Source organism: Schistocerca piceifrons, chromosome 2, assembly GCF_021461385.2.
Source record: "Schistocerca piceifrons isolate TAMUIC-IGC-003096 chromosome 2, iqSchPice1.1, whole genome shotgun sequence".
NCBI classification, from domain to species: domain Eukaryota; kingdom Metazoa; phylum Arthropoda; class Insecta; order Orthoptera; family Acrididae; genus Schistocerca; species Schistocerca piceifrons.
In genome coordinates this window covers 939,859,871-940,004,049 of record NC_060139.1, presented here as the reverse complement: position 1 = coordinate 940,004,049, position 144,179 = coordinate 939,859,871, and the positions used below count along the sequence as shown (strand labels likewise).

General features: G+C 39.0%; 1 protein-coding gene across 1 annotated transcript; it reads right to left on the bottom strand.

The window, feature by feature from the left end:
* Nucleotides 1-72,827: 72,827 nt before the first annotated feature.
* On the bottom strand, nt 72,828-136,270 carry LOC124774922 (zinc finger protein 2). Its single transcript, XM_047249598.1, has 4 exons — nt 135,989-136,270; nt 135,060-135,218; nt 98,356-98,684; nt 72,828-75,060 (listed from the first exon to the last, which is right to left on the bottom strand). Exons 1-4 carry the CDS (start codon nt 136,121-136,123, stop codon nt 74,043-74,045), a joined length of 1,641 nt encoding a protein of 546 aa, XP_047105554.1. The 5' UTR covers nt 136,124-136,270; the 3' UTR covers nt 72,828-74,042.
* Between the last annotated feature and the right edge of the window lie 7,909 nt (nt 136,271-144,179).

Below are 144,179 nucleotides of genomic sequence, written 5' to 3'. Positions count from 1 at the left end.
TCAAAGCAAGAGGATGTGTTATTGGGTATTAGAGGTACCGTTGTGCACAGCAATTTGGACCACCACCTCTGAAGGTCTCGCTGTATGGTGGTACAACATGCAATGTGTGGTTTCCATGAGCAATAAAATGGGCGGAAATGATGTTTATGTTGATCTCTATTCCAATTTTCTGTACAGGTTCCGGAACTCACGGAACCGAGGTGATGCAAAACTATTTTTAAGTGTGTTTATTATTCTGTATAGCGATTCATTTCATGTGGCTGGTCGAGAAACAAAATAGGTGACATTACAATTGTCTCGAAATAAAATCTTGACGAATATTATTTATTACATTATTTTGTTTAGTAATTTAAAGAGCCCCACACACGAGCGACGGATCGCACACTGCAACCGGTCGCTCGCGTCAGGTTAGCGCGAACGCCATCCCGACTTCCAAAAATTAAGCGCTTTTTGTGATTTATTTATTTACTTATTATCATTACATCGTTACAATATAACATCTTTACAACAATACATGAATAAATGGTTCAAATGGCTCTGAGCACTATGGGACTTAACTTCTAAGGTCATCAGTCCCATAGAACTTAGAACTACTTAAACCTAACTAACCTAAGGACATCACACACATCCATGCCCGAGGCAGGATTCGAACCTGCGACCGTAGCGGTCGCGCGGTTCCAGACTGTAGCGCCTAGAACCGCTCGGCCACCTAGGCCGGCAGAAGGGGTACAGCATCCATTTATTGCCACCACGGAATTGGCACCTGTGAGTATATTCCTGACTACATAGATAAATTGTAATCCAAATCCCATTCTTTCCATGACACGAAACAGGTATTCGTGACTAATGCGGTCAAAGGCACCAGCGAAGTCAACCGAGAGTATTCCAATCCGAAGTCTGTTCACTGCCGCGTATCTAACGACGTCTCTGTACGCCGATGCTGCGTTGAAGATGGTTCTTCGAGCAACTCCGCACGACTGGTATGAGCTGATCACTTTGTTCATGATTGCTCTTAGTTTGAAAGCCACACACTTCGCCACGACCTTGTAGTCGGCGTTTAACAATGTTATTGGTCGCAAGTCTTGTGCTCGACATTTACCTTGCACCTTGGGAATTAGAACTATTCGACCTTTTAAAAATGTACTGGGTACATCACGTCCACTGAGTATTTCATTAACTATTTTAGTAAACTGTCCACGAAAAATGTCCCAAAACTCCATATAAAATTCAACTGGAACTCCGTCGGGTAAAAAAAAAAAAAAAAAAAAAAAAAAAAAAAAATATGAATTGGCTCTGAGCACTATGGGACTTAACATCTGTGGTCATCAGTCCCATAGAACTTAGAACTACTTAAACCTAACCAACCTAAGGACATCACACACATCCATGCCCGAGGCAGGATTCGAACCTGCGACTGTAGCGGTCGCGCGGTTCCAGACTGTAGCGCCTAGAACCGCTCGGCCACTGCGGCCGGCCAGTATAATGGGAATCACCCCTCTGCCATAGGGGCACACTCATCTGCCCTGCAAATGTGACTGCAGTGTCCATGGTATAGGTTGCATCAAGTGGGCAATAATGCCATGAGGTCGTTAGGGACAACACTGCTCAATTTGAGTGTGGGAATCAAACATTTTTGGGAGAAAGTAAAAATGTTGCCCTGTGTTAGGGAAGGGTACTGTGCAATCCTGGGACTCTACTTTCTTGTTAAACATCAGGAAAAAATTGACCTCTCACAGCATACAATTGAACTTGAAGGGATATTGTTTCCCCTTTGGCAACAGCTGCAAGTGTTATGATGTCACAAAATTCTGATTTGATTTGATTTTTTATTGGTCCAGTTTTATCATGTAGCACAAATTGTGCAATTGATATTGGACAGGTCAAAGATAAGTTACAATAGTACATAGTATCATCATAATAGTAGGCAAATTAAAATTAGGTATCTATTACAATTAACTTTGTTAATTATTCAGAAATTCTCTGACAGAATAGAAACAGTGCCTTATTAGAAATGCCTTTAGTTTAGCTTTAAATATTGGATGAGTAGTATTTTTTATTTCCTCTGGTATCTTATTGTGTAGTATTACACCAATGTTAATTATGGTCCTGTGACAGGTCGTTGTTCTGTGATATTTTGGATGTATATTTGAGTCCCTTCTGGTTCTGTAGCAATTTGCCTGTTTTCAGGAGGTAGTCCCTAGTGAACAAGATAGTTTCATAAATGAATGAACTTGGAACATTTAGAACACCAAGCTCAGTAAAATGGGATTCACAGGACTCCATCTTTTTAAGGCCACAAATTATTCTTAAAGCTCTTTTTTGTATTCTAAAAACGTTCACACTGTGACTTGTGCACTACTCTGGCAATTCTGAGAACATTGCAAGAGAAGTTTTACACATCTGTTATGCTGCTTATGTATTTGTGCACAGGCGCTGGAGGTCATGATGGTCAAATGATTAGCATTCAAGCTTTACAAGATGAATAAGTGTGAGGCAATGGTTCAAATCCCTCTCAAACCTAATTATTAATCTATTTCTTTCATCACTAGTCTGTTATTTCATTTATATGACATTTTAGAGATAATGTGATTCAAAAAACCCATGTGTATTCGCATGACGTTTATGTGCATTTCGTGTTATTTGACTACTTACTATTTTTAATTAAATTCCAATGTACATAACCAACTGCCAGCACATATATTTGCCAAAATATTGTGTTATGCATGGTTTGCATCCAAAATATTGGAAGAAAGAGAAATTTTTCAAAATGTCAGTGATGGGTGTTTTTCCTTAGAAACTCTGAACATTCCCTGTAAATGAGCGAAATCTGAACTCACTCAATGTAGTAGATACTGTTTCAGTTTTCCATGCGTGTATGACAAATACGAGCCGGCCGAAGTGGCCGTGCGGTTAAAGGCGCTGCAGTCTGGAACCGCAAGACCGCTACAGTCGCAGGTTCGAATCCTGCCTCGGGCATGGATGTTTGTGCTGTCCTTAGGTTAGTTAGGTTTAACTAGTTCTAAGTTCTAGGGGACTAATGACCTCAGCAGTTGAGTCCCATAGTGCTCAGAGCCATTTGAACCATTTTTTTGACAAATACGATCCTGCAATGTGTGATGTTGAGAGCACAGCTGATGAGTAATTGTACATCACTCTTGTCATCTGGCACACTGTGACTTACTACATTACCGATTGTGAATAATATTATTCCCATCATTATTTATCAAAGTTTGTCTAGGGCTATCCAAGACTGTCCATCATTCTCAAAAATTTAATTAAAAATAGTAAATAGTCAAATAACAAGTGGCTTTCACTAAAACTTCATGAAAATACACATGGGATTTTCTTTTTCGTTATATTACCTCTCAGATGTCATACAAATTAAATAATGTGACCAGTGATGGGAAAAATATAGATTAAAAGTAAGTATTAGCTGAATTCAAACCGTCACCTCGTCCACGATCTTCGTACTAAGCACGAACGGTAATCACTTGACCACAACTAGTTCACGTGGTCAGCATTTTTTCTCAGATGCATCAGTTAGATAACAGACATGTAAAACTTATCTTCTGATTTTCTCAGAATTGCCAGAGTACTGCACCTTACTACTTGCACATGTGTTGTTTTAATGTCCTAATAAAAGTGTAAAAAGTTTGAAGTAAATCTGTGATACAATCTTCATGGTCTCCACTTGTGAGTGTTGACAAATGCCCTTTTCTAATGAATCCTGTTTTATACTCCACTGGACCAAAAGTAAATACCCTGCTACAATCATCAGAACTGTTCAGGCTGGAGGAGGGGTGTTATGTTGTGGGGCATTCCCTATATGATCTCATCATTTTGGAAGGTACAATGGGTCAACACAAATATGCATCTATCATTGAGGATCATGTTCACCCCTACATGCAGTTTGTTTTTCCTTGGAACGATGGCATCTACCAGTAGGACAGTGCAACAATACCCACAACATGCACTGTATGTGCATGGTTAGAGGAGCACTAGGATGAATTTACCACACTTGTGGGGTCACCAAACTCCCTGGATTTAAATCCAATTGAGAATCCGTGAGACTTCCTTGATCAGGATGTTCACACCATGAATCCTCAACCAAGAAATCAAGCACACCTGGCCACAGCACTGGAGTTGGCATGGCTCCACATCCCTGTCTGCACCTTCCATAACTTCACTGAATATCTTCCTGCACATATCACAGATGTCCATGCCAAATATGGTTATTGAGGCTTCTGTGAGGTGACCAAATTAATGTGACTGGGCTGTGTTATTACCTCACATAGCAAACAGCCAGTGGTTGCTTATATTTTAGAATTGTATATAGTGGTCACATAATTTAAGCATACATAGCTCAATGCTTTGAGATCATGTGATGAACTCACTCTGTTCTCCCCTTGGCTTGAAGGTGAAAGGGGCTTGTCCGCAGGTTGGTGAATGTGGAACAGTCAACACAATTACTTCATCAGTTCTGAGATAAAATTAGTACTATGATACGTGATTAGAGTATCAAGAACACAAAATGTCAGCAACCAGTTGTTCACCATTGCTTGGGCAACTGTACTTGCCTGTCAATCTGTGACTGCAATCATCACAATTCATCATGAGTCATGAGAAATGGACTCGTATGGTCAGTATGTAGCTATTTCCTGCTAGTGTCGTTTTAAATCGGCCTAAAATACACATTTGTATTATTTGAAGTAGTAGAGATGTTTCTGGTAGTCTTTGTGATGGAATCAGTCAGTAAATAAGATCAGCCCTTTGTGCACACAGTACACAGCTCTTAACATATTGTTGGCCATGTAATTTTATGGTCCTTGATCAAAATTTCCTAGCAACAATCGATACGTTTCATTTCCATCCACCATGGTCTGCCAACAGATGGTCATGTGCCTGTCTTAAAATTTCCCTCTGAAACACTGTGAGCACTATCACACATAGTCCTTACTTTATCGTTCTACTCAGCAAGCTGTGTCAAACATGACAAACTGTGATTGCGACTTGATCACATAATAGTCAGCATAGTATGCCTGGGTCTTCTGCCATTCAAGATGTTCCTGCCCAGTTCTTGTACAACTACAGTTTTCCTACTCAAACACTCTGCATTGGTATGCCTCTTCTCTGGCTTGTGCACTTCTTTGCAAGAAAATTTGCTCAATCATATGACCAACTTGTCACTCTACAGTCCTTGCAACCATTTTATCGTGGCACAATCCATAATTTCTTTACACTTCTTTCCATTTAAATAACAGCAGAAGTAAGAAATACCACAGATAACAGCCAACATTTAATTCTCAATCGTGCAATAACGTTGCTCTGTTTTGTTGAGCTGTTAGGAAGCATATGCTACAGGATGTTCTTTACTATCTATATTCTGACTAAGGACACAAAAAACCACTCTGTTGCTTGCATCATGAGACAGAATAAATTCTTTTTCAAAATTTGGAAATATCAAAACTGGACTTGATGTCAAAGCTTGTTTCAAAGTACCAAACGCTGTTTGACATTCAGCAGACCATTTAAATTTTTCTCCTTTGTGTAATAAATGGTTTAAAGGTTTGGCGGTTTTAAAGAAGTTCTTAAGATCTATGATGATAATTTCAGAGACCAGAAAGATATTGCAACTGTTTAGCTGTCTGTATTAATGAGGAGTTCTGAACTGCTGAAGTTCAGAGTGGATCTGTTCTCACACCTTTATAACTATTCACATGTATAAGATAATTTAGTTATGTTGCTGCAAAATAACATTTATCAATGCTTCGAATTAGTCATGTTGTTCTTGATCTTTTGAACACTTCCTCCAACTTTGTACACATTCTTCAATGTCCACTATGATGTCATCGAGATAAACCATATACTGTCTCGGCTTCAGTCCTCTAAGTGTCCCATTCAATAGTCTTTCAAAAGTGGCAGGTACATTCTTGAGGCCGAATGGCTTTCAATGGTACTGAAAATGGCCCCAGGAGATGGAAAAACCTGTCTTCAGCCAATCCTCCAGTGCTATCTCCAATTGAAGATACCCACTGTATCAGCCCATGGTGGAGAAGTATTTATACTGACCCTAGTTCTCCAAAGTCTCTGTTACATTAGGTGTGGTGTATGCACAGTGATGGTTTGTACATTAAGGTATCAGTAATTATAGCAAAATCTGTATTTTCTAGCGCAATTTGGTGACTTATTTGGAACAGAAACGACAGGTGCTGCTTACAGGCTAACAGTCTGCTCAATGATACCATGTACTTGTTGTTGACTGATAAATTCTTCCATTAACAGTTACATACTTTACAATAGCGCTGCATGACTGGCATTGTGGTAAAGGACCACTCAGATTAACTAAATTTGTGAACAGCAGTAACAAAGTTCCCACTGCATTCCTATCATTTCCTTATAAATGTTTTACTTTTTCTTATAACATAAGTGCGTTGACAGTTTGCTAGGTCTTCACTTGACCTATCCACGCCTTCTTCCTCTAAAATATCCAAATTAATAATCAAAAAACCCTTTAGCAGGCTTACTTTGTCCATGCCAAGATTATCAAGACACACAGGAACCATAAAATCTTTTTCAAGATCCCTGATGCATGATATACTTCTGCATATGGAACCATGTGACTTACCCAATTCTTCATTAGTTTCCACTGGCCTTACAACACATAATAAACCCTTGAGTTAAGTCTGTACCTGTAATAACCTGTATCAACTTCCCTGCACTGTGTTGTATTCTATCATGCAAACTAGTCTTTAGAGTCTGTGTTGCAGTTTATTTGGTATCACCTTCTTCAAAATGGAGTCCAAGTTGAAAGTGTACAATGTGCCTCCACGAAAAAACGTAAATTTCGGCAGTAAAAGGAAAACGTGTGCAAGTTGTAAGAATGAAATACAGAAGCTGAACGAACGGATATCCAGTCTACAGTTTACAACCGACGCTCAAAAGGTGGAAATAAGTAAAGTACAATCCGAAAAACGTGAGACGCTAATGAAGAAAGAAGATTCGGTCTCGGGAAAATGGAAGAGAATGACTGAAGGAAGTTGTACTCAGAAGGTAAAAGATGTGAAAGACAGTGAAAATTTAGTGCAAAAAAACTCTTTTGAAGTGCTTTGTGCCGTGGATTCAGTGAACACGTCGGAAAGAGTTGAAAAGTTGGAAAACAAAGTAGGCAAACCGTTGCTCGTTGTAAGGTCAAACAGTGAAAATACTGCGTCAGGAGATATTCTAAAAACTCCGAAAATAAGTGCGCACATCTACACTACCACAGACTTCAATGCAACAAAGGAAACTACGTTAAAAAACGTATCTCAGGCGAAACTGCAAACTGAAGAACATTTACGTGCGGCAAAAAAACAACACTAATCAGGTGAGAAGAAGAACCTGAAATCCTCCGGTTACAAAAAGTGTGAAACACAAAACAATCTGTGTGTTAGGTGATAGTCAGGGCCGTGAAATTTCTGCAGTGTTGATGAGAACATGTAGTTTCAAGGCATCTGGTTTCATAAAGCCAGGGGCTCCATTGAGTGAAATAACGGACCTAACAACATCAACTGACGTACCGTAGCTAGTTTGAATAAAGACGATTTCGCCGTGTTAATAGGAGGATCAAACGATGTCTATAGAAACGAGACATACAAGGTGGTTACAGAAATGAGGAAATGTTTAAATAATTTAACCCACACAAATGTACTCATTGTGAACATCCCGAATCGTCATGATTTACCAACCTGGTCGTGTGTGAACCGCGAAATTAATGTTGCAAACGAGTGCATCACTGAAATATGCACTAACTTTAAGAATGTCGATATTGTAGATATAAACAGATTGGAGCGAAGGTTCCATACAGTCCATGGACTTCATTTAAATATGCCAGGAAATAAATTACTAGCCGAAAAAATATGTACTCGCATTTCGAAGAAGAGTGAAGAAAAAAGTATAAGTGACAAACAAACGGGGATTAAGAAGTGCTTTAGACGAGTTACAAGCTGTGCCATCGGCCAAACGCAAATTACCAAGTGGTTTAAACCGATTATGCAAGAAACAATCCATCAAGTCGCCAGCCAAACGAAAATTACGAAATGATTTAAACCGAAGAGGACAGATGTGGATGAAGCAAAACTTATACAAGCTCCAGAAGTTAACTCACCTGCTGATTGCCACCAGCGAACAGAAGCCACAAACAGGAAAGATACAGAAAATTTTTTAGGGTAAGTGCTGTATTAGAAATGCCATTAGATAAAGAATCAGAAACCGTTTCAACTAAAGTTACTAAATACCCAGATTTTGCTATACTACATCATAACGTTAAGTCACTCACAAATAAAATTTCCATGTTGGAAGCACTACTCCAGTATGCACTAAACTTAAACATAATTTGCATTACTGAACATTGGCTACAAAATGTCGAAGTAAAATTAACCTCAATCTCAGGATATAGATTAGCAAGTCATTTTGGCCGAGAGTTTTCCAAACATGGTGGCTCTGCTATCTTTGTTAAAGAACAAATAAAGTTCTGTGATGTCAGTAAAAGTTACATTGACTCAATTGAAAATAATTATTAACATATATAGGGCACCAAGTGGAAATCCGTCACTCTTCATGAATAAACTAGAGGTTCTGCTGAACAGGATCAGTACACTAAATATGAAGATAGTGCTTTGTAGAGATTTCAATATTGATTTTTCAAAAGACAGCAGCACCAGAGATGCTTTGATAAATATGACCAACACATTCAATATGATCCCCAAAATACACTGTCCAACAAGATTAACAGAATGCACAAATTCCATTATTGACCAAATATTCATCTCAGAAACAAGTTACAGATTCACAAGCAGAGTACTGAGCGTGGGTTATAGTGATCATGAGGCAAAGCTGCTGTGTATACAAATGCCAACAAGTAGTAGCAGTTCTAGAAAAGTAGTTGAAAAAGGAACTCTTTCTGAAGATAACATTAGAATTTTTAATCTCTTACTGGCGAAGGAAAACTAGGAAAGCATCGCCACTCAGAACAATGTTGATAGCATGTACATGAGTTTTCAGAGCATCTTTCTTCACTATTTTAATGTAGCATTTCCAAAAGTAGTAAAAACAGTAAAACCTAACAATAATAAGCAATGGGTAACTAAAGGCATAAAAATTTCCAGTGAGAGAAACTGATTTCTGCAGTACTCTTGTAAGAAATATAGAGTAACCCAAGAATTCACAGGTTATTCAAAAGCCTACAAAAGAATCTATGGTAGAGTAGTCAAAGAGCCAAAAATTATGTGGAATGACAATTTGATAAGAAACTCATCTAACAAAATGAGCTCCATGTGGAGAGTTATAAAGAAAGAAACTTGTAGTTCAGTGCCAAAGAAAAAGAATGTATCAGTAACACTAAAAGGCTCAAAATTCAATGAACACTTCACTTCACTAGCTGAAGACCTCATTCAAGTACACTGTCAAGGACTTAGTTGAATATATGAGACCCACATAAACTATCTTGTTTGCCAATGACACCAGCATATTGCTCACTGGATCCAGTGCAGAAACTTTGCTGTCCACAGCAGAAAGTTCTATGAAAAGATTTTCTGAGTGGTTCACAAAAAACAAACTCATTATAAATACTGAAAAAACTGTGTGTGTCGATTTTCATTTGATTCCTCCAACTAATAAAATGTCTATTCAAGCCCAATCAAAAAATGATTCCCTAGAAAATGTAAGTGTCACAAAATTCTTGGGTCTTTGGGTTGAGCAAGACTTAGAGTGGGACACACATATTAATAACTTGTGTAGAAAACTATCATCTGTGTGCTATGGCCTAAGAATTTTAAAGGCTACAACAAGAAAAACAACAGTTCTGCAGGCATACTATGCACAGCTCCACTCACTAATCCTATATGGGATCATTTTCTGGGGATACTCAACTCACAGTGTGAACGTTTTTAGAATACAAAAAAGAGCTTTAAGAATAATTTGTGGCCTTAAAAAGATGGAGTCCTGTGAATCCCATTTTACTGAGCTTGGTGTTCTAAATGTTCCAAGTTCATTCATTTATGAAACTATCTTGTTCACTTGGGACTACCTCCTGAAAACAGGCAAATTGCTACAAAACCAGAAGGGACTCAAATATACATCCAAAATATCACAGAACAACCACCTATCACGGGACCATAATTAACATTGGTGTAATACTACACAATAAGATACCAGAGGAAATAAAAAATACTACTCATCCAATATTTAAAGCTAAACTAAAGGCATTTCTAATAAGGCACTGTTTCTATTCTGTCAGAGAATTTCTGAATAATTAACAAAGTTAATTGTAATAGATACCTAATTTTAATTTGCCTACTATTATGATGATACTATGTACTATTGTAACTTATCTTTGACCTGTCCAATATCAATTGCACAATTTGTGCTACATGATAAAACTGGACCAATAAAAAATCAAATCAAATCAGAATTTTGTGACATCATAACACTTGCAGCTGTTGCCAAAGGGGAAACAATATCCCTTCAAGTTCAATTGTATGCTGTGAGAGGTCAATTTTTTCCTGATGTTTAACAAGAAAGTAGAGTCCCAGGATTGCACAGTACCCTTCCCTAACACAGGGCAACATTTTTACTTTCTCCCAAAAATGTTTGATTCCCACACTCAAATTGAGCAGTGTTGTCCCTAACTACCTCATGGCATTATTGCCCACTTGATGCAACCTATACCATGGACACTGCAGTCTCTTTCTGCTCTAGTGGTACAGACTGATAACTGACATGAACCACCACATCCTCTGGGAATTTATATTCCTTACCATCCACTTTGTCTGACAAACAGCATTCCATCTCTTTATCTGTTTTTGAATTCTCATGTTCTACTGGGAATGCCATCTGACCATTGAGACAGCCCCATTCCTGTTTAACAGCCAGTTATTCAGATTATGCTTCTGGCAATCACATCTTAAGGCCCACCTCCCCATATTCATAACATTCTAGCTGACAACATAGCTTCCTGATGTCGTCCATAAGCCCACATCTATAACACTTCACCTCAGAGGATAAAACACCATGGTCACTCTGCCTCCATATAGCAATGTTGGTTTCCTCCATTTGTGTGGTGGTCCTAATGGCAGGAAATAAATCATTTGGAGTCTATATTTTGATTCTCCTTGGTGTATCAGCAGAAATACCTCTTACAAAAACATCCAGAGCCCTTTTCTCTGCCTCACAAAGAACAACTGATGGCCTCCACATTGTGCATTAGCTCATTCATTTGCACATTCAATTTCCTATTTTTGTCAAGAGATAAATGCTACTGATCACTCTGTTTCTATGACGGTCTGCTTAATATTTATCTCTGAAAAGTCTAGCACTGTTCTGCTTATTATAACGCTGTATGAAGTCATTATCCAGCTAATCAAACGTCTAGTGGTAAGTAACATACTTTTTTGCATCACCTACTAATGACAATTTAGCCATATTCAAGACTGTTTCCTCCAACCATCATTGCAATTCAGTATCAAACTTTCATCAGCATTAAAATCAGATACATCATCAGTTGATTTTTCTGAAATTAGCCCCATAAGTTTAACTGCTGTGGGATCGATGGAAAAGGCTGGTACACTCAACAGTATTTTAGTCTCTCCTAAAACAGAATGAAAAACCAACAGCAGCTTCCCATTCCCATATCCCACTATGCAATGTCTTGTTGTCCTGCTTACATTCATCAAAATCTACATGGCCACACTGCAAACAACATTTAAGTGCCTGGCAGAGGGTTCATCGAACTACCTCCAGAATAATTCTATGTGCCCTCGATCTCGAGCGGCGTGTGGGAAAAACGAACACCTATATTGTATTGTATTGGATTGTATTGTATATTTATTGGTCCTGTGAATCCTATTTGGCAAGGATCCCACACCATGCAGCAGTACTCCAAAAGAGGACAGACAAGAGTAATGTAGCCAATTTCTTTAGTAGATCTGTTGCATCTTCTACGTGTTCTGCCAATAAAACATAGTCTTTGGTGCACCTTACCCGCATCATTTTCAATATGTTCTTTGCCATTTAAGTTGTTCATAATTGTAATTCCCAGGTATTTAGTTGAATTTACAGCCTTTGGATTTGACTGATTTATCAGGTAACCAAAGTTTAACGGATTCCTTTTAGCACTCATGATGATGCCCTCACACTTTTCATTATTTGGGGTCAATTAGCAATTATCACACCACACAGATATCTTTTTCAAATCATTTTGCAATTTGTTTCAACCTTCTAATGACTTTATTAAATGATAAATGACAACGTCATCTCAAACAGCCTAAGACAGATACTCAGATTGTCTCCTAAATCGTTTACATAGATAAGGGACAGCAGGGGGCATATAAACTATCCTGGCGAACACCATAAATCAATTTTGTTTTGCTCAATGACTTTTGATCAGTTACTACGAACTGTCACATCTGGACAACATTCCATAAGCACGCAATTTGACTACAAGCCGTTTGTGAGGTACAGTGTCAAAAGCCTTCTGAAAAATCTAGAAATATGGAACCAGTTCAAAATCCCTTATCAATAACACTCAAAATTTCATGTGAGTAAAGAGCTTGTTATGTTTAGCACTAATGATGTTTTCTAAATCAGTGTTGACTGTTCAAACATCTTTTGATGTAATTCATAATTTCTGAACACTATATATGTTCCAAACCCTGTTGCGTATCGATGTTAATGATATGGGCCTGTAATTTAATGGATTTCTGCTTCTTCCTTTCTTGAATATTGGTGTGACCGGTGCGACTTTCCAGTCTTTGGGTATAGATCTTTTGTCGAGTGAGTGGTTGCATATGATTGTTAAGTATGGAGCTATTTCATCAGGATACTCTGAAAGGAACCTAACTGGTATAAAGTCTGGATCAGAAGACTAGTGTTTATTGAGTGTTTTAAGTTGCTTCACTACTCAGAGGATATCTACTTCTAAGCTACTCATGTTGGCAACTATTCTTGATTTGAATTCTGGAATATTTCTTCATCTTCTTTGGTGAAGGAATTTTGGAAGACTGTATTTAGTAACTCTGCTTTAACAGCACTGACATCAACGGTATTTCCATTGCAATGATTGTTTCATGCCGATAGCATACTTTACATATGACCAGAATTTCTTTGGATTTTCTGCCAGGTCTCAAGACAAAGTTTCGTTGTGGAAACTATTAAAGCATCTCACATTGAAGTCTGAGCTAAATCTTGCACTTCTGTACAACATTGCCAATGTTTGAGATTTTGCATTTGTTTAAATGTGGTACCCTGTTTTCATTGTTTCTACAACAGTGTTCTGACTCATGTTGTGTACCAAGGGGGATCAGCTACATCGTTTGTTAATCTACTTGGTACAAATCTCTCAACTGTTGTCGGTACTATTTCTTTGAACTCAAGCCACATCTGGTCTACACTTACTGGTATATTGTTAATTTGGAAGGAGTGGAGATTGTCTCTCATGACAGCATCAAGCGAATTTTTATTTGCTTTTTTGAATAGGTATATTTTTAATTGGAACTGAACGTTGATAATGCAGCCATTTGCTCTTTCAGGGCTTCCACCATTCATTCGAAGTCACTGCCCATGTGTCTGGTATTTTTGTAGCCTTCATCTGCAATTAAAAAAAGAAATCTAAGGAAACAATACACCCAATACACAAATAAGTACAAAATTGCACTTAACCTTTACACCATATCATGGTGCAATGGGGCTCTGTGCACTGCTGTGCCTTAAGACCAAACCCTCTACACATGCTTCATGTAGCTAACTCAGCCTAAACAAATGGCATGGCATGTCTGGACAAATTACAGTACAAACATCTCTAGGCTGCAAGTACACCTTCCTAGCATTTCCAAAGAACAAAGACAAATCTCCACAGATTTGTCTTGTAGCCTAACAAACAATGCTTTTAACATAATGTGGAGGTCCCTACTGCTCAACGTGGCCACTATAAACAACACAGGAAGAAGGCCAATGAATATCATACTCTCATCATGCCATATCATGGCAGTCTGCAATCCATAGCCATTGAGCTTACAGCAGAGGCGCACATATGATGTCGGCATCTGCTGCTGCAGATGTGTGGGTGTGGCACCAGGCATAGGCGTCAACCACTGGTAACCACTTGCTGACGCCAGATATAAGGATCCAGTCCAAGACCCCTACAGCCATCAGGACTGTGTCACACAGGGTGCAGTGATGATGACCTGTTTATGCTTGAGAGTGCCAAGGAAACATTATTCACAGTGACATATACAAATACAGGACTGTTGTCCCAGGGTGCAGGCAGCTCAGTCAGGCCAGTCATGTGCGGATCCCATCAGCAGTAGCAGATGCATCTGCCTGGCAGTACTGTTGTGCAGTGAATGACTTGTGTAACAGCGATTACATCACTGCCAGCCTGTGCCCACTGGTGTCATAGCTGACACACCCCTTGCTGGACAATTATCGACGGCATCTCTGCAAGCTGATCACCAAAGCACTCTCATTGACATCAAAGACATGTGTCCAGCCTGCCATGTAGAGTTCAACCTGAGGCCTCCAGTTAGGAGACAGAGCCTGGCAGCGTCAGTGTAACCTGCAGCAACAGTGGCTGCCTCTGTTAATGGTAGATGGTGAACTGCTTCTTGTCCCTGGTGGTCAGGCCTCCAGTACGCCAGCAGGTTGATGGCATAGCTGCACAGAGGGTCACCTCACATAGTCTCCCCCTCCAGAGGACAGGTGCAAGAAATGTGTAGTATATATGCTGGCACTTCTCACATACTCTGCTGCGTTGGAGCTAGCAATGACAATGTGTGTACTAGTTTTCCCATTTGGTAAGCTCTCCTGGTGATTTCAGACTTCCATATCTTCACCTTTCAGATGCTCTTTTCTGCTGCAACAGTGGCTGAATAGTTACTATTGCATTGTACTTGGGTGTTCTTGTGACACTTTGCTCCATCATCAGTATGACACCATCTTTCTGTTACCATAATGTCACTAAGCTTTGTTTGTGAACTTCGATGCTCAGCTGGTCTCAGGAGTTGCAATTGCTTCAACATTCACCTTGACCTGCTCAGTTTTTCACCACAGCTGGCAGTCACAGACTGGATTGGCTTCTGGCGTCAACAGTGAAGAACGTTAACGAATACTTGTCATATTTTTTATATATTTTTATTGGTTTAACATGCTTTGCCACCAGGGACTAGAACTTCAGTAAGATTCTGTTATTTTGTTTTGAATATAAGCAGGTAGTTCAGTTTCCTTATCTGTAAGTAATTTTAAGTGTAGTTATCTTACTTCTCATAAATGTAATTCTTAATATTTTCTGTCTCTTGTACTGGATTGTCATTTAACACTGAGATCCATTTTGTTAGTGTGATTTCCAAGATCCAATCTGTGTGCCCTTTCAGTTTGGTTTCTATCACTAGATGGCACGGTCTTCAGCCTATGATAGGGTAGCATGTACTTGGCTTCACAGAATTCAGTGTGTGGCTAGAACTGTAATGTGCAGTTCTATTTGATGCTTGCCAATATATTTTAGTGTGCTGACAACTCCCAAGGATTGTGTGTCTTAATTCTTTGTTTCCCCCGTTGATTTTGATGATGGTGGGTTTCTCCTCTTTTATACCCTACCGACACTGCGAGCTGTGTTTTAATTTACATTATACTCATTCTGCAATGTTTTGTGCTAATAGGTTTCACCCTGTCATACATGACTCACCTTTGGACAATGTTTTGAGACGTATTACCACTCATTGCAATCTTAGCCCCCCCCCCCCACACACACATCATTTGTTTATAGTCATTCATTTCATAAATTTCTTCTAATAAGCTACAAGACGAGTAAGCTTTCCAAATAACTTTTTTCTTATCTTCTTTTCTCGTAGTTGGCTCCAGTTCATCATGTCTAGGGGTTGATTCTTGAGACTAAAATTTTTGACATTGTAGTCCACCCTAAGGTGGGTCTTTCCGCTCCTGGGATTGGAGTGGCTCCTTGCCCTCTCCCTTGGAACCCGGATCCTTTCGTCTTTCCCTCTCCTTCCCTCTTTCCTGATGGGGCGGCCGTTGGTTGCGAGGGCTAGAATTTTGCGTGTATGTTTGTGTGTCTATCAACGTGTCAGCACTTTCATTTGGTAAGTCACATCATCTTTGTTTTTGTATATATATATCTTTCCTGAAGAGGCAACAATTTGTTGCGAAAGCTTGAATTTTGTGTGTATGTTTGTGTGTCTATCGACGTGCCAGCACTTTCGTTTGGTAAGTCATATCATCTTTGTTTTTAGATATATTTTTCCCACGTGGAATGTTTCCCTCTCTATATATATATAAATATGTCTGCTTGTGTCTGTATGTGTGGATGGATATGTGTGTGTGTGCGCGCGAGTGTATACCTATCCTTTTTTCCCCCTAAGGTAAGTCTTTCCGCTCCCGGGATTGGAATGACTCCTTACCCTCTCCCTTAAAACCCACATCCTTTCATCTTTCCCTCTCCTTCCCTCTATCCTGATGAGGCAACCGTTGGTTGCGAAAGCTAGAATTTTGTATGTATGTTTGTGTTTGTTTGTGTGTCTATCGACCTGCGAGCACTTCCGTTCGGTACGTCACCTCATCTTTATATATATATATATGTGTCTGCTTGTGTCTGTATATGCGTGGATGGATACGTGTGTGTGTGCGCGCGAGTGTATACCCGTCCTTTTTTCCCCCTAAGGTAAGTCTTTCCGCTCCCGGGATTGGAATGACTCCTTACCCTCTCCCTTAAAACCCACATCCTTTCGTCTTTCCCTCTCCTTCCCTCTTTCCTGATGAGGCAACAGTTTGATGCGAAAGCTTGAATTTTGTGTGTATGTTTGTGTGTGTGTCTGTCGACCTGCCAACACTTTCATTTGGTAAGTCACATCATCTTTGTTTTTAGATATATTTTTCCTACGTGGAATGTTTCCCTATATATATATATAAACTGTACATACAGAGCTAGTACATACTGATTGTAACAACAAAAAATAAATTAATTTCTTTTTATAGATTTTAGCCTAAAATATAATACATTGTATAGAAAATCATATGAAATTCTGTTAGTTAAACAGCTGAGATAATATTAACTTGTTTAAAACGTAGAAAGTATTTTTGGTGTCGATAACTTCTGTTGAATAAATATAATGTTATAATGTTAGATGGATGGATGGATGGATGGATGGATATGGTGTTATGGGCGCTCAACAGTGTAGTCTTTAACGCCCGGATAATGTTAGAGGAGGGTGTCCCTTTACATCATAGATGGTTGAGATTAGATGTTCATCTGTTGTTTCATGCAGGGTTTTACTGAGGAGTGACATGTTTTTATGTGCACTTGTACCTTGGAAGTCATGTCACATGATGTACTTGTTTTGTGAGTACATTGCTTTATTGTCTACTTTGTTTGGTAGATTATGTTGCCTATTAGCACTTTTAGTTATGTAGTTTCATGCTATATGCAGATATGGCCTGAATATTTACCTCCAGGGATGAAATCTGTCATCATATAGTGAAAAGACAATAAACAGCTATTGAGGATTTGGACTTTCACTCAGTTTAATGTAGACTATTTTACCATTTCCAATTTTAAATTGTTTGATTGTCCTTACGTAAAAATTATTGGTATTCACCTATGATACTATTCTGGGGTACAACAAATGACATTGTTAGCCACCTGAAATGGAAGACATGATTTGATGTGCTCCATGATTTTTGCTGTTGCGAGTGGGATACAGTGACACAACTCTGGCATATTGTTAAGAAGATGTCACTAAATCAGCTTAGTACAAAATCCATGCATTTCACACATTTATTTACACATGTGAACCAACTTCTTGCCTGTCCCTTCTGTGCAAGGACTTGAGTGTCAGTTAAAGTCTTGATTCTAATATTTTACATAAAAACATGCTCTTAGTCTTGTTTCCTCATAATCTTTCAGTGATTGTATCAAAAGTTGTGGAGAGGGGTAGAGGGGGGGGGGGGGGTCTTGGTAAATTGTGTAGTTTCAAATGTTTATGAGTGGTGGCATCCAAAATCAACACTGTATCATCAGTTGCAAATTATATTTGTACTTTCTACAAATTGCAGCAGTAGTACGAGGGTTGTACCAAAAGTAAGGTTCCCATGTTTTTGCAAATAGAAAACGTTTTTATTGTTATTAATTTATACCTTGTTGAAAAGCTTACACTTTTGTCTATTTTTCAACATACTCTCCATTTTTTTGACACACTTTTGAAGATGGTGCTCCAGCTTTTGTATTCCTACGTCGAAGAAGTGTCCTGCCAATACATTGAGGAGGCATGTGACCTCTGCTCGGACTTCATCCTCACTCTTGAAGTGTTTGCCATCTAAGTGTTCCTTTAGCTTAGGGAAGATGTGATAATCGCTGGGGGCTAAGTCCGGGCTGTATGTGAGATGGGGCATAACAGTCCACCCAAATTTCTTCAAAAGCTCCTGTGCTTGATGATGCATTTGAATTCCTTTGGTGGTGGTGCACGAGAGTGATGCCACTGATGAGATTGTTGTTTTGTTTGGGGGTGCAATGAAACACCCATGTTTCATCTTCGATGATGATAAGAGTCCAACAGCATCTCCTTGTTGCCTCCCCAATCACATTGTTGAAGAAACTTGCAAGCATAGTCAAGGCATTGTTCCTTGTGTCTGTTGGTCAGCATCTGGGGGACCCAGAGAGCACACACCTTGCGATAACCCAATGTTTCCGTTCAAGTTCTTTCAATTGTGCCATGGGAAGCATCAGGAATGTGTTCCACAAGTTCACGGACAGTGACCCTCTGATCTTTGAGAAGCTCACTGTTGATCTTCTGGACAATTGCATCTGAAATCGGCAGTCTTCCACTCTGTTCTTTATCGTGGACTTCCGTGCGACCCTCAGCAAAAGCCCAGCACCATTTGCAGTCGTGCTGAATGGACATGCACTTTTCACCATAAACCTAAGTCAGTTGCCGATGAATCTCCATCGGCGGTAACTTCCTTGTGTGGACAAACCAGATTACTGCTCGAAAATTGCACTTGGTGGGAGTGGCGATCAATGCTTCCATCTCTGATGACTGCCAGGCGAACACTGAGCGATGCAGTGAATCACAGATGTGCAGGCTTCAGACTGGGGGAACCATTGTGCATGGCACTGTTGTCAGATTTAGCATAGCACCTTCCCTCGAAGCTGTAGCTCATTTGGGAACCTTACTTTTGGTACAGCCCTCATATCCTTTTTTGGAGTATCATTCCACCTATTTTTCAGGAATATCTATGTGATTAGAGGTATATTTTGGGAATTTTCAAAAGCTTACAGTTATATTTCATAGTAAATCAACACTACTGAATTACAGTTGTGGCAATAACCACAGTCCAGACTTCACAACCCACTGAGGCACATGCAGGCAGGCTGCCTATGAAGTCCTACTGCTTGCATAGCACCCTGCAATAAGCACCCCTACCATGTCAGCAAACTGGACTTCCACATGCAGTGGCTCCATGCTATGCTTTCATAGTCACTTACATCAACGGAGGTAGGCTAGAAATACTTGCTGCTTAGCCCTTAGCAGGACTTGTATTCATACTGCAACTGATTCCTGGGCTTCTGACTACAGCCAATACCATAACAGTCTCCATCACAGGTGCAGACCAATGTGGGGCCAAGCAGCCCTAATTTCATCTAGTAGTGTCATCAGCTAGCCATTGGTCTACAAGCCAGCAGATCTAATGTTTCAGGGTCTAGAGGTGGAGACATCTAGAGAGGATCTACTCTACAGTGTTTTTGTCCAGTACTCCAAGTGACTCAAAGAGTACTGGGTTCAGCGCATGGCATCACTAAGCATGGCTGGCATGCTGTTCATGGCAACTGCAGTGTAATCCTGCTGGCTGCCAGAGCCATGGCCTTCTGCTGAGACAGCACTACTGTATTGCATGTGATGGCTGCTAAAAAGGGAACTTCAGTTAACAGCAATGTTAGACAACAGAATGTCAGACAACACACATGCGCAGTGTAAACTCACAAAAATGTGTTTCTTGAGCTCTGTATGAGGTAAGAAAAATTGAAAGCCAGCCAAGAAAGCAGCTTTGTTGTAATTGCTGACAGGAAGTCAAATAACAATTCCAAGGGCCCGCTTACATGCAGCACTTGGTGACAGTAACCAGCAAAGAGAAATACGTTCATATTGGGTGGAATGATTCTGGAAAACTTTCAGTCCCTAAGAAAAACTTCAAAGGGTCAGGGGAAAGTGAGTCTATGGGAGGAACTTGTCCAAGAGCTTCTGAAAAAAAAAAAAAAAATCAGTATACAGGTGGCTAGGACATAGAGTAAGGAGTCAGCTGCTGCATTACCTATTAATCACTACAGTACCAGTCAGTCATCAAGTCTTCCAGAGAGCCTTACCACAGTCAAGCCTTAAAGTCAGCCATGGGAAGGCCCTGATAAGTCTATACACAATTGAGAATCACAATGAGTAGTAGGCTAGTTGATATTTTCTTTCTTTCATAATATAGGGAGAAACAAGTGCTGGCTTGCACTTGTCTCCAATTGTGGGTAAGGTAGTTGACTGTGTGTTGTCAGAAAGAGCAGACTGCTCATCTCTGAGAGCAAGATACAACACAGGAAGGGGAGTTACTTGAAAAACCTACAGTACAGACTGTTAGGAAGTACTCATTGATTCCCAAGGATATGCAACCACTGTAAGATACCTTTGCAAATAAGGTTAAACTACTGCAAAAATAAATTGTTTTTGAATCAAAACCTTGAGTGCAGCCCTATTCACTTCCTCTGAATCATGATCACTCCTCTCTGTTTTGGAATCACCTGTGCTAAGTGATGTAGGAGACTTTCCCCTTTCACCATGTTAAAGGTTACTTAGTAGACTTCACGTTACAATAAAAACAGTTGTCAATGCTCTGATTTCACTGTGAAAGCCACATCTTTACATAATCTGGTGACTAGACCTGATCCGGGATATGACAAAAAAATTTGGTGCCAGGTGTTTGGAGTGTTGTGTAGAGACATTCCAATGCAGGGAGTAAGGTGGTAGAATACCAGAGGAGAAGTAGGAAAGACTATTGGAGTCAGTCCCTTTAACTGTGTACAGAAAGGAGATTGATGTCTAGGCCAGTAGAACAGGTTAAAAGAAGCAGAAGCCACCCTAAGATACCAGCAAAAACTTGATGAATTTATCCAAGCCAGACAAGTTGCAAGACTGCAAGACACCCAATAAAAGAGGAAAAAATACTTACTGAAGGAACTACAAGGGAAACCAGCAGAATTACTGCATCACCAATACAAAGAACTCAGGTAGGCAACAACAGCAATAGTTTTAACACTCTATGTATAACATACTTTACTGGTGTAAGATGACTGGAGCCGGCAGTTCTGAAGTTAGCGGCACCAGTGCATCCTCTGCTGCTCCTGTATTAGTGAATAAGCCATTTACTGGGATTAAGTTTGAACTTGGGGAGTTACTGGAAAATGAATGCAGCATTTGAAGTAGTCTGAACAGATGATACATCATTCTTATCACATGCACCAAATCTAAAACTTGAGAATACGGTAGGAAAAATTAACTGGCCAGCATAGATATAATAATTGGGAACATGTAAAGGTAATCCTACAAGAAATTTATTCATATAAGTGCATCACTGATTCTTACCCTTGCCAGATGTTTCATGGCAGACAACACCCAGGGTAAGTAATTCTATAGTGGGGAGGTCAAATAGATGAATTATCAAAATCATTCAGAGAGGCAGTCACCAGACTGATGATCACAGCACAATTAAAAGGTGCATTAGAACTGGTACGCGAATTTAAAATAGGCTTGCTTCATACAAGGCCTAGCAAGCAATAGAATTCAGCCAAATGGGGGTTCACACCTCACTGAATCAGATGCCACAAACACAGTACCTATACAAGATGTTAATACCACTAGCCCAGTTTTTCCTTAAGCAAATAAAGCAGGGGAAGATCTGTTACCATTTATAGGCACCTATTTACATGCCCAAATCTGGTATTTTCATTGGAGGAGCAGTTGTCACATATGGGAAAGTAACATTTGGTTGGAGATTCCAAAATATACACTCCTGGAAATGGAAAAAAGAACACATTGACACCGGTGTGTCAGACCCACCATACTTGCTCCGGACACTGCGAGAGGGCTGTACAAGCAATTATCACACGCACGGCACAGCGGACACACCAGGAACCGCGGTGTTGGCCGTCGAATGGCGCTAGCTGCGCAGCATTTGTGCACCGCCGCCATCAGTGTCAGCCAGTTTGCCGTGGCATACGGAGCTCCATCGCAGTCTTTAACACTGGTAGCATGCCGCGACAGCGTGGACGTGAACCGTATGTGCAGTTGACGGACTTTGAGCGAGGGCGTATAGTGGGCATGCGGGAGGCCGGGTGGACGTACCGCCGAATTGCTCAACACGTGGGGCGTGAGGTCTCCACAGTACATCGATGTTGTCGCCAGTGGTCGGCGGAAGGTGCACGTGCCCGTCGACCTGGGACCGGACCGCAGCGACGCACGGATGCACGCCAAGACCGTAGGATCCTACGCAGTGCCGTAGGGGACCGCACCGCCACTTCCCAGCAAATTAGGGACACTGTTGCTCCTGGGGTATCGGCGAGGACCATTCGCAACCGTCTCCATGAAGCTGGACTACGGTCCCGCACACCGTTAGGCCGTCTTCCGCTCACGCCCCAACATCGTGCAGCCCGCCTCCAGTGGTGTCGCGACAGGCGTGAATGGAGGGACGAATGGAGACGTGTCGTCTTCAGCGATGAGAGTCGCTTCTGCCTTGGTGCCAATGATGGTCGTATGCGTGTTTGGCGCCGTGCAGGTGAGCGCCACAATCAGGACTGCATACGACCGAGGCACACAGGGCCAACACCCGGCATCATGGTGTGGGGAGCGATCTCCTACACTGGCCGTACACCACTGGTGATCGTCGAGGGGACACTGAATAGTGCACGGTACATCCAAACCGTCATCGAACCCATCGTTCTACCATTCCTAGACCGGCAAGGGAACTTGCTGTTCCAACAGGACAATGCACGTCCGCATGTATCCCGTGCCGCCCAACGTGCTCTAGAAGGTGTAAGTCAACTACCCTGGCCAGCAAGATCTCCGGATCTGTCCCCCATTGAGCATGTTTGGGACTGGATGAAGCGTCGTCTCACGCGGTCTGCACGTCCAGCACGAACGCTGGTCCAACTGAGGCACCAGGTGGAAATGGCATGGCAAGCCGTTCCACAGGACTACATCCAGCATCTCTACGATCGTCTCCATGGGAGAATAGCAGCCTGCATTGCTGCGAAAGGTGGATATACACTGTACTAGTGCCGACATTGTGCATGCTCTGTTGCCTGTGTCTATGTGCCTGTGGTTCTGTCAGTGTGATCATGTGATGTATCTGACCCCAGGAATGTGTCAATAAAGTTTCCCCTTCCTGGGACAATGAATTCACGGTGTTCTTATTTCAATTTCCAGGAGTGTACATATCATAAAAAGTTGAAGAATGCTCAGATATTCAAAATTCTGAAGACAGTATTGGTGTAGTGATGGGGGAGGTAGATTACTTTTAGACATTGAACAATGTGTCACAGAATCAGGGTGAGTCCTTTGAGAGTTTTGAACACAGGATTATATATGAGCTGACAGAAGGTGATGATGCTAACAGGGTCCTACTACATGAGGTAGAACAAAGAGCATTGGCTGTGTTTTTGCAGGGGTTGTCATCTGAAATCTCAAGAAAAGTATGGATGAAGTACTAAAGACTGAGGAGGCACCATAGCAATGGCAACAGCATTGGAAGAAATAGATGCAGTGACTCAAGACTGGTGTAGAAGGGGAATTTTTTTCTGGGGAAGTAAAGTGTTATCATTTGTAGGGGTCATGCTGTATATGCCTAGAGTGCTGTCAGCCACAGTTTAGGAAGTGTGGGTGAGTAGGACAATGGGAACACAATTGTAGACACAAGTCTAATAAGGGGCATAATAAACGAACATGGAACAGGAATCATAACCTACCATTAAACGGCAATGGGGGTCCAGGGCCACCAAATGGCACTCACAGCGAATTTCAGCACACCTAAAATGAGAGCAGAGGCAGAATTTTGATAAATTAGTTTGTAGGTGGAAGAGAACAGAAGTTTTTATTGAACACAAGACTCTTTGACAAGTTTGGACCTCAAGAGTAATTGGAGGTTGAGTCCATTGTGATGTAAGTTACGTGGAGTACATGGTAATGACACGCATTCACTAGGATTGATGATAATGGTTTGTCATGTGGGGTCAAAACATTTCTGGAGATGCAAAGAAGTTTTGCTTATTGTAGGTTATCATCACTGTGCAATGCACAGAAGTTTTGCTTATTGTAGGTTATAATCACTGTGCGATTTTAGATTTAGAGTTCTTACATGACCATCATGCTGAAAGTGACTTTGGGTAGTGTATAGTGGAATTCAATAGAACATTGTTTCATCTAGGGTAAACTGCTGTCAGGGTCTCACTCACACAAGTTTCTTCTCTCCAGAAAGAGGAACCAATGAGACTGCATGCAAGGTGACCAAGGATTAACCCATTAAGTACCAGTGTCCTATTTTGAGGACAGAGCACATATTTATTTATAAATGCACAATAAATTATTAATTTGCAACTATTACTGTTCTACATCATTTGTTGATGCTTTTTATAACAAATCTATGCTTACAGGAAATTAAAAGCAATAAATCCTACCATTAATTGATTACTGAATACTAAGGCACACTTTTCGTTATTACAGGTATTTACTTTATCAACAATTTAGTAATATATGAAATATGTGGCAAAGATATTTTTGTGATTATTTATAGTCAACAATGTGTCTTTTAAACTACTTGCATTGTTAGCTCAATTGGAGTTATATTCATTGTTTTCCATTGTTATAAAATTTGGTGTACTCGAAATAGGACACTGGGACTTGGTGTTATCATTTCAGTCATTTGTACTGCTGCACGTTCAAATATGAAACTCTGCTACTGCCGATGTATTTTCTTTTTAGAATGTGGTCATTTTTACCATTAGTAAATAATACAGTTCCAGATGGACAGAGGTATTTACACATTCCCTTTTCTGTAGTTTGTGCTAATGTATTATTCTTTCATTTCACTTTATTTTATTACATTTTATTTCATTTCATTTTATGTAGATTATAATGGCCTTCAGACGAGATAGATACCTCACTAACAAAGAAATAGAAGAAAGAATAAACAGTGACGCATTCTATAATGCGGTGTCAGATGATCAGGACCATACTGATATCACTGTATGTCCTCTTGAAGTAGACTGTATGACCGATGAAGAAGGTCCAGATGATGTTACTGGAACCGTGGAAGTCTCAGATGTGCCAGAGGCTATTGAATTATATTATGTTGCATCAGAGAATAACAAAGAAACTGTGTGTAATACTTCACTGCCAAGTACATCCTAAGTTTCCAGAAGTAAATCAAAGAAGAGACGTCTTACTGATGAGAAAAGCAATTGGAAAAAGACACCTCCAGTTTATACAAAGTTGTCTCAAACTAGTGATCATGACATCAGCACAAAGAGAGAGGAACTGAAGGAACAACTTTCTATCTTGACTCTGAAGGAGATGTTTGAAGAACTGATGAACGAAAACATATATGAGTTCATAGTGAAAGAAACTGTGAGATATGCAGTAAATATGAAGAATATGCAGGATTTTATCCTCACTGTTGAAGAAGTGAAGGTCTTTGTCGGATTTCTTCTTTTTGCTGGCTACCATAAGCTCCCTGCTGAGAAGCTATACTGGTCTCAAGATGAGGATGTTGGCATACCAATTATAAAGACAGCTATGTCAAGGAATAAATATCAGAAGTTGAAAACATGGCTTCATTTTCAAGATAATGACTTAGCCAATGAAAACAAACACAATCACGGATTCAAAATTAGACCTCTCTTGAAAATGATAAATGAATCTTTTCAAAAATTTGTAATATCTGAGGAAAATTTGTCAATTGACGAAATGATAGACAAATACTATGGACGAAGTGGGCTGAAACAGTTTATCCGAGGCAAGCCTATTAGATTTGGCTGTAAGTTGTGGTCTCTCTGTGGTGCAAGTGGCACTTTTTTAAATTTGATTTATACTGTGGAAAGGATCCAGAAGATACTGCAAGGAATGACCTACTATTGGGATCAAGAATAGTCCTAAACATGCTGGACTGCATTGAAAAACCCGAGAATCACTGTGTGTACTTTTACAATTTCTTCACTAGTAGAGATCTTCTGATTCATCTGAGAAATTTGGGTTTTTGAGCAACTGGGACTGTCAGAGATGATCAAGTTGGTGACTGTCCACTACTGAGCAGCAATGAACTGAAAAAGACAGTTCAAGGAAACTATGACTACCAGCTCTACAGGAATGGTGAAGTCTTATTTGTTCGATGGCATGACAACAGATGCGTCACAATTGGTACAAATTTTGACAAAGTTGAACCTTTGGGAGCAGCTAAGCGGTACAGTAGACAAGCAAGTAAGAAGACACAAGTGCAACAACCTGCCGTTTTGAAGTCGTACAACGTGTACATGGGAGGTGTTGACCACCGTGACTAGTTAGTTGGAAAATATGCGACAGTAATTAGAAGGACAAAAATGGTACTGGGTTGTATTTACACGTAAGCTGGAAATGGCCCTCGTAAATTCCTGGCTCTTCTACAGACAAGTACATGGGAAAAATAACTGGATTTACTGGATTTCAGACGTGCTGTTACAGTTACATACCTGAAACTGGACACTGGAAGACCGAATACTGGACGTCCAATGGAATACCCATCAAGTCAGTTGAGAGTGATACCAGACATCAGGTTTGATGGAATTGGTCATATGATTGACAAAAGAAGCACCCAAAGAAGATGTGTAAGAGCTAAATGCAACGGGAAACCAAAAACATATTGTGTTAAATGCTGTGCAACACTGTGTGAAATGTTTTGTACCATTTCACAAGAAATAAATAGTTAAGACTTGAATACAGTTTAGTATGTTATATGATACTGTTAGATCCCAGTGTCCTATTTTGAGGACGACCATTATATCAGCATGTATAAATATTCTTTGGCAATTTTTGTACTTATTGTGGTTCATACACCATGTACATTATAATTAAGGAATAAAAAAATTCAATTTTTTAAAAAATATTAATTTGGGACTTAATGGGTAAATTTGTATGATAAATTATTATAAAATACAGGAATATTCCTATGGATGAGTTTAGAAGCTGATTTAGCAGTGAACATACAATGTAGATTTAGCAGTAAACATACAATTTATGGTTGGTCCACTAAAAGAGAATGAGGAGCTGGTTAACATATAGTGTTTTGTATGCAGAACTGTGACACATGTGCAGTTATAGGATGGTGGGCAGATAGTGCTCGTCAAATTAGATAACTTTGGTACCATAGACATGTGTGGTATCGCTTATTGATACGACCCCACCAGCATCTTTAAACTGGCAATATAACAGTAGTTCCTGTCAGACGCCGCTGGTGGTCATGCAGGATTTGGTAGACTAAGTGGAGCACATCTGCTGAGCTACTCACCAGTGGCTCTGGGCTATGAGTGCCCTCTACCATCACAATATAGGTAGGCTGGTGGCAGCCACAAGGGCACTCACACTTGGAGCCACTTCGCTATATGGCATTACGCAGATGCCACCTAGTCATTGCTTTTGCTTAGTTCAGAAATCCTCTTCTTCCTTGTTAATATTAACAGCTGAACTTTATTTCTTCCCACATTCATTACAATGAGTCTTCATACGCTTGGAGATACAAGTTACATAATCTTCTGTTTACTGTATTAACTTGTTCGCTAATCAGTTCTGCTCCTGTACAGCTTTCCGACAACAACAGTTGCCACACCACTTTGAAGTCCACCCCTCTTAACCATTGTGTCCGAGGTCATACACAACAACATGGACTTGTCTGAAGGGCTGATGGTCACCAATTTGGAAATTTTAAAGGAAGATGATTTGGATAGAGAAAGTCTGGACCCTAAGCTTAGGCAGCCTGCCATTTTAACTGCATTACAGGGTAAGGTAAAACATTAGCAAGGAGTGGAAAAGTTAGCAAAGGAGAAGTTGTCAGTATAGTTTGAGCATCTGTATTATTCTCATGGGTCTTTACCAGTGATTCTGGTGACACAGCAGAGAATCTCAATTGGGAATGAACTGTCTATGTACTGTAAACAATACAGAACACCACATCATATGCAACCAGTTATGGAAGAGTTCATTAATCAACAATTATGGGATGGTATTATTGAGAAAAGTACCAGTCTTTTGGGACTAGTGGTGATCATTCCGAAATAAGAGTACAGGTGGCATAAAAGTGTATTGGTTTTGTTGTGGTTATACATATATCAAGAGGCATGCAATTACCAATGCTAATCCAATCCCAAATATAATGGTAGCTGTGGATAATCTGGGGACAGTGTGGGTATTTCTCTGCCGTGTATCTAAGAAGTGGCTATCATCAGTGAGAAGCAGCACTGTATGACAAGTCAAAAAGGGTATTTACAGTTCCTGTGGGATGGGATAATACCAATATTAGAATATGCCACTTGGATTAAGAGTGCACCAGCCACATTCAGCATTCATTAACTCTAGTTTTACAAGGGTTAAAGCCAAGTCAATGTACAATGTATTTGGATGACAACAGTCTTTGCGAGGGGTATGGAAGAACATGTTTATAACTGATGGAGGTGTTTAAGAGATTTTGCACAGTTCACCTAACACCTAATATAGAGAAGTGTAATTTTGGAGTACAGGAAGTATAATATTTACAACATGTAATTCCTCATGTGGAAATCTGGATGGGCACCTAGATTAGTAAAAGCCATACAGGATTTTCTAACAATTCTTATAAAGAAGGAGTAACAGGTTTTAGGGCCTAGCAAATTATTATAAGAAGTTTGCACCAAAATTTGCAGGGATGTGATGACCTCTCATTCACCTATTGACAAAAGGGCTTAAGTTTCATCGAAAGTCAGAGTGCAAAGTTGTGTTCAGTAAATTAAAGTATTCTTACCAACTAGTCAGGTGTTGATTCTACTTTTTTTGTATTTTTTTTAATTATGAGAAGGAATTCATACTGTCGTGTGATGCAATTACTCATGCACTTGGCTGTGCATTGATTCAAGAATTAGCTGAGGGGTGGATTTGATGACCTATGTCCCACAGCAGTTGAATAAAGCATAAAGAAATTTCCAGAATGAGATTTTCACTCTGCAGTGGAGTGTGCGCTGACATGAAACTTCCTGGAAGATTAAAACTGTGTGCCAGACCTAGATTCGAACTTGGGACCTTTGCCTTTCACAGACAAGTGCTTTACCATCTGAGCTACCCAAGCACAATTCACACCCCATCCTCACAGTCTTCATTCCATCAGTACCTCGTCTCCTACCTTCCAAACTTCACAGACACTCTCTTGCGAACGTTGCAGAACTAACACTCCTGGAAGAAAGGATATTGCAGAGACATGGCTTAGCCACAGCCTGGGGGATGTTTCCAGAATGAGATTTTCACTCTACAGTGGAGTCTGTGCCGATATGAAACTTCCTGGCAGATTAAAACTGTTTGCTAGATCAAGACTCGAACTCTGGATCTTTGCCTTTCACGGGCAAGTGCTCTACCATCTGAGCTACCCGAGCATGACTCATGCCCCATCCTCACAGCCTTACTTCTACCAGTACCTTCCCTCCTACCTCACAACACAGAAGGAAATGCTTAGCCTCATACATGGTGTAACAAACTTCCAATGTTATTCATATGGAAGAAAATTTAAAGTAATTACTGATCATACAGTATTACAATGGCTATTAGATTTGAAAAATTCATCAATCATGTTAATGTATTGGGCACTGAAATTCAGTGAGCCTGATTTTGAGATAATCCATCAATTAGGTAGAACACACAGGAATGCAGATGGCCTCAGTCAAAATGTAAGTATGTTATGAAGAATGGATCATACTGCTGCAAAGTGGAAGACAGTGCTAACAGCTGACACATACTGTAAGCTACATGTAATGTAGCCACAATTCATAATGAATGTAAGTAAACAAAACTCACACCTCATGTTGTGGTTCCAGCTGCACTGCAGGAGGAAGAATTGAGACAGGCACATGACCATGTGTTAGCAGATGGGCGTTGAAGAATCATGAAACCACATGTAGCTGAACAGTATTGGGGATGAATATGCAAGAAGGATGTAGAACAATACATGCAGAACTGTGTACCATGTGCATAACAGGCTGAACAGAGTCACCAGTGTATTCCAATTCAAAGATTACCAGAGGCTAGTGGCCATTTGAAATTATTGGTACAGACATCTTAAGCCCTTCTAGACAAACGCCAATGGGGGTCAATAACTGACAATACTAAATCCTTTTTTGTGATATGTGGGAATGGTGGCTATCAAAAATCAGCAAGAAGACATAGTGCCTTCTGCCATGGAGAATAATTGAGTGTTGACATTTTATGTTACAAAGATGTGATAACAGATCAAGGCATCAATTTCATGTTAGTTAAAGAAGCAACTTTGTCATTTGTTATTCATAACTTAAGGACATGCACATTACATTTGCAAGTAAATGAGAAAACACAGCACATTCATCAGACTATAGGGAAGACCTTAAGTTGTTATGTAAATAGTCATCATAATAACTGGGATATGATATCACCTTATATTGTTGCCATATATAATTCTAAGGTAGATGAAAGTATGGGCCCAGGAACATCAACATGGATGAGACAACTGAATTTTAAGTTTCTGAATATCCCTGCACGGTAGTGCAGTGAAGTCCTTATACCTCAAAGAGTAAGACAAAAAACTTCTGCACTTGTTATGAAAGTCTGCACCAAGTAACTAAGAAGACCTCACCAATGAACATGAATATGCAACTTTTGAATCAAACAACAGTTGTACATGTTGGGCATATTCAAGCCCATTTGGGGTGCTCTGAGCTCTTTGCTGTCACTGCCGTTATCAGTTCGAAAAAAGGGAAGGAGTTTGCGATGACAATGTAACTTAGTATGTTGAGCAGAGCCCTCATGTGCAATCTATGTGCACATTGCCTTACACATTAAGACTTAATAGTCGGGTTGTTATAAAGAGGACGGGATGGTGTATTAAAATTTTGGGGATTTATTAGATGCATTCTTTTACAAGAGGTTGCGTTTCATTAGCTGTTTGTTTCCTTCTATGTGTACTTTGTTTGAGGGTGTGATGTTGGCAGATGGTAAGTCACAGTGCTAATTTGGAGATTGTCATGTGAGTTAATTTCATTCTTGTGGTATGTTAAAAGTTAACTCGGGGGATGTAGTAGTAGTAGTAGTAGTTTTATTCATCTGTAGAACTCTTTGTACGAGGACATAGGACTTGTTAAAGCATTTACATGGTTAGACCAATGTAAAAGAAGCTAATTCGTATACACATACATTTACAGACTTCTAGTTAGAGACAATCATTAGGTTTACTCCTATATATACAATACTTTTTTTTACAAATAACTTATTAAATAATGTTCTCCATTGCTCACAGTGGTAAACACGATGTACAATGTCATTTAACATCTGACAAACATAAAAGGGTGCAAACTGCTGCAGATACTTCATCACACTCAACTTATTTCAGTCAGGAAAACTTCGCTGACTACAAAGAACTTGCAAGAGCAGAAGGTTTGTGGGCTTTCCACATGGTAAGTCACAATCAGACTTTTAGATCGATGGAATGCACTTCTAAAGTGATTTAAAAAGTGTTTCCAAAGAAGTTTCGTGGAAAACTAGGTGCGAAGCAATAATGAAGGATGTGACTGCACCTTTTTCTTTAGATAACCTACAGACATGTCCCATTTATCTGTCTCTGTACAGACTTTTCAAGTGAGAAAGACCTCAAAATACAGGGTGTTTATAAATGAATATTGGGGTTTTAATGCTTTATGATATTTATTACATTAAACTTAACAGTTATAAATGATATGTCAAATGAAAGAGCAACTCAAACAGTTGTGTTTGGCACCAGTGTGCATGCACAGCGTGCAATGTTTCCGCCGCAATCCGCTAGAACTTCACTGTACCCAAGCGCTCGATAGACCGCAAGGGGCCCAATGACAGGGCTTGCTTTGGATAGCCTCCACATTCACCTGACTTAACGCCATGCGATTTTTTCCTTTGGGCTTCAAGGATCGTGTGTATGTGCCTCTGCTACCAGCAGACCTCCCCGAATTAAGAAACCAGATTGAAGCAGCTGTTGCTACAATCATTGAAGACATGCTTATCAACATTTGGGAAGAGCTCTGCTACAGACTTGATGTGTGCCTTGTGACAAATGGTGCTCCAATGAACATTTATAAGGTTCTTGGTAAAACTGTTTGAGTTGCTCTTTCATTTGACATATCATTTATAACTGTAAGTTTAATATAATAAATATTATAAAGCGTTAAAACCTCAATATGCATTTATAAACACCCTGTATATCCAATACTGGTGCAGTACTTTCATCCAAAGACTGGAATTAATGTACGAGTACGCAGCCTGACCGAGAAGTGGCAGTTGTTGAAAAATATCTATGGATTACAAGGTATAAGATCTATGAAGCATATGTTTCGAGTTCCCCAACACCCAATGTGGCTTTCGACCTTCCTTCTCTGCTGATGACCAACTCCTCCGCCTGACTCATCTCCTCTCCCTCCAGCTTAACTCCCGTCGCTCCGCCATTTTTGTCTCCCTTGACCTCGAAAAGGCCTATGACCGTGTCTGGCATCCTGGTCTCCTGTTTAAACTCCAAACCTACGCCCTTCCTATCAACTACATCTGTCTGATGGCCTCCTTCCTCTCCCACCGCCCCTCCTATGTTACCATCCATAATGCCAATTCCCACACCTTCTACCCCTCTGCAGGTGTGCCCCAGGGCTCTGTCCTCTCCCCTCTCCTCTACCTCCTGTACACAGCAGATATGCCCCAACCCCCCCCCCCCCCCCTCCAGTGCACCTCTTGCAATATGCTGATGACACCGCATTCCTCGCCCTCGGTCCTACCCTCCAACAGTCCCAACGCCTTCTTCAGAATCACCTTGACCTTTTTGCTGCATGGTGTAACCAGTGGCTCCTGAAAATCAATCCTTCCAAGACCCAGGCAATCATCGTAGGTCGTACCACTCGCTCCTTCTGGCTCCTGGATTTCTCCCTTACTGTCTGCGCCCGTCCTGTCCGCCTCAACCCCAGCCTCACCTACCTTGGCCTCACCATTGACCGTCACCTCACCTGGATCCCTCATCTCTGCTCCATCCAATCCAAAGCCCACAACCGCCTCTGACTCCTCAAACTCCTCCCTGGCCAGACATGGGGGTTGCACCCCTCTACCATCCTCCACACCTACAAATCCTTAATCCGTCCCATCCTCTGTTATGCCAGTCCTGCCTGGATATCTGCCGCCCCCCCCCCCCCCCCAAATTCTATAAGTCCCTCCAGATCCTTAAGCGTCATGCACTCCGCCTCACCTTCCGTATACGCCTCCCGTCACCCACACAGATCCTCTATGATCTCATTCCTTTCCCCCATCTGCTCCTATTCCTCGAACATATCCGCATCCTCTACACCTCCCGCCGCCTTGAACCCCCTCACCCTCTGGTTTCTCCTCTCCTCTCCCATCCCCGCCCCCTGCCACGTCTTCACTGTTGTGTCCCCCCTACCCTCCATCTCTACACCTTACATCTCCTTTCCCAAGGTGGCTTCCATCAACTCCCCCTCCCGGATGATGCCTTCTCTCCCTCCATTTATCCCTCCTATCAACTCTGATCCTCACTCCCCCTCCTTTTCTCTGTCCTTTTCCCAGGCTCCCTCTCCCCTCCCCCCTTCCATCCTCTTTCTTCCCCACCTCCCCTCTATTTGCCCCCTTCTCTCCCCCGAGTCCTTTTACATTTCCCTCCTCTACCTCCTCCTCATTCCCTCTCGCGTCTGACCTTCTCCCCCTTTATTAGTCCTCTCCCTCCTTGGTTCCCCCCCTTTTTTATCGTTTTTTTCCTTCCTCCCTCCTTGTTCTTCCCCCTCCCCCATCTGCCTTTGGATCGGGAGTGTCATCTTTGTGTCGCCACTTTTGTGCAGTGTTCTACAGTGAGTGTTCTACAGTGCGTGTTTTACAGTGAGTGTTCCGTGTTGTGTTTTTTGGGAAGTGTTGCGAACGGCCATCATACTGTCGCTGGGTGTGCCTTTTATCTCTTGCGAACAGAAACCAGACTGTTGCCGTGTTTTTTAATTGCGTGTGTACTATGTTACTTGTCTGATTCCTGTGTCTTTTATTAATGTTGCCAACCCCTTTTGCTTTCTGTTTTAACTTTCCGCATTTTTCACTTGACGTCACCGTTTTATCGCCTGTTTTTCTTGTTTCTTTTCTTCTTCCGTTCTTTAAAATAAAAGTCTGTAGGCTGTAGAGCAGCGTACTAAGCTGCTGCCAGCCCGCCCCCCTTTGGGGGGAATTGAAAATCAATAAAGGAAAAGAAAAAGTTTCGAGTTTGAAGACGCCACATTGTTTAGTATTTGATTGGCAGCCATTAAAGTGAATGTTGTGAGTGAACTTGTGAAAATGGAGAAAAGTGGTCATCATTATGTGATAGAATTTTTTAAAGGCCTCAGTGCAACCAGTATTAAAGTTGAGCTAGTTCCTATTTTGGGAGAATCTGCTCCTTCGTTGACAACAGTAAAATGTTGGGTAGCCTAGTTTAAATGAGGCCATACAAGCTGCCAAGACTAGCATTGTAGTGGTCGACCAAATGAGGTGACGACTCCAGGAATGGTGAAGAAAATTCAAAAAGCGGTACTGGATGATCGTCGACTGAAAGTGCGCGAGCTAGCAGACACAGTAGGCATTTCAAAAAGTGCGGTACATCACATATCTGAAAATTTGTACATGAGAAAACTGTGTGCAGGTTTGTGCCGCATTTGTTCACACTCGAGCAAAAACAGTGTCGTGAAGGTATCTCAACTGAGTGTTTAGCGAAGTTTCACAGCAACAAAGCTGATTTTTTGCGTTGTTTCATAACCATGGACACAAATTGGAGAACCGACTGCAAAGAAGGTGAAGACCGTTTCATCTGCAGGCAAGTCATGGCGCTGGTTTTTTGGGATGCGCGTGGGATAATTTTCATCGACTAGCTTGAAAAAGGCAAAACTATCAACGGCAAGTATTATGTGAACTTATTGCAATGTTTGGACGAAGAAATCAAGCAAAAACTGCCGCATTTGGCCAAGAAGAAAGTATTTTTTCTTCAGGACAACGCATCAGCTCAAGTCCGTTATTGCAATGGCCAAAATTAAGAATTAAAGTTTGAATTCCTACCTCATGCACCCTATTCGCCAGATCTGGCCCCTTGGGTTATTTTCTGTTCCCAATGGCTCAGTGGTCGAAGATTTTCAACAAATGAAGACGTGATATTGGCAGTTTCAGTCGACGATCATCCGACACGGATTTTCTTCACCATTCCTGGTGTCGTCACCTCATTTGGTAGACCACTGTGATGCTCGTCTTGGCGGCTTGTAGGGCCTCATTTAAACTCAGCTACCCAACATTTTACTGCTGTCAACGAAGGAACAGACTCACTCAAAGTAGAATCTAGCTCAACTTTAATATTTTCACAAGTTCACTCACAACATTCACTACTGATGGCTGCCAAACAAGTACTAAACAATGTGGCGTCTTCAAACTTAAAACACACGCTTCATACATCGTATACCTTGTAATCCAGAGATATCTTTCAACAACTGCCACTTCTCGATCAGGGCGGGTACTTATGCGACCACCCTCGTACATTAATTCCAGTCTTTGGATGAAAGTATCACACCAGTATTGGAAATATTTTGAGGTCTTTGTCATTTGAAACGTCTGTACAGATACAGAGACACGGAACATGTTTAGTAAGTTCTGTCTGTAGGTTATCTAAAGAAAATGGCGCAGTCACATTCTTTATTATTTCTTTACACTTAGTTTTCCTGCAACGAAACTTCTTTTGAAACACTTTTTGAATGAATATAGAAAAACATTCCATCGATCTAAAAGTCTGATTGTGACTTAACTTGCGGAAAGCCCACAAACCTTCGGCTCTTGCAAGTCAGTGAAATTTTCCTGATGGAAATATATTGAGAGTGATGATGTATCTGCAGCAGTTTGCGTCTTTTATGTTTGTTAGATGTTAAACGACGTTGTACAACGTGTTTACCGCCGTGAGCATCGGAGAACACCCCATTACACTTTTTGCACTGCACATCTTAAGTTATTGTGTACTTACATACAAAAGGGAACAATCGGCCGTTGAACTTCGGCATCACCCGAATGCTTCGTCTGGAACATATTGTTTTTCAGATGGCTGCCAACCTCAGAGAACTAAGAGTGGTCATCCCGGGCTAATAGCAAGTGGTGCTTCACCCACTCTTACTATACATTTATAGGTCTTTAAATATGTCTGCTTGTGTCTGTATGTGTGGATGGATATGTGCGTGTGTGCGAGTGTATACCTGTCCTTTTTTCCCCCTAAGGTAAGTCTTTCCGCTCCCGGGATTGGAATGACTCCTTACCCTCTCCCTTAAAACCCACTTCCTTTCGTCTTCCCCTCTCCTTCCCTCTTTCCTGATGAGGCAACAGTTTGTTGCGAAAGCTTGAATTTTGTGTGTATGTTTGTGTTTGTTTGTGTGTCTATCGACCTGCCAGCGCTTTTGTTCGGTAAGTCACCTCATCTTTGTTTTTATATATAATATACATTTATTTCTTTTTTTTAGAGAAGGAAAGGTACTGCACATTATCACACTCATAAATCCTAAGTTCATATCCTGATTCGTAGTGCTCATGATACGTGGGAATAATCTGCGGTTGATGGAATGTGAAAATTACCGAAATGCGGGACAAATTAGGCATGACATATATAACAGTAGGTATCATACAACCCTTCTCACAGCTTCTGTGTCAGCCACTAAAGGCTGTTCCTTTTTCCCACTGGGGTATATATTCCGTAGCATATTTTACCTTTTCGGGCACTATCAATACATACACACAATCCGACTTCGAACTCATACCTAAACAAGCACAACACACTACTTAGCAGATGCTTATAGTCTCAGTCACGAACTGCTCAGTGTCTTGCATGCATTTTATTGACATATGCTCCTTCGCTGAATCGGTAAAAATTTGAATATATCAGCTACGTAGTGTTTGTTTATCATGGCTTTACCAGCCCCTAACTGCAAACAATACTGTAGCAGTACAGCGGTATTCATTGTCACGGTAATGTCTCGGCGAATTTGTATGTGTTACGTAGCAGCATACACTATCGAGAAAGAAAGATCGGCAAATTTACAAAAAAATTCCGGAAAATCGGAATATTTACACAAAATTTTCTGTTTCCTGACATTATTCACACAATCGGAAGATCTTGAAACTTCCGAGGACCTAGCAGAACTGCAGAGACCTGGAATGTAATTACAGTGCAGTGAGAGGCTGGCCAAGAGTGGCCAACCATGAATGGACGTAACTTGACAGGATGCTTGGACACGATGCGCTATCGGTTTTTAGTTTAATAGTGACCACAATAATATGATTAAAATGATGTGATCAAGTTAAGACATTCAAAACAACTGAATAAAAATAATGATCAGTCATTTTGATGAATAATTAAAAAAATTGCAGCACCTAGCAATATTCGAACCAACAACCTTCTGCATACCAGGAACGTACTTGTAACATATACGTCACAACGTCTCTATGAACCAACATAATTTTACGGCTCAAGGTCATGCACAATTCCGGAATTGTCAATTACTCATAGACGATGGCCCACCAAGATGTTAACATCATGTGATACCTTCATCACCACATAAATGGTTTCAGTCCGTCAGTCCCACTCCTGGGGACCTTTCCTTTTCAGATGTGGTACATACATTTGGTATTTGTTTTTACCCATCTCGATTTGAAAATAATCATTAGTTTTACACCATCAAAACACTACTTTTAATAATCTGAGACCTTCCCAACTCCTGAAACTATTTTAGTTATAGAGAGAAAATGATTAAGACCTTTTCTGTAGAGAATTTTGTACTTTGAATCATTTTTCGCTACAAGCTGCAGTTTGTCTTTCAAGAAAAAAGCAAAGCAATACCTGTAAACGCCTCCTCACCCCTATGCTCACACACACTAGCCACGCTTTTTAGTATGTTGTTCAAGACACTCCTACACTGTACAAAAGTTTGTGACTACACCAACATTTTCCCAATTTGACCTGGTTTGGTTTTTATTGACTGTAAGGTATCTTTAATAGCCTGATAGGGGCCAATCGTACAGTAGAATCCTTCTAATCCGTCACCTTCGAGACTGGGACCATGGTCGAGACAGAAAAAAGGTCGGATTATCCGAAAAAATCTAATATTTATTGCAAGAAATATAAAAAGACATTTAGTACAAAAAATTAAATGATTTAAGAACTAAAGGACCGTCTACAGTAATATAAAAAGGAATGACTGTTATTCTATCTTTTATAAGTTTCGTTCCTACTATGGATTCATTTGAAGCTGCGGGCGTTTTGGTTGACAACATTTTAAAATTCAGCCCTGGCTCGTCGATGTTATACACTTGGCAGGGTAACTGTTCATTTTCTTCTACAATTTCTTGAACCTTAACAGAAAACTCCTTAGCAGCTGCGGCATCGGCAGATAGTTCTTCACCGGAAATGGAAACAAATCGGACACCATGACGAGTTTTCCAACGATCCATCCAGCCTACACTGGCAGCAAATTTAGTTTCGGCTTCCAGTTTTTTGTGCAAATCTACCGCTTTATCTTTGAGAATTGGCTTGGATATTGGAGTTCCTTTCCTTCTTTCTTGACAAAACCACATCCACAATGCGTTATGAAGCAGTTCAAATTTAAGCTTTTTTAATGTTTTGCGAGTCTTCAGAGTGTTTTCACCATCAATCGTTAACTGTATAGGATTAAAAGTCTTTTCGATTCTTCCTCCAATCCTTAATTGTCGCAACACCTACACTCAATACCTTCGCAATTTTTTGGAGCCATTCTCCTTCGTCCAGTCTTTGTAGCACTGCTAATTTTTCATTTAGTTAAAGAGTTACGTGTTTACGTTTGAATCCAGACATGTTGAAAAACAGACAACTGTACACACAATGAATCTACAGTAATAAGTACTGTAGAGAACACGGAATAAAGCAAATGACGACGTTTTTTAATCCCAACAAAGGATAAAACTGCACAATAACGTACAGTTTAACAATATGCACAGCGATAGATACCGCAACAATGGCTCGACAAGTGTCAGTCAGTGACAAGTCGGCACAGGCTCGCGAACCTGAGCATGGTGAATAGTGTTTTATTCGTCTCATAACATACAATTTCTAATCATATGATTAGTCTACAGGAGACACGTCAAAAATGGATAACACAACTTAGGCCTAATTCGTACAAAGAATTTTAACATTAAGTACTTTTATTTTTCTTTCCTCCCTTTTGTGAAGGAGAGCTATATTTACACACAAGACTATATGTAAATTTATCCTGCTCAAATGTTCAGTTCATCTTTCATGAACTCCTGAACAGTGTATTAGCAGCGTTTGACAAATATATCATACAGCTTTGTTTTCAGTGTCTCTAGGTTCATACTCAGAACATTCGTTCCTTTTAGTTTGTTATGAATTTTCATTGCGCATATAGGTTTAAGCGATGAGTGGGGAGCATAAAACTGTCTTTGTTTCTCGTGTTATATGCGTGATTGAAACAGTTTTTCTCGAATAACTCTAAATTGCTATGTAGAAAGATGATATATCATAGATGTATAAGGAGGGAACTGTTAATAACTGTTGTTTTTCAAATAGTGGGTGACATGATGTCCTTGGATGGGCAGTACACATGTTCTTTATTATTCTTTTCTGTAGCTTTAGTACGCGCAATATATTGCTTGAATTTCCCCAAAAAATAATACCATGCCTTACAACTGATTGAAAGTACCTGTGGTATGCAATTTTCCTTGTATTCATGTCTGTTGCACCAGCTAATATTTGCATAGCAAATGCAAAGCTACATAATTTGTTTAACACGTAGTCAACATGTTTATTCCAATTTAAATTTTTATCTAGGTTTAACCCTAAAAACTTTACAGAATCTACTTCTTCTATATCCTGATTTTTATGAGTTATTTTAATTTCTTGGGGCTTTGACTGTTTTGTTCTGAACTGGACCATGTGGGTTTTGGGGATGTTCAATCTCAATCCATTCAGTTGGAACCATGTTTCTAGTTTGTTCATTGTGTTTATTATGTAGAGAGGGATGTTTTTCTGGCTCCTGGTTTTCAATTAATACAGATGTGTCATCTGCAAATAAAATCGATGGGGCATTTATATTGTTCGGTAAATTATTAACACAGAACAAAAACAAAATAGGTCCTAGAATCGAGCCTTGAGGGGACACCTTGGGCTACTGTTTTCCATTTTGAATAGTAATTTGCTGCATTTGATGAGACAATCACTCTTTGTTTCCTATTTGATAAGTATGAAGTATGCCAATTTAGAACATTACCCTTGATCCCATACTTGTCAAGCTTATAGATAAGCAGTGCATGATTTACAGAGTCAAAGGCTTTTGTGAGATCACAAAAGATTCCTGCAACTTTATTATGGTTGTCTAATGATGTGCTGATCTTGTCGATAAACTTGTTAATTGAATTAGTAATACTTTTGCCACGCTGGAAACCAAATTGGTTTTCCGTAATAATATCATATTTCTCGATAAAATTTCGAATCTGCATAGCAGCAGCATTTTCAAAGATTTTTGAAAGGACTGGAAAGAGGGAGATGGGATGATAATTCCCCATATCCTCTCTTGACCCTTTTTTGAGCAACGGTTTTACTTCCGCACCTCTGGGAAGCTTCCTTGTTCAAAGGATTGGTTTATTATTTTAGATAGTGGGTATCCCATTATTTTATACACAAATTTAAGAACTTTTGCTGGTATTCCATCCCAACCTGCAGAAGTTTTATTTTTTAATTTTAATATAATTTTTTCTACATCTATTGTTGAAACTGTTTTGAATTTTGTGAGACATTCAGAATTATGATTTAGTCCAAAGGGACATACATTGTTCTCATAATATGCAACATTAACCTCTGGTTTCACTACATTAATGAAGAACTCATTGAAACATTCTGAAGAGGCTTTGATACCTAATTCGTGTTTTACAACTGACCACACTGCCTTTGATTTATTCTCATGTTTTAAGATTAATTTATTATTTGTCATTTGCTTTGCTGCTTTGACAACTTTCTTAAATGTACTTTTGTATAGTTTAACATATTCAGTTTTTTATTATGTCTTAGTTCCTTATGTAGCTGCCTTTTCTTAGCACTGGAGATTTTTATACCTTTAGTGACCCATTTTAATTTTGTCATTTTATTAAAATAAGTTTTTGTGGAAACATTTCATTGAAAACACTTAGAAAATCCCTTAGAAATGCTTCAAAATTTGCTGTGCATGAATTATTTTTATCACAGTGCCATTCTGTTTCCTTGAGCTTATCATGGAATAGAGTCAAAGTTTGTTGGTTGAAGATCGTTTTTACATAAGCTTTTTTACATGGGACTTCTCTACCTGCTCTGGGTAGCTCAATGAATAATGCTGACTGATCAGAAATTCCTAGATCTAGACAAAATTTATATCCATCTTCAAATACGTAATTCATTAAAATATTGTCAATGCATGTAGCTGACTGAGCATTTTCTCTTGTAGATTCAGAAAAATTTAATTTGAAGCCATATTTTTTTATTAAGTCTGTAAATTTTGATACCTCACGTTTCATTCAACACATTGATGTTGAAATCAGCAGCAACCACAATTTTTTTCCTCTTTTCTTTACTGACGTATTCTAACAAACACTGAAATTTACTTAGGAAATGCTCAGTTGTCACCTTTCCTAGGAGTCTATAAATTGATATTATAACAACATTTTAGTCTTTAACTCAACACAACTTTCAAAAATACACTCTTCATTAAAACAATTGAAGTCACATCTTACATGGTAATCTAAATCAGAATGAATGAGTATGCATGAACCACCTTGTGACTTATTTATCCTACAAAAGTTGGTAGCTACCTCGAAATTTTATTTAAGATTTTTATGGTATCACTACTAAGCCAGTGTTCATATAAACAAATTACTTTAACACTTAGAAATTCAGATAAAAAAACTTGTAGCTCATCTAATTTAGAGCTTCTGTCACATGAGTATTCAGCACTTAAACCATTTATATTACAATGCATTATATAGTTACTACTAAGATCATCAATTTTAGTTTGTAAAGACCTAATATTTAATAATGAGCCATCCTCACAAAAGGGTAGGTCTGGATTCTTCTGTAGCAGCCCATCACCTTGCTCACTTGGCTTGTACATTTCTTTGTCACTTTGATATTGTGTACTTGCATTCATAGTTACATTCTTGATGGCACTGGATCTGGATGGTGCTGAAGTGATTTCCCTGGTGCCAGCCATAAAAAAATCACTGTTCCTCTCTGGAGCTTTCCTTGTTCTGGAAGACACATGTACAGCAGCTGTTTGTCTTCCAGTATTTTTGGAGCTTGCAAAATTTGTGCATTTCTTTTTGGCTTGAACCATTTCGTAATTTGAGTTTCCCAGCTTGAATGTTATTTTCTGGCCTATTGGTTTTAAACCGTTTCATGATTGGCCACTGATTGATGGCTAACTGAAGTGACGGACCATCCAAGGTCGAATTAGAGGGGTTCTACTGTAATTAAGCCTCTATAGCTCCAGCAGTGTTTATATATTTTGGACAATAAATAGCAGAAAGCTATTGTGTCATCGAATTTTTCTTTACTTTTTCCCATAAAGGCCATCCTCCTAAAATGTGACATCTTTTGACATTTCGAGTATTCTCTACAATTATTTTGAAGTTTGAAGAATATTACATTCATTGTGCTTAATTTGCAATATTTGTCAATTGCTCTAACACATTCCTCGGTACTTGATCACCTTATTTTTGAAACTAGAAAGCAATTTATCTAACTGACCTCTTTTGCCCACCTTTGCTTTGTTTTTCAGTTGGGATGAATGTATTTTTCATATTAACTATTGTTTGGATCTGGAATTCAGAATTATGACGGATGTTCAATGGAAAACTTCAAATTTAAGTTCAGTGGTAATGATTGTGATAGTAGCTGCACTTACTGCAACTGAATAGCACAACTTATCGTCTTAAAGTAACCTCCATTTTCATGTAGCATGAGATGTAGTCACTACAATTACCCATCCAATTGAGTAGTGTGCTTTGCACTGCAATAGCAAGAAAGTCACATTGTTTCTCATTTGTCTACAATAGCTGTTGAAAATGAACATTCAATCATAAAATACTATCTATTGGGAAATCCATTCTGTAATTTGGCTTTAAGTGGTAAAAACATCACAAAGCTGTTGACATTCACAGCAAAATTTGAGCCATATAGAGACTAAATGTAATGACATGTGCATTATGACAACATATATGTTCAGGATGAACTGCCCACGTTGGATGTCGCTTTAATGCTGCACCCCCAAATAAGTCCAGGTATGGACAGTAAATTTTTAAAGTATAATTCCAGCCATGGGCAGCAGTAAAGGCCGGCTTGGGTGGTGTGCTAATCAAGTAGGCCAGTAGACTGTATCGTTGACATTACATCAAAACATTCCAGGCAGACAGAGTTGCTACTCATCACAGCTGAGGTGTGTAGATCCACTAATGCCGCAACTCTGTGTGACCCAAGGATGAAGTACCATTTTGGAACTCAGAACACTTGCATGCTACTGAGGAACCCACACCTTCGAAATTTAGCCCCAGCTATCAACCGATCCTTGGATCGGAGTGAGCTTGGAAAAGCTGACACAGAAAGTATATGGCAAACCTGCTCATTTGCTTCCAGTAGGATTACATCAGAAGCATAGCTGTAAAGGTATAAATAATTGAGCTTAAGGTCAGAAGTCATTCAGTTGTGCCGCCATTCTGTCTGGATCTTGAAACGGGAAGAATGACAGGCTTTTGAGTTTCAGAGGAACCATGGCTACCATTTTGGTGATGGAGATTGGCTGGTAACCTGTCCGCTCATTAACTCACTAAGTTCCAGCAAAAGGTATGCCATACCTACAGCATGGCAGCTGTGAGACTGGGAGAAATCGCACTGATATGAGGAACTGATTTCCAGCCAGCCTCTGTACTCTGACCGACAGACTGAAAAGCCATCTACAAATCGGAAGGGGGAGATGCACTCTCATGGCCCCCTAGCTAACTAGCTGTCATCAGCCATCAGCCACCATCCTGGTGGGGATCCACATGGTGTCGCAGCAGCTACCATCGCGGCCCAGGACAACGGACATCACTAGTGTGATTGGGGCGACTGTGCATTCCATAACTCCTTCTGCATGCTCACATTGAAGCTCTGAAACAGGTGGGAGTGCTATGCAAGGCTACATGAATAAATATCTGTCAATACTATCACTGGCTGACTACACATTCTGGCATGAATCTGACCACTTCCTCACAATTTCTCTTGTCCAAGCTGCTGCGTAGCATGTCAGAATAGACCAGGTTGGTGCAGTAAAGTTTATTTCATTTATAATATAGACTCATTTATCTTTTGTAAATGGTTCAGGTACACTTCATTATAAAGTGTGTTTCATCACTGAAAACAACGGAATTAACAGAAGGTATCAAAAACAATGGAATTAACAGAAGGTATCAAAATGGAAAGTGCTCAACATCAACTTTCTGGTATACTACCCAAAGAAATGATTAAGCTATGATTCACCACATTAATGAGCTAAGGCAGTTTCACACAAAAAATTTCACAATGTGCTTCACACTTCCAGAGCAAACTGGCTAAAAACATTTGAACAAACTGGCTAAAAACATTGTTCTATCACACTGGGGTTGAATGCAAAAAGCCTGAACAACCACTTTTTGCAGTGTGAACCACTGCGAGCTGTGCAGGAAGAGTGTCAATGAGGTTCTGGAAGGCGCCAACAGGGGTGTGGAGGCCTGTAGACTCCAGTGAAACAGCCAGCTACACAAGGTTTCTCAGTTCGGGATCCACGGCGTGAATGGCCCAGTCAATGAGGTCCCATAGGGATTCGCAATTAGATTTAACTCCAGGAAGTTTGGGGGCCAGGGAAGTACTGTAAACTCATCCTGGTACTCTCTGAATCATGCACATACACTGCAAGCTGTTACATGCTGCATTGTAATGCTGGTAGGTGCCACCATGGTGAGGAAAAACAATCTGCCTTTAGTGGTGCATACAGGGTGTTACAAAAAGGTACAGCCAAACTTTCAGGAAACATTCCTCACACACAAATAAAGAGAAGATGTTATGTGGACATGTGTCCGGAAACGCTTAATTTCCATGTTAGAGCTCATTTTAGTTTCGTCAGTATGTACTGTACTTCCTCGATTCACCGCCAGTTGGCCCAATTGAATGAAGGTAATGTTGACTTCGGTGCTTGTGTTGACATGCGACTCATTGCTCTACAGTACTAGCATCAAGCACATCAGTACGTAGCATCAACAGGTTAGTGTTCATCACGAACATGGTTTTGCAGTCAGCGCAATGTTTACAAATGCGGAGTTGGCAGATGCCCATTTGATGTATGGATTAGCACGGGCAATAGCCGTGGCGCGGTACGTTTGTATCGAGACAGATTTCCAGAACGAATGTGTCCCGACAGGAAGACGTTCGAAGCAATTGATCGGCGTCTTAGAGAGCACGGAACATTCCAACCTATGACTCGTGACTGGGGAAGACCTAGAACTATGAGGACACCTGCAATCGAGGAGGCAATTCTTCATGCAGTTGACGATAACCCTAATGTCAGTGTCAGAGAAGTTGCTGCTGTACAAGGTAACGTTGACCATGTCACTGTATGGAGAGTGCTACGGGAGAACCAGTTGTTTCCGTTCCATGTATAGCGTGTGCAGGCACTATCAGCAGCTGATTGGCCTCCACGGGTACACTTCTGCGAATGGTTCATCCAACAATGTGTCAATCCTCATTTCAGTGCAAATGTTCTCTTTACGGATGAGGCTTCATTCCAACGTGATCAAATTGTAAATTTTCACAATCAACATGTGTGTGGCCTGACGAGAATCTGCACACAATTGTGCAATCACGTCATCAACACAGATTTTCTGTGAACGTTTGGGCAGGCATTGTTGGTGATGTCTTGATTGGGCCCCATGTTCTTACACCTACGCTCAATGGAGCACGTTATCATGATTTCATACGGGATACTCTACCTGTGCTGCTAGAACATGTGCCTTTACAAGTACGACACAACATGTGGTTCATGCACGATGGAGCTCCTGCACATTTCAGTCGAAGTGTTCGTATGCTTCTCAACAACAGATTCGGTGACCGATGGATTGGTAGAGGCGGACCAATTCCATGGCCTCCACACTCTCCTGACCTCAATCCTCTTCACCTTCATTTATGGGGGCATTTGAAAGCTCTTTTCTACACAACCCCGGTACCAAATGTAGAGACTCTTCATGCTCGTATTGTGGACGGCTGTGATACAATACGCATTCTCCAGGGCTGCATCAGTGCATCAGGGATTCCATGCGACGGAGGGTGGATGCATGTATCCTCGCTAACGGAGGACTTTTGAACAATCCCTGTAACAAAGTGTTTGAAGTCACGCTGGTAGGTTCTGTTGCTGTGTGTTTCCATTCCATGATTAATGTGATTTGAAGAGAAGTAATAAAATGAGCTCTAACATGGAAAGTCCACATAACATATTTTCTTTCTTTGTGTGTGAGGAATGTTTCCTGAAAGTTTGGCCGTACCTTTTTGTAACACCCTGTATACTCCCAAAGGATAGATGGATACTTGTGCTGATCCATTGTGCCTTCCAGAATGAGCAGATCACCCTGTGAATCCCACACACATTCCAAGACTGTAATGTTCCCTCCTCCAGCCTGTACTCTTTGAATGATTGTTGCAGAGCATCTGCTTTCAGACATTTCACACGATTCATCTGGAAAGGCCACCTGTCGCCACACGGTGGATATCCAACTGCGGTACTGGCATGCTATTCGAGCTTTCATCACTGGTGAACAGCACTCACATGGGTGCATGAACCAGGCACCTGTGGTGGAGGCCCATAAGCAGCAACACTCGCTGAATAGTCGTTGACAACATACTGTAGGTAGCCCTTCAGTTCATGTGAACACATCAGTTGCTCAACAACTGCATGCTTATTCGACCACACACATATCTGCAACCATTTTCCACCCCTGTTATCTATGGCCTACGGTGCACTGCAGTTTCCTTGGTGCTTGTTTTGCGTAGCACCATTTGGCCATGCACAGTATGCTTTAACCACAGTGGCGCGCGCACACACACAGTTTGCAAGCTTAATAATTTCAGAAATGCTTCTACCCTTGGCCTGAAATCCAATGGTCACGTCGTTTTGTGATGTCAGAAAGATCACTCCATTTCCACATTAGAACAAGCTTTCCATACCTTTGACAGGCTTTATGTACTCTCCCCACTGCTAGCAGTCATCTGTGAGTAGTTATTGCACATTGATGTTGACCACTGGCGGTGGTCACAATGTGACCGGACTGTGTATTTATGTAGATTGATCACAATGGAATGAAAAGCAAAACTATATGAACCATGTACTGTAGATTCTGAAAACAATATCCTTATGAAAATTGCAATCAACTTGTTACACAGTGACTGGCACTGTTGTGGAAGGTATCAAACGACAACATCAAGGCTATCTAGAAATTATACGTATCTTGGCAAGGAAAGAAATCTACGAGTTCTCTCAGAGTTGGCACCTGGAGTGCAAAGTTCTGGCCAAGCACTAATAATGAAGCATCCAGTTATTAGGAATCAGGTCCCAGCATTCTTACTCTGAAGTATGTTGAAGATTCAAGACAATGCCACTCTTGAACCTACAGTGAAGGCTGCTGAATGTACAAAGTGAGTCATTTACTAACATTTAGGATTACCTAATGTTTTTTTATCTCAGAAAATGGCTAGTAATAAGAGCAAATTGAGAAATATAGCAATCTAAAATTCTTACAAAAGAATGTGCACGAGATTAGATATTTCCGTAAGATGTTTTCCTTCGAACAACTAGAAACTACAATTTCTCAGTTTCTAGAAAAAAAGTTGTGATTTTTGAAGGAAGTAATGGTAGTAATAAAGCTAGAGCACAACGCAGGTTTCATGCTACATCCATCACTCAAGAGCGTCAGTAACAAAACAACATAAAGCATTTACTTGACAGAGAAAACATTATGATCATGATACAACTGCCTGAATAATAAATATAATAATAAATATAATAATAATAACAATAATAATAAATAAAAGCTTGCAGCCACTTATTGACACTGTGTGGAGGGAAAGACTGATGTCAAACTTTACTGAAATCAGCCCGTGTCAAAATCCTGCATTTCTAGTGATCACCACGCTCTGCGACAAGTGCTTTGAAGTGCTAGTAAATGGGCAAGCTATCACATGGAGTATACTACAGAATGATCTACCTTAGGAAGCACTCCCAGTCCCTATTCTATTTTAACCTATATCCATGACATGCCTGACATGAACTCCACAAAATTCCAGTATGCAGATGACTTAGTATTAGTCTCCCAAGCAATGATATTATGCATTGTGAGAATACACTAACAAATGATCTGAGGAAACTTCCACAAATGCACACTTTAGTGCAACCGAATAAAGTTGATGTTACTGCATTCCTCCTAAATAATAAAGAAGTCCATAGGAAGCAATATGTGACTTTTAATGGAATTGAAGTACTCCATAATTACAATACATTTAGAAACAATTCTAGTTTGGTCCTTTTTTTAAAGAAACATGGGTCAAGAGTCAACCTACTTCACATGATTGCCAGAAGCAACTGGAATGCAGACACCAATAGTATACATTCTGCTGCACACAGAGCTGTGCTTTCTGCTGGTGGATATTGTGTCCCTGTGTGGGAAAACAGTACCCACATATGTTATAAAATTCATCTATAGGTAATGATGCCACGAGAGTTATTGACGATACTTTACATTCAGTGGCTACTTGGTCTATCTAATATTGCTCCACAATAGCTAAGCAAATGCAGCTAATGAACTTGCTCAAGAACAACTCTCCCTTGTATGATGCTCCATGAGATCCACCAATAACTTGTCTGAAATGATGCAAACCGCCCTGGATTGATTCAGAAAAGTATCAGTTCTTTTGATGTGACCTTTATGTGGTGACAAACTAAAATGGACCTCCACCCACCGGTGCTCACCTGGTTCAAGACTCCACTAAGATTGTTGGATCCAAAGTGCCTCGTCAAACCTGGTTTGAAACTGAACTGCATTGGATCAGGTAAACATAGGTTATAATTACACCTTGAGAAAGCGGGATTTCCATACATCTGCTCACTGAAGAGCAAACAATGTAACATGTTGTTAATGAGTGCCCATTTCAAGCTTTGATGATGATCTGAAGATGCTACATCTAGTAACTCACAGTGCTCTAGAGTGGTTGTCAAATTTGACATTTCAAGTGTATTGTAGATACTTTTGTGTACTTGTTAAAACACACACACACACAATCTAGGGGTAACAGATTACATCATGATCAGGGGGAACAAATTTTGTTACAGACAAAATGTGTGTCGACATTAAGAAAGCTTGTATTATTATTCATGCAGGCATAGATATTCTGCAGTGCGTCTCTGCAATGTGTGTGGCTTAGCATCCAGTATCTGCTCCCCAAGAAACAGGTTAGGCCGATCAAAATTACAGTTCCTGATTTGCTTCTAAAATATCTTTCTCTACTAAGAGATATTGGTTTTAATATTTTCTTGTTGAAAATGATTCTCAAATTACTGGAAAGTAGTATGCAGATGCAGCACACCTCGTTATTAAATCCTTGTAGTTCGGTGAAATCTCATCATCCCAGGGCTGGCAAATTCAATAAAGGGATGCGTAGCTTTGCCGGGAAGTCAGCCAATGTTCAGTCTCTAATAAAAGTTGTTCCCCACGACATAATTTCTCACTTCATGGACATTTGATGTGAAACATCCTGTATGTATACACTGAGGTGGCTGAAGTCATGGGATAGCTTTATGTGCAAATACAGTTCGCAATAGTCATCTGTACACAAGGTATAAAAAGGGCAGTGCATCGGTAGAGCTGTAATTTGTATCAGGTGATTCATGTGAAACGGTTTCTGATGTGATCATGGCTGCACAATGGGAATTAATGGACATTGAACACGGAATGGTAACTGGAGCTAAATGCATGTAACATGCCATTTTGAAAACTGTAACATAATTCAATATTCCGACATCCACAGTGTACAGTGTCAAGAGTATGCTGAGAACACCATATTCCAGGGATTACCTCTCACCACGAACACAGTGGCTGACAGCGTTTGCTTAACAACCGAGAGCAGCGGTGTTTGAATAGTTGTCAGTGCTACACTCAAGCAACACTGCGTGAAATAGCTGCAGAAATCAATTTGGGCTTCTGAATATAGCAGGTGAACTAAACAGAAACCTAGTCCCAACAGGGAATCATATAGCGCTCGTAGAAAAAAGTGTTCCGAGACTGTTACCTGAAATGCTCCTCCATGATACTGACAAGAGGGAGATTGAGTTAATAATTAAATCACTAAAGACCAAGAACTCTCATGGATATGACAGGCTATCTAGCAGAATACTGAAGTATTGTTCTATGTATGTTAGCCCAGTACTTAGCCATATCTGTAACTTTTCCTTTAGGAGTGGTTGGTTTCCTGACCGATTAAAGTACTCGGTAGTGAAGCCCCTTTATAAAAAGGGAGACGGATAATGTTGACAATTATAGACCTACTTCTATGCCATCAGTGTTTGCTAAAGTTATTGAGAGGGTTGTATATACAAGGTTACTGGAGCATTTAAATTCACATAATTTGCTGTCAAATGTACAGTTTAGTTTTAGAAATGGTTTAACAACTGAAAATGCTATATTCTCTTTTCTCTGTGAGGTTTTGGATGGATTAAATAAAAGGTTGCGAACGCTAGGTGTTTTCTTTGATTTAACGAAGGCTTTTGACTGTGTTGACCACAAAATATTACTGCAGAAGTTGGACCATTATGGAGTAAGGGGAGTAGCATACAATTGGTTCGCCTCTTTCTTTAAGAACAGAAAGCAGAAGGTAATTCTCCGCAATACTGAAAGTGGTAGTTATGTTCAGTCCCAATGGGGCACTGTTAAGTGGGGCGTTCCCCAAGGGTCGGTGCTGGGGCCACTGCTGTTTCTTATCTATATAAATGATATGCCTTCTAGTATTGCAGGTGATTCAAAAATATTTCTGTTTGCTGATGACACCAGCTTGGTAGTGAAGGATCTTGTGTGTAATATTGAAACAGTATCAAGTAATTAGTTCATGAAATAAGTTCGTGGCTTGTGGAAAATAATTTTATGCTAAATCACAGTAAGACTCCGTTTTTACAGTTTCTAACTCACAATTCAACAAGAACCGATATTTTGATCAGACAGAATGGGCATATTATAAGCGAGACGGAACAGGTGAAGTTCCTAGGCGTTTGGATAGATAGTAAGCTGTTGTGGAAAGCCCATGTTCAGGATCTTGTTCAGAAACTAAATGCTGCTTTATTTACCATTAGAACAGTATCTGAAATAAGTGACACTTCAACACGAAAAGTAGTCTACTTCGCATGTTTTCATATGCTTATGTCATATGGTATAATTTTTTGGGGTAATTCTTCTGATTCAAAAAGGGTATTTTTGGCTCAAAAACGGGCTGTTCGAGCTGTGTGTGGTGCTAAGTTTGAGAACCTCTTGTCGACCCCTATTCAATAGTCTGGGAATTCTGACATTGCCCTCACAGTATATATTTTCTTTAATGTCATTTGTTGTTAGCAATATTAGCTTATTCCCAAGAGTTAGCACCTTTCACTCAGTTAATACTAGGCAGAAATCAAATCTGCATGTGGAATGCACTTCCTTGACTCTTGTGCAAAAAGGAGTGCAGTATTCTGCTGCATCCATTTTCAATAACCTACCACAAGAACTCAAAAATCTCAGCAGTAGCCCAAACACTTTTAAGTCTAAACTGAAGAGTTTCCTCATGGCTCACTCCTTCTATTCTGTCGAGGAGCTCCTGGAAGAGCTGCAAAATTAAGCAAATTCAAGTGTTACATTGTTGATTTTCTTTATTTAAACTTACAAATTGTCGCCTCAATATGTGACTTATATTTCATTTTATCTGTTTCTACTATCGTGTTATAATTTCATGTATTGACTCGTCCCATGACCATGGAGACTTCTGCTTAATTTGGTCCCACGGAACAATAAATAAATAAATAAACTAACATATCTGTTACAACAGTGATGTGAAATTTGGCATTAATGAGCTATGGCAGCAGATGACCGAAGCCCGTGCCTTTACTAACAGCTTGACACCATCTGCAGTGCCTCTCCTGGGCTTGTGACTGTATTGGTTGGACCCGAGATGACTGGAAAACCATGGCCTAGTCAGAAAGTCTCAACTGCAGTTGGTATGAGATGATGGTTGGCTTTGAGTGTGGCATAGATGTCATCAATTTGTGGATCCAAACTGTCAACAAGACACTGTGCCATCTGCTGGTGGCTCCATAATAGTGTGGGCTGTATTTACATTGAATGGCCCGGATCCTCTGGTACAACTGAACTGATCATTGACTGGAAATGGTTATGTTCGGCTGCTTTGAGACCAAATTTGCAGCCTTTCAAGGACTTTGTGTTTCCAAATAATGATGGATTTTTATGAATGACAATGCGCCACGTCACAGGGCCACAACTGGTTTGAGGAACATTCTGGACAATTCGAGCAAATGTTTTGCCACCCAGATCACCCATCATGAATCGCAATGAATGTTTATGGAACTTAACTGTACACAAAATCCCATGACTTTTGTCACTGCAGTGTATAGAGAGGATTAGTTTTACTGCAGAAAACAGCATTCACATGTTGCATTTGAAGTAACATTATACAATGGATCTTACTTTATGTTGCTTTATCCTCGGTCCATAAATAAAAGTTCTCTCGTGTCACAACAATATGACTTACAACATTCACAACCTTCAATTTCTATGCTTTCTGTAGCAAGTGTTTTGATATCTGTCAATAGAAGGCAATATGCTGTAGTTTTACTGCACAGGATAGTGCATTAAATATGAAGCTAGTGCTTTGTGATGATTTCAACATCGATTTTTCAGAAGACACGAATGAGGGAGTTGCTTTTATACACATGACCAACTGATTCACTGTAAACCCCACAAGACATTATCCAACAATATCAATAGAGTGTACAAATTCCATCACTGACCAAATACTCATCAATACACAAGCTGCTAATTCACAGGCAGTTTACTGAGCATGGGTTATAGCTACTATGTATACAGATGGGAACATATAGTATTGCTCTGAATGTTCCATGTTTATTCTTTTATGGAACTATCTTATTCGCCTCTTGAAGACATGAAAATTGCTGCAGAACAAGAATGGACACAACTACTGTACCACGGGCAATTGTGTATGCATCAAAAATATTCCTAATCATCTCCTATCAAAGAAGCATAATTAACTTTATTGTCACACTACACAATAAGATACTAAAGGAAATAAAAATGCTACACATCCCATTTTTAAAACAAAACTGAAATCATTTCTGATAAAGCACTGATTCTATTCTTACAAGAATTTCTGCACATGTAAAAATAAATATTACTGAAACAATTACTGATAAACTTAGATTGTAAGAGTGAGCATGTAATTTTAATTTTCCTATTGTTTTATTGATGCTACATATTGCTGTATCCTTATTTTGACCTGTTCTTAAACTATTACTGATAAATTCTGATTTATATACAGTGAAACATCTATGTAACGTTTTTCAAGGGCCAACAAATTCTGAACACTGTATAGAGGAAGGCTTCCAAATAATAATTATAGGGCATTTCTTTTTGATTTCTTCGTTGGTGTTTGGTAAAAATTAACAAAAAGGAAGATTAAATTAAAGAGTACTGTTTATTTTTCATTCTGAGTGCACCATTTGTTTTAGACCTGACAAAACTTTATGAGAGGTGTCCTGCTTATTAATATGTACAAGAAAATGGAAGCAGGTTCGCAAGAATGTGGCCATCACAGGCACAGTAAATGCTCTGAAAGGAGAAGAATGGAAAAGGAAATTTACAGTGTTCTCTTCAGAGGAACTGTATCAACATAAATCTTCAAAGATTTCAAAAAACCGAAAATCTAGACGATCTGCAGGTGATTTGAATCTTTTCTTCCCAAATGCAAGTCAGCCAACTCACTTGAATATCAAAGAACAAGCCTCATTACAATTTAAGGACATATTTTTGCAGCACAAAATAAAAGAACAAGAATCAAGCAATACTATACTTAAGGGAAATAATAAGTGATGCTCGTTCAAAGATTGTTTAAGAGATTTTGACTCTTTGGGATCTTGTTTCTATATGCTCCAAAGATTTTTCCTGAAAATTAGTTTAGCACTTTTGAGTCTAAAGTCATGTGCTTGTCTTTCATACTCACTTTTGATATCAGCATTTGATCTTTGCTTTCCAATCCACTCTTTAATATAGGGATGTCTTGTTTCGATCCATAAATGTTGTAGCTAAACTGTAACAATGCCATTGGAATGGGCAGTTGTTTTCATGGTTGCAAAAAATCAATGAGTATGTTTGTATTTACTGTTTTTGTAGATTCCTCCAATACTCAATTCTTGCTGAAGCTGATCATTTCGCTAAGAATCAGACAGAACCCCTTTAAAGATATCATGGACAAGCAAATTTTGAGAAATAAGGGCAATTGTGGCTATAAAGGAAGATATGTGGGGAATAATTTTCCACAATTCTTCCACAGATGAAAGGCCATTACTTAGGTCTCTCTGAAGCTGGTGATACATCAAGATGCAAGTTCAACACAACAAAAGTGAGACGAGTCCTAATCACATACATATAGTTTTCCTACAACTGAAAATGGTGCAATAAAGCCTACATGATGAGATCATCCCAGCCCAACCTGCCGAAAGATTGTTTTTCCATGGGCAGACACAAAATCCAATGACTTGGAATCTACCAAAAACTGTTCTTGTAGGTATGTAGACATTTAAACAGGTGCTCATGATGATAATCTCGCCTGTAACTGTGGAAATATGTAAGTATTAAAAGCAATAAAAATTAGGGATCATTTCTGATGAGAACATAGTCTTGGGTCTTTGTCATTCTGATTAACTGCAGATTGCATAATGGTGAAATGTTTCTGACAGACATGGCGAAGTATATGCAAGACAGGTGATAAGACTATGTTAAAGAAAGCCAAAAGATACACTAGATGCAAAACACAAACTGTAAGCTGCAGACAGCTTTTAATCATCTGTAAGCTTTAAAAGGCACTTTTAAATGTCGATTTCCCAGGACCAACATCTTTTATTAGAATTGTCCTTTTTTCTCCACAACTATTCAAAACAAAATAGTGAACTTGTGGATGCTTCTAAACTGTAGGCATCCTCAACTATGGAACCCAACAGAAAATGAAATTTCCCTTTAGTTTTTCCTCAATTACAAATTAATAAAATAAAGTGTCAATTCCTGATCCTTCACATCTAACACAGCACTTTTTTTAAATTATGCAACTTAAACAACATATTTCAGGTTCAGTATAATACTTAATCCACTACAGACAACAGAAATAATATTGCTATGTATTCAATAGGCTTTTCACACATGGGGCAAATATTTAATGTAAAATTAGTGTGGTCTGTAAAGAGAAATACACATCATGTATTCTAATGGTGACGAACTAAGAAGGCTTATGTATGAAGAATTCTGCACAGTGAAGGATGGAGTATACTTCGAGACAGCAGGGCTAGTGTGCTCTTTGTCCTATTCCACACCACATGTTCCAGCCACTGCCTATCCTGATAACTGGCTATGCTGGGGTAAGTGCCACACCAGGTTTCTGCTTATGACTCTCCCTAGAACAATTTATATGCTAAGAAAACTATCACTGTCACTTCTTAAAGCTTAATGTAATACTTCTTGTCTATACTACCCTAAAGCACAAGCTACAGACCTGGCAGAACAACAATGTTGACTAGTGGTGTCACGTGGTACAGTGCTCCTTGATAAAGTTCATCGACCCGTCACCCAACTTTATTGTGCATGTCACTATTATGGTAGGTGTTAATGTTGCCAAGCAAAAAGGACAAATATTCCTCTCCAATGTGTATTTGCACAATCCTTTGTGTTTACCTTCAGTACCTTTTTTATCCCAAGATAAACCAAATAAGGCAGAATACTAACTTCGCTTTGATGGAAAATTTTGGAAAGTCATCTATTCCACATAATAATTATATTTGTTACATTTATTCTACAACAGTAAAAAAAATTCTGAATGAGAATTATTATTATGTTTTACAATACAAATACAAAAACAGCAATTGCATAAGAAATATGAGAATACTGCACTGATTTTGAACATGTAATGATCATCATCATCTGACAAATTGTGTACCCAAACCTTGCACTGCTACTGACAGTAACTGATGTAAGGCTTTGCCTTACACAGGACGGATACTGTATTTCTGTTATATAACTGTATATAATACCTGATAAATAAATACTGAAAAAGTATGTATGATACACACCGAAGAAAAATAAGCTCTAGGTGAAAAATAAATTTTCAATTTCTGCTTGCAGTGCATAGGTAGCATCGTAAAGACACAAACATTTCCAGTCTCTCACATCATTGCAGGTGGAACATTTTACCAACACATGCTATTTATTTTCCATTATGAACTATGTTAAAGATGAAACCTGTCCTCTAACATAAGCCTCTAGGAAACTAGAGAGCTTCATCCAGTTAAGAATGAATGAAGGACACATCACAAAAAATAAGCTTATGATTAAGAGTATATTTTCATTAGAAATATGACAATCAATAAGGACATATTAATATGCTACCTGTACATGGGGGTGATTAATACAACCACAACCATACAATGAACAGAGTACTCTCAACAAAATCAACAAACACAAATACACAATTTGTACTACATTTTCTTCAGAGGCAAATGACATTCCTGAGACACTATTTTCGGTACAGTGGGTACACGGTTACAAGGCCATATATCTTAGACATTTAAATAAGAAACTGAACTGTTCTAGAAACCACACTCTAATACTACACAAATATTCTTAACATGTTTATGATCTCTCTCTTCTCTCTCTCTCTCTCTCTCTCCACACACACACACACACACACACACACACACACACACACACACACACACACACACACACACACACACGGCAGAATACAACAACAAAGATAAAGGTACCTTCAATGATAAAATACATAAAAAAGACATATATAAAATGTAAATACAACTGTCTACATTGTGTGCAATAGATCGTACCCTACTTGCCAACCAATGAAAATAGCACACAGGTTGAGCAGTAAAAGCTTGAGAACAAACCAATAATTCATGAACCAAATGACTTTTCTTACAGAACTTAAAGGGTGGAGGATAGGAACATAGTAAACCAGTACAAAGAACCTCGTACTCCTGTAACTGTTTCCCGAGCAATGCAGAACGTCAAGGCTTCAGTATAAAGATATGATTTGATTTTACATCGATAGCAGGGAGTTATTAAGATATTTGTATAACCCTGGAGATTACAATATAAACGTATAGGTGGTCACACATGCTATTCTACCTCTTCTATTTATAATACAGAACAGGTCTTACACAGAACTAATTTCTACGTTCATGTTGGCCAATACAAGGAATATGTCAGTCAGATGACTTCTGCTGTAGGTGAGCAATTTTATAACATCACCATTAAATCAAAAACAAAGCTTGATCTTCCACCGCATCAGAGCACAAAGGAGTGAGATCTGTAGCTCAAATCAACTTTCAAACTTCATCCGATTACACTTTCTATCTTTCTCACTAGGTGTCTTGTTAGACAATGATCATTAATGACTCTATGAAGCAGGTATCTTTCACCAGAGTCACACAAGAAAAGGTGGACACTAATTCTGGTGACAAAGAGAACAATTGTCTAAGGATAAATAAATAAATGACTGTCTTGGGGATGGTCCAACTGTGTATAACTTTTGCTGCACACTTATTATACTTATTAAAGCAGCTTCTCATTTTGCATTACGTGACTGAGCAGATCTTGTTCCAGTGGCAATGAGTGGAATGTTTTCATCCAAATGTTTGCTTGTAATCCAAAAAACCTAATTAAAGTATCTGCTGCTTAGAATATTTTGAATGTGTGGTGGATGTTCTTATAAGTCGGTCAACAAACACAGTGCTGCAATCACTGGATGCAGATAGTCACACATCAATTTTACAGCTTCCTGTATCCTGATGCAGCATGTGACATCTCATATCTGCCATCTTTGACAAAATGACACTATTGTGTGTACATAAAGGGCATTATGAAAGCTCTGAATGAAGTATTTCCTGAATATGACATCACCAACATAGAAAAAAATCCTATCTGTTCATTCAACTGGTCATGTTGCTTGTAACTGGATTATTTGTGCTGCTTAATAAGAACATTTTACAACAAAAATACATCAGAGCTGACAGCCCAAAGAAAGTATCTACTAAGATTAACACAACACTAGAATACAATGTTACTATAGGTTATTTTACACTTCAAAATAATGTTACAAAAGTATGACACACAAAGGACATCATTCTCAGAAAGATATATTAACAATTAATTTGTCCTTTTGCACCTGTGAGTGGTCTCAACAACATTCACACAGCTATTTATATAAAAAAAAATCATAACAACGGAGTCGACAGATCTTTTAGTCAGATCTTGGGGACTATCACTAACAGTGGAATATAAACTTCTATCTTAAAATTTCAGAAAGGTCTATAGCCTAAAATATCAATTACACATTCATCATGACAGCAGAGTCCCACTGTTGCTTGGAAAAATTTGACAATAATCACTAGGAGAAAATATTGTCTTATTTTCTGCAGCATTTTGTTTTCTTAGTAGCCTCTGTGGTGAACTTCGCAGAAATGCCTGAACCTCGCTGCACAAGTTCTTTTGCATTTTGGTCAGGCTCTTGATACCCCCAAAGTCCAAGTGCCTTATTTTTATTGTATTACATCATAATGCTGATCTTATGAAACTTCAATTGCATATTTAAATACCCCTTTCCAATATCACAGTAATGCACCTGCTGTATTATTTTTGATCCTATACAAAACTTTATAAAGTATAAACAAATAGCCACAAAAGCATTTTATTAAGTCTTGTAGGTCAGCACTCTTGTTCATTTGCACGCTTACTGACTATCATTTCTAACCCCTGACCATCTTCTTATCAATGACACATCACTGCCTAGTAAAGAATTTGAAATTGCATCACTGGATGCCAATGTTTACGTTAATTTCCCCTTTCCTTCACCATGTCTTCTTCATTTGGGTTTCTAATTTTTTTTTTTTTTTTTTTTAGATCTCTCCCTCGTCATCTCTGCCACATATCATTTTCTACGTCATTAACCCTCAAGTTGGTGCATCTCTGTATAAAATGTGCTCATCGCAAGTAACATTATCTTGTACCATTCCATTACTTTATGTTTTGAGACTATAGCTATTCCTTCATCATTGCTTCAGTTAACACAATGATTAGTTGCATTTTCACACATCCAAGTGAGCAGAAGCAATACAAAATAAACAGTGAGCTAGGTGAGGAAAAAATGCATGATCTGTACAAGAAAATGACCCAGATTCTAAGCTAGCAGCACAATCCCACAATGATCCAGTTATCTAAGAGACAATTAGTAATCAAATAAGATGTTGGCATGAATATGATGCAACTGCACTTTTTAATGCTTCGAGTGGGTCATTACTATGAGGTAAAAAACACTTGTATGTGGCAGCAGAGTGACGTAATTAAAATTTATTTTATTATTTTTTAATCAAGCAGTGATTTAGCTTATATAATGGTTTATTTAATCACTGTTTAGTTAAACTAAGATTATTTTATGATTTTGCTCAGACATACTTAATTTAGCAACATGAAGGCAGCTATTCATCAAATGTACAAAGTACACTGTGCACCCACTCGAGGGTTAACAAAAAATCAAATTGTCATAGTTACAAATTAGCCTCAGAATTACATCAAAATGTGGCACTATATATTGAAGTATAAAGGGAAAAAAATCTTATATTACAAAAAACACAACACATCACAGACTCCACAACTGCTGATAAGTACCTATTACTACTCCAACTTGTTAAACATTGCCATCAATTCACATAGAAAGCAATCCAACTTATGAATTTATTTTAAGGCAAATCCACAATAAGCATTCGCACAACTGATATATGAATCTGCAATGAATCATGTCTGCTCCAATACACATACAACTTTTCTGTACACTTTCTCTCTTCGGTCAAATACAAGCAAACTCCAGAACTCTAGCACACAAAGTAAGCAACATTCAACACATGTAAAGCATCTGTCACCTAAAATAAAGAAATCTACTGCCTTCAAAATGATTACTTTTAACCTGCAGGAGAAAAAAAAAAGAAAAAAATCACAAAGTCTTCCTATGAATTCACAACTAAATCTTGGTTTTTCAAAAATATTCGTTTATAAGTTGAAGGCTGTGCTTAAAACTCAATCACAGCAACTATTCAAATTAGTTTTATATTTTACACACGACTATCACCGGTAAATACATTACAACTTACACTAACCATACCTGAAACTTGGTGCCCGACGGTGAATCACTAACTTCCGGTTTTCGATAGTAGCATTACTTCAGTGAAATATTTTGTATAATAGATTCATAGGTCACAATAATAATAATAACAATGACTTATTATAAGAGAGCAATCAAAAAGTTTCCATACGAGAGCATTGCTGCAACGTATGTATAACATAGTACAACACCATTGTGGATATGTAAGCACCAACATGCAGCCAAAGGATTAGTGTGGCATTCATGTCTTTCTGACACACGTGTACTAAATGCGGAAACTTGAAATATGGTAATGTTATTACCAAATGCATCCAATTGTTTTATTGGCTGGTGAATGACAAATACCAACAGACACCCACCACAGAATGAAGAATGTGTAAAAAACCAACTGTGACAACTGGTGCTGCTGCTTGATGATAACACACATCCACATATCTCAAATGTCATTAATGTAGAAGTTGTACCAACTGAAATGGGAGACTCTTGAGTGCTCGTCCTATAGACCTGATCTCTCCCCACGTGATCATAATGCCATCAGTCCCTTAAGAGGGGCCTTGAACAGTTGACACTTCCTGTCGAGGAGGATGTGCAACAGGCAGTTATCAACTTCTTTATGCAGCAGGACACGAAGTTTTACCAATCAGGTATCTTCAATCTTGCGCCATCAGTGGGATGATTGTCTCAATGTTCACAATGATTTGTACATTATCAGCATACCGATTCTGGATTATACGGCCATCAAATGGAAACTTTTTCATCCCCCTTTACGTTTTCCAAGAGTTTGTGATTTCCAATACAGAGGAGTCCTGTGATAAACAATACAACTGATAATGACTCACACATGGCCTAAGTGAAGATTCTGAGTAAGTTTTTTAGGAGCACCACCCTATTTGAAGTATCAAACCTTAAAGCTGCTGAGCTAAATTTAGATCCACACTCTCTTCAAGTCTTTCTTCCCAATATCAGGTACACTTTCAGATTTCAAATTTTAAACACTGTGATTAATGTAAGCAATGGAAATGAAGACTAGATTTATTAGTATGACACTTTTGGATGATTAAGTGTGTCGAGCACAACTAACAAAATTCAGACATCGAAGTGTATTTCACTATCTGGCACAGAGTCCTTGGTTGCTGATATGAAAGCAGTATTAGCATAAACTCTACATTTAATAAATTATTTCATCTAAAATAATTATTTTTCAGTAATAAATCATTACAATAGTCAAAGGTTTTAATACTGTGATTAACTTGAATTTAACTATATCTGAGATTCATATAAACTATCAATTTTTCCCAAAAGACAGAGGCTTAAATTGCACAGATATATTGTGATGTTAAAAAACCACAAATCCTAATATATTTGAGCACAGTTCGCAAGTCAAAGGTATACCGTTTCAAAATTTATAAACCAATGTTCACTTTACTTAAAAAAAGAGAGCTCACAAATGGCAGACGTTGAACAACAGTTGTCCAAAATGACAACAGCTGTCAAAAAAAATGATAGGATTGGCAGCATAAACCTTCATCTGCGGCGTGCGTGTGTGCCCTCACACAGACAGACAGAGAGAGAGAGAGAGAGAGAGAGAGAGAGAGAGAGAGAGATACTGTAAACAAAACTGCAAGACTTTCATTGTTGGAAGACAAACAGGTTTACAAAATGCCTCACTGGAGAACACACTCTGTAACTCAGATGGAGGGGAAGCAATGCAGATCAAATCAATTTCTATGATCAAAGACTGGGGAACGTTCATATGTAGTAAACTGATCTGACACACTGTCTGTATGATATACCAAATCAGATGAGGGAATTGTGTAAATGCAAATGAGCATAATTTATGTTCATATCATCTTTGAAAATACCTGCAGTACTGAGTGAATAGGCATACAATCAGAAGTGATGAGGAGTAGTTATAATGCAATAGTGTAGTAGATATTAAATTAATTAGCTTTATAGACTGTGACAACTATTGTAACATGCATGCAACTGCAAATGAATTGTAGATTAAGTTCTTATTTCGTGTATAACAGGAAAGTTAATCTGTGCATTAATATTAGACAGATCATAAATCCAATACAACTGCCTTCACTTCTCAGTCACATTAATTGGGCGATGTTTCAGACAATGTAACTAATGGGGTTTAGCATTAGTAATTCCAATTAGAGATTTTTATACACAAGAAGCTAGCAACAGTGAGGAGCATATACCTAACATGTTAATGTTATAAAGTTGATGAGAGATATATTACCAGGAATTAGTTAAAACAGGTAAACTAACACAATAACATTGGAAGAGCTGTTAGCAGTGAGAATTAAAAGGAAAATGTATAACAACGAAATGAGATAAAAGTACAGAACATATGTTTTGCTCTAAAAAAGCACCACAGATCAGATAATGAAGAGTGAAAGAAACTACAATGCAAAAAATCTATCCTGTAGATACATTTAAAATACAATGAACACTTAAATGTATACAGGTGTTTAGAGTAACTAATTATGAAATCAAAGCACTACTAACACAACACTTGTTCACCAAATACATGGAACATGCACATGGCACTGGGGAGCACTACTGCCAGATTGCTTTAACAGCCACTGCAGATGTAAAACCTGACCAAGGTTGCCACAAGTTTCCCCCTGACAAATTTTGAAATCTCAAGGGTAAGTTAAGACACTGACCATCTGTCTTTGGAGCTACAGTACAAGAAGCAATAGTGCAAATACCTATAAAAAGCTTGCAAGCAGATGGTGTTTCCTAATGTGAGCAAAAATCTTCAGTATTAACATCAACATCTTTTGTGACGAACTGTTTTTATATGGAGAAAGCAAGCCAAATGGTACATCCGTTTCATTATGACCATTGATGATATTTTATTTCAATCAAACCAAACACATCTGGTGATAAAAATACGCATTTCCTTGGAGTTGCAAGACAGATTTGAAATACCTTCACTGTTTTCAGAAATAGCCTCAGATAAAAGTAGGCCTCTTGAAAGAAGTGTATAAGGCGGGGAAGAACAGTGTAAACCAACACTGTACGTGACTGCTAATAAAATGTTGGTTCTATTACATTCGTTATTGTCGGTGTTTAGTGGCTGTGTTACATACATTATTTGCAGGTCTTTTGTGATGTTTCTTTCAGGAAATATATGAGTACCCAGCGTATAAACCACTACAAACCGCCAGCGGCTGACACAATTTTCTTCTTCTTATCGTGCAAACCTTCGAACATATAAACTACTTTTTAAGTGCCAAAGTGTACTAGAACAAATAAAATGTTTATAAAACGCCACACTGTCCGTGTACTTGTGGTGAGGCAGTTGCAATTCCTGAAACCCACTGCCTCTGGCCTGCTGAGGGGCACCGCAGTCCTGGGTCCATGGATAAACCATGAAAATCTGCTGCATTACGCCACACATAAACAGACCCGGCCTGCGGGCAGATTGACGACACTAGATCTGACAGGCAGGGCCTGTACATTAGTGGGAACCAAATGGCTTCTGATTGGCAGGCACAATCCATTACAGATACTCACAGAAACGGCCTGTGGTTTTGGCCCATCATGGAAATCCAATCGTGTAGCCAGCTATTCACGTGCCACAGACATGTTGATGAAATGAGACCACGGTCATCAATCCATGCAACAGATAACTTGTTCAAATATTCTGAGAACCAATGATAAAGAAGATAGGGAACAACTCACTGTAAAGATGATTGCTGAGCTGCAGACAGGCACATAGAAGAGGCAATCACATTCTCACAACTAAATTTTCACCAACTGCTTTTGTCAGAAAATGAGAGCACATACACATTCGCACAATCAGTCAGACCCAACTCATGCACACATGATCACCGACTCCGGCTGCTGCGGCTAGGCTACAGTCTCTGAAAATCAGATCCTAACAAACCACTTCTCATGCCTCCCTGCCTCTCGTCGGCAGTGGCAAGAAGTGGTGTCAGCTCTGACTGCAAGCTGAGGAGAGTGGTAGGAAGGGGGGAAACAGTAGTAATGATGGGAGTAGGGAAGCGGAGCACGTACTCAGCTGCACTCAGCCAGCGACAATGCATGACCCCTCAGTAAAAAAACCATTTCATCCACTGAGACAAAAATGAGATTTTTCCAGTGGGTTCGGGGAAGAGAATCAAACAAGGATGTCACTGGTCCCATCAGATGAGGGGAAGGATGGGGAGGCCATCAGATTAGGGAAGGGCCGTGCCATTCTACAGGAACTGTCCCAGCATTTACCTGAAATGATTTCGGGAACTCACGAAAAAACTAAATCAGGATGGCCAGATGCGGGTTTGAACTATCATCCTCCCATATGCGAGTCCTATGTGTTAACCATTGCGTCACCTCATTCAGTGACACATTACTGGCTGAAAACACAAAGTATTGCACAGAAACTTTAAAGTGGCAGTTATAGGCAGGGAGCGTTTTACTCCACTTCGCTTTGGCTTGTGCATATTTCATTGTTTTCTTATTTTGAAGTGAGTGAAAGAGCCTAATTCTTGTACAGTAAGGGGTTCGTTGACGACTCACACAACACCAGAAGGGATCAGGTATCTGTATGATCGTAAGTCAGTTCTTTGACTCCTTACTATGCTTGTGTGTGTATATTCCTTGGAGTTAATACACTGCATTGTTACAATATTATGAAAAGGGAAGTTGCTACTCATCATATAGCGGAGACGCCAACTCACAGATAGGCACAACAAAAAGACTGTCACAAATAAAGCTTTCTGCCAGTGCAGCCTTCATCAAAAATACACACACACACACACACACACACACACACACACACACACACACACACACACACAACTGCAGTTTCGAGTAACTGAAACCACACTCTTGTGGTGTGGTTCAAGTTGCCTGAGACTGCAGTTGTGTGTATGAGTGTATGTCTCTGTCATCTATTTTTGATGAAGGCCTTACTGGCCAAAAGCTTTATTTGTGACAGTATTTTTGTTGTGCTTATTTGCGACTCAGCATCTCCACTATCTGGTGAGTAGCAACTTTCCTTTTCATAATATTGTTACAGTCTATACTGGATTTTCCATTGTTTGAAAATGCATCGTTACACAGTCAAGTCACAAATGGACAATCATAGACATGTTCTGTGGATAGAGAGAACCGAGAGTGAGCTGTCATCATGGCAGATGTCAAGGTCGCCACAAATGTCCCTCCTACAATACCTATATCTCAACTTTTGTCAAAGATTCCACCCCTATTGCAAGAGTCTTTTTTAATAGATTGCAAGAAGATTTTAGTAGAAGATACAGGTAATAAATTATTCACAAGTACTTTTAACGGTTTCATCATTCGTGTCAACAAAGTGTATCTTACTATGTTTACACTTTTTATAAAGTTTAGATGCCACATGTCTTGAGTATGTGCGTCTACTGCAATGTTTGGCATCTGTGGAGTCAAACAGCACTGACTCGAATGCACTCAAGCAAAACAGTGCTCCTGTACAACTGCCACAATAACATGTCGACACAATACCTTGCAAGGAGAGACAGTTTCCAAGTACTTTTCTGTATCTTCAATTCTTATACACAATACGCACATTCAACCTTTCAGACTATGGCTGTTTCAATTTCGTTCTTCAAAGCAGACTAGCACTACAAATAGTAGATATTAGTTACAAAAATCGATTACAGAGAAATATAGGCTCATCTGCCCCTCCTCCCTCCCTTCCCCCAAATCACCCAACTTGGGGAATCTATTACACCATAGTTCAGAAAAGAGCCAACAGGTACCTGCTGTCTTAATTCTTTCTTGGAAGATATCACCTTATGTTCAAAATTAGTTAAATCATTCCTATTCATGTTCCCACAGATCATCATCTCTCTATTTCCATTTACAACTCTTCAAGGCTACTTTTCGCTTCTTAAAACAGGTGCCATAAGCACATCACAAAATTTCATTATTGCACGAAACTTACATTATTTTCACAGAATTAAAGTATGTAATGACAGGAACAACCAATCGAAGTTGATCATCTGTTTAATGTTACATAGACAAAATGGTCATGTCGCAATACAAGGTGTATCTCTCTCTCTCTCTCTCTCTCTCTCTCTCTCTCTCTCTCTCTCACACACACACACACACACACACACACACACACACACACTTTTCCGTACTTTGCACATTACTTGAATGCAAACTGTAGAAGTACTTTCCAATAATTCCACTCCAGCAGCCAAGAATGCTGCAGTTTCTCATTATTGGATATGATAAAAGGGGTACACCGAAAGAGCCACACTGGATGAAACAGATATTGTAAGAACAAGACAAATCACACACTCTAGTTCAAAATTGTATGTATAATATGGCACTGTATCTTCAAAACAAATACGAAATAAGGTTGTCAGCATGTACTTTTACACCATAAACTAATGGAAAATTATGGTCCAAGCTGAGATTCATTTTAAATCTACAGTAAACTGAGCAGTGGTACTCAGAAAAAGTGATTAGACTGCTTGGTAATCTCTTTCTAGTTTTAATTGTACATTGCTCAAAATTAATAAGCGCATCCTATGATTATATGAGGTAGATGCTAGACTTGTTGATTTTAGTCATTAGTATTTTCAGGTATTCAAATTGACAAAAGTTTTGACTAACCAAGAGAATACATACATTTGATTTTCAATTTATGAAAATTTGTTCTTACCATTACTTTTCAGATTTATCTTATTTCAGTTTATTTATGAAATAAGTAGGTAAAAATGTATTGATGTCACACACACACACACACACACCTCGAAATGACTGTCGACACCTAATCAATATATTATCTTTACTCTACTTCAACTGCTGATGCCTCATGCTACATGAATTATACGTATTTGTTATGATAGTTGAAAATATACATTGGGACCAGATTCAAATGTGGACTTTCCACTTTTCAAGCACAGCTGCTTTATCTTTCAGTTTTTCTAGCATACCATCTGGCCAGACACAAATTATATTTGTCAGTCCAGAAGGTGCGCTTCGGGGAGTCTAATGATATGTTGATTGTTAACAAAAAGCAGGAAATCCAAGTTCAAGTCTTCGCATAAATATTTATTCATCACAACAGATAAGACAGATATCGATGTGGTTACTGTGACAAGTAGCTAGTTCAATTTCACATAAATTTTTCATTTCATATTTTCGTGTGTGTGTGTGTGTGTGTGTGTGTGTGTGCGCGTGTGGGACACACACACACACACACACACACACACACACACACACACACAGAGAGAGAGAGAGAGAGAGAGAGAGAGAGAGAGAGAGAGAGAGTGTTTTCTAGATGCAAGTAACATGGGTCGACGCAAAAATTTAAGTGTTACCTAACACATTCCTATTAAAATCAACAGTAACAATATAACACTGCAAGAGATTCCATGACAGTCAAAGTTTGTCCCTGTTAGGACAGTATTACTAGGAAACCAAGACAACCAGGTAAACCATTTACAAGACATGACTGTGACAGAAATGTTAGTAGATGTTTACGGAATCAAGTTACCAGGAATTTTGCCTTCTAACATACTGTGTTCCTCAGGTTCAAAACTACAAACTCTATGCATCAGCAAGATGAATGTTTAGGGTTCTCAAGCCATTCATTTATAACGGCATCACCTTGTATTTGAAGTAAATTAGTCAGTTATCAAGTTGACATTCGTTAAGTATTAAACATAATTCAAACACACAATTTCCACACAGTGTACCACTTCAAAGGCATATTATTGATGAAAAAACCTGTCACACATTACTCTTAGTTGCAGTAAAAGAGAATTTTTAACATTAGCTACCTTTAGTACAATTCTGGGCATAATAAGAATCATTTTCAATGTCTCAATAAATTATGCTTCAGACTTCCTTTAAGAAATTTTACTTAGATCATAAACTATGGACAAAATACAAATTAATTCTACTTTCTTGAGGTTCAGTATTCACTTTCAATTATGAGTAGGGCCTTTCACTATTTCTCTTGCATTATGGTAAAAACTGTCCATCTTCAGACACAAGTTCTAACATGTGTATGAAAACATGCCCACATTATATGAACAATAATTTTCCCCTGGTACCCATGTACATTCAAATGGAACAGACAGTAATTGTTAACATAGGAGTTAAACTTGAAACAATTATAATGTGTGTGTATTGTTAAGCATATTTTGAGTATGTTAGTTTTCCATGGATTGGAAAACAATATGCAAACAACTAAAGCCAGGGCAAACTAGTATTCAACTGAAAGGTTTCTTAACCACTGGGAGATTAACCAATGTTCCGTCTTTTTCACATTGTAAGTACATGTACAGCTGTTTGTGACTTGACAGGGCAGTTACTAAATCAACCAGCAGTAATGTCAGCTAACAGATTAAGTGTTTTATTTGTAATAATGTAAGAATAAGTAATTTCGCAGAACAATCAAACAAAATTGTGTGCTTTAATAAGCCACTGGAGAGGCTGAAGGCTTTACTTCAATAAAATTTATATATGAAGACTAGAGTGACCATCACGAAATTAAGCCACCTCAAGGTTTCACCCGCTGTCTGCAGTCCGCAGAATTTAAAAGCTGTTATATGCCCACCTCATCTCATAGCTTTGTTGCCACACTGTTAGCTGTGCAGCAGGTCAGTATTAGCTGAATGTTATGTTTTTCCGTCGATACTGCGTGTTAAACGTGTGGTTTCAGTCTTCCGTGAAATGGTGCACTGACGTGTGCAGTAGTGAAAAAAATGCAGAAGCAATGTTGAATGCACTGAAGTTGTTTACTGATCCTGCTAACAGTGAAGAAACTAGAAAAACACAAATTTTGCACAAGTTCATAAAATGACAGAAAACCTTGTGGTATTTTGGAATCAACTCTATGCAATGTGAAGAGTGTAGTAGCCTTGGAATAGTCTCTAAGTGTGAGCATGTGTTTTGATTCTCCAAGAAAAGGATATAAAAGAAAATGGAAATGTGCATTTTTTTACGATTTTGACAAAAAAAGTTAGTGTATAGAACTACACTCAGATACCGCAATTGATCAGAATATCCGACAGCTAGAAAACTGCAGGGTGATCTTGGTGGAAAAAAAAATTATTCTGGCTCAGAGGCCTCCATTGTTTATCTTCTCCACTTTCAGTTTTTTTTCTTTTTCAGAAAGTGTAAGGTTGGATGAAAATTGTTAATGGAATTTAGAGATACTGCAGCTGCAATAATGAAGCTCTGAGTACAACATACTTATTGCTTGCTGGAGACAATTGAGTATACTGTGATAAAACTTCCATTTCACAGAATCATAAGGAAAAAAAAGTATTTTTGTTCAAATGGCTCTGAGCACTATGGGACTTAACATCTATGGTCATCAGTCCCCTAGAACTTAAAACTACTTAAACCTAACTAACCTAAGGACATCACACAACACCCAGTCATCACGAGGCAGAGAAAATCCCTAACCCGGGAACCTGGGGAAGCGAGAATGCTACCGCATGACCACGAGCTGTGGAAAAAAAACCTATTTTGCTCGACTTCAACAGAAGTAGTGGTCTGTAAGTACATAAAGTTACTTTTTCTGTAGTGTGTATCAGCAAACTGGGTGACGATTTGCTGCGGTGAACGGTCAGTAAGAGATAAAAATAAAAAAATTTCAGATGGTAGGGAATACTCTTGGCATATTAAGGTGAGCCGCCTGAACAAAAATCCCGGCAGCGGCACTCAAGTACTTGCACATTGCTGCGCACTGAGTCTCTTAAGTCAAATTATACAACAATGATGTCTCCAAGGTTACCAAAATTAATTTTATAGTTTTCTTAGGGGAAGTTTCTACTATGTCCAACAGAACACAAATTCACCGGTGACGACATTTTTCGTTACATGGGCGGAACAGTTTCACACCTATGAATACTTTTATATTTTCATTATAAAATTTGTACCACATGCATCTCTAATCTTTCAGAATTTCATATATTTTTCAGTCCAAAAATGTCAGTGGTTCTGTCTTATCAACAGGCTGAACTAAAAATTATTTTTCTTTAAAATTTCTTATAATATTAGTGTTTTTTCTGTAGCAGCTGGAAAGAATTTTCTTTTATAATCTACTGCATCATGTTCTAGACCAAAAACAGAGATGTCAGTCTTTTTTTTTTTCAATTTTTACTAACTTTTGAAATTATCTCTAACTGGCAACAGTGAAAGAAAGTGAGATGACCTTGATGTGCCTATTTTCGTGACAGCCACTATAGTTCAAATATGTTAAACTGAATAAAAACAGTCATAGACTATACAAATTGATATATGTGTGGAAACAGCAGCAGGCTTGATTTAAATATTACACAAGAATACGCCTATAGGTATAAAAGATGAAATAAATAAAACGAAGTTTAACATCCTGCTCTGGTGGATCTAGAAACATAAATTATCTAATACATATTCTGAAGACCTATGATGTCTGCTTGGCTTTATGGCCATAATGGGTAAGCATGAGAGTATGTGCACTACTAACAAGTATTCTGCACCTTTACTTCCATGTGTGGATTAGGTGTACTCAACAAGAAGATCAGCAGCAATCTCCACAAGTTGTTATTAAGAGCGGGCAAAAAAGAGCAGATATATGTTTTAGCTATCACAAAATTTGACAGGAAATGATGACTGGCACATAACATTAGTTACAGGAGCAAAGCAACTGCATTACAGCCTTAAATAAGGTAAATTAACACATATTATCAACACATTATACTTCTGACAATAACAATAATAATAACAACAATAACTTACACTACTCCACAAAAAAAGCCCAACAAATAGACTGCTGGAAGTCAAATATCACTGAATCAAACAATAATCATCATCACCAGACAGACAGCTGTCAGCTGTACACAGACACTGCCCACCTGAAGCTGAATCGTCAAGTCACTGTCAACTATGATAGGAACACAAAAGGGAGAAACAAATCCTCAGATCCCGCAGTTCTCCAGACATACATACAAAACCAATGCCAGAACATTTTCCATTTCAAATTACATTTCTTTTGACACAGCGCTTTACAGCCAAGAAAAACTGTTTTTTAAAAAGAGGTGATTGTTTTCCACTTCAGTTATATCTTAGGGTATACATAGATTCCACCTACAACACCTCAGAGGTCAAGAATGCGGTACTGATTTCTTTACTTTACTTGCTGCCTCTTCCCAATGATGAAGGCAGTGAGTATATTTCATATCAGCAAGATAAGTTTCAGATGACGGTGACAGAAAAATGCTAGCACAAACTTTCAATGGTAAATCAAATCATGCCATCAGCCATTACATTTCACAGCAGTGCTCTCAATAAAGATCTGTGGATGTTGATTGCTCAGGAAAATTATCTGAAGGCAGTTAAAATTTCTATCATGTTGTTTTAAAGTATGCAATATTGGAAATGTATAGCCTCATATAATTGGATTAGTGTTTACATTGCACATGACAATAGAATGAAGCTTTGCATTAGGGATAAAGTTCGAATGTGCTGTAAGAGGAATCATCTGTTAATAAATCAAGAACGAAAATTTTAAGCCACAGATAGTTAAATAATGATCAATATTTGTCAAGTCCTTGAGGTTGTGGCATATCTGAAGCAGGAAAATGTATAATTCTGACAACTGCAAACAAAATTGTATGTAAGAAAGCTATTCTTAGCTGCAAAAATTAAGAGAAACTGATGTTCAGCTAAGAGAAAACTCTGAAGTGATATGTCTCATAATGATAAAACACACACGCAATAGAATGTCACTGCAAAGAAAATTCTGCAGTACACCTGCCATATACCTCATAAAATAATAATTTTTTTTACTAAATATAGCCTTCTAAAAAAATTGTAAAGAAAAACAATGCAACATCTTTTCAGTCTTTGTAATTAATCACTCTTTTTCAAGTAAGTAACTAAATAACTATGTAGTACCTATAATTTTTGACTCAAGTATACAACTTATCTGAGAAGGAACACATTTACACAATAAAGTGTATAAAAAATACAACACAATAAAACATTCAAATAAAGATAAAGATAACTAATATCCACAACACAATAAAATTAAATACATAAAACTGCACGTACAGGAACAAGCACCAGAGTGAGGAAGACTGTTACATGCACTGGAAAAAAAACCATTTCCAAGTAGCAACACATCATCGCACACACAATTTAATAGAAATAAATTAGGAAAGAAGTTATTCACAGATGTTAGTCCTTATTCTGATCAAAGTCTTCTGCAGTTTCATTGAACAACAGAAGTATAATTGCTTGTCTACTGAAAAATAGTACATGTTGTAATAGTACATTCACGCACTTTACAACTTACCATGGAATCAATTATGTTCCCAATGCTGTTAGGTATCCAATTCAAAGCTTTCATCCATTACATTGTTTAAATCAAATTTTACCCTGTGTTGGTACAACATCTGTATAAAGGATGATTTGTTAACAAATCTATAACCAACATACTATTGTCCAGTTTTTGATCAATGACTAAGTTTCAGAGATTACTAAACCATATTGATTGTCTTATTGAAACCAGTTTTCAAACTTGATAGAGGAAAGATTTTTGTAAGGTGTACTCATCGTGTTGATATGTATTACGTTACGGAAATACTCTCTTGTTCTCAGGGCCTTACTATTACACCAACTATAAAATTAGGTGTATCAACACTTTTTCAAAACTTAAAATTCCAAGATTTTCATAGCCAACTAGTTTCTACAAGACACCAACACGCAACCATGCTGCAACTTTAACTACAATGTAATTATAAAAAAGATATATGTAACCACATCACAGCAAATGCCACTCAAAAAAACTGAAGCAATTAATCAATTCAGGAGATTGTAGGAACAATGACCGGATAACTAGTATAAAAATAAGATAGCTCAAAAAGTCTTATCATAAAAACCTGTCAATCATTTAGCCAACTGAATTTCCTGCAACATAATTAGGGCCACGACAATTACCCACAGCACACAGAAAATGCTATAAAACAACTATGACTTATTAGTATACATTCCACATGACATAAAAAATAGTGTCCTTCATAAAAAGACAGTACACATTGCACTAAATATCTGCAAACAATACAAAATTTTCCATTGTAAAAATAGTATTAATTACATATATTTAACGTTCAAGTGCACAGACCAGATCCATCCACAAGATTACTCTTGCCAAGCATGTCAAACTCTGGTGGCTTCCCTTCAACAAAATGAGTACGCACATGGAACATAAAATCAGTCTTATTCGTGAAGTCTTGGCGACATACTAAGCAAAAATGCCTTTCTGGTGCACTAGCACCATATGGTTGCACATGGTGTGGTACATGAGGGGAAAAATAAGGAGCTGGTGGTGCAGGCACTGATGTGGGGACTACAACACCACTGCTACACGGATTTCCATTGCTAAGATGCTGTTGTGGATGATGCATGTTACTAATCATTTTGTCGTCTAGATGACTTTTTGCATGTGCCATCCAATCATCTCGAGTTGAGAACATACGACCACAAAGTTCACAACTCCAACTAATGTTCTGTTGTTGTGGTGGAGGTAGAGGAAGACCTCTTGGTATATCATCATCTTCACATTTCACTGATAATGATTTCTTATCTGTAACAAGTGACTGTTGTGGTGACTGTTGCTGCTGAGGTTGCTGGTGTGGTGGGGGCTGAGGCTGAGGTTGCTGCTGCGACTGTGATGGCTGCTGTTGTTGCTGCTGCTGGTGCTGTTGTTGCATCAACATACCATTCTTGTCAGGTACTATTGAACGTTTGCCTAAAGGGGCTATGTTGGTTGGTGTTCTATGTTTCATTTTGTTCATATGAATCACTAGTTTATCACGGCGAGCAAATGCCTTATTACACACTTCACAAATATATGGTTTCTCACCAGTATGGATGCGCATATGAATAACTAATTTGTCCTTACGAGCTAATCCCTTACCACAGACTGTACAGGCAAAGCTCTTACTGGAAGAACTGTTAGCACCATCACCTTTTGAAGCTCCTTTGCTTCGGTTAGTTGTGGAGGGAGATACTTTCCTTTGAGGACCATAACTTCCATTATTGACACTATTTGCTACTTCCCCATAGTGCTGTTCTGGTACATGTAGCATTCCAGTACGGCCCAAACTGTTAGTGTAATCAGGTGACCTAGAAACATACATCATCATTTATCCTCAATGAACAATTACAATTTGTCAGTGATGTGTGTAAGAATAGAGTCAGCAATATAACCACATACAGCAGAATTTTGTGCCTGTAAATTTATAACTACTAAAGATGCATTAAAATCGGTTTTCTTTTTGTAACTGAAAAATTAATCTTTATTTTAATTATGTTTGACATAATCTGACTGCAATATTCTATCTAATCATTTCACAAAGTCATGTATATGAAGCTCACTGCCTAAAAAAGACCTGTACTCACCAAGTGAGCAGTAATCACCTGCTGATGCATTACAAAATGTTAAGGGTAGACAAAAGTATACAACTGTTAGTACACTGACTGAATCAAATAAAAATCATTAGATAACTTTCTCACATCAGTAAGTTATTTGGCCACTAATTTATTATCCATTCACACAGTGGGGTACGGACATCTAATGCCAAAATATTTTTCAGCTACTGTTGTGCAATGTTCATAAACGAAAAAGCAATGTTAATAAATGAAAGAAGGTCTCAACTCCGGAAGACAGATTGAACTTTCTAGAGTATATTTTTTTTATTTGACTGAGTATTTTTAAGTTTTACAAATATAGTGAAAAGCTGTAGAAATTAATTCTATGACAATGGCTCCTCCACATGTCACATGATTTCCAAATCCAAGATAGTGGTATTCTAATTGCGTAAATGGTATCCTAATTCCCCGAGACCAAAAACAATGAACATAAAATATACAAAACTACCAGCTCCTAATATTACATTGTGATCAACTACACTGCATTAATACTGCTAACATATTAATGGAATAACAAACCCAAACGGCAAAATCCACACAATCTATTTCACCTAAAGAAACTCGTATCTAACATGGGAGGAGGGCAGGTGAGGAGGGGAGGGGGATAGGGGATGTACAAAAAGTAAAGAACACAGCATGTAAATCAATTACTTAACCTAATACAAAATGATAAACCAACGTCTTTTTGCTCAAACAAAAAGATTTATCTGCACATGTAAGTGCTTCCATCATTGTCATCCCCTAGATTCTCACATTGTTGTTGTACCTCTGAACACAGAAACAACACTGTGTCCACTCTGCTTCCGTGTAATTATGTGTATCATATTTATAGTACAAACTGCACACAGGATATGTACTGTGGACACGAAATTTAGCATTTCTTCCCCATTTTTTCTCTGTGGTTGTTTTAGAAGACAGGCCATGTTCAGAATCAGCATTGCATGAAGTTCAGGAAATGGTATGAATTTTTGTATACTGTCACTTCCTGTGAGTGTTCCTCACTGGGAATTGTTCGCTTACAGGAATGGGCAGCATTTTCTCTTCCTCTGAGGACTGATTAACATCAGAAACTGGTTTATTGGAGACTGAAGACAGTGCTAGGACCTCCAAAGGAATTGTACCTCTGTTAAAAGGGTGTACCCCAATCTTCTTGAACCCAGTATTAATTATCTGAGGACAGAGGGATTTCTCATAGCATGCGTTGACGAGTGCACGAAAATCATACCTGCTTGGTGCCTTTCCAGGATTCCTCCTCACATGTTAATCGAGTTCAAATTTCCTGGAAAATTTTAATGAATGCAGATATTGATAACTACCGGTTGCAGTAGATGAGTCGTACGTGATGTAAAGGTAAGTAATATGATGTCACTTTTTCAGTGCTTCCAGAGACAAATGCAGACCATGAGACTCCATTAACAGGAGGACAGGTCTAGCAGGGGAAGTGTTCTGATAAAATGTTACATCCATTTCACAAAAATGTCATCGTTTATTCAACCTCCTGGAGTAACTAGTACAATGGCATCACAGTGGGCATGAACTTGTACCCAATTCAGGGAATTCCTCAACTGTGGATTGTTTTCACAAACGTCAACATCTACAAAAACATAATTTTCTGAAAACACATTTTATTTAATTTCTTTAACCGTATACACTGCTGATGTCTCATGAAATTATATTTAAAAAATGATCTCTTCATACATAAAACAACGGTGCAAAAACATTTCTACTGTTTTTCAGTTGCAAATAAAATTTAAAACTGAACATGTATAGATTAATTATTTTATAGCAGTAATGTTCTACTTTACTTTAGCCTACTGAATAGACAATAACTTAATAAATTGTTTCCTTAGGGAACTGCAGCTGCACTTTCGGCTCAAAAGAGAACATTCAAATGACGACAGTCAAAAGTCAGTAGAAATTTGTCTTCCGTAAAAATATCAATTCCTGAAGCGTACACCAACTATCTCCATCATACCTTAACAAAAGATCTTGCCAAGAGCCAGAGAAAATTCTTGTCCCACATAAACTCGCTAAGTGGGTCAAAGGCTTCTATATCCAGTCACTTGTTGACCAGTCTGGTGTGCCAGTAAAAGATAGCAAAAGGAAAGCTGAAGTTTAATTTCACATCTAAGAAACCATTAACAAAGGAGAATTGTATGAATATACCATTATCTGGTCATCACACACAGACTCCCTTACGGAGGACACAGTAATAAGTATCCCTGGCGTACAGAAACAACTGAACTAAGCTGCCATGTCTCGATGGAATTCCAATTAGATTTTTCACCAAGAGTACTCTATGTCAATCGCTACCTACGTAGCTTACATTTATCGTGAATATCTCGCCCAGTGCAAAGTCACAAGCGACTCGAGGAAAGTGCAGGGACTTCTGTATACAAGAACGGTAAAAGACTGGACACACAAAATTACAGATCAATATCCTTGTCATCAGTCTGCTGCAGAATTCCTGAATATATTCTTAGTTCCAATACAATACATTTCCTTGAGACGGAAAAACTTCTGACCACATATCAGCACGATTTCAGAAAGCATTGCTTGTGCGAAGCCCAGCTGGCTCTTTTCTCACATGATATACTGTGACACTATTATGGAAAGGATAGCTGCTACTCACCATGTAGCGGAGATGCCGAGTCGCAGATAGGCACAACAATAAGACTGTCAAAAATAAATCTTTCAGCCATTAAGGCCTTCGTCAACAATAGACACATGTACACGTAGACGTACACACACACACACACACACACACACACACACACACACACACACACACAGTCAGGAGCGCCCCAGGTAAGTGTGGTAAACCTGCTGTTATTTTCTATAAACATAAATGATTTGATGGACAGGACGAGCAGCAGTCTGCGACTTTTTGCTGATTACAGTGTACAGAACGGTGTTGTCACTGAGTGACCATAGGAGATCAGACGATTTACACAGAATTTCTAGTTGGTGTGATGAGCTAGCTCTAAACACAGAAAAATGGAAGTTATTGCAGATGAGTAAGAAAAAACAAACCCCTGATGTTCAAAAAGATTTCGGGCTTGCAGCCGGTCGCCGTAAACTTCATTGCACAATATTTCGGCTGGACAACTACCAGCCATCTTCAGGTGAGCCGAACAAGGACTGACGAAGACATTCTCCGCTTCAGCTTATATAGTGCACTGATAGTACTACCGCGCATGCGTTGCAGTCGTGGAGACAGAAGGGCCACACCACCCAGCGACAGCGCCCTCGCTGGTGGAACTGCAATACTCAGCTGCTGTCGGTATTGTCGCTGGCCACAGCTGTCAAAGTCTTCTGGCGTCTTCCGTCTCGATCAAATTTCGGAAATGACGGGATTCCATGAGTTATTCAATTGGTAACCACTGTCACGGTTCATTAGATTTTCCGCAATGCGTATTTCAACAGATTCTTTGCTAATGGAGCCCCAAAAAGTTGTTGCTGTGGCCAAAATCAAAATTTTGTCATACTCCATTGAATGTTGGATAGAAATATAATGTTCTGCAACTGCAGACTTAACTGGGTTGCAGTAGGCGAGAGCAACGTTGATGTTCTGTACAACGCTCTTCCACTGCACGCGTTGTCTGTCCTATATAGGCCATACCACATTGACATGGTATTTTGTAAATTCCCACATTCCGCAGTAAAAAATCATCCTTCATTGACCCCAGCAAATCCAAAATCTTAGAAAGCAGACGAAAAACCACTTTCACATGAAAATTATTAAGAATCCTCGCTATCTTGAAGGAGATATTTCCAACGAAGGGAAGAAAAGCTAGGGACTTGGCTGGCGTGTTCTCCTCTTTATTCCCTTCCTGGTTTCTGGCTCTAGTTGAGAAGGCCCTGTTAATTTGCCGGGTCGAGTACCCATTGTCTCTGAACACCGTCCTCAAATGTGCAAGTTCCGTAAGCAAATTCTCTGCATCTAAAACCGTTTGTGTCCTGTGCACAAGGATTTTAAGTACACTCATCGTCTGGCATGGGTGATGGCAACTTGAAGAATGCAAATACAAATTAGTGTGAGTGGGCTTACAATAGACAGAATGGTGTACGACAAAACTTTGATTTTGGCCATAGCAACAACTTTTTGGGACTCCATATTCAAAGAATCCGTTGAAATATGCATTGCGGGAAATATAATGAACAGTGACAGTGGTTACCAATTGAATAACGCATGGAATCCCGTCACCTCTGAAATTTGCTCGAGACGAAGACGGCAGAAGACTTCGATAGCTGTGGCCAGCGACAATACCGACAGCAGCTGAGTATTGCAGTTCCACCAGCGAGGGCGCTGTCGCTGGGTGGTTTGGCCCTTCTTTCTCCGCGACTGTAATGCATGTGCGGCAGTACTATCAGCGCACTATATAAGCTGGAGCGGAGAACGTCTTCATCAGTACTCGTTCGGCTCACCTGAAGATGGCTGGCAGTTGTCCAGCCGAAATATTGTGCAATGAAGTTTATGATGACCGGCTGCAAGCCCGAAATCATTTTGAACAGTTGGTTCGCCAGGAAAATTTCAAATTTTACAAACCCCCTGATGTTCAAATACAACATTAATAGTTTGCTGCTTGACAGTCACATCAATTAAATATCTGGGTATAATGCAGCAAAGCAATATGAAATTGAATGACCATGTAAGGACTGCAGTGGGGAAAGTGAAGGATAGACTTGGTTTATTGGAAGAATTCCAGGAAAGTGTGGTACATCTGTAAAGGTGAGCACATGTAGGACACCAGTGCAACCCATTCCCGAGTACTGCTTACGTGTTTGGGATTAAATGAAAACTTCAAAGCAATTTAGAGGCAGGCTGCTAGATTTGTTACTGGTAGGTTCGAACAACACGCAACTGTTATGGAGATGCTGCGAGTACTCAAATGGGACTCCCTGGAGGAAAGGCGATATTCTTTTCTAGGAACACTACTGAGAAAATTTAGAGACCCGGCATTTGAAGCTGACTGCAGGGTGTTTCTACAGCCACCAATGTACATTGCAAGTCTCTTACAGAGGCAAATTGACAGTCACATTTTCCTCGCTCCATTTGCGTGTGGAACAGGAAAGGAAATGACCTATAGAGGTACAGGGTAACCATCACCATGCATTGTATGGTGGCTTGTGGCATACATATGTCGATGTGGTTCACTGTCATGTTCACAGCAACACTCTAGGGGCCTTCTTACTGAACTCTCAGGTTTCTTCTAATGATGGATCAAAAAAATCTCTCTAGTTTCTTTACATTGTCATGTTTTTTGACACACATGGTTTCTACATTTTATTACAGCAAACTGACCAATGTCTTTGAAACTATCGTTGTTAGTTTTCTTCCATTTCAACAATGAACAAAGAGGAAAAGTATGTAGTTTCAACTTTGCAGATGGCACTTCCTTTGTTCATTTTTTTTATATAGATATCTAATGTCTTTTACGTCAGACATGTTCAACAGAACACATGCCACTGCTGGTGCAGCAACCGAAACTAACTATATTATGAGAAATCAGGACTCCAGTCGCCTACAGGCACTGAAATAATCAATGGTGAAGGCTGAAAATTTGTGCCAGCTCGCCAGATGCTCCGCTTCTCTCGATTAACTGCCTTGGCCATCCAGACACGCTCTCCATCAAACTCAACTTCTCAACCTGTTATGCGCAAGTAGTGCCCCCTTCCATTACCCCCACCACACATTATGTTCACCACGTCCCACAGGGATTCGAAACATATGGTGCATCCACGCTGAAAGTACCTAGAACCATCCTCACTCATATATTAGCACAGACCACTCTAGTTAGTTTCATTGGGAGGCACCACATCTTCCAAACCTCTGTGGGACTCAGTGAATGCTACGAGCAGTGTGGTTAATCGAAGGGGGCGCTACTTGCATGCATGTCCGGAAGGCCGAAGCAGTTAAGGCCATCTTTTCTAGACAAGTAGAACATCCAGGTTTGAGTCATGGCCTGGCAAAATTTTCAGCCTTCACCATTTATTTATTTCAATGCCTGTAGGGAATTGAAGTCCTGACTTCTTGTAATATAGGTGTTTTTAAAAAAATAAAAAAAATAAGAAATTTGTCTTCAGCCACTTTGAATGGTAGCTCCTCTTTTATTGATTTATTGGCTGTGGCCTTGAAAACCTACACATGCCAGTCCATGCCCGCAATCATACTGGCACCAAGGGGGCCCCAGAAACTCAAGATCTTCTGATGGTAAAGTTATGGTTTCAAGTTTTCTCACGCCACAAATGGCAGGTAAATGTGACTCTTGATTGGGAAGTAGTGAGCTACTCTGTCGAAAAACTAACAATAAATGTCTAATACAAACTGTAAATGCTCATTTACTGCAAAATTCGTTTTTTGTATATGCCTAGTTCAGACAAATTTGACTGACAGGGAAATAGTAAGTCTCCATAAATCCATGTACTGGTTAATTAAGAGGCGATGTTGCAGAAAATGCAAAAATGAAGTATGAAACAGGAAAGCTGTTTCAGTATGGTGTAATCACGAGATTGTAATAATCACATGCATTGATTTCCTAAAGTTTAGCTATGTTACCAACCATTATTTTTGCACTGATATTTATCTCTCGTTTCAATATTTCTTCTCCAGAGCTCACAAAGAACATAAAATATCTACCATTTCACTTATATTCATTGCACAATAGGAGCCATGTTCATCTCCTTCCCCAACGAATGCTGGGATGTATAGTACGGGAAAGTAGGTGACTTGAGTTACCTGCTGGATTCTTCAGAAAATTTAGCACTGTGGCAGACTGCTGTACCCAAGTATCAGGGATATCAGAGAATACCAAAGAATTGAGCATTATTACCCTAATCATTTAGATCTCCGAGACAGCGAACGGGCAATGCACACTCAATGATTAATGGCCACGATAGGTTACATGATAAATGCACTCTTAATGGCTAATGGAAATGAAATCTTACACAAAAAAGTAGATATTGTCACATGCTATTCAACAGTACTGTATGGCATGTAGCATGTATGATGCTGAGGGATGATGATGATGATGATGAAGCAGAAGCAGAAGAAGAAGAAGAAGAAGGTGAGATATGTTCCATAATGTTTAAGAGAAACATTTTGTTTCCTGAATCGTCAAGAAGCTATGAAGTTCTAAATGAAAATCAATAAATTGAAAACTGAAGATAGTCAGCTTATAGTGATGAAATATTAAATACTTTCACTGCCTAAAATCGCACAATACGAGCTAGAAAATTTACCTATTGTGGTTTACTGTGTGCATTTCAGATAAAACTCTTTCTGTATCTAGTAGTTCCATGCTTTAGTTACTTCTAGTGTATAGTTCTGCCATTTGTATTGTGAGAGTAATTTGTTTCCCTGTGCACAGGCAGTTAGTCACACAACTTGTCAACTGGGCGGCAGCTTCACTCTCTGCAGCAGCACATCACAGTACAGGATTTAGCTTGTGAGTTGTAACGAGCTTCTGTTAAGAAGTGATCTACTTTGATTTCTTTTGTGCAGTTTAAATTCTTAAATTTCCAGCACATTTGTGTAGCCACATTTCCATGTTTTAATTGCTGTCTAGCGTATAATTCCACCTTTAGTACGGATAGCGACTGTGATTGCTGCATTCAAACGCGAGCAGACCCCACACTCACAGTGCCAGGCAGTGCCACGCGGAGTTTCAAGCTTAAGTAAACAAGCTTTGGTCACAGAGCTTGAGGCTGTTACCAAAGGCCATCACTGTGTGGAACCAAATCCATATGATGTCCAGCAGGTCCCACATATACTCCAATCCGTCCACTGCTGTGACCACCCTGGTTACTGCCTCCACTGAGGGTGACTCCTCACCCATGGTCAAGTCAGAGGTCACTTGAGGTGTGATAGGCAGTGGAAGACCTTCTGCATGGGGAGGGGGGTTAGGGATCGAAAAGCGCTTCTGGTTAGTCTGACAAACAGATTTCATGTGCTACCTGTGGCCGATAAAAGGTCCTGAGCCACGTGCAGTCACTTCTGTTTCAGAGGAAGCCTCACAGCCTCAAGATCTGGGCATTCACTGAGGGCAGGATTATTGTTAACTTGGAGGGGCAATATTAGGCACGTAATGCGGGCCCTTAGTGATATAGTTGCCACAATACAGATATGGAACAGGTGCTTCAGATTGCCAAGAAGAGCACAGGGTGCAGCAAACTGCAGGTGATAGTTCCCTTCAGAACTAAAGATGTATGCTGCTTTGGAGTGAGTTTCTCTACAGTTTTAGGTAGCTGTCTCAGTTGGTACAGACTTCTTGTTAGCAAGATGATGGCTGAGCTCACCATGTGTAGCATCCTTGACAGGACTGATTGTGGACCTTCAGTACAAAGCCAAATGGAGGGTCTGAATCAGAGGCTCAGGCGGTTCTGCAGCTGTGTAGGCTGTAGATTCCTCGACTTGTGCTATAGGGTGGTGCGGTTTCGGGTTCCGCCTAACATCTCATAGGCCAACTACACACAGGAGGTGGCTAAATGGATAGCGGGGGCTGTGTGGAATGGATAGGGCCATATTTTAGGTCAGGGGTCTCGAGGAATTACAGAAAGTACTACAGACCCAGAGAACGCAGGGCAAGAGTAGCCACTGAAAGGATCAGTACTGTAGTTGTAAACTGTCGTAGCTATTGGGAAAGAACCAGAGCTCCAAACATTCATAGAGAGCACTGAAGCTCAAACTGCCATACTTACCAAGAAATGGCTAAAGCCATAAACAAGGTCCGCCAAAATTTTTACAAAGACCTGACAATGTTCAGGAAGGATACATTTAGTTTATTTTGTAGAAAAATTTAAGTAGGTAGTTCCTATGAGTTATTAAGGGTAGAGGTGACCACAAGGTCGTTATAGTGACACTGCACACTGAAAGATCCAAATTTTCCCAAAATAAATGTAAAATGTATCTACATAAAAAAGCAAATAAAAATTCTATTTTCACCTTTCATTCGAAGAAATAGTGTTGGTGACACTATTGTAGGAAGAAAAAAGAAGCATGTCAAATTCAAAAGAACACAAAATTTCCAAGGTTTGCAATTGTTTACTTAAGCTTGAAACTCCGCATCGACTTAAACACAAGATGATTTAATAGCTCCCACAACGAAACACTGTCTCAAAATCTGGCAACAAATCAAAAGAGATTCAAGTCATATGGTAAGAACATCAGCAGTAAGACACAATCAATGCCTTCACTGCAAAATACCCATGGTAATATTACTGATGCCAGTGCCACTACAGCAGCATTACTAAAAAGGTAAATCGATTTCTGATCCAAATTATACACCAATTACACATCTTTCTGAGTATGCTGACAGCAGCTCCACACTTAGAAATCATATACAACTGCCCACTCCACAAAAGATCTGTACCTAAAAGCTGGAAAGTTGCACAGGTCGCATCACTAGTCAAGAAAGTAAGTTAGAGTAATCCACTGAATTACAGAGCCATAACACTGAGGTCCATCTGCAGTAGGATTTCGGAATATATATTGTGTTCGAAAATTATGCATTACCTTGGAGAAAACAGTCTACAGACATAGTCAGTACAGATTCAGAAAATATCTGTTCTTGTGAAACACAATTAGCTCTTTATTCACAAGAAGTAGTTAGTGCTATTGACAGGTGATCTCAAACTGAGTTCATACTCATAGATCAAAACCAGACACGGTATCTGTATGGTCCAAAAAGTGGTCATTGCCTCTGAATAAGGAAAAGTGTGGGGTCATACACATGAGTACTATGAGGAAACTATTAAATTTCGGTTACACGATAAATACACACATCTAAAGGCTGTTATTCAACTAAAAACTTAGGACTACAATTATGAACAACTTGAACTAGCCTATATCAATAACACAAATAATGTTGTGGGTAAGGCAAACCAAAGATTGCATTATATTGGCAGAACACTTAAAAAATGCAACAAGTCCACAATGAGAACTGTCTACACAACATCTGTCTGTACTCTGCTAGTGTATTGCTGTGTAGTATGGGATCCTTGCCAGATAGGATTGACAGAGAACATTGAATAAATCCAAAGAAGGGCAGCTCATTCTGTATCACCACAAAACAGGGGTGAGAGTGTCGCGGATGTGACAAGCAAGTTGGGATGGCAATCTTTAAAATAAAGGTGTTTTTCATTACTGTGACTCCTTTTCACAAAATTTCAATCAACTTACTCCACTAAATGCAAAAATATTTTATTAAAACCGGCCTATTGGGTGGTTGTAATAAAACTGGCCATGTTCCGAGTGCTGCAGCGTGGGCTGTATACATTGCAGGACACTGAATCATAGTAGGTACGTTCATTAATCAACGTGCTTGCGGAGTACGCTGAAAAAATTATGGTTCCACTTTCACACACAGGTGAAAATATGATGCTGTAAGCAGTCAGAATTTGGTGTGGGTGCAGGAAAAGGGGGGAATGATCAAACACATGGCAATGGTAATTCTGGCACATTTATTGGATATGGACTAAATTACCTTCATATAAGGTTACTGCAAGTCCAGATATATCCCTAATAGAAAAAATCTTTCACATATCCCCACAACCAGAAGAAACATGGATTTAGGTCGGGAGATCTGGAAGGCCACGCATCTTGAAATTGCCTAGAGGTGATTCAGACATTAGCAAAGACTTCTCGAAGCAAATCTTTCACTTGGCGAGTGACAGGTGGTGTCCATGTGTTCTTACGAAACTGAAAGCATGTGTTGCACAAGGAGGTCCTTGTAATGTGCAGATTTCACTGTAAACCAAAGAAGCCCGTGAAGTATCCTCTCAAAGAAAAATGGACCAGAATGAAGCAGCTTGTGAAAACACATCACACACTTACATAAGCTGAGTGCAGTGGATGTTCCTGCACAATATATAGTGAGGCAGAGCCCCATATGCAACAGTTCTGTGCATTCACAGCACTGTGCACAGTAAAATGTGCTTCACCGGTCCAAAGACTATTGCCTGGCTGCATGTCCTCCACTTCCAAGCATGCCAAAAAACAAAGGGCAAAGTCATGGTGTTGTAACCATCTTGGGGCTTCATTTGGTGCACATTCCAAATCTTGTTGGGATAACGGTGTAAAATGCACCACAAAATCTTTTGAACAGTTGACTAGGGTAGACACATTGCTCAAGCACTTCCTGCAGCAGCTCAAGCACTTCCTGCTGAATTTGAGATGTGCTGCACTATCAGCTACAGCATTTCCACCAATAACTGCCAAAGGAATGGGCCATCTTCCTGTCCCTGCTGCACCACCTAATTGTGTGTTTCTTCCAATTTATTCATCATATTCTTTAGCCCATTTAATGACATGGGCCTCTTCGCAACTGTATCTGTTGGTGGCATTCCTGAAATGTAGTGATGCTGTTGCTGCCATTTTGATGAAACAACTTTACCAGCAAAGCATTGTCTTTCTTCTCGGCAGCCCCTATGTTTCATAAAATTTTCAACCCTCTTAACCTTTACTCCAACAGTCACTTCACAAAAGCAGTCAACATGTGTTGATAAGCAACAAACAAGGTATGAAGTCAAAACAGGAGACATTACACATTACGACTGCTTACAGCACCATATCTTCACCTGATGGCAGGAAGTTGAACTATTACTTTTTCAGCATATTCCGCAGATGCACAAGTAATGAACATACCTATGATGTTTCAGCATCCTGCAATGTATACAGCCTGCACCGCAGAGCTCATAAAACTATCAGTTTAGTTATAACCACCTGATGCTTAGGAAGAAATGATCATCATAATAAAATAACAGAAATGAGTGTTCATTTTTCCACACATGCTGTTCAAGAGTTGAAACAGTACAGAAATAGTCCAAATGTGGTTCAATGAACATTCCATCCGGTACTTAAGAGTGAATTGCCAAGTAGTTATGTAAATGTGTAGACGTAGAATTCATCCTTATGGTTGTCACATGCAGCAGAAAAAGCACTACACCTGACAGAGCACCTTTCAATTTGTTTGGAGTCTGCATCAGTTATGTAAAAGAACTGGTCTTCTAGCAGTAGTATATTGTATATCTCCAAAGCAACCCAATGCGATAGACTCAGGTCAATTTCACAGTATAATGTCACAAGAAAAAACTATGTACTTGACACAAGTTCTAGAAAATGTTTTGTGACAGTGTATGAATAACTATTCCAAAACTCCTCTGGTAGTGATCAATATGAATATACCACCACACACTGACTGAAATTCAGTTTGAAATATTATATATGGTTACAGCATGTCTAGATGGGTAGATCACATAACTAATGAGGAAGTATTGAATAGGATTGGGGAGAAGAGAAGTTTGTGGCACAACTTGACCAGAAGAAGGGATCGGTTGGTAGGACATGTTCTGAGGCATCAAGGGATCACCAATTTAGTATTGGAGGGCAGCGTGGAGGGTAAAAATCGTAGAGGGAGACCAAGAGATGAATACACTAAGCAGATTCAGAAGGATGTAGGTTGCAGTAGGTACTGGGAGATGAAAAAGCTTGCACAGGATAGAGTAGCATGGAGAGCTGCAACAAACCAGTCTCGGGACTGAAGACCACAACAACAACAACAACAACAACAACAACAGCATGTCACAATTCACACTCGCTGTGTTCAATGAGATTGCTATGCAGTAAAGATCTTGACCTCCAATACAGTTCTGCACTGTAGTCTAATGGGAGTTGGGAGTTAAGGGAGTGGGACACACACACACACACACACACACACACACACACACAGACGCACACGCACATTCTCTGACTATATCAAAGAAATCAGGTATGAGTGTTAATAACCATATTGCTGATCACTAGAACAAACATAATTACTGATATAATCATCCAGAGAGATTTCAAGTAAAATAGCCAGAGAAATCTAGGTGAATGAAAGGCTCATTCCAAACAAATCATCTTACGAAAGTGTAAGCCATCCATGTGGTGTGTTGCCATGAAAACTTTAGTGTGCCCAATTAAATTGCATTATTTATCAATCTGAGACTCTAACTATGCCTGAATCGTAGAAGAGAGAGACGACTCAGAACAAAACTATGCGATTCATCACGAGATTGTTTGTTTAATGAGACAGTTTCACAAAAATGCTTAACAAAATTTTGTGGAAGATGGTATGAGAAAACACTGAGCACCACAGAACGGCAGACAAACTAATTTAACAAGGTTAGTGCCCAAGACTGATGAGCAATATTTAGGAATCATTCAAAAGGTGTTTCGTGACTCGCGTCTTTCATGGATGAATTAAATTTCTTTAATATTCTTGTAATTAGTCCCAGTCAGGCACCTGCTCTTCCTACAACTTGTTTTATGCAATCATTCCACTCTGCTCACTTTGGATGAATACCCGTAGAAATTTTATGTGGTTCTTATTGTTTACTTATTACCAACAACAGAATCAAACAGAAATTGATCTCTTCACTTAATAAGTGCAATTTCAAGGTAATAATCCTGAACTGTGTACTTCAGTCATATATTTCCAGCAGGTATTTGTTCCAGAACACATATCATTAACAGTTCTTAAAATCTGAAACAGAAGGTGCAACACTTGGGGAAAAAAAGAATGCTTCAGTGACACATTTGATGAATGAAAAACCTTTTTTTCTGATCTGATTTCCGTAAAAAGTAAGGGTATCAAGTTGGTAATGGTCTTCTTTCACGGTACTCCTGGTAGTAGACCTGGCAACTTTTATAGTAAATGAAACCAATTAATTTTATTTACACATCATGGACAATCTTCAAAAAACGGTGAATTCTCTGTAATCAAAGCAAAAAGATATGATCTGACAAATTGTGTTCCAACTATACTCATGGCTCAGGTGGAAAGCAAGTGACAACAGTCACTTTTCTGGATGTATGTATTTTTGTACCCTCAACTCTACTACACAATTATGTTCTAATTGCATTTTGCATTGCTGATCGGGGTGCTCTGGTTCACTTACAACTATGAAGACTGTTAATTATAAATTGGGATAAACATTGGTAAAGTCCTTATGCACACCAAAGTGAATTTTATTCACATTAAAAGCTTTTTCCTGACAAAAGCTTATTGTGGTCTTAACAATTTATTGTATCCGAAGTGAGTAGGTTTTTATGTCAGCCACTGTTATTCAAGGCCAAAGATAGTCGTCTCCGCAGTCATGGAACCACAGCATGCAGTATTATTGGTAAGAAAGCTCTTTCGGTGTCAGCACCTGTTGCACTGCATGCCGATATTGGTAATAACTCGCATGATGAATAACGGAAACTGAATACAGTGAATCGTGATTCAACTGCCGGTAGACAATCAGAAAGCTTGCTGAACATTTTTTATGGTTCATATGTAAGGTTAGAGTATTTTGTGGTATTAGGTTAGAATTTAATGAGAATGTTACAATTTTTGGCATTATCGGAAAAGAAAGAGATGGAAGTAGGTTATTGCAACGACAAATGTACAATCGGGATACACTAAAGATTAGTCTATAATGACAATCTAATTGTAGCCAATTAGAAGCAAACTATCATATTCTGATTTAACCTATACATCAAGTTATGCTAAACAGCAGTCTGTCAGCATATCTAGTTCCCTTCCATCCACATATATTGGTTTCACCAAATCTCAATCAAATTTTCACAATCCAGCCCAACACAGGTTCAAATGGCTCTGAGCACTATGGGACTTAACGCTGACGTCATCAGTCCCCTAGAACTTAGAACTACTTAAACCTAACGAATCTAAGGACATCACACACATCCATGCCCGAGGCAGGATTCGAACCTGCGACCACAGCGGCTGCCCGGTTCCAGACTGTAGCTGGCCCTAACACAGGCCTCGGGCTATGCTACAGGGCAATCAATCCAACAGTTTATGTAATTTTCTTCATTCAGCAAATAAAAACAAAAACCAGTAACCAATCTTAAAATTCAAAATAACCAGATCAGTAATAGTTAACCTGGCACTCTCCAGATTCAAAAAGCAAGTAACAACTCATACCTTCTGCTGAAAGAAATCATTAAATTCAATGATTTTCACTGGCTCCCATATATCTCTCGGTAGGCTACGACCAACATCTATGAACTGCCAGCCTCAGCACACAACACAAGAGCCACTGACATAGTAAGTGCACTTTAGCTAGTACTACCTGTAGTGGATGCAACACATTAAAGCTATAGGATCAACTGAACTGAGGAGAAATCCAGTTTATGTTGTCTGATAACCAGCTTCACCGATTGAGTAATGCAACACAGGAGCAGCATAAAATTGACCAATGGGTAACCACAGACATGCTTCAAGTGCAAAATAAAACAATGTAAAGTGTGTGGTAGAAAGGATAGAGTGCTACTCACCATAAAGATGACATGCTAAGTTGCAGATAGGCACAATGAAAAGACTGTTACACCTTAAGCTATCGGCCAAACATCAGAAAAGAAAAACATACACACATTCACATGAGAAAGCACAGGCCACACTGGCCTAAGCAGCCAGAAATAGTGGTCATGCATATGTGAAGCATGGTTGCTTGTGTGATTGCATGTGTGTTTTTCTTTTCTGGTGAAGGCTTGGCCGAAAGCTGAATGTGTAACAGTATTTTCATTGTGCCTGTCTGCAACTCAATTTGTCATCTTTACAGTGAGTAGCAATCTATCCTTTCCAGAAGTGATAGGAAAGGCAGACAAAAAGACAGGTGAAAAAACAAATCAAGAACTTGCAGTATGTTGACGATAGTTCTAGAAACGTGCATGTAGACGAGTCCAACAGGAGCAGTGCTTAAGAAAGAAATGGGGTTTTGTTTCATCTAGCTCTAAAAGCAAGACACCAGGAAAAATACACTAACGCGAAAGCACACAGTTCATGCAAAATACTACGTGTGAAAGGTACCAGAAATTAATGAACACATCGTAATGTGTTATAGCCGTTTCATGACTTACCATATAAGGAAGAATTACTTATCATTATCAACTGTACAAGAAACAGTATTATTTTAAGAACCATGCCAATGCTACATAGGGCAACTAAAATACCACTGAACCAAGAACACACAACAAGAAATAAACACAGTCAAAAAGATTGCAGTTGCCAATGGTTACAATTTCCATGGTTGACACAATCCTAGACAAAGTGGAGAAAGACCCAGGTGCAAATTGCACCACAGAAGAAAAAAGACGAAAACAAATGTATATCTAGTATCCCATACACTGGCAATGTATCACAGAAGATTGCGAATATTTTCAAAAATCACAAAGGAAAAATTGGATTTTCTACATCTAATGCACTGCAACAAAAACTGAAACATAATATAAAGGCTATCATGATCCTTATTTAGACTCTAGAATATACAAGGTAACATGCCAGAAATGCTTCATGTTCTACCTATGACAAACAAGCCCAAATTTGAACACCAGGTACATAGAGCACATTAAAGCCTGCACACACAACACACACACTACATCAGCCATACCAACACACATACATAATACATACATAATACATCCATTTGGAAAAAAATAGAGCAAAATATCAAACTACTCCATTAACTAAATAAAGAACATAAAATGGATTTGCTAGTGATGTTTAAACTGCACAGCAAGTCGTGTGTGATGTTCAAAAGTGTGTGCAAGACTACACAAATAGACCATAAGAAAACTGTAAGTACAAATTCTTCTAAATTTTGCCACTAATAACACAAAAAGACCGATAACCAACTAAAAATTGCACATTTCTTATATACTGCAGTTAAGTCCAAAAAATACACATCGAAACCATCACATAGAAATGGCGTAATACACACAAAAAATGAACTTGAAACTGGGATTTATTTCCCGAAATGTGTCATTTGAAGAGTAAATAAATAAAACCATGACTGGTAGCAGAAGAATTATTTACAAACAAAACTGCAATTTTTACGGTTACTGTAATTAGTTTTCGTGATGAAAAACTTCAAACAACATGAATCATTGTTGCTGATCTCAAACAAAATCAGTATAGTGCACGGCACGGTGCTCGGTAACTTGATGATGGTAGGCAGATTACACACCAATAACTCAGCAACATTGTTGGTAGCAGCTTAAGTGTTAAACTAACAGTTGACCTTTTTTAGCATTCTGTTAAACATTTTTGTGATTATTATTATTATTTTACTGAAATGTCATTTTCCTCAGCTCATATAATGCAGGCAGGGTGGGGATGGGGGCAGTAATATGTAAAACAAAGTTTGACCAAAAGGAAAAAAGGTTTAATGGTATTTCAAAAGAAGTTATATTTTAAAATTATGTTCAAAAATATTACAATGACAACTAATTTTACTTCTGACATAACAGCACCAACAGCAGCTAAGGATCAGATCTGTTCTACAGTTATTAGCCATGACACTTATACACAAATTACATGACAACTTCAAAACTTTTAGAAAATTGTAAATTTATTTGCTATTTTCTAAATATACAGGGTGGTCCATTCATAGTGACCAGGCCAAATATCTCATGAAATAAGCACCAAACAAAAAAACTACGAAGAATGAAACTCATCTAGCTTGAAGGGGCAAACCAGATGGCGCTATGGTTGGCCCGCTAGATGGCGATGCCACATGTCAAACGGATATCAACTGCGTTTTTTAAAATAAGAACCCCCATTTTTATTACGTATTCGTGTAGCACGTAAAGAAATATGAATGTTTTAGTTGGACCACTTTTTTCGTTTTCTGATAGATGGCGCTGTAATAGTCACAAACGTATAAGTACGCGCTATCACGTAACATTCCGCCAGTGCAGATGGTATTTGCATCTTGATACATTACCCGTGTTAAAATGGACTGTTTACCAATTGCGGAAAAGGTCAATATCGTGTTGATGTATGGCTATTGTGATCAAAATGCCCAACGGGCGTGTGCTATGTAAGGTGCTCAGTATCACGGATATCATTTAAGTGTCCGGACCGTTCACCGGACAGTTACATTATTTAAGGAAACAGGAAATGTTCAGCCTCATGTGAAACATCAACCGCGACCTGCAACAAATGATGATGCCCAAGTAGGTGTTTTAGCTGCTGTCACGACTAATCCGCACATCAATAGCAGACAAATTGCGTGAAAATCGGGAATCTCAAAAACGTCGGTGTTGAGAATGCTACATCAACATCGACTGCACCCGTACCATATTTCTATGCACTAGGAATTGCATGGTGACGACTTTGAACGTCTTGTACAGTTCTGCCATTGGGCACAAGAGAAATTACAGGACGACGGCAGGTTTTTTGCACGTGTTCTATTTAGTGACCAAGCGTCATTCACCAACAGCAGTAACGTAAACTGGCATAATATGCACTATTGGGCAACAGAAAATCCACGATGGCTGCGACAAGTGGAGCATCAGCAACCTTGGAGGGTTAATGTATGGTGAGGCATTATGGGAGGAAGGGTAACTGACCCCCATTTTATCGATGGCAATCTAAATGGCCCAATGGATGCTGATTTCCTACGTAATGTTCTACCGATGTTACTACAAGTTGTTTTACTGCAAGACAGAATGGCGATGTACTTCCAACACGATGGATGTCCGGCACATAGCTCGCGTGCGGTTGAAGCGGTATTGAGTAGCATATTTCATGACAGGTGGATTGGTCGTCGAAGCACCATACCGTGGGCCGCATGTTCACCGGATCTGACGTCCCCAGATTTCTTTCTGTGGGGAAAGTTGAAGGATATTTGCTGTCATGATCCACCGACAACGCCTGACAACATGCATCAGCGCATTGTCAATGCATGTGCAAACATTACGGAAGGCGAACTACTCTCTGTTGACAGGAATGTTGTTACACATATTGCCAAATGCATTGAGGTTGACGGACATCATTTTGAGCATTTATTGCATTAATGTGGTATTTACAGGTAATCACACTGTAACAGCACTCGTTCTCAGAAATGATAAGTTCACAAAGGTACATCTATCACATTGGAACAACCGAAATAAAATGTTCAAACGTACTTACATTCTGTATTTTATTTTAAAAAACCTACCTGTTGCCAACTGTTCGTCTAAAATTGTGAGCCATATGTTTGGGATTATTACAGCGCCATCTATCACAAAGCAAAAAAAGTGGTCCAACTAAAACATTCATATTTCTTTACGTACTACACAAATATGTAATAAAAAAATGGGGGTTCTCATTTTAAAAAACGCAGTTGATATCCGTTTGACCTATGGCAGCGCCATCTAGTGGGCCAACCATAGCACCATCTGGTTTCCCCCTTCAAGCTAGACACGTTTCATTCTTTGTAGTTTTTTCGTTTGACGCTATTTCGTGAGGTATTTGGCCCGGTCACTATCAATGGACCACCCTGTATATATTTTCAGATTAGCAATAAATCATTCCATAGCAAATCATTTTTTTCTATCATATGAGCATACTAAGCTGTGTATTATTTTTGTAATCACCTTTAACTAAAATATGATGCATCAGAAAACAATGAAGAAGTTCACCAAACATACACTCTCACATTTATTTTCTTAGTGCCATTACTTACACCAAGCAGAAAAATAAAGGAAACAAAAATAATAAATCTTGACTACAACATGGTTTACGAAATTCAGCACATAAAAAAAGGTTAAAGTGCACTTACAGTGTCAGTGGCTCTTCCGCTGTGTGCTGCTGTTGGCAATTCACTTCTGTTAGTAGTAGCTCAAATGGTTCAAATGGCTCTGACAAGGGAACCTCCCCATGGCACCCCCGTCAGATTTAGTTACAAGTTGGCACAGTGGATAGGCCTTGAAAAACTGAACACAGATCAATCGAGAAAACAGGAAGAAGTTGTGTGGAACTATGAAAAAAATAAGCAAAATATACAAACTGAGTAGTCCATGCGAAAGATAGGCAACATCAAGTATAATGTCAGCTCGGGTGCGCCGTGGTCCCGTGGTTAGCGTGTGCAGCTGCGGAACGAGAGGTCCTTGGTTCAAGTCTTCCCTCGAGTGAAAAATTTACTTTTTTTATTTTCGCAAAGTTATGATCTCTCCGTTCGTTCATTGACATCTCTGTTCAGTGTAATAAGTTTAATGTCTGTTTTGCGACCGCACCGCAAAACCGTGCCATTAGTAGACGAAAGGACGTGCCTCTCCAATGGGAACCGAAAACATCTGATCGCAAGGTCATAGGTCAACCGATTCCTCCACAGGAAAACACGTCTGATATATTCTATACGACACTGGTGAAGGCATGTGCGTCACATGACAGGAATATGTTGTCGACCCACGTAATTTGTACACTTGGTGAATGGGCAAAAAGATTCTTCTACCTTGCCCGATCTAGATTTTCTTGTGGATGTGATAATCACTACCAAAAAAGTGATGAAAACATAAGAGGTTGTCAGATAAACTGCAACAAATGAATGCAGCAGTTTCACAGTCGCACAGTTTTCTCTGTGCTCTGTCAAAACATATTTTTTTAACGTTTTCAAATTTTTCCATGTGTAGACCATCAAATCCTGCATATGTCCAAGCAAATCTGAACATGTCCTGGAATTTTGGAGAGCGAAGTTGATTATGTGTGAGTGCCTGAACTTTGATAATTGTCTGACAATAAAACATTAAACTTTTCACTCGAGGGAAGACTTGAACCAGGGACTTCTCGTTCCGCAGTTCCTCACGCTAACCAAGGCGCTCGCGAGCTCACACTATCCTTGATGTTGATGTTGCGCATGGACTACTCAGTTTGTATATTTTGCTTATTTTTTTCATAGTTCCACACAACTTCTTCCTGTTTTCTCGATTGATCTGTGTTCAGTTTTTCAAGGCCTATCCACTGTGCCAACTTATAACTAAATCAGAGGGGGGTGCGATGGGGAGGTTCCCTTGTGAGCATTATGGGACTTAACATCTGTGGTCATCAGTCCCCTAGAACTTAGAACTAGGCTACTTAAACCTAACTAACCTAAGGACATCACACACATCCATGCCCGAGGCAGGATTCGAACCTGCGACCGTAGCAGTCACGCGGTTCCAGACTGAAGCGCCTAGAACTGCACGGCCACATCGGCCGGCATTAGTAGTAGCCAGTTGGGTGATAGTAAACAGTAACCAATGAGATTTGCTGAATATGACAACTTATTTTGGCAGTTTCTCGGAATATGACAGGATTTGTTTTGCATACCAATGTTATAGTTTAGTTGAGAGTTGGCAAAGTGAACCAATTTGACTGGAGGAAAGTTAGTTGTGGTGACCTACTAGTCTCCAGCATAGTCCAATGATCATTTTGTAAACTTTGTGGGGTATCTTTCAAAAAATTCCAATTTCTGTGGTTTCAGTTATACAGGAAACCAAGAGTACAGTTTAAATTCTTTTTTATATGACGACACTCTGCACAATATATTCAGTATACTATTTCATATAATGACATTGATCTAACTATTTTCTCATTGGTTCTGCAACCTTGTCTAATCATCTGGCATCATTCGTGGTGTTCACTTGCCATCATTCACTGCACTAAAAGTTGCCACCTGCAGCACACAATGCAAAAGCCACCAGTACCAAGAACTCGTGTTTGTTAATGCAATGCTGTTTGTTTTCTTTAAACTATGCAATTAACTGTATGATGGTAAAATAGTCATCACCATACAGAAAGAAGTAGAAGTAATGTTCCGCACCCCATTACATTTTTCATTATGGCAGATATGTAAATATTAGGCTTTGCTACCAGTCAATTTGTTAACACAACCAAATTTTCTGCTTTCACATTTGTGGGCTTTGCAAACTCATAACTAAAATGTACCTTCCCACCTAATCTAGACCTTGAGCTCAACCACAGATCAATGTCACCACAATCAACAGACATTACAGTCAGCATCAGGCAACAGGAAACTACTGCAATTGACTACCAGCTGGCTCCTATCACTCGACTCATGAAACACTGATATCACCAAGTTATCTGAATTGGAGTACAACTGCCTGCCTTCGTAACGCTCAAGACCTGACTAAACATAATTTTGTGACACTAGTAAACTTTGCACTACCGCGATAATGCAATGACTGAAAATATATGTTAACCAGCACTCATCAGTGGCAGTTTTGCTGTAACAGTTGAGGAGTTTTGGGATAAAATATAGTTATTGACAAAGGTATTGCTTCAAAACCAATCACCATTTAAGGCTGTCAACAATCTAAAAACTATTTTAAGAAGACCCAGCAATGTGCAAGTAAGCCTATAATGGTTGTTTAGTCATTTAACATCAGCTAAGTCACTAAAAACTGGCAGTTGTTCAGATGAGCAACACATTTTATCACCATTAATTCAATATTTGTGCTTTTATCTGTATTCAAGAGAAAAGCTTGTGTGAAAGAGCACAAGACTGAAATCATGCCAAGGAAACACACACACACACACACACACACACACACACACACACACAATTCCGGCTACCGTTTGATAACCTTTTTTTTTTCATTTAAATTAAATACAAGTCTGAAAGGTTGATTTTCCTCCATAATTCTCCAATCTCTGTCAATTCAAATTTGGCTGGAATTTCTAATATACAGCTCCTTCTATCACATAGCTCAAGAAACATAATGTGTAAATACAGATCACATGTCTCCAACTTGTTTTTCCTCAACAACAGTGTCAAAGTCACGAATTATAACAAATATCTTTCAGAAATAATTAACTGAGACGCTCTTACTATACACTCTTGATTAATGCTGATACTATATTTTTGAAATACTAACTAATTATGTAAGACAGAAGTGACAAACTTTGATAACATGTAGTCACACTTAAGACGATTAGTTCCAATTTGGTATTCGCACTTCACCTTAACAAAAATTACATCTTCGTCAAAACTAAGGGAATATACATGAAACGTTTCTATTATCTTCATTTACATCGGGTTCTTATTATTCATTCTTTATTGGGCAGATTGCTTTTCTAAATACATTTTATGTGGCGATGCTTGTTGTTAATACACGACCTCCTAATTACAAATGTTAAAAATAACTAGTCACACAGAATACTATGAATAAAAATTACTTACCATGTACCCAAAGCTCTGAGAACTCTAACGCCGTCATCGAATCCCAAACCGTCGTCGGGAATAACAAACGTCGGTTCAGATGCTTGTTTACTGCCATAAATATCTGGATTTGGTTGAGAAACCTGCGGAACTTTAAGTGTTGTTGGGTACTCAGGCAAGCGGGTACCGTTCTGACAATTTGGATTTTTCTGTCCGGCATTTCTGTCGGAAGACTTATCATCTTGCTGAGGTTTACAATGCATTGCATTTATCTGCGCCATATGCTGCTGCATTGCTTCTGTGTAAGTAGATTTCTGCACTTCTTCCATTTTTTCAGACTTTACTTGCACCTGAGAAAAAAACATGTTCTTGAAAGACGACAGTATCATAAAAAATTAAACATGGCGCAACTTCTGCGAAAAAAAATTCGCCGGTTAGAGAGAAGGCGGACAGGCGGGAAGTATTGTGTTTTCGCCACAATAATGTAGCAAACAGTCGATAATTTGAAGAAATATTGCCGATTTGCGCTTTATGACTAAACTAGATTGCCCCTCAAAAAAATCTCCCATTTCGTCGCAAAACCCTTAACGGCTACATCAACATTCTTAAGGGAATCAATACTACTTCGACCAATGCACATTCCGAAAGACATCGAGATATCGAGTTAAGAAATATTCGATGACTGTCCTACTACATCTATGAAAAACACGTAGGTGAATTTCAGTGAAAAGTTACGTTGAATCACTAGCGTTGGCGGATGTCAACACATTGCTCTGAAATCACAATAAAAACTGATCGATTGCGTAGAAAGGCATGCGGATCGCTTGAAAACACATTCATAACTTGGCCACTTTTATAATAATCGGGGTTCTAAGTTAGCACGTCATTTGCCACAATAGTTTAACGCGCCCTTATTATAGACACCAACTTCTCTTGGTGGCTGAACTTAAAATGACGCAGGTCATAAGCCACCTTACTGAAACAATTTTTACTGCACCTTTTATACTATAAACTGGACGCCAAACTGAAGTAATGAAACAGGACACCAAGCAACAAAGTTTTGTAGCAATTACACCAAATGTTTGTTAAAAAAACGTATGTCAATATGCATCATGTAATCTTTAGCTTTTATTAGTAGAGTTTCAATATAACAAAATATCAGTGCTACACACAACATGTGACAGAAAAAATATAAGTTATTGTTACTAACTTCAGAATGCAGTGTATGGGAAGAGATGCATGATGTTTTGAAAATTTTTCATCATAGTATATCAGTTTAATGCTTACATACAGTTACACAAACATTTCAGTATGTAGGGGAAAAAACTAATAATTCAGTGAATACAATATACAAAATGAATATAAAAAGTGTAGTTGTCAGGTAAAAGCTGTGAGATTACAGTCTGCTTCATCTCACATAAATTTGAAAGAGAACACATGCCAAGTATTACACTTACAACAATCATTGGAGGTAGCTCTGAAGGAACGTAACCAAAGTCTTGTATTGCACAAAATCATTTATTGTTCTCAAATTTAGATTAAATTCTTAAATTGCCCATTTCTAATTCCTCCTTTTCTTCTTCTTCTTCTTCATCAACCTCCTACACTGCACAGTGGCAGTTCTCCAACAAACAGACTTTCTAAGTCCTTTTGACAGAAAGTGAACAGTGCTCCTCTCTTGAGTGCCTAGGTAAATTAAAACATCCTATTAATGTCAGAAATACCTTCTCAAAGTGTCACAGCTAGGTTCTTTTTAATTACTGCCTCTTCTGTTGATCTACCTTGGCATACACACAATGTCTGCTTCAACTTCATATAGAAAGTAATGAACAAAACTGTGTATTAAGAAAAAGGAATAGCAGAACAAATACTTGTTCAGGTGATCCTCCTCACAAATGCAAAGCATTCCTTTCCATAAAATAAAAATTTCAATTAGGCTACTCCTGATTTGCAATTTAGTATGTGTATTTTTAACAGTGAATACACAGAGAAAAAGAATTAATTTCTATTCAGCTTACTTTCCAAGCCCCAACTGTCCTGATTATTATGTGACTACGACTGTGAGAGGCAGGGGTAACTCCTCCAAAATTCCATTAGATATGATTCATGATAGAGATAGTTGCAATTTCTCCGGCTTCTTGGAACATTCTCTCGTATTTTGCTTTCCTATCTCCATACAACAATTAGTCAGTCCAGCTGATACTGTGGTATGTGCTACAAAAAAATGGCTCTGAGCACTATGGGACTTAACATCTGTGGTCATCAGTCCCCTAGAACTTAGAACTACTTAAACCTAACTAACCTAAGGACATCACACACATCCATGCCCGAGGCAGGATTCGAACCTGTGACCGTAGCGTATGTGCTACAGCCTTTTCTGATTTGAAAAGGGTGTTTAACATGAGCAGTTTAAATCTATCACAGAATTCCAAAAACGTCGTCCTCGCTCATCCCCCATCCCTTCTTCCCAGTCCATAATCTCCAATAAGCATGTACGGTAATATTTTCTGTCTTGGTCACTGTTGAAAATTCCCAAGAAAAAGAAATTTTCTTCTCACTTCACACATTTCACCACTTCCCTAATGCCGCCATCATCACCACCACCACCGCCATCATTGTAAAATAGTAGCTGACTTTAGCTTCACGTCAATAATGAGAAAGGTAATTTGGTTACTGCTAACTCTACTATAAATCACTATCACCCACCCTCTTTTCCACGACCATGTTAACACACACTGTAGCATTTACTGACAATGTTGCTACTACTTAAGTGGTCACTTCACCAGAAGCACTAGTCCTCCTTTTAATCCATGTTACTAATAACTATTGATTTCATACAATTCACCTTTCTCTATTAGTTCTTATTCCCTCCCACCCCCCTCCACACACACTTAAAAAAGTAAATAAATAGAAGATTCTAACATTCCATACAATGATTTGTTGACGTTTAGCATTATTGTCATCTGTTAGATACTCACCACTGCTTGATTTCAAGTTAGAAATGTGAAACAGCACCTAGTTTGTCTCTGTAATTATTCTTTGAGACAAATGATAATTATCAGATTAGTGCATGTCTTCTAGATCCACATTTGTCAGTGTAATTCAGTGGTTTATGTTGTCTAAAGCACTGACATGTTAGTGATCAATATTGATTCGTCTGTCTTTGGGTGCAATTTCTTTTCCTACTGGCCGAAGGTGTATATGTTAACTGCTCTTCAAAACTTTTGAAGAGTAAATGACTAAATATACAGCACTTCTATGTATGCAGTGTCATAACACTACTGAACACAACATAAGTAGATAAACATGAGGACAATCAATCAGTCTGACATTCCACAACAGAGGACCTTTTTTTTCTTCAGAACTCACTTTCTGCAAAATTGGCCAAAATGTTTTCTTTTATGGCATACACTACTTGAGATAGCCGCCTTTCTTATTCAGAACAAAACCCAATTACTTCCATGGTTAGAAGCTACCAAATGTCTTCCAAAACTTGCTTTCACGACAAAATTTATATAGCAAAATTCCCTTTCTAAGAGCCAATTCTGGTAGTGTGAATAGTCTTTTTATTTTAATATTGCCATTTTCAATGAGAGTTCTATGAATTTTCTATGATTCATGCATTTCACAAAACAAGAACAGTATTTCAACAGCAACTTTATCAAGATTCCAGGAAAAATCCAAAGACTTTCTAACACAGGAGCACAGCTATATGCCTCCCGATTGGGCATTTGGCAAGGTGGAAAAAGTACAGAGAGAAAGAAGAAATTAAGTCACCTAAGCAGCGTCCTGAGATTCTCAGAATCCATGGTGATAAAGTATTGCTCGATGATTGGAATGTGAAAGTTCTCAAATAGGTGTTGCAGTATTTTGAAGTAAAAATTGCCATTCAGCTTTGCTAAAGGTCGAGTTATTCAGTACAAAGAGCATTCCAACTTCAAGGATCAAATTTGTATTAGATATACATATTGTGGGAGTCAACTGTAGTAGGGATCCTCAAGGACTGAAATCCATGAGAGCCATGGCTGCACCCCCCCCCCCCCCCCCCAAAAAAAAAAAAAGAAGAATAAGAAGAAAAAGATGAAGAAGAAGAAGGAAAAAAGTCAAGATATGGCAGAGTTGATCAAGTTCACTGAAATACCCAACAATGTCATGGAGTCCTATCAAAATATGTTGTAGGAGAAAGATGCTTTGGATAGTGCAAATACAAGTGATATGGTGGAAAATTTAGATGTTGAGGGAACAGAGTGACACACTGGACTACAAACATGTTAACTGGCTTGCCTTGAAATATTTAATTGCTTGACTTAATGTAGTTACTATATTCTATGTGGTGTCACCGCCAGACACCACGCTTGCTAGGTGGTAGCTCAAATCGGCCGCGGTCCAGTTAGTACATGTCGGACCCGCGTGTCGCCACTGTGTGATCGCAGACCGAGCGCCACCACAAGGCAGGTCTCGAGATACGGAACAGCACTCGCCCAGTTGTACGATGACTTTGCTAGCGACTACACTGACGAAGCCTTTCTCTCATTTGCCGAGAGACAGTTAGAGTAGCCTTCAGCTAAGTCCATGGCTACGACCTAGCATGGCGCCATTAACCATATCTGAAGAGAGTCTTATTTGTATTATCAACAGTGATGTACCACAACATGGAATAAAGTTAAGTATTTGAAGAGCTGCATACTTTTCTTATTAGAATTCACTACTTGTCCTGTTCCAGAATTCACGCCCGTCTGCGTTAGATAGCGTGCATTTAGGCCGCCTCTATCTACAAGGTGTTGGCACATTTACCAACACATCATTTTACATCATTACTACTTTACAAAATTCTATGTTGTATATTTATTGTGTCCTTAGTAAATGGACAATAAGGAAGAAAGTTATACATCAGTAAGTTATGCAGAAAGTAAGTTTTGGTGCAATTTGATATTTTCGTGGCCTTTTTTTTAATTTATGTATGAAAATTTTTCTTTTGATTTATGGATGTATGAATTGCTCTTTACAAATTAACAGAAAGGATGGACATTTTTAGAACAGCTAGTATTCAGGCTCAGGCGGTCTGAGTGGGGGGAATTATGTGGTAATGTGATCGGTAGCTCCTGCCATTTTGTTTCGTCAAGGTCATGGAGCCGTGGACTGTGCAACATCATGTGTTTAGCTACAGCAGTGCATCATGAGCTTCGTAGCCATTTCAATCTCCCTAGACATGATAGTGTTCCCACTCTTAACAACATTTTATGTTGGGTAGAATCATTTCGAACACGAGGAACAGTTATGAACAAAAAACCACCAGGAGCTCCTTGCTCAGTTCGGACACAAGAAAATGTGGAAAGAGCTCGGCAAGTCACACTCTGCAGTCCTGGTCGATCTACTAGAAGACACTTGGCTGAGCTGCACATCAGTAATCGCTCGTTAAGGCGAATTTCGCATACTAACTTACAATTTCATCGCTACAAAATGGTCATTGTGCAAAAATTAAACCCAAGAGATTATGAACAGCAGCTAAATTTTGCCCAAGAAATGGAGGCTATATTTGAGCAAAATGACAACATTATTTTGCTTATGAGTGGTGAAGCTCATTTCCATTTGAGTGAAATGGTAGATCAGCAGAACTGTCATTATTGGGCCAGTGAAAACTCAGAACTACTGCATGAGAAACCATTACATAGTCCCAAGGTGACACTCTGTTGTGCTGTGACAGGTACAGATGTTATTGGTCCACACTTTTTCCAAGATGAAAACAGGAACACTGTAACTGTAACTGTAACCTCTGAATGATATATAGAGAGAGATGATCACTGAATCCTTCCTACCTGAATTAAAAAGATAACATATTCCTATCCGGTCTGTGTGGTTTCAGCAGAATGGAGCGAAGCTCACACGGCAAGATTGACTACGGAAGCAATTAAGATTGTTTTTCGTGGTAGAATTATTTCCCAGTTAGGGGACATTCATTGGTCTCCTCGTTCCCCTGACCTATCCATGGGGAACTACTTTTTGTGGGGCTGCCTCAAACCACGTGTGTACATGAATAAGCCACGTACACTTGAAGAATTGAAGGAAGCTGTTAGAGTGGAAATCGTCCAAATAGACAGAGGCATGTTGCAGAGAGTTGAAGCCAGCTTCCGAGAGCACCTTGATAAGTGTGTCTCCTGGGACATCATGTTTTCAGGCATTACTTTTGTTAAATGGCAACATTATTTGAGCGTTATTCTGCAATTAGATTTTTTGAAGCACTCCTAATGATGTATTGTTCATTTGAAAACCGTTCATCCTTTATGCCTCACCCTGTACATTACAAGTGAATTTTGCAAAATTCTCATCCATATACAAATCCTGTAACAGTCTTTTGTCTTTCCTGAAATATTACAATTTTACAGAAAGTGAGTTATGAAAAAACAGTCATCAGTTGTAAGTGGAATAAGACAATATGCAGTGAGATAGACAGGTGGAATTAAAGAGGTACAAGACAAATGGCTGTGGCTTCAGAAAAGGTCAGATCCACTCCTGAGACTTAATTTTGAACTTCAACATATTAATAGAAAAAGGAAAAGAGAAAGACTACAAAACCTTTCTATGAATAGTTAATACAGGAAAAAAGCCTGACAGTGCGAGGTGAAATTACATGTACAAAAACCCAGAAAGAACAGCCTAAAATACAGAATACAATAACATCATATTTTTTTAAATTTGCATCTTAAGAAAGTAAAGGACCAGCTGAAATAAAGTTAAAGAAAAAAAATGAAAGAACAGGTCACACTCATACCAATGTTAATATATTCAGAGGCAACACCATCTGGTGGCCAAACAGAAGGGCATAGAAGATCTGCTGAATGGAATGGACAGGATTTGCATTAGGGTTAAACAAAACAAAGACAAAAATGATGATGAGTAGCAGAGAACAGAGCAGTGAATTACTCAACGTCAACACTGGCAAAGCCACAGGAGAACAGTGACGGAACTCAACCGCTTAAGCAACAACATTCAATCACGTGACCCAACTTAGGATGACATAAGATGGAGGAGGTGGGGAAGAAATATTTATTCAATAAAATATGCTTTTTGATATCAAATATCAGCACGAAGTCTACAACCAAAATGTGCTGGAAAGTTTAGATGATATATAAAAACTCTATTGCCAAATGAAGGAAAATGTTAGTATATGGGTGGTAAGAGATGCAGGAAAAGTTAACCTGTCATAGAAAGGAAGAGGAGGAGCAGCAGCAGCAGGTATAACCAAATGTGTAGTGTAAATTGGAAACCAACTGTAAAGTGCTCACAGACTGGAAATCACTTCTAGTCACAGCCAATATAATGTAAACAGAATGCGTCATCCATTTACAGTGGACTTATAAAAAGTCTAACAGAAATAAGCCTTTTGTGTGTGTGTGTGTGTGTGTGTGTGTGTGTGTGTGTGTGTGTTTGGGGGGGGGGGGGGGATATATATTACTGACACCAAGTCCCCATATGCACATGTTCACGTGTTCAAAAATCCTTAGTTTCAGAACTATGAAAAAATACTTTTATGTAGTTCTCTGCACAGAAACTTAGAACAAATGTTCATAATGTCCCCCACTCTTTACATCATCACAAAGCATCACTGCCTTTCAAACACCTACACATGGTATTGAATGGTTCGCTCACTTCCGTGATGAGTCTGTCAAGCGTCTCTGCATCACAAATGTTTGTTGTATAAATTTATTGTTTCAGGTAACTCCACAGATAATACAAATGACTTACATCAGCAGAAATGCAGGCCACACAACCAGTCATCTCCTACCTACCTGTCCACCTGCCTGTCAGACCTTTGAACCACATAAATACAACAACAGAAGGAATGGTAAACGATGTTCTCAAAAGTATCGACTGGTTTTCTGCGAATGGTCTCACTCTCAGTCTTAAACAGACACGACATATTTAGTTCTCTACACTAATATTGGTAAGTGTAATACGTGGTGAGGAAACAAAAAAGTTTCAAAATTCTTAGATGTCTGTGTTGTTGAGAATTTATACCAGAAAAAGCAAATTTGCACTTAGAAGCATTGCAAATCTTTGGGAGAGACAAATCAGTAAGTTGACATATTTTGCAGAGTTTCATACAATGGCATCATATAGAATAATGTTCTGGGGTAACTTATCTTTGAGAGAGTAAGTATTTATTGTAAAAATGTGCTGTAAGAATAATATGTGGTGCTCACCCACAATCATCTTGTGGACATCTGCTTAAGGGGTCAGGCATGTGACTACTGCTTCACAGTATATTTATTCACTTGTGACATTTGTTGTAAATAATACACTGAAGTTAAAAAAACTATGATGTACATAACTAAAATACCAGAAGAAAAAGGACATTCATTACACCACATTAATGATGTCTTTAGCACAAAAAGGGGTGCGCAATGCTGCAACCAGTTACCTAGTGATACAAAATATCTGCCAGACAGCAAATTAAAATCTGAAAGCAAACTGAAAATGTTACTCCTTAACAACTCCTTTTGTCCTGTAGAAAATTTTCTATTAACATAACCACCACCACCTTCCCTCAGATTACTGTCTTTTTTTCCTGATCTCAAGAAATCTAAGAATGAAATTCCTTGAATCAGCCTTCAATTTCAGGCACACTGGCAGCTAGTTTCTGAAAACATAGTTTTTGATTTCTGTCTTAAACTATACTAAAAATAAAAACTCAGCAAGCGATTCTATGAGTTGCTGTCAATTTGTATTATTTTCTTTTCAAGCTGAAATTTAGACATTGCGATACTCTCTTCAATTAGATTTTCACGCCTGCTTTCGGAGTTAAGCTACTAAGTTCTTCCTTTTGCTGTTGAAGTTATTTCTGCAATAGAGCCATATAGTATGTCATAGCACAACAAAGACAGTTCAGCATCTGCCATCCTTCTGTTGTTCAGTTTGAGTGTCCCATAATTCCTCTAACAATAACTCTTATTATTATTATTATTATTATTATTATTATTATAAGAGTTTTGGTGATCTTGAATTTTGTTCCTTCTCTCACTGCCATTTTAGTTCTAAATTTCTCATTATAATGACGAAGTCTTACGGAAGCTGTGGCATGATTGTCTTCAGTGTACTAACATGGTCGAATCAATGACTTGTTTCTAAAGGACTTACAGGTTAGTACAGATGAAGCTGAAACTTTCATAGCTTTGAGAAAGCTATGAATCCCAGGTACAGTGATAATTTGTACTCATTGTTCCATTCTACACTACTGGCAATTAAAATTGCTACACCAAGAAGAAATGCAGATGATAAAATCGTATTCATTGGACAAGTATATTATACTAGAATTGACATATTATTATATTTTCATGCAATTTGGGTGCATAGATCCTGAGAAATCTGTACCCAGAACAACCACCTCTGTCCGTAATAACAGCCGTGATATGCCTGGGCATTGAGTCAAACAGAGCTTGGATGGCGTGTACAGGTACAGTTGCCCATGCAGCTTCAACACGATACCACAGTTCATCAAGAGTAGTGACTGGCATATTGTGAAGAGCCAGTTGGTCGGCCACCATTGACCAGACATTTTCAATTGGTGAGAGATCTGGCGAATGTGCTGGCCAGGGCAGCAGTCGAACACTTTCTGTATCCAGAAAGGCCCGTACAGGACCTGCAACATGCGGTCATGCATTATCCTGCCGAAATGTAGGGTTTCACAGGGATTGAATGAAGGGTAGAGCCATGTGTCTTAACACAGCTCAAATGTAACATCCACTGTTCAAAGTGCCATCAATGCAAACAAGAGGTGACAGAGACGTGTAACCAATGGCACCCCAAACCATCATGCCAGGTGTTACGCCAGTATGGCGATGACGAATACACACTTCCAATGTGCGTTCACTGCGATGTCGCCAAACACAGATGCGACCGTCATGATGCTGTAAACAGAACCTGGATTCGTCCGAAAAAATGACATTTTGCCATTTGTGCACCCAGGTTCGTTGTTGAGTACACCATCGCAGGCGCTCCTGTCTGTGATGCAGCGTCAAGGGTAACTGCAGCCTGGTCTCCGAGCCAATAGTCCATGCTGCTGCAAATGTCGTCGAACTGTTCGTGCAGATGGTTGTTGCCTTGCCAACATCCCCATCTGTTGACTCACGGATCGAAATGTGGCTGCACGATACATTACAGCCATGCGGATAAGATGCCTGTCATCTCAACTGCTATTGAAACGAGGCTGTTGGGATCCAGCATGGCATTCCGTATTACCCTCCTGAGCCCACCAATTCCATATTCTGCTAACAGTAATTGGATCTCGACCAACGCGAGCAGCAATGTCGCGATACGATAAACCGTAATTGCGATAGGCTACAATCCGACCATTATCAAAGTCGGAAACGTGATGGTACGCATTTCTTCTTCTTACACGAGGCATCACAACAACATTTCACCAGGCAACGCCGGTGAATTGCTGTTTGTGTATGAGAAATCAGTTGGAAACTTTCCTCATGTCAGCACGTTGTAGGTGTCACCACCGGCGCCAACCTTGTGTGAATGCTCTGAAAAGCTAATCACAGCATCTTCTTCCTGTCGGTTAAATTTCGCGTCTGTAGCATGTCATCTTCGTGGTGTAGCAATTTTAATGCCCAGTAGTGCATAATTTCAACAATAACTTGCTAAGTATCCATTGCGCTGTATCCACTTCTAAAGCCTGCTTGTTCCATTTTATAAAAACCCAAATGTTTTCTAATTGGCTATTGACAATTTTTGTGAATATATTTTATATTAGGGTGAGGTGGGCAATAGATCTGCACCTTTTTTACCACATGTGTGCGTCCTTTCTTGCGAAGCAGTGCACTTTACACATTATTCTAATTTTGGGGAGTTTTCATCCTCCACAGACATTCTGCAAATAATTTTTCAAGTTACTTCTGTGTTACTTTTTCTCCAGTTTTATCAATTTCTATTGAAACACCATCATCAGGCACCTATCCTTTCCTTACACCTTTGTACATAACATCTGGTATTACTTCTGGACCCTTAATTTTCATCTGTAATTCTAATGCTTGTCTTGAAATATAAAAGTATTTAGTGAAATCTTTGTAGGCCTGTGAAATTTCCTCTTTTGTTAGCCTTCTTAATTAATGAAATGTTATGTCTTGTCAATGTTGCTTTCTGTTCTGTATTCATACTCTTATTGCTTTCACTTCTAGTCAAATTTTCAATATGTTTCTGTTCACACCTTCTCAACAATATATATTGGTAGTTCTGTTTAATTCAACATGCCGTATAATGTATCTAATAACCATTCATCTATGTCAATACAATCTTCATTTTTTTAAGATGCCAAAATTGCTGCTTAATCTGATCTAGTATATGTCCCTATTCCTACATAAATTCTCATATCTGTATTTCAATTTTCTGACCACTTAATTTTTTTCCAGTTTTGTATATATTTTTACTCTGCATCTTACCAGAATATAATCAATGGATTCTTAAAGGTTTAGGACCATCACATCCTGCACAGTTTCTCTGTAGTTTGATAAATTATAGTGCATTTCATTTTTAGTGTCATTTGGCCCTTTTGAAGCTCATTTCCTATTTGGTTTCTACTGGAAGGATGTATTAAATACAAATATGTTCCTCTTCAGAAATTACATAAATTTATGACCTCTCTAATTTCTGATATTATACAGTGAAGAATTCTAATTCTTCATTACGGAATATTCTATCAGTAGTGTCAGTAACACTGTAAAGGTTGTCTACCTTCTGATCACAACATCAGCACATCATCACAACTTCCATCAGTTCTATAGAACATCTTTTGCCAATTTATAAAGAAAGTTTTGTTGTTTTTTTTTTTTTTTTAAAGATACCTTTGATATTTGCAATAATGTTTTTGATCTTCCAAACAGCCTATTTCTTAATTTCCTCCCTGCTCTGTTCCTTTTTAATAAAAACATATGTCCTTATTTTATTTTCTCTTCATTTCCCATTGTGATTCCCATAACTGAATAGCATCCCATTTAATCCTACTTAACTCTTCTTCCAAACCTAATAATGGGCCTAAGGTTCTAAAGTTCTGCAAAATGCTAGAAGCATTGGTATGGTAAGATCCATATTACTGTTTAGTCTAATTTAGAGCAGTAAGTTGCTGGCAAAGTAGTAGCTGGGTGTATCCCATGCCTAAAGTCACTGAATGGAATCCATCAGTCCACTACTTCCAATGTTCCTTCACCAAGATGGTGATGTAGATGTCCCAGGATCTTGAACATGGCAGCAGAGCCTCGAGGATCATCTGACACCAGCCTGCCTGGGTCCAAAAAGGATAAGTACCACTTTGCATGACGATCTCACACAAGCAGAGCCAGCTGCACGGTACGACCATCTGGAGTGGGATCTACTCTGGTCATTACCTTAATCTGCAATAAGATGTAAATAGCATTTTTCCCAATTCTTAGCAGTACGTTTTGCAAAGGTACAGACTATGACTCGACTAGTGTTCTGAATTAAGTCATCCTATACAGTACCTGTATGAGATTCTGGGGAAATATACAGATCTACCAGACAATCACCACCTATTCCAGGCAGCACATAAATCTTAGACTGCTGCTAATGTATAACCTTAATTTAACCATGAGGAATTTTATCAGTTCACAAATTTTGATTTTGAAAATTAGCTATTCCATCTGAACCGTTGCCTCATCAGTAAACGAATTGAAGATACAAACCAACAAACCATGGGCTAAAGATCTTTCATTGTCAGTGCTTGGCAGATGAAAGACCCTGCATGCTTCGAAGATGATATGAACACACTAACTGTGACCTATGCAAAACTACCATACGTTCAGCATGCTACAGTAGTATGCTGTGTGCTAAAACCCCAACTGTTCTGGTGTATCAACAAGCACTGGCACGAAGACTAAAAACGCAAGACCAGAGAAGGCGGTAAGACGATGTCAGCCAATAGCGCGCTGACCAGGACATCACCATGATAGGAGCAGCATAGACGAAGTGAATATAATTGTCACTCCTGCCAGCCTCGGCCGGACGCTAGTGGCACAGTGCTAGGAGAGCACTACGATAGCAGTGACGTGTGATCCATATGAATTGCTTAAATGGACCTTGTATACAGCAAAGGACTTCGATTGTTTGCATGTAGCTCATTGCTTGCAACACCATTGTAAATTCAAAGTTAAGTATTGTCAATCTTCTTATTTGTAATAAAAACTATTAATATGATTTTGCTTGAATTGATGTATAGGACTCCTTCAGGCATCCTATACGAGATGAGTGGGCATGACCCCACATTTGGCAATGACATCTTACAACCGAACTCCGCGCCTCACAGCCTCCGAATTTGTTTTTTTTGCTGGCACCTTAATTCTCTCCTGTCTTTTCTTTGCAGGTGCACTTATTTGCTTCAACAGTTTTGCGTCATATTTGCTAATTAGTGTTTTCAGGTGGGCATTGCAGAAAATTTCTTTGCTTGCTTGCCTTGTCTGTTTGTTGCATTTGTGTCTTCGAACACGCCCACCCCACCTATCCCGCCCCCTGCTCAGACGCCACAGCCGCAAGCGTTAGATACCACACAGCTAATGCTGATGTATAAGTTCCAGATGCAGTAGATTTCTGCACCACTCAACACGGTGCAGCAGCTACCAGCCAATGCTGCGCGGCCGACAGAACAAGCAACACCTACTGCTATATCGCCTTCTCGACAGTTTAGTGAACAAGATGAGGAATGGCTCAAGTGGTTATCCCAGTCTGATGAGCACATCATATTTCACAATGTACCAGGTACTGTGAAACGTCAATATCTATTTTCAATGGTAGGAAGTGCAGTGTTCCGCCTCATCACAAAACTTTTTCCTAATGCCAATCTGAGTGAACTTTTTTACAGCCAAGTGGTTGATAAACTAACCAACTATTATGACAAACAAGTGAATATGTTAGCAGCTAGGTATCTTTAACTGCAAAAAAACGGTCAGAACAAACTTATCACAAGTAGGTAACAGATTCGCTGGGTATGACAAGGAAATGCAAATTTAAATGTGCTTGCAGTGCTTTATATTCAGATGTTATGTTGCGTGAAGCAATCATGTACAATTTACCTGATGTCAAACTCAGAGAACAGATTTTGAAACAGTCCGATCCATCATTTCAGAAGGTAGTGCAAATACTAGATCAGTATGATTCCAGTGCCTTGCCGGATCATACATTTGAACAGCTAGCTATTGGTCAGGTTGAGCCCCTTGCTTGCGATCGCCCCATTCCACAAAGCAGCTTGCGCTAGCTGAAGTAAACAACGCTGCATGCCACATAAGCAGTTCGCTAAACAGGGGCTACACAGGCGAAATCTTGCCCTCGGTGTTATTCGCAGCACAAATGCCAAGACTGCCCCTCCCGACAAGCTCAGTGTTACGCTTGTGGTACGAAAGGACACGTCCAATCTGAATGTTTGCAACGGAACAAACATAAGAAGTCGGCCCACTCACAAAATTCTAGTCACAAGACCCAGGTCATTAATGCAGTATATTTAGTCTTCAACAGGCATTAGCAAACCTAGCAAGCATGCAGTTTCTTCAGCGATACACTAGTCGAACAAACTTCTTGTTCATTTACTTATTTGTGGGAAACATGGGAAATTTCAGTTGGGCATGGGTGTCTCTGTCACTTTGCTCAATTGTCACACATAGGAACTGTTACGTTCCCCACACCTGCCTAAAACTAGCATGCAACTGATGGCTTATAATGGACTAGACATTCCTGTTCTAAGAACATGTACGTTGCCTGCCATGTATCGCTCACATATGCAAACAGTGACTTTTAGTGCTACAATCACGCGAATGTGAGAACATATTTGGTCTTGATTCTTTTGATTTGTTTGACTTTAACATTCAGGACAAGGTGTTGTCAGTGTCTGCGTTCAATGCAAAAGACAGTGTAGCTAGCTTGCTAAAACAATTCCTGGAACCCTTTGAAGGTTTAGGCAAAGCTAACAATTTTGTTGCACATATTAAGCTGAAAGGTAATGATCAGCCGTTATTTTGCCAAGGCAGAACTGTTCCCATTGCATTATGGGACAAAGTCGCTGCTGAACTTAAAGAATTGCAAGATAGCGAAGTTATTGCGTCCATGTCAGCTAGTCGATGGGTAAGTCCACTGGTTTTGTTCCCCGAACCTTCAGGTTGCATTAGCCTCTGTGGGGACTAAGTCTACAGTCAAGCTACAAACTGTCGTTGATACTTCTCAATTGCCATGCCCAGAGGATCTCATGGACAAATTAGGCAGTGGATGCTATTTTTCAAAAACTAATTTGCACAACGCGATCTTCAAATACTGTACCACTTGACGAAGAATATCAAAAAGTGTGTGTAGTGAATACTCACTTGGGCTTGTTGAAATATTTGTGTTAGTCCTTTGGCAGTGCCTCCGCACCCACCATTTTCCAACGGTATTTGGAACAGCTGACTGCGCAAGTACCAAACCGTTCAAACTATTTGGGCAATATTGTCGTAGCAGGTTGTACACCTGAAGAACATATTGGAAATTTACGTCCTTTTTTCATGTGTTATCTGAGACAGGACTAATGTGTAGACTGGACAAGTGTGATTTTTTTAAACCCAAGTTGTAGTATCTTGGTCATGTCATGAACAGTTAAGGTGGACATCCTCTTCAGTTGCATTTGTTAGCCATACGAGGCTTGCCAGTTCCTCACAATACCACACAGAATTGCAGTCAGTTTTAGGTAAAATGAACTATTACATTCGGTTCATACCGAATGCTGAAAAAAAAAATCACAACTCCACTGCGTCACTTGTGTCGCAAGAATGTCCCCTTTGTTTGGCCAGATGAATGCCAAGTGGCTTTTCAAAAACTTAACGACGCATTGCTCAGTAATCAATGCTTAGTTCACTTTGATCCTAACAAACCAGTTGTATTGCAAGTTGACGCTTCCTCTTATGGAATCGGTGCAGTACTTTTGCACAGAATTCGTGATGAAGACAGGCCTATTGCTTTCGCATCAAAAATGTTGTTCAAAGCTCAGTGTAACTATTCACAAATTGGGAAAGAGGCTTTGGTTACTGTGTATGGTGTCACCAAATTTCACCACTATTTGTACGACAGAAAATTCTACTTAGCAACAGATCACAAGGCTTTGCAGTCTGACAGCTAACATGGTAATGCAGACACACTTTCACGCCTTCCAATCAGCCATGAAACAGACTTTGACATTTCTGCTGCATGTTGTTGTCACATCGATGCTCAGAATTCTGAATTGCTTCAGTCTTTTCCACTGAACTATAAGAAAATTGCACAGGCCATGGAAGCTGATCCAGATTTGTACATTCTGCTAAAATATATTTACAAATCTTAGCCCCACTCATTGAACAGCATAAAGAACTCTGTAGTGCGTCCATACTTTGCACATTGGCATAGCCTCTCTGCACAGAAAGGTGTAATTTTTGTTCAAAATAACAGTGGACAGTCATGTGTTGATCCCTAACACATTGCAAAAAGAAGTGTTGCAGTTACTTCACCAAGGACACTGGGGGATTGTTCACACAAAACAGTTAGCACATCGACACTGTACTTGGCAGAGTATGGATGCCCAAATACAGACTTGCGGAACCCCTTTGGAACACTCGGTTGATTGTGGTTGACTCATATAGTAAGTTTCCTTTAGCTGTGCCAATGTACTTGACAACGTCATACAGCACAATTCAAGTACTGTCATCGATATTTTGCCCAGAAGGTTTACCTGAAGTAATAGTGTCAGACAATGGCCCTCAGTTCACGTCAAATGAATTTCAAACATTCTGTAAACACAATAGCATACGGCATCTAACTAGTGCCCCATTCCATCCACAGTCCAACAGCGAAGCAGAAAGTTTTGTCAGAACCTTCAAGCAGCAAATGGCCAAACTTCACTCTGCACACACCAGGGATCAAGCACTGCAACTGTTTCTAACCTCATATCGCTCGCACACATGAAACGGACCATCGCCAGCGGACACTGCTCCACTCTCCTCAGTATCGTTTCACGCCACATGATATCATCTTTTACAGGGTTTTTAGTGGCTGCAGACAGTGGGCACAAGGTGGGATCATCCGTCGACTTGGTGCTTGCATATATCTTATTTCGGGTCCAGATGCTTGCAGTGCCGCCATCAAAATCAATTTTGCCTTTGTCATGCACACGATGATCTTACAATCTCTCTTTCCCCAGATTCATGGATCCGGAGGACAGTGCAGCCACAGCAGCCGCCAGAGGGTGTCCTCACGACACTGACGGCGGGATGAACCCACGGAGACGGAGCCACCTCCATCCTACCGATGGAGGTGGACCCGCCCGCACCGCAGCAGTTATCGCATTCTTCATCTGGTTCCCCTTCTGGTCATTTTCCAGGGGAGGTTTCTGCCAGAGTGCAGGCTGAATGGTGAGGTACGGCCAGAAGCTTGAAGTCCCCTGGAGCCACAGCTTCCAGCCTGGCTTTGTGTCCACACTCCTGCCTCCCCCACCGTGTTCGCACTCCCTACACGACAACGGTCCATCGCTTTGGGGGAGGAATGTTCTGGTGTAGACAAGTGCTGGCACGAAGACTAAGAACGCACGACCAGAGAAGGTGGTGAGATGACGTCAGCCAATAGCGCACTGACCAGGACGTCACCGTGACAGGAGCAGCATCTAGACGAAGTGAATATAAACGCCTCTCCTGCCAGCCTCGGCCAGACATTTCTGGCACAGTACTAGGAGAGCGCTACGATAGCAGTGACATGTGATCCATATCAACTGCTTACATGGACCTTGTATACAGCAAAGGACTTTGATTGATTGCATGTCGCCCATTGCTTGCAACACCATTGTAAATTCTAAATTAAGTATTGTCAATCTTCTTATTTGTAACAAAACTATTAATGTGATTTTGCTTGAATTATTGTATAGCATTCTGAGAACAAAGCATCCTTCAGGTACCCTATATGAGATGAGCGGGCAGGACCACACACCAACTGCCTTCAACAGCCTTCCTGGTCTACCTCAATCCATCATTTGTGTTGCTACAGGTCCTGTGCCATCAAAACAACAAAGGGCAGCTGCAATGACTAGATGACTACACTGTCCTCTGCTTAGAAATGCATTATGGTACAGCTGCACAGCCGTATTTCCAGTATCATGTGCACAGCTGTACACAAAAATTATTGTCTGGTCATGAAATGATTATTTTGTCATGGTCAAACAGAATATTTATCAGCTTTAAGACAGACTAACCTTACATGCACACAAATGTCAAACGTACAGTCTGTGTACCGGCAGTTTGACTTGCACCAGTAGTAACAAAATCAATTTCTATTTTTGGTTATAATCTTCAGTTGGATTTTACCTTGAAGTATACTGAATATAAACTTTGAGTAATAACTCAATAATGAAGGATTTTCAGATACAAATTTATATCAACTATTTTCCTTATTTTGGTGTGTACAATTATTCTTATGAAAATTTGAAAAACTAATTTTGAACATACTGAACACAATACAATAGAAACAACATCTACCTTTCAGAACTTACAGTTTCCTCCAGAGAGGAAGGAAGAATAGGTTGTGGACAAGGAGAAGAAGACAGTTCACTATGATCTGAGATTGATAGAAACCCCACTGTGGTGAGCACAAGGGAGAGAAAGGTGAAGGGAGTTGTGCAAAAAACAGGAAGAGGTCAAATGCATTACAAAGGTAAGCATTGTGTCAGTTTCTGTTTAGAAACGATAGGAAGGACAGATTGAGAAGTCCTGTTGAATTAAAAAGAAAGGAAATGACAATACAATGAGAGAACAATGACGATAAAACAGTAATAGAATAACTTACTGAGTAGAAAAAATTAGTACTAATTTAAAAAATCTACTTATGGGAAAAATTGGGGAGTTATTAACAAAGGTCAAGTGCAGGTGGGTGATATGGGATAGAAAAACAGTTGGAGACAACATTCCTATTCCAATGTTAAGGTAAATTGATACTGGGTGGCAGGATCCAATGGCCCACATGGTGTAGCAGTCATCTAGATCCTTTGAGTCATGCTGCAGAGCATGCTCCATAACTGGGTGCTTGAAGTCCCTGAGGAAGGTTAATGCGTCCATTCATGCACTCAGCCACTTTACTGATGGTAACTGAGCACTTCTAAGATGGTAAATAACATGTGTCTTCCTAAGTGTTTCATATGAAGGACTGATAGAATATGCAGGCATGTTCTTCTGCAGCTGTGATGTATGTGGGTCCTGGAAAGGCGACAGACTCCTTCCCTTTTCTAAACACTGGATTTGGACAATTTGGACAAAAATATGCAAACACCACAAAAAAATGCATGCTTCAACATCAATGCAGATATTAGCCAAGCCTGCATGTTGTGCTGTTGGATTGTCCAGCAACAGCACCTGTGCAATTTCTCAATATATTGCAAGTGTCAGTCGTGGTCAGAACAGAGTTCTGTCTAGTTGTGAGCATATTATACCAGTGAATTCAATATGGGAAAATCGATGGTGCTTGTATAGTGCGTGCTTCCATAACCAAAGTAGCTGAAGTGTTTGGTATTCCAAGAGACACCATACTGAAGATTTATACTACATACAGTTAAAGCGGAAAAACAATGTGCACTAAGCCACAATGTGAACGAAAGTGTGTGTTGAGTGGTTGTTACAGAATGTAATTTATGAGGACTGTGATTAAAAGAGGACAATGCCTGCATAAATCACTGTAGAACTGAATGCCACACTCACGAATCCCGTCAGCACCAAAATAACACTAAGGCAGCTCTATAAGCTGGGAATTTTAGTGCATGGTGGAATTTGAAAAGCGCACATCGGTGATGTAAATGACTATAAAAGGTAAAAGATGGAGCCAAAGTCATAAAACCTGGGCTATGGAGCAATGGGAGAATCACTGGTCAAATGAGTCTTTTTTTTCATATTATTTCCAATTCCTGGCCTAGTTGACATCCAAAGAGTCAAACATGATATAATTTCAGTGATAATTTAGGCAGCCATATCACAGAATTCCAAGGGCCCCATGCTCACTCTCCACAGTTACAGTACTGCCCAGGATTACATAATCATTCTGGCTGATCAGATCCATCCTATGGTACAATGTCTGTTCCCCCATGGTGATAGTGTGATCCAAGATGGCAGGGCATCTGTTCACGCAGCTTGCTATCTCCAGGACTGGTTTTGTGAGCATGGAGATGAATTGTCACATCCCCCTTAGCCACAAGTCACCAGATCTCAACAGCTGACCCTTTGTGGTCTGCTTTGGAGGAAAGGGTGTATGATCACTATCCATCTTCATCTTCATTACCTGCCACTATTTTTGAAGAAGAATGGTATAAAATTTTCTTGAAAATTGTACAGGACCCAATTTTACCCATTCTAGATGACTAGAAGCTGTTTTGAATGCCAATGGTTTTCCTATACCGCATTAGGCACATTACTGTGTTGTGGTTTTGGTGTTTTCATATTTTTGTACACCCCTCTAATACACGCAGTGTTTAGAGAGGCCAATGGTATGGAAAAAGTGACAAAACAATAGCAAAAAATAATACAACAAAATCTTGGCACAAAGAAACACAGGAATTGACAATAGTACTGGTTGCAAAATACGTGCAAATTAATTAGACAATGGATAGACAGATACTGCAACTACAGAATGAAGGCACTGTATGCAGAATGGTGCTGCTTGTAGGATGCACAACTGTGATGACAGAATGCTGCAGATGGAAAAGCTTAGGTGATAAAACAATCACCTTTCTTCCATGTAACCCTAGCAGTGCACCTGTCAATTCTCTCTCTCTCTCTCTCTCTCTCTCACACACACACACACACACACACACACACACACACTTGTGAATAATTTTGGGAACAAAACTGCTGAGCACACTACTTGAATAATATAAGTTATTTATACAATAATGCTAAGCCTAAGATACACTTTGTACAAGTGTATACAAATGCCATTGCAATTGCTGTGTTCTGTTATATTCATTATATTTGCTTTAATACACCTTGTAAAGTTACTTCCCTGGTTTATAATTCATCATTATTGAGGAATCAATGGGCAGTTAGAAAATTTTACTACTAACAGTGATACAAAAGTGGGACGTAGGTAAAAAATGTTGACTATCCTAGCACTAGACAAACAAATGGTGCTTAAGGAAATGATCACGGCAGAAACTGATATTTACTCAGTAACTGTTATAATAAAACAAGTCTCTAGAGAAGAGAAAAAAGGTTATTGGGTCACTTGTTAACAAGTGAACTGCTTGCTTTAATGACGAGCAAGTTGAATGTATATTTCAGTAACTAGCTAAATCACAACACATTTTTTCAAAAATCACTGGTTTCTCTCTTTATTTTTTCCAACCTGTGAGTACTTCATCATTGACAGGGGCGAAGACAGATGAAAAAGTAGCAAGTTAGGTACCAAGATATAATAAATATTTTGTGAAGATTTGGTTTTTTTTCCCCTCAACAAATCAGCTTTGTGGTGTAGTATTGTGTATATTTTACAATATTTTGATACTGATATGTGTAAGTCTTCAATGGGTCACAATATTTACAAAGAGAAAACATAAATGGAGTTGTAGCTACACGCCCCAGATGCTATCACCATTCAGTAACTTTAAGATGTCCTAAGCACAACAGCACAAATGGTCCATCAAATTTGTGGCCAAGAAAATTTAACAACATTTTATGGAGAAAAAGGTGTAACATCCGCAAATATGACGTGCCTTAAAGCCAAAAATGGCCATTCTGAAGATTACAAAATAGGAATAAAACATTATTGTGGTCATGTTAATCCCTCTCACTGGTAGCACAGCCATAATACAGACAGTTAACACTAAGTGTATATTTCAGCTGCCACATAAGACACCTTCCTTATAGAGTTCTGTGGAGCATGACCTACACCTCCATTCCAATGTGAGTAAACGCATGCAGGTCAGGCAATCATGGCAACAGAAGAGAGATGCGTAAAAGCACTGATACTACACAGATCTGAAACAGCCACCAAAACACATTCTTGAACTGTACTGTAACAGAATAAATGAAAATCAAATATATGAAAAGCTTCTCAAAATTCAGAACTTGGGCCTGCCCAAAGCTGAATTCCAGTCAATCATAAGTTCTGAACTCTAAATACCTATTGAAGGCTAAATCCACACCAAGTGAGCTCAGAAAGCAGCATGGCAACATAGTGATTGAGGAACGATGTTTACATAATGAAGTACATAATAACAGTGCTCTTCTCTCTCAACTTAACATTAACACTGGAGCATGTGGCGGGAGGGAGGGGGGGGGGGGGAATAGAAGAGCTGCTGAAAACTAGAGTCAGCTAGTTTTGCTTTAAGAATACTAACCAACTTTCAGGACACAAAAACTAGTCAGTTTCTGCACATTTTCAGTGACTGATGTCGTATGCGTTAAGATTGCCGAAGCATTTACAACGAAGTCCCTGAATTTACTGTCCTCCAGGAAGCTGTAGTACACAAATAATACTTGGAATGCAGACATGGAAGAAACCTGAAGTAGAAAGATCCAAAATATTTACCAAGGCTTGGAACATATATGAAAAAGATAAGTTCTATACCGTAGAAGGTGGGACTGTTCATTGCAGCTGACAAAAATATAAAGTCTATGAATGTCAAAACCAAGTCTCGCTGCAAAGTTACCTGGATGTAAGTGGCCTAGGTGAACTCAAAGTAATCACTGGATGTTTCTACCAGCCACCCCATTCAACCATAACTGTTGCAGAATCATTCAAAGAAAGTTTAACATCAGTAGACGGAAGTACTCAGATCACAGACTGTCACATATACAGGTATGTACTCACTGCAGGTGGCACGGACAGTCTTGCGTAGTAGTTCAGAACACATTTTCCGAAAAATGTCTTGAGCAGCAAGTTCAAAAACCCACACTCAATGTACATATTTTAGCCTTTGTAACTACAAACAGGCCTCATCTTATAGACCGTGTCAGTACAGAGAAAGGAACTAGTGATCATGGTATCATAGCGACAATTGTTAAGCTAATAAATTAATCAAGACTAGGAGAATTTTTATGTTGGAGAGAGCAGACAAGCAGTTACTGGCAAGATGTTATTTATTTCCAATATAATGGACGTGTAGGATTTTTGGGTGAGGTTTAAACTGTGAACAGTGTTCTGTAGAAGTATGTGCCGAGTAATTTTGGAAAATAAACACTGTAGTTTAATTACAAAACTCAGAAAATGCTGAGGAAACAAGAGATTATTGCACCCTCGAATGGTAAAATGTTCATAGGTGAAAGATAGTAGAAATTTGTGTGTGTATAAAAAGACTGGGGCACAAAGCATACAAGAATTTCCACCATGATTAATTAGCAAAAGATCTTACTGAGAACCCAAGCAAATTCTAGTCCTATGAAGTGTATCCAGAAAGTAAGTGCCATTTCATTCTGCCGCCTCTGCAGCACTAGGATCGGTTCTGCACATTCTCACTCATCTCTCTGGTTCACTGGCTTTCTACTGACATCACTACAGCCAGATTGTGCTGTGTTTGCATATTTTTAGTGACCATTCAAAATGTTTAAGGCAATCTCTGAGTTTGACAACTGTGAGTGTGTTCTGTAATACAGTTTTTGAATGTAATGAATGTTAAGCTAGCTGAAAATCGAATGTAATGAATGTTAAGCTAGCTGAAAATCATTAAGAACTCTTAGAGAGTTTACAGTGAAAATTTAATGATTGATGGAATATGCGGTACAAACTAATATTCATGGTGAAGCAAGAGTGGGTGCCCTTCTGTTGTCAGTGATGGTTTGGTTGAAAATGTGTGAGAAAATTAGTGAAAATATTTGATTCACAATAAGAATGCTTTGTAATAAGGTTCCCCAAATTTTAAAATCTGTTTTATGCAAGACTGTCACAAATCGCTTAATTTTCACAAACTGTGTTCCCACTGGGTTCTGAAAATGCTTATGGATGTCCACAAAACGAAGTGAATTGGCGGTGATTTGACATTTCTTACCTGATACAGTGATGAAGATGAATGCTTAAACAGAATTGTGAGTAGTGATGAAACTTAAGTTTGCCATGTCACTCAAGAATCAAAAAAACAGATGGAGTGGAGGCAGTCAAGTTCCGTCCCGCCACCCAAAAAAGAGTAAAGATTCAAAGCAATGCTGTCGGCACAAGAAAATCATGTGCGCTGTGTTCTCGGACAGAATGGGCATTCTGGTTGACTTGTTCCCAGAGGCGAAACTGTCAATGTGCAACACTGGGGAAACTTCGGTGCTCAATTAAAAAAAATTATAAAATAAAAATAGGTGTGGAATGCTCAGTCAAGGTATTGTGTTGCTTGATGTCAACCATGTCCCTATTCTACTGATGTCACTCATAATCTTATTTAACAATTCATTTGGGAGGAGTTTGATTACCCACCACACAGCCCTGATCTCGCTTTCTTCCGACTAAGATTCGTTCTTGAACTCAAGCATGATATAGAAGAGGGCACTGGCAGTGATGATTACACAAAAAACAGTGTTCTGCATTGGCTGGTGGCATGTTTCTAGAAAGAGTGAATAGAAAAATTGGTTTCCCACTACAAGAAATGTGTGAACAATGGTGGAAACTGTAGAAAAATAGTTTAAAAATGTGTTTCTAGTAAAAATGAATTTTGGTTTCAAAAAGTGTTTTTATGAAGCTTTTTTCCAAAACAATTACTTTCTGGACATGCATCATATGTAAAATAACTCACACGATCGAAGACTTCTACTCAGCCACTCGCCAACAAGTCTAGTGCGGCAATAAAAGACAGTAAAAGGAAAGCTGAGCTGAAATTGAAATTTCAAGTTTTGAAACTCACTGATGCAGGAGAAACATACAGACATACCATCATCTGACCATTGCACAGACGCCTGTATGGGAGACACAGAAATGGGTATCCCTGGCACTGAAAAGCAACTGAAAGAGTTGAAAACAAACAAGTAACCAGGTCCAGATGGAATGCCAATTCAGTTTCTTCCACACTGGCCCCATATTTGATTTGCATTTATCATAAATCTCCTGCCCAGTGCAAAATACCAAGTGATAAGAAAAAAAGTGCAACTGACATCTGTATAGAGTAAGGGTAGAAGATTCTTACTACAAAATTACAGACCAACTAACCTACCTTTACCATCTGTTTTCTGCTGAACTCTTGTGCATACCCTCTGCCAAGCACTTGACCGTAGTTTGCAAAATATAGATGTAGATTCTAAGTTCAAATATAACAAATTTCTTTGAGACAAAGTTTCTGCCCACATATCAGCATAGATTTAAGAAGTATCTTTCATCTGAAATTCAAGCTTGCCCCTTTCTTGCATGATATCCTACAAATAATGGATGGGGGGCTAATGAAGGTCTGAGCATACGGAACATGTTCTCAGATATATGAGGGGGTCCTTGAGCACTGCTTGAGCATTTGGGATCCCCACTAGGACAGGTTAAAGGAAAACATTGGTGCAATTCAAAGGATTACTGCTAGGTTTGTAGCAGGTAGATTTGTTTGACATGCAAGAATTATAAAACTGCTTCATGACCTCAAATGGGAATCCATGGAGGGAAGACTACAATCTTTTCATGAAACATTACTGACAAAGAACAGAAAAATGCCTTTTCCTCCTGACTGCAGAACAACTCTACTCTCACCAATGCATCTCTCTGTAAGGACTGCAAAGACAAGATAAGTAATTTTAGAGTTTGTATGGAAGCATCTAGGCAGATGTTCCTCTGTCACTCCATTTGCAAATGGAACAGTGAAGGGAATGAGTATTACTCTTCGCCATGGACTGTACAGTGGCTTGCACAGTATTTATGTACAGGGGGAGATCAAATAGGAACTGAGATTGTTTTTTGTAAACTTTACTGAATCAAAAGAAAGATACTGAATCAAAACAAAGATACACTCACCTCATTTTTCTACATAGCCCGGTCACTTTGCTACTCATTTTTGCCATCAAACTGGCAACTTTTTGATGCCTTCCTCAAAGAAACACAAGGGACATTGGCGCAGCCAAGTTCGTACAGACTCCTCTAGTGATGCACTGTCATAAAACTGGTGTTCACATTATTGTTTCAGCAGTCCAAACATTTGGTCATCACAGATGATAAATCTGGGCCGTAAGGGTGTTCTGGCGTTTCTCAATGAATTTCCTCCAGCTCTTCCCTTCTTTAAAACAGCAGAATCCAATCTTGCATTGTTTTGCAGGATAATCCCACACTGATGTTTCGTGGAAAAAAAAAAAAAAAAAAAAAAAACACAAGCTTACCAAGTATCTGACTAGATTTGGAACTGGATTCAACAGACAGAACTCACATCACTCTTCATGGAACAAAATTGACGAATGTAAATGTTATTTGTGGAGTACTCCAAGGAAATGTGATAGGACTGTTACTATTTACAGTGTACATAAATGATCTAGTAGGAAGCATCGGAAGCTCTTTAAGAATGTTCACAGATAATTCACTTGTCTATACGAAAGCAGAAACGCCAGAAGACTTAACTGTATTGCAGAATGACTTGCAGAGGATCGATGAATGGTGCAGGGTCTGGTCCTGGACCCTGAATGTAAATAAGTGTAACATATTGCGCACGCACAGGAAAAGAAATTCACTACTGCATAACTACACTATTGATGAACTGTTGGAAACAGTACCCACCAGAAAAAATCTAGGAGTGACTATCCAGAGTGACCTTAAGTGGAATGACCACATAAAACAAACAGTAGGGAAAGCAGATGACAGACAGATTTGTAGGAAGAATCTTAAGGAAATGTAACTCATCCATGAAGGAAATGGCATACAAGGCACTTGTTTGACCAGTTCTTCAGTTTTGTTCATATTTGTGGGATCCAATGCAGAGTGGCGTGTTTCAACACAGGATTGTTTAGTCGGCACGAAAGTGTTACAGACTTGCTCAACAAACTCCAGTGACAGACATTACAAGAGGCATTGTGTATTACGGAGATGTTTACTATTGAAATTTTGAGAGAGCACTTTCCAAGCAGGGTTAGACAACAGATAACTTCTTCCCACACATGCCTCACAGAACGACCATGATGAGAAAATTCGAAAAATTAGAGTTAATACAGAGGCTTACCAACAATCATTCTTCCCATGTGCTATTCACGAGTGGAACATGGAAGGGGGGATCAGTTAGTGGTACCACAAGTATCCTCTGCCACACACCGTTAGGTGGCTTGCGGAGTATTATGTGGATGCAGAATCACATTTCAGATTGGCTGCCAACACTTCCATAGCTTATTCATATCACCTAAGAAATTTCAGAAAATCTTCTGCAATAAGATCCTATACAGCATAATTGTTATCCGATATGATGCTTATCTGTGGTCATCTTTGGTGGGATACATTTTCCACAGCTACCTATCCTGACACAGATGTTTTACTGTACGCCATTAACACACTTGAGTCTTCGAATGGGTTTCTTCCCAAAATTGTTCAAGGAACCATCTCAAAACTTCTGCAGGTTTGGTGCCTTCTTTTGCAAAACACTTGATTATTATGAGCTGCGCACCACACCTGTGCATCTCTTGTTCACATAGTGGTCTGACTCTGCCAGTCATGTCACAGAAACTGCAGCATCACAACGCTATTCCCAACATCCCCACCGACATTCTGTCAAGATCACACTTATTTCCGTCTTACCACAGCTGTCAGATTTAAATTCTGGTTTAGATTTGATACATCCTCACAGGTGCAGATTTTGGAGTAAGCCTTCATGCAAAAGGGACCACTCCACATTTGAAAGCAATTACAATTACGTGTAGAGTTCACGAAAACTGCTGCCTAGCCCTCTATTGACTAATTTTGACACAGAAAGTAGTAAAATACAGCTAAAGAAATATGATTATCTATTCACAGAAATAAAATCTCTGAAAGAAGTATTTTCAAGTAAGCAAAATTGTTTCTCCTAAGCTAATCTTTCTATACCATAACAAACTTTTTAATAGAAATAATTAGTACTTATGAATCTATAAATCAGCAGCATGTAAACATATAAGTATATTTTTGTAAAAAGTATGTAAAATTTTTCTGACAGTAGTTCTTTCCGTGCACCATTCATAAATGGTTTAGAGAAGGGGGGGTTATGACAGCTGGAGTATCCTCTGCCACACATCATTACAAAGTTTAAGGAGTGTGGGAGGAGATGACTGGTATTAGTTAGTCAACACACTAGAAATGTAAGCAATATAAATTTTCGTCCTTACTCTTCATTCGAACAAACATTCTAAAGTTTAACACAACACCTGTTCAAGCGGCATCATCAAATATTACAAACCCACTCCAATAAATGTATTTCGGAGAGAGTTGTTGAGTATAGTTCATGACCAACTATGCAAGTATTTATGATACTATGTTACTGCAGAGCATAGTTTGTGAGCCAGTTTACATTTGAAAATACTAACTGCATCTTTGAAGCCTAAATTCTCTTAACATTAAGAGACAAAATATTGGGCACGGGAACATGCCTTAGACCATGGCCGAGTGCCCATACAGTAAAAATCACCAAGGATGTGAAGACTGTCTTGAAAACTTGCACTGAATAATCAAATACTCCACAATACCTCAACATTAGCAAACGTGATGTCAAGTGTGAATAGTCAGTCAAACTGCTTGACAAATAAAAGTAAAGTTTGTATAAGTAAGTGCTGTATGTGTAAAAATGCCAACATGTACAATCACAGAGTGTGTTTAACTTGCACTATAATATCAAAAGTTGTGGAAAAGCGACATGTAGAATTGGACAAATTTGACAGTGTAGCAGCAGCATCTTACAAGTGAAGTGTAACATCAAGTCGAAAAGTTTCAAAGCTTTGCTGTAGGGAAATTGTGTGCATCGAAAATAAAACTAACATAATCATTGTTTGAAAATACAATATAATACTGATACAGCAAAAGTCTACTCACCAACTGGTGGCAGAAGAAAACGTGTAAGATATGGAAATGCGTAAGCTTTCAGAGCTAGTGGCTCCTCCTCATAGCAGAAGAGTTGAAAGGAAAGGAATAGGGATGAATGAAAAAGATTGGTAAGGTTTAGAAAATGGAGAGTGTTATGGAAAAGTCATCTAGAGCCCAAAGTCAGGGAGACTAATTGGATGGGGAGGGAAGATTGATTATTGGTGCCTGCACCAGACAAGATTTGAGTACCTGAGAACAGAGAGATGGAAAATGAGGTAATAAACACGAAAGAGACACGGAGCTTTCATTCAAGAGTCAATGAGAGTGGAAAGCTAAGTGTATTGTACATAGGTAAGGAGTGCAGGGAAAAACAGTCAGGTCAGAAAACAAAAGGGGAACAAAGAAAAGAAATAGTTACTGAAAAGAATTTCTGAGGCCACATAAATTAACAGAAATTTAATCCTGGTGAGTGGCGAGAACCCAATGTAAAACCTTTCAAGCAGCAAATCTGACACTGAATCCTGCCTTTAAGAGTTCTGACCATATCCCAACTTGAATCACACCACTACCTCAAAATTACCTCATCCATGCTTTCCAAAAATTCCTAATGTGTAGCACTGCTTCGTCACCCTTTCTCAGGTCCCTACAACATGACCCTACTCTGTTATATTTGGAATTTTAGATACTTCCTTTCCTAAAATCTAATGATTCCATCATCATGCACCCAACATGCATAGGATCCACCACTGCAGTGTTGTATTGTATTGAACTGGGGACCTAAAAACGACGGAGAGGCTTCGTCCCCACCGTAGCCCTCAGTGGTTCACAACTCCACAACACGCTACAGCAGTCCACTGTCGCCCCACACCAAACCCAGGGTTATTGTGCGGTTTGGCCCTCAGTGGACCCCTCCCAGGAATGACTTACACTAGACGAGTTTAACCCCAATGTTTCCATGGTAGAGTAATATGGTGTACGCTTTTGTGGAGACAGTGTTTGCGCAGCAATCGCCGACATAGTGTAACTTAGGCAGAATAACGGGAACCAGCCCGCATTTGCCAAGGCAGATAGAAAACCACCTTAAAAACCATCAACAGACTGGCCGGCACATCGGACCTCGACACTAATCCACTGGGAGGATTCATGCCAGGGACCAGCATTCTGAGGCCACATAAACTAACACAAATTTAATCCTGGTGAGTGGCGAGAACCCAGAAAAAACTTTGGAATTCAGCTCGTCATTAGTACTATTCTGGTCTTCAATGTATTTATCAGTTACTTCAACAGAGCTACGACTACCTAAAACTATGCCCTGAAATGACATCCATTTCATGTGACATTTTGCCCTCCACACCTAGAATAGCTTTTTGTACCTGCCCAATCTCCACAATAACCCAGTCATACGCTATGCTGCTCCTCCATTCATTTCACTACCCAACGGTTCCTACCACTATGACTGTCCCCACAATAGGACTTGCCGATGCACCATCCTACAATCATACATAAAAGCCCTGCCACCGGAAAAACATATACTATCAAGTGAGAGTCACCTACCATGTCATGCAGCAACTGTTATGTAACAACTGTTCAGCCTTTTACAATGGTATGACTACCAGGAAGTTATCAGTCAGGATGAATGGGCTCGGACAAAGGGTGCATAAAGGCAACACACATCATGATCTTGCAGAGCAGGCTCTACAGCACGACAGTCGTGATTTTGGTACCTGTCTCATCACTTGCCAGCTGGATTCTCCCTCCTGGCACCAGTTTCTCTGAACTCCACCAGTAGGGACTAGCTTTACAACATGTGCTTGTTCCTTGCCACCCATGTGGCCTAAATGTATCTTATTTTCTGTGCTCTCACCATTTATTTTTAGTAACTATTCCTTTTCTTCGCTCCCTTCTATTTTTCTATATTTTATTTTCTGACTTGCCTATTTTTCCTCACCCACCTGAACTATCTATAATGTATGATGCACTCAGCTTTCCATTCTTACTGACACTTGCACATTTTTTCCCCAGTAATCTCTGTCTTGCTTATCATCCTAACTTCCACTGTAAGTTCTCACGTGTTCAAATTTCATCTGGTATAGGCACCAACAATGTCTTCTCTTTTTACCCCATCCAGTAAGTCTCCCCTGAGTGGCAACTTTACATAACTCTTTTCTATTTGCTAAACCTTTCCTGTCTTTTTCCTTTATCCCACTTCCATTCCCCTCAACTCTTCTGCAGGAGGAAGGAGATACTGGCTCTGAAAGCTTGCGCATTTCCATATCTTTTATATGTATTTTCTCCAGTGCCATTTGGTGAGTAGATTTCTTTACCAGTCCATATTAAATTAAATGGAAAATGGTGTTTCATTTTGATTGTGCAAATGTGAACTTAAAACAAAAGTTCTAGTTGTGAATGGAAGATAAACCAAGACGAAATCTGAGTAACAATGACTGTACTTACCACATAAGCTATGTGCTCATGATGAAGTTAAAGACTTAAAAAGTAAAACTTTCACAACAGAAGCTAAAATGACAGTGAAATATGCAGAGAGAAAAACATTTGGTGCTAAATCATGCAAAGGCTACAGCTTTATAAATGAAACCTTTGCAACAACAAAACAACATACTATCCAAAAAATGTTTAAAGCTCTGAAAAGATTCGTGAACAGTTTGTTGTTAATTACATTCAATAGCAATTACATAAGAGATATAATGTGAAAAGGAAAGACTGGTACCACAGAGGAGGGGACTTTGTTTGAAAGTTTAAATTAAAATTTTGAATAGTCTCTTCATTGTGCCTTTTGCAACTCAATGCCTCCTCTACATGGCAAGTAGCAAGTTATCCCTTCCACATTGCTGTTATTCAATCCTGAACATTCTAACATTTAAATGTAGTCAATACTAACCCTACAGTAACAAAATCCACACATAGTAGAATAGATCACATTATGCTTAGTAAACAAATAAAGGCAGTGTTAGGTGCATGAATGTGGATTTTATTTTTTGCTACTCTGACCACAGTTAGCTAGTGTACTGTGTAAACCAAGCATGCCAAAAATAACAAAATTTGTGGGGAATAAGTAAATGTAAAGCATTCTGACATCAAAACTCTAGAAAATGAATTAGCTACTTAGGATTGTAATCTGGTTTACCAGTGTAAAGTGTCAGAAAGCAAACAGGCAAATATTATAATAGTATGCTAAGACATTTGGACTCTGTTTTTACTAACCCATAGCCAAGGTGCAAAAAACACCAAACTTTCACTTCCAACAAAAATGATCAAACACACACAAAATATTCAGTAACTGCACCTGCTAAAGTTGCCAACAAAGCTGCAGATTTTCAAGACAAGTACAACGAAGCACAACTATTATAAAAATGTATTATGTATGTATGTATGTACATTCCACACCTCCTAAACCAATGGACTGATTTCAACCAAACCTGATATACGTATCATTTACCATCTGGAAATTGTCGCTATGTGGTTAAGAGCCATCTACCTCTCAAAGGTGTGGGGATGATAAAGCAGTGTAGCCCACAAATTGCGAATACACATACTTTAGTCATACAGTATTTGCGAATAAGAGCACTCACAGACCTGCAACGAACTTTATATGTAACTTCAAAGCTGTAGGAAATTTTCTCTTGCTAAGGACCTCCATAAAATGACAAAAGGATAGAAGCTTAACACTTACCACATTTTCACTGTTCATGTACTAAAGCTTCCATATGGGGCACGATGTTTTAATTTATAACTTCTTTATTACTAACTGTATTCATACCGCCAAAAATTATATCATCGTATGGCATGTAATTCGGGAGACATTAAATCACAAACACTGAGATCTGCGAAAAACTGCGGCGCCATGCAAGTCATTTAAATTCATTACTTGGTCGCCACTACCTCTATTCACAACACCTTTTGCAGACAGGATCCACATCTGACTGTACGTACTTTCAAAAATTTATCATTGTACAACAAATGTTGTTGTTGTAGTCTTCAGTCCAGAGACTGGTGTGATGCAGCTCTCCATGCTACTCTATCCTGTGCAAGCTACTTCATCTCCCAGTACCTACTGCAACCTACATCCTTCTGAATCTGTTTAGTGTATTCATCTCTTGGTCTCCCTCTACGATTTTTACCCTCCACGCTGCCCTCCAATTGGTGATCCATTGATGCCTCAGAATATGTACAACACATAGTTCAGGAAAAATGACATCATAAAAACTGAGCTGGGTCGAAGTTGAGTGACTGCAGGAGGGTACAAGATGACTTAGAGAAAATTTCTAGTTGATGTGATAATGGCCGTTTGCTCTAAATGTCGAAAAATGTAAGCTATTGCAGATGAGTTGAAAAACAAACCTATAGTGTTCGGATACAGCATTAGTGGTGTCCTGCTTGACACAGTCACGTCATTTAAATATCTGGGCAGAACATTCCAAAGTGATATGAAATGGAACGAGCATACAAGGATTGTGGTAGGAAAGGCGACAGGTTGTCTTTGATTTATTGAGAGAATTCCGTAAAGGAGACCACATGTAGGACACTAGTGCAGCCTATTCTTGAGTACTGCTCGGGTGTTTGAGATCAGTACCAGGTCGGATTTTAGGTAGACATCAAAGCAATTCAGAGATTTGTTATTGTTATGTTCAAACAATATTTAAGTCTTATGGATATGCTTCGGAACCCAAATGGGGATCCTTGGGGGGGGGGGGGGGGGGGGGGGGCAGAAAATGTTCTTTCCGAGGAATACTACTGAGATAATTTAGAGAACTGCCATCTGAAGTTGACTGCAAAACAATTCTGTTGCCTCCAAATACACTGTGCATAAGGACCACAAAGATTATATACGAAAAATTAGGGCTCATACAGAGGGATATAGACAGTCATTTTTCTCATGTTCTGTTTGCATGTAGAACAGGAAAGAAAATGACTATCAGTGATACTGGGTACGCTCTGCCACGGGCCTTAAAGTGGATTGAGGAGTATCGATGAAGATGTAGGGCGGCTTGAAAGTGAAACTGCAGGGCGAAATTCACTAGACTTACAAATTAAATGTGTGTACAAGCACATGAAATATGTTAACTATATGTGAAATATATTTGAGATGTGCATATGCGGTCAGAGTCAAGGGTTAAAAGAACCATTTCAATCAAATCTGGTATTAATTATTTATAATATTTATTAGTTATGATCTGGAAGGAAATTCAGTAGTGGCGGGAACCACCAGCCTCCTACTCGGGTAAGGGCGATGAAGTGGAGAATGGAAGGGGTGGAGGAGATGGGGACGTATAAGAGGAGGAGGAGGAGGAGGAGGAGGAGGAGGAGGAGGAGGAGGAGAGGGGCACAGAGAAGAGGCCAGAGGAGATGTACAGATATGGATGAAGGAGCCAATGAAATAGCTCTTAATCAGCCAATATAGCCAAGTCTTCATGGAACATAATAAACTTTTCAAGTCATCCCAAAGCCAGAGCCTGAAATTGTAAAATCAGACACGAAGGAAAAATAATTACTGATACTAATAAGATTGGCAACATTTTTAATAAATAATATTTGCAGCTCCAATCCCGGTAATATCACAAATGAGAGTGGAAGGTAAAGCTCTGCCCCATACAAGAGCCACCCCTTAAATTCAAATAAGTGAATGAAAAGGAAATAGGCAGGATAATAAGTAACCTATGGAATAACTACTCGTCAAGTTGGGAATGTTTCTGTAATGTTGTGATTTTAAAAAAATAAAATAAAAAATAAAGAATTAGCTATTATAGTTACCCATCTGATTAACCAGAGTATCAGAGAACACACTTTTCCAAATGCATTGCAGTGGAGCACAGTGCATAAAAACGATCCAAGGAAGAGGTTCCACACTTCAGTCCCATTTCATTAATACTCGTCTTCAATACAGTATTTGCTACCCACCCATGATGATATTGCACTTGGCCTGCCACAATTGTTACCGGAAACATGCAGTGATGCTACTGTAAACAAAAACCATATCAATTTTTTCAACTGTCATATACACTGTGGAAGTCTGAACAGCTTTACAAGCAAGTTGTCTGGTTGTTAGAACAGCAGAACATGTTATGTTGGGTTTCAAACGCACAGGTAAACACACCAGCTGACCAAAACACCCCCACTCCCAGGTCCAATAACACTGTTGTTGACTAATGCTTGTATTGCTGACACGACTTAATGGCTATTTCTTGAAAAAGAAGTTACTAACAGGTAGACAGCACAGCTTCCGAAAGGATCAACACTGTAACAGCAATCATAACTTGTGTAGTACCCAACAGCAGGCCACATTTCAAGACCTCACTAAAGACTTTGATTCAGTAAACTATGAGTTATTCTTAAATAAACTTGATCATTCAATATAAATGCCATATTCATGTAACTGCTTACTCAAAACCTAATTAATTGTAAGCCTTATAAAAAGCTGACTTGCAAAAACTATGATCTTGTCATGAGTTTCCAATCCAGATACGAAACAGTCACACAAGGCGTAGCCCAGTGATCAGTTGTTAGCACTTCACATATCCTAGTGTAAATAAATAAATAAATGCTATATAGAGCCACCTCTTAACTCCCAATCGGTAAGCTATGCGGACATCTTGCTGCTATTTGTTGACAAACAAAATGATGAACTATGTATCTCCAGGATCAAAATTTGAAGGTTATTATAAGTAAATCTGAAACTTCCAAATTCACACCAAACCTCTATCAATAATATAGGTGGAACTAACAAGACAGACACAGATGGATGCAGATTTCTACGTACTGGTGTATACCTAGATGAAAATCTATGATGAGTAAACCATACAAATTTTATATGAAATAAAATCTGTATCTCACTGCACCTAATCGGCCATTTGTCAAAAGTAATCTCCAATATGACACTAAAAAGTGTTTCTTATGGACAATTCCTGCACAGATTAATTATGTGATAGACATATGAGCTGTGCTGCTGATACACATATGAACACAGAATATTATCCCTGCAGACTAGGATACAGACTCCTACCGGGAAAATCTTTGTACATCATGAACACCTCACAGTTTGACAAAATTTAACAATATTATGAAAAGGATAGTTGCTACTCACCCTATAGCAGAGATGTTGAGTCGCAGATAGACACAACAAAAGTACTTTCAGAAAGTGAGCTTTCAGCCAACTAGGCCTTCATCGGAAATAGACAACAAACACAAAAAACACACCCACGCACACGACCACAGTCTAAGGCTATGGAAGCCATCAATTCAATTTCAGAATATTTAAAAAAAAAAAAAAAAATGAACAAATAGAATGTGAATCCCTGACACACACACACACACACACACACACACACACACACACACACACAAAGAAAGAGAGAGAGAGAGAGAGAGAGAGAGAGAGAGAGAATCAAAAATATTCCAGATCTAAAACAGTATACAACAATGATGACAAATACTTGTTCACATAACTCTTAATACATTATGCCATTTACAATTAGTTTCCTATCCGACACTTTAACTGTCAAGTTTGTAAATGTGGCACCACACTCTCCCATCTATGAACATAGGTGACTCTTGACCCTTCAACTTTTATGATTATAAATGGCAAAACACATTTAAAAAATCAACTGTTTTGTTGTGTGTAACACACTTTGTAATAAATTACTAGTGCTCATACCAATGTGTTACGTGTTAATCCATTAACATACAGTATTCACAGTAACCTAAAATGGAACTATTATTATTATTTTTAATTCTTCCCCTCCCATAAATAACAGAAAGCACCAAACCTCATCTCTCTGTCCATTCTCGACAGGTAATTGCTTCTCTGTTACATTCTTCAACATGTTCTCAGAATTCAGGCAACTCAATCGGAACTCGTAGAACATGTCCAACTTGTATGCACAGCGGTAACATATTTTCTTTGGAAGGGTATCTTCCTTTGATATCTGAAATCAAATACATTGACATTCAATGTACAAATCAGTTCTAAAATGTTTGGTGGTAGCCCTATCTTTAACAGATTTGATAATTTGTAACCTTCTTTCTCAGTAGGCCTAACAGTAACTGAAAAACCATGAAGCTATATTAACTGAGCCACATATTTTATACATACATAATTTCGTTTGTATCAGCAACTGTAGCTTATGTGTAAATCTGCTGTATGAGCATTGCATGAGGCTTCTAAATACAACAGAAAATGGCAGTGCTGTAAACTTTAAGTGAAATCAAAGTGATACAAGTGGGCATTAGCTAAAACGTCGGGTACATGCCATCCATCACTATGCTTCAAGTCTTATCTGCTTTTTGTGGCCACTTATAAAGGAAAGCAGAAAGACAACACTGAATTGTAGGCGTCTAATGATTGTATAGCTATGAGCTGAAACTGATAACTTGTTTTAAATAGTTCACATGTTGGACTGTTATTCAAAACAATGAAAATAATCAAGAGACAAGTTACTTGAAATTACTAGTTACTTGAAGTTACTAGTTAACTGAATTTAATAGCAGGTGCCCGAAGCCAGCTCCTGTAGCTACTCTTTTTCATACCTAAAGGTCTTTCATCACTAACTTCTCTATGCGGGATTTATAGGTGTATCGCCAGTAAACGCCTTCAATATCATGCTGAGCCCTATCACATACACATGTAGTTAGCATCCAACTGTAAAGCCATTTTCGCGTATTTCCCTATTTTTCCCTAAAGAGCGTATATACTCACCATGATAGGTAAGCACGATTTAATTTTGAAGAGCAGCTGTCTTTGTTCCCCTTCCTTGTCAAATATGTGCATCCTCAGCCCACCGCCAGTCGTGCATAAACGACAAACTTCCGAAGAATTATACCCGGCGCTCATTTTGCATACACCAATTTCCACGACAAGCTATGTTACATAATTTTCGAAGTGCAAACAATTAAAACTAACACACAATCCCCAATGTTCATTACACCACACAACACCTACTACTACCACAACCCACTGCCACCATTTTAAGTCAGTGATGAAAACACTGCACTAAAAAATCGCCGGCTGTCGGCGCAATCCGGTGTCACAACGAACATTTTTTGTGTGTAAAGAAATACCGTAAATAGCTTCCAGTACAACCCTAAGAAGGATTTGAAAGTATTCAGAAAAATGGAAAACAACATGTGCCAATAAGAAAGGTGACCTTTGCGGTGAGGACTAATGAGGAGGTGAAAAACATTTATTTTTTACGGCTCGTCCATCATAGGTAGGTTTACAATAGAATCCCAGAAAATGCTGAGATAACTGTAAACAGTAGGTTGCTGTTACTATGTCTCTAGTATGGCAACTGCATACGAATAGTTCTCGAATATTTTAGTTAGTTACAATTGTGGGCTGGTTGATACCTAAAATAATTATACAGCATGGGTCTTATGTAGGCTTAATCAAATCATATCACAAATCCTATTTGATATTGCTCCTACAATACGGTATGGAAGTTACCAAAGACTTGAAATTATTTTGAAACATCCATGCTACAATATTAAAATAGTTTAAAAACTTACAGCTTAGTATAGCAGAGATCTGCTCACTTACAATAACCCAGTTCTCTTGTTCATCGAATGAAAATCTGTCAATATTTACGACAAAACGTAATGTGCTATTACAACTTTACAGTTCGAAGTATGGCATTTTCTATTATCGTTTTGTGAGAACTGTTCCCCATGCAGTAAAGAAAATGTTTCGGCGTGGTAACAGCGCATTCAGCGCTGATTAAGATGCAGTTCTACACAAGTTTCTTACATCTTCCGCAGCAGCGTAATATTTCATATTCCTTGACTGAAAAGTTTGTATTTTGTAACTACAATGAGGTAACCCGGCTATCTTGTTTCTATGAGAGATGGCGCATTTATCCTAGTACCGATATGTTATTTCCATCAAAGAATTTTCTGAAAACTGCTTTGTAGATTTTATTGTAATAGAAATTTCATTTTATTGAAGTTACCAAATAGGCCCTATCTATTTAGGCAGTAAACACAAACGAGACTCATGTTTCATAATAAGTTCCAACAACCCCTTCTGACAACTGTACGTCAGAATTATAATTGATCATTTTTACTGTTTTATAAACAGTACAACTACGAAAAAGAATTACATCTATGACTCGATGTCACGTGAAAATCAACAAATACAATTAATAAGTTGCTCTTGAGGCAACTCCTCAATACTCTTCTTCCACACTTTGGCGCCAACATTGGCGAATAGTTGTGAGATAGCACCCATATGTTGGAGCCAATATTCAGTTGAATTTGGATAGAGCCATCGTAAGCATGTCAAACGGCACTAACAGTGTTGGTCCAGAGTGTAAATCAGTGAAATAACACAACACTGGAAACTACACTGGCCCCAATGTTGTTACGGCTCCGTTGTTATCGGTATTTCGACCAAGCACCATTGGACGATGGGGCCAATACCGATACGTCGACCTTAGCTTGGTGCAAACGATGTTTGTTTCGGTTGTCGTTATGCAACTCGAGTTCTTTTCCTCGCTTGTACCACAGTCAACACAACAGTCGCGACACTTCGCCTCGATTTGGTTGCCCAGCGCGCCAGCAGTACCCCAAGCGGCCAGTAACTTAAACTGTGACTTCGGCGCGATCGTGAAAGCGAATAGTGGTTGCCTATTTTGATTTCTACAGTGGTTTTTACAAGCGGGAGCAACCGCAGTAGCAACCGGTATAAGACATCAGAGCTGTCTTTTTTAGGTTATCTAAGGATCCTGAGAGATATATACTAAACTGTATCGTCGGGATTCACTTGCAAACTACATGTGTGTAATGATTAATGTTACGTTTTAGGAGCAAAAAATGACTAGTTAACAGCAGACGAGAAGACCTTTTGAAAAAAGACGCAGTTTACCTGTATAATAATATTAGGTTTTGTTCGCTACATTTCGAACAAAACCAGTTCATGAGCGCAGACAATAATAAACTTGTGTCGATTTTGACATCCCAAATAAGCCACCTCGAGTGACGATGAAGAGGAAACTGCCACAAAAATTCGACAATCCATCTAAAGCTGTAAAATAGTCCTATGACACAGAAGCAGCCAGTTCAACTTTCCATATATCAGTGCCAGATTCGTGTGAATCGTCATCACAGACTTGCTTTGATGATAAAGTAGTTAGATTAAGTGCAGTTATTCATGTCTTACAAAAGTGTAATGTTTGGTATGTATTCCATTCACTTCTGTTGTTAGTCACTTAATTTTCCTTGCTTCCTTCGTGTGATGACATTATTTTGTTAGCACTTTGTTCACTGACAGATTGTTTGAAAATTATTCAAATATTTGGTTTTGCGTGAAATGTAATGTAATCAGCTCATTATAATGTTTTCAACATATTTCTCCCACTATTTGGGAGTTGCTTGTCCCACTTATAATAATATAAAGATGAAGGTCATACTTGTGGCAACAGGCGACAATGTATAACACAATAGGCCTACTGAACGATAAATGAGCTGTCGATCGTTTTTGTACGTAGAGGAACATGTCTGTGTTTCTTACGTGTGAATCTGTGTGTTTATATTCTTTTGATATCAACGTTGTAAGCTGCAATTCTATCCAATGTCGCAAGTGTTTCTTCACGAATGTGTTGTAGCTTGCCACTCGATTCATGGTTTTTGTCCATACTTGCGCTTATTTTAGAATCATTTTTAGAAACGTACATGCCTTCTGATACTACACAAACCCTTGGAGGCAAGAAAATACCTCAAATATTTTGTAAATTAAGTAGGAAATGGATGCAAAAGAAACATTATGCTTACGACGCGTCTGACGTTTACCTTAGCGTCGCTCCATCTGTCAAACAGTAACAACTTTTACAGCAGTGAGTGTCGCGACTGTTATGATAGACTGTGCTTGTACTTCCCGGTTGATCTTTGAAAACACGGTGTCTCACGATCAGTGCAGTAACATGGATGTACTTCAGTTTTCGGGACCTTACCAGTAAGAAATACGTTGGTGGAATCCTACAATGAGGAACCACAAAAATCGCAATGTCAAAATGAATGTGTGGCAACCAAAGGGCTACACGATTGCTGAATCTCTTACCGGACTTGTATCCTCCCAGGGAGTAAATACAGGCACATATCTCAAGAAAAATTGGTTACTGATGTGTATATATATATATATATATATATATATATATATATATATAATGTAACAGTGCTGTGTTTTGTGAGCATTGATGTATTTGCAGCAATTACTAGTGCAGTAATGCTTGTTTCATCTAAGTTCTTTTCACATACCTTAAACCAGATGTTGTTCTGAGAATTCAGGGCCTGTAGAGAATCCTGACAAAGGCTGGCATTATAGTTTAACATCTGCGAAACGTCAGGAGCATAAGGTCATAAGTACTTGTTGTGACTGAAAGCTTATCGGTATTTGCTTTATGGAAGGTACGGTAAATTATGTCTTTTTCGTGATTGTTATAAAGTAAGTGATTTGGTTTTTGAAAAGTTGCAGTAGGTAGTACTACAATAATTGTTTTCATTTTTTATTTTACAGTGACAAAATACAGTTATTCACATTCACAACCACAAATGCTCCAGTCACGACCTGTCAGTCAGACATGCTTACGTTGGCTCTATACAAATTCAACTCGGTGTTGGCTCCAAATGTGTGGATGCTGTCCTATGACTATTCGCCAATGCTGGCATGAATGTGTGGACGAAGAGTGAGGATGTATTGAGGGAACTATCTAAACAACAACTCGTTAATATTTGTTGTTGTTGACATGATACCGAACCATAGGTGAAACTCTTTTTCACAGCTGGACTGTAGAGAACACAGTAAGAATAATCAATCATAATTATGGCAAACAGTTGTGAAGGGGTTGTTGGAACTCTTGTGAAACCTCAGTTCTCGTTTGTTTGTTGTGCCTAAATATATACTCGGTAACATGCACAAAATAAAATTACTGATAAATGAAAATTCCTCAAAACAGCTGAAATGGCGTTTTCAGGAAGTTCTTTCATGTAAATAATGTATCAGTAGTAGGATAAACATGGGGGTTACATACGCCACCTCTCATAGAAGAAAGATAGTGGGCATTTCTTATTGTTGTCACAATATGGAAGCTCTTATATCAAGGAATATTTAGTATTGTGTCCCTGTCAAAGCTGTAAGGAACTTGTGTAAAACGGAGTCTTATTATGGAGCACTGAATACACTGTGTTAACACACTGAAATATTTTCTCTAATGCACTGCAATGTAGGTCAAGTCAAACAATGCAATATTATGCATCTCAAAGGGATACAGTTTCACAAGGAGTCCCTCATGGCTCAATCTTAGGGTTAGTCTTGTTTCTCTTTCATGTAAGTGATTTACCACCCAATATCAGTGGCCAAGCAGTCATGTTTGACGATGACACTTAAGTACTTTTTGAAAAAGGAAATGTGAGAGAAATTTTGGGTGCTGTAACAAATGCACTAAACAGTATAGAGACATTGTTTCAACAAAATGGTCTGAAACTTAATATTTCAAAAACTCTGTTTACTCAGTTTAAAACCAACAGACCAAAAATTAATGAGATCAGTCTCATTTGTAAAATTCGAGTTGTGGAAGAAGCAAAGTCCATCAGATTCTTGGGACTAAACTTGGACAAAAATCTGAGCTGGCAAGCACATATAGGTTATTTAGTTACTAAATGAAACATCGTTGCTTTTTCAGAGGTCATTCTATCTGGTGTAACTGACATAAATAGCAGGAAAGTGGTGTACCACAGTTACTTTGAATCCATAATTAGATATGGTTTAATTTTTGGTGGGAATTCAAACTACATGTAACATCAAAAAAAGCACTAACGTGTTCTGTATCTTTCTGTCTTAACTTGACAGTTGTCCTTACTTTTCTTGCGCTTATCACTGTATACTTGGTTTTTTCTTATTAATTCTCATTCCAAAATCCTCACAGGTCTTATTTAATTGTTTTAACATTCCAGTCATAGTTGTTTCACTCTCTGCCAATAACATTGTATCATCTGCAAATCGAATACATTCTGTCCTCTTACCACCAAACCATACTCCACTATTTTGTTTCAAATATCTCCGAATAATATGCTCCACATATATATGAGGAGAGGTATATGTTTTTAATTAGTCTTCTATCCCTTCCGTAGATACCATTCTTTCTTAGAATATCCATTAATTTATTCCATTACTCTCTAGCAAAAGCTCTTTCTAAGTCAATGAAAACAGTGTAAATTTCTCTTCCACTTCCTCCATACTGCTCCTCTGCAATGCTTTTTTCAGTCTTCTGTGAAGTTTTCTGTTTATCACATTTAATAAAACTTTAGCTGCATAAGGAATCAAACTTATTGCTCTAAAATCCTCACATTTCTTGTCATTCCGTTTTTCTCAATCAGTATCATTACTGCTTATTACACAGATATGTTAACTCTTTCAGACCACTACTGCCAAGGCTTGTAAACAACTCTGCTGGCTATCCATCGATTCCACCTACTTTATGATTCTTCATGTCTGTTAAAGGCCTTCCTACTTCTCCTTCCAAGCTGCAGCATCCTTTGTCCTGTTCTATAATTCTAGTCTTCCTTTCTAATTCAATAGCTTTTGGTTTTTGATTAGCCTCATCTAGGCACTCTACATATTCTTGCCACCTCTCCAACAGTTCCTCCTTTTTATGAACTGCAGTATCATCACTTCTTTCTATTCCCATACTTGTCCTGCTTTTCTTTGCTTCAAAGACTAGGTCAGCAGCTATCCTGTACATCATTTGATGTTTCCCTTCCTTTTTCTAGTTGCTCTATTTCTTTACAGCTCTCTTTGATCCATGTCTCCCTTGTCTGTTCTCTTTTTCTCATTAACTCACTATTCAGTTTTCTGTACATCCTTTTTCCTTCCTCAATTCCTATTGTCTTCCATTTCCTTCTTAACTAGTATTGTCTTGTTGTGCATTTTTCGTTATTCTTTATAACTTTCTCACCCCTACAACTTCTTCTGCAGATTTCTTAGGGTTTTGACTCATCCTCTTCCATTTCTGATTTGCATTCTCTTCACTGGGCTCTCTAACCCATTTTGACATAAATATCTTTGTTGGATGTGAGGTCCGCCAGTTATGCAAAACACCATTTTTCTCATTACCCAAACATGTTTCAGCACTACTGCGCAATCATCTGCGGGTTTTCATTTTTAGTTATTCTGCAATGTGAACATTTTTGTTAAATGATTATAAAAAATGATGTGTATTTTTAGTTCAAACAACAGATTGTTTCTTTTTGTAAATACCTTTACATTTTGTGTGCATGAATTTTCTGGATCACTTGTGTGTTAATTACTACAGGTAGCTAGTCATCTGCAACTAAACGATGTTGATGAGAATTTTTTATTTTTTTTTTTTTTTTTGCTGCGAGTTAACCTATCTTCTAGAATGTAATTCAGTTTTTCATGATGTTTTCGTGCCTATATTCGTTTTTACTTACGTTTTCGTGTGGCAAGTACTTCCATTCTCCACATAATGCTGTGGTGTTGCGATGCACACATAACTGTAACAAGTATTTTTCACAAATAACGTGGTAAAACACTTTTCACTTCCCCAGAACACAATGTGATTGTGGTTTGTGATGTGTTCCAGCCCAGTGTTCATTTGCTCACCAGAGTGTTCGGCGCCAAATTTGATTTTTGTGTGCATTTTATCTTTGTGTGTGTGTGTGTGTGTGTGTGTGTGTGTGTGTGTGTGTGTGTGCGTGTGTGTGTGTGCATGTGTGCATGTGTGTGCATGAGTGTGTGTTTTCTGTGCGCTTCTTAGCTGTGTGTGTTTACTTTTATATGGTATTCCTTTCCAGATTTTAGTTTCTCTATTTTTTGTGTATGTGCTTTTTTTGTAAAGTTCCTTTAATGTGTTAAATAGTATGCCCTTGCAGAGTGTAGTGTATTCGTACACACACACAAGTCCTCACTCAGCACAGAACAACACAAAACACAAACAATGACCACACACAAGACACAACAGAGCAACAACACACACACAAAACGAAATGGCACATACTCACCTACAATAACAAGATTGTTCACAGAATAGGCAACATATAAAAGAAACAGAGACTCCAAATAGGATACAGGACAGAGAACACAACACAGAAAAAGATCAGAACACAAGAAGCATCCATGGATAAATTTAACAGATCAGGAATATATGAACTCACATGCAACACTTTCCAGTCAGTGTGCATAGGACAAACATGCAGAAACTTCAAAACAAGATTTCAGAACATATCAGAGCTTTAAAAAGCAATAGCTACCATAGCACATTTGCTGACCACCTTGTAGGCAACGATCACCACCCAACCACAATAGTAACAGACCTAAGAATACTACAACCCAGCCACAGCCTATACAGCAAACTGACAAATGAGGAAAACTTCCATATACAGAAGGCAATAGCAGAAGGAAAATAGGTCTTAAACGAATACACTACACTCTGCAAGGGCACACTATTTAACACATTAAAGGAACTTTACAAATAAACACACACACACACACACACACACACACACACACACACACACACACACACTCACGCACACACAGACACACAAAGATAAAATGCAAACAAAATTCAAATTTGGCGCCGAACTCTCTGGTTAACAAATGAACACTGACTGGGCTGGGACACATAACAAACGACAGTCGCATTGTGTTCTGGGGAAGTGAAAAGTCTTTTACTACGTTATTTGTGAAAAATACTTGTTATAATTACGTGTGCATCATAACATCTCAGCCTTATGTGGAGAATGGAAGTACTTGCCACATGAAAACTTAAGTAAAAACGAATATAGGCACGAAAACATCGTGAAAAACTGAATTACATTCTAGAAGATAGGTTAACTCTCAGAAAAAAAAAAAAAAAAAAAAAAATTCTCATCAATAT

Excerpts from the sequence above, each read along its gene's own strand:
- LOC124774922 (XM_047249598.1), bottom strand. The coding sequence starts at position 136,123 with ATGAGCGCCGGGTATAATTCTTCGGAAGTTTGTCGTTTATGCACGACT. Across the intron at positions 135,219-135,988 it reads AATCGTGCTTACCTATCATG|ATATCAAAGGAAGATACCCT; the intron begins GTGAGTATATAC and ends ATTTGATTTCAG. Across the intron at positions 75,061-98,355 it reads CTCAGAGCTTTGGGTACATG|GTCACCTGATTACACTAACA; the intron begins GTAAGTAATTTT and ends GTATGTTTCTAG.